The sequence below is a fragment of the Pteropus medius genome, unplaced genomic scaffold (genome assembly GCF_902729225.1).
Source record: "Pteropus medius unplaced genomic scaffold, Ma_sr-lr_union100, whole genome shotgun sequence".
Taxonomy (NCBI): domain Eukaryota; kingdom Metazoa; phylum Chordata; class Mammalia; order Chiroptera; family Pteropodidae; genus Pteropus; species Pteropus medius.
The window spans coordinates 18,759,970-18,893,490 of NW_024352784.1; the positions used below are offsets into that span (position 1 = coordinate 18,759,970).

Sequence of the window (133,521 nt, forward strand, 5' to 3'; positions counted from 1 at the left end):
CTGTCATTCTTAGAATGATCCAGTCAAAAGGCACAATCTTCCCAGAAGTCATTCACAGCAGGGAGTGAGGAGGGGAGGTGGAGAAAGCCTCAAGGGAGAGGGAGCGAAGGGAAGGGGGACAGGGCCTGGAGAGGGAGCCCCACAGACAGACAGCGCCTCCCTGCGCTCTACAAAGAGCAAGGCCAACTCCTGGCAAAACAAGATAAACATCCAGTTTAAGGCTATTATCTCCTTTATTCAAAAAATAAATATTTCACTTTTGAGTCAACAAATTTCAAATCACATTAAGCACAGAGAAGAAATACAGTCCCTTTGGAAATTGTGAATGACATGTAGGAAAGTCATGTTCAAAACAATGGGGATGGAGTGAGCACTGGTTCCAACCTATTCATTCATGATCCAGAGATCCCTCCTCTCACCAAGTGGAGCTACACAACGATTTCAGGAGAGAAAAAGAAACACACACACACGGCTTTGAAGTCTGAAAGGCACATGAAGTGGACCATAAGGTGTATGGCACGTTCACTGATAAAACGCTCCCTATCCCCTCCCAGAAAAGTGGAAAAACTTTAATCAAGTCAAAGACCAGAGAAGACAGGGTGCTCCTGCTTAAGAGCTCAGCATCAGGAAAATCTCTGAATATGAAAGCCATTTTTCTCTTGCTTTTGCCTTCCCGCAGCACTCACTCGGTGACAGTGGGGCGCGTGGCCACGTACACGAACACTACGATCAGGAGCACGACCACGGCCAGCGTGGGCAGCACCACCGTGGTGATCTGCTGCCGGGCCTCCTGCATGGCCTGCTTCCGCTCCTTCTTGTCCTTGGACGTCTCCTTCTTGGGCTTCCCTTTGAGCTGCCGCATCTTTCCTAGCGGGTGCTAGGAGGGCGCGTCCAGAGAGGATTTTGCAGGAAGGGCCACAGTCCTCAGGTCAAAGCGCAGAAACTCCTGTAGAGAGAACTGTGATCAGGAACGGATGGAGTGAAAGGAATAAGAACTCATAAAGGTAAAGGCAAATGCTAAACTAGGAAAAATATCTGTAACTTGTAAGGCAAGGGGTTAAGAACAGCAGAGGTCATACCGCAGAGGCCTTAGTGGTGGGTGGGTGGTGGGGATGAGCTGGATATATGCCTGGGTTCCCACCATCAGCGTATCCCAGCCAGCAGATACTGCAGGTGCCTCAGCTCCTCAGGCAGCTGGACAAGGCTCTGGGTTCCATATAAACATAATCACTTCCTGTGCATGCCGTGACATGAAAGGGCTGGAAAGCACTAACTTCGCTGCCTCCACTTGAAGGAGAGGGGGCCACATTTCTCCCTTCCAAAGTTCTACCTACTTACTCTGTTGTTCTAAATCCCAGTCACTCCAGCCAACCTCCAGTGTTGAACCGCAGGCAACCTGCAGATCCCAGGCTCCCCTCCGGCCCGAGCCTGGAGGCTTGACTGCAGGCCAGGGCAGCCTCACTGGGACTGAGGAGAGCCCAGAGGCAGTAACTTCCCTTGTCTTCCATTGGTTCCTCTACCCATCCATCCCAACCTTCCTGAGCACCTACTGTGTGCCAGGCACTACTCAAGGTGAGGAAGAAGTGAAAGACTCAGTGCTGTCTTTACAGTGTAAGACAGCAGTGTAAGCCCACAGTGTAAGAGCGCATGATGGGTTGCAGGCAGAGCAGAATCTGGGTCAGACAACATATGGAGATGGGCTGAGCTTGCAGTCCAGTCGCCCACTCGACCTAGGAATTGTGTACCTTCTGTGGCCTGTGGTGGGTGCTCCGGTGGTAAAGCAGAGCCCGAGGATGAATGGAACCCGGGGATGAATGGAACCCCTGGATAACCCCAGAGCAACAGCTCCACACAAGTCTGATTCTCAGCTTTAAGCAACAGAAATAGACTTTGGCTGATTTAAATTGAGAAGGATTTACTCAAAGGCCTCTGGTATCTCACAGGATCCCCAGAAAAGCCAGAGGACCAGACTCAGGAAATAAGCAAGACCCACAAGAGCTGTGCAGCCCTCACTGGAGCCCCAACCCACACTACAGATCATGACAATGTCACAGGTTGTTTCGCCTGGACACTGCCACTGGAGCAGGAGTCCTCAGGCCACCAGAAACTAGATGCAGCTGCTGTCACTGCCTCGGGATGAATTCTCCAGCACTATGGCGCTGCGTCACCAGCTCCCAAGGGTATCTGACTAGCCAAGGAGTAGGATTTGGATATGGAGCAGGGAAATTAAAAAAAAAAAAAAGTCCATCATAATATCCTGGGAGACTAGCATGGATCCCGGAGCTCTCGGAGCCAGAAGAGCAGTACACACCAATATTCCTCTACGAGGCTTTTTGTAACAAGATATCGTGTGCCCAGTTTTGACCCTCAGCAGTGGGTGGCCTGTCACCACCCGATGAGGAAGATGACATTTACACCGAAGTGACCATGTTAAGAGGCAGAATGTGGAATGTGAATTGAGTAGGGAAAGGTCTTATATACTCTCTTGTGGATATAAGATCCTAACCTCTTATAACAATCAGGCCAAGTTTCTCATGAGGCAAGATGGCTAATATTATCGCACTGGGATGAACTAATGACAGCAGAAAGCAGCTAGTAAAGTTCAGGGCAACCCCATTTGGGCAAATTTACAATCTCCATTAGGCTTTTAAAAATACCCACTATTACCTTCTTAAGATCTGACAGGTATAGGAACCCCTGGCTTTACCATTATCCTTTCCAGTCTTTCAAAGAACTTCAGACAGACCTGAGTTCAAATTCCAGGACATACTACTCACTGGCTGAAGGGCTTGGGGCAGATCACCTACCTTCAATGGCCTCAATGTCATCATCAGAATGAGAAGTTTCTCTCACAAAGAATGACTGTGAGGATTTGAAAATGCACACATAGGGGGCGCTCTGCCTGCCCACAGGGAAGGGGTCCAGGCTGGCTGAGCAGGACAGAGCCAGCTTCCTCTGCCTACCACAAGCCCTCTCGGCGATCCCGGGAAGAGCTCACTGAGCCTCTCAAAGCCTCAACTGTGCCCACTCCCTGCAGGACCGTAGTGAGGATGACATAAGAATCTGCATGACACAAGAATCTGGGTAACACGGTGCTTGGCGTAGAGAAGGCATTCAATCCACTGTAGCTGACACTACTGGAACTCACCCCGGCAGTTTGTGATTCAGACAAAGCAGTCTTATTACTCCCATTTTTTAGATGAGGAAACCAAGGAGCAAGAGGAAAGTGTCAAAGATCATCCAGTCTATAAATACTATTAAGTGGCTTCTAACAAAGCAATGGATGGCATCCCTCATCCAAAGCTATGAGCCATGGTCCATTTTCTCTTTGACACATCCTCACAAAATTGTTTTAAAAGAGACAGGCCATTAGCAGCACTCTGATTTGTAGCCATTTTCCTGTGGAGTTAATGGCCCATCGGGCATTGAAAGGAGGACCCCACTGTGGCCCCTCACAGGACTGGCTGCAGGTAGGTAGGAAGCGACAGGGACCCCAGAGTTAAGAGGGGCTCCAGCCACTCTGGCTAAGAGCGCGGGCCCTGACTTTTGTCCTGATCCTTTTACTGCTGTCTCCATCTTGTCACATATGTGCGGTTGACATTCGAAGGCACCAGCCTCCGTGATGACCAGATCTTGACATTTATAAGATGCATTCAGAAGTTCTCAGAGGCCTGGAAAAAAGCCTCGAGTTGCTGGAGACAGTGCAGGTTGGTCAGGGTTTAAAAGAAAAACACGTTGCTCTGAATTCAGGGTTCTTCGTTAGGCTAATGTGGGCGGCCTCCCTGCTCTCACAGCCCTGCGCTCTCCCTAGGGTGAAAGAGTCAGGGAAAGCATCCCTGAGATAACAACTTAGAAGAGGAAAAGGGACCAGCCAGGACAAAAGTGGGTAAGAGCAGCTGGCAGAGGGAGTGGAAAGAACCAGGATGAACCCAGGGAGGATAGCAAAAACCGGGTCATCCAGGGGCTTGCAGACCATGAGGAGGAGTTGGGGCGTATCCCAAGAGCATCATGAGGCAATGAAGGCCTTCATGCAAGGAGGCGAATGTTTTGAAAAGCTCCTGCTGGCTGGACCAGACCTGTCTGTGGAGAGTAGGGCACAGGGAATGAAAAGGGAGGCTCTTGGAACAGACCTGGGAGGAAAGGGGTGGCTCAGAGTTGGGGGTGGTCAGTGCTGATAAAGAGGAGGATGAAGTCGGGTTATATTTTGAGAGTATGACTGACAGGACCTATTAACAGATTAGACATGGCACATGAGAGTAAGGGAGAAATCACAGATGGACTTACAGTCTGCTGCTTGGGCAACTGGTTGGGTGCTGATCCTGCTTCAGGAAATGAGGGAGAACAGCACGGGGTGGCGGGGAGGATTTGAGAAAGAACATCAAGTGCTCTTTTCACACCTATCCATGTGTGAGGACGCCTATTAGACATCGCCATGGAGATATCAAGGAGACAGTGGAAGAAATGAGTCAGGAGCGCAGTCTGGGCTAAAGATCTATATTTGGAAGTCATCAGCTACTGGACAAGGTGAGCTCACTGAGGCCAAGGTAGATGTAGAAAAGGGCCCAGCGAAGGCCCTGCAGCACCTGATGGAGGAAAGCAGGCAGAGGAGGCTGGGAGAAGCGCCAAGTGAGGAAGAGAATGCAAAGTCCTGGGGAACGAGAGAGTCAAGAAGGCACTGCTTCAAAATGCTGCCGAGAGACGAAGTGAAGATAAAGAAGCATCTGCTGGATTTGGCAACGTGGGGATCTGACGTGGGTAACTTCAGTGGATGAGAGGCGAGGGTTCAGATGAGGGCTACTACAAGAGTGGCCCACTAACTGTTACTTGTCTGAGAGGGAAGCTCGTGCCACTATGCAAACCAACATCCTACTTCCTCCATTGAGAAAGTTTTGCCATGAGAAAATTATGTCAGCTGAACTAAATTATGCATAATACACAGCTGATTTACATTCTAGAGCAAATTCCTTAATCCTGTGACAACTTGTGATAAATGGTTCACACGCCAACACTTGGACTAGCACTCGGATAGACAACTGGTCTGAAGTTCTCCTGGAAGAGCATGTGGGGGGCCAAGAGAGAAACCAGAGGATGTGTGAGGGGTCCAACTGCATGCGAGAAAACCCTAATGTTGAAAACAAGAGGTAATATCTGTAGGAGCGAGGCGAGGGCGCAAAGGGACAGCTTCGCCTCTGAGAGAAGCAAAGACACGGCTCTGAATCCAGTGGGAGACAAAGTGGAAAAGATGGGTACAGGAGGAGGCAGGTCCATACTGTGTGGTGTGAATAAGAAGCTTCTATTTTCTCGATGAAACAGGAAAGGGCTTCTGCTTCAAGTCTGGGCAGTTGGGAAGCAGGCCTGAGTAAAGAGAAGGCATGAAATAACCATCTTGGATGGTAGAAAAGCAAACATATCAGGGAAACACCAGCACTTATGGCTGACACTCTTAAATGCTTAATATCCAGGCCTCACCTCCCCCCAGGAGGGCTGAGGACCACCCTACCACATGGTCTGGCCTCACCCAGTGGACCAGGTGGCCTGCCAGGCCAAGGCTGGCTCATCTAGGCTCTGCTTTGCCTTAAAAAGATAAGCTGGACTAATCAGCCTCTATTTCAGAAATCTAAATTAAGAAACATGAAGGGACACCGAAGTTGGACAATCACGCAGATGGAGGCACCATGGAAGCCATCCAATGCTATGTGCAGAAGACAAGAGAGGAAGCCTGGTGGGGGAAAAGAAATGGAAGCAGAGGGGAGCGCCCCTGAGACTGGGAGAGAGTGGACTCTGTTCTTGTCTTGCTAGTAGTGCAGTCCTTGTAAGGCCCAGCTCTATAAAGGCTCCTGGCCTGATAAGTTTCTGTATCTTATGACAGGTACTTCTTCTAACTTGAACTGGCTCAAGTGGGTCTCTGTAGCTTCCAATGAAAAGAGCCCTAGCCAAAGTGATTACTTCGGTTTTACAAATAGGAAATCCAAAGCCTTGACAATGTCACAAACTTCGGGAGTGTCAGAGTCAAAAGTCAAAAACCCACATCTGCCTGACCTCAAGGACTAAATCTGTGCCTGCCCCCACACATTGTCCTGGCCCTTTACACGCTCTGGGACCACATCACTGTTCACCGGTCCCCAGAAGAGAGGAAATCAAAGATGAGGCTCACCCAACACAGTCTGGCTTCTTCCCACTGAGCAGCCCAAGCAGGATGAACAGCCACTAGCCAAGTTCCAGGTTTATGGCCGAAGCTGCCACCTGGCCACCCCACTGCCTCTAGCCCCACTAATTAGAGAAACGAAGACTTCACAAACACCTGAGTTCTACCCGATTCTAATGAAACTCCACCTGCTCTGTCCCCTCCCCCATCACACTCACGGCAACTGGTCAGTACTGGACATTCCAACTGGTGCCCCAGTGTGTGTAGGCAGGGGGCAGAGGCAGAGAAGAAGGGAGAACATCCTTTTGGACAGAACTGTTTTAAGTTTGTAATTTTTCTCTGATGATAGCTTTCCAGTCATTTTTCTATATATGTGTACGTACACATACAGATGCACACATATTAAATTCTTTATGTGTATTATTTTATTTTTCAATTTAGAGATCATAACGTACATACAATGTTGGACCCTATTAGGAAAACAGCAAGAACAGAGGAAAGAACAAGGGTTTAAAATCAGGTTTGAGCTTCAGCTCTGCCACGTCTAGTTATACGACCTTGGGCAAGGTACTTAATCTCTCGTGTGCTGACTTTCCTCCTCTGTAAAATGGGATAAGAAAACCTGCTTTGTGGAGTTACTGAAAAAATTAGAAAAAATGTATGATCTGAAGTATCTAGTACATCTGTGGAACGGGCCGTACCAGATGCTCAATAACTGGCACACACTGATGGCGTAAGGTGGGTACCAGACTTATCAGGGGGATCACTTCGCAAGTTATATAAACGTCAAATCACAATGTTGTACACCTGGAACTAATAAAATATTGTATGTCTATGATAACTGAAAACAAATTTAAATTTTTAATAAACAAATAAAGGGCACATAGTAACTTGCTATCCAGGAAGGGTTTGTCCAGTGGAGATGTACCATATAAGCCATGGATGATGAAATCCCCCCATTTTTTTCTCTTTTCCCTGCTGAAAAATAGCAGAGTTTCCAATCTGCTGCTAGGCAGGTCTGTTCAAAGGTTTGATGGCCGAAGAAGGTTGGTTCAAACTATTGAGGGAGAAGGTTCAGGGTTACACAGATCAGTCCCAACTCCCATATCCCAGACCTACTAAAACCAGCGCTACCCAATACAGTAGCCACTAGCCATAAGCCACATGTGGCTATTAGCATTTACATTGTGGCTGTGGTCCAAACTGATCTGTATTGCAGTGTAAAATACATATTAGATTTTAAAGACTTAGTACCAAAAGAGAATTTAAATATCTCATTAGATTTTTTATACTGATTACAAGATGAAATGATAATATTTTGGATATGCTGGGTTAGATAAAATATATTGTTAAAATTAATTCACCTGTTTTCTTTTTACTGTTTTTTTTTTCCACTTTGTTCATAGGGAAACTGAGGCACAGCAAAGTCTAGATAACTTTCCAAAGTCATCAGGCTAGCAAATAATGAAGCTGAGATGAAAATCTGGACAATCTCATTCCAAAACCTGTTCACTTTTTTTAATGAGTATATAAATGTCTCATGAATACCCTGCTTTCAGTTCTTTAGGGTATATACCCAGAAGTGAAATTCCTGGATTAGGTAATTCTATTTTAAATTCTCATCCACACACCCCCCAAACTGTACCTATGTATCCGTTTCGGTTTTATTTATTTATTTTTTTAGATTTTTCATATAAATGATCATACGGTATTTGTCTTTCTCTGCCTGACTTACTTCATTTGGCATGATACTCTCTAGGTCCAACCATGTTGTCACAAATGGCAAGATGTCTTTCTTTTTTTATTGCTGAATAATATTCCATTGTATATACATACCACCTCTTCTTTATGCATTCATCTATTGGTGGACATCTAGCTTGTTTCCACGTCACAGCTATTACTAGAATTGCTACAATGAACATAGGGATGCATATATCTTTTCAAATTACGTGTTTTTATTTTCTTTGAATAAATACCTAGAAGTGGAATTGCTGGATCATATGGCAATACTATTTTTAATTTTTTGAAGAATCTCTATACTACGTTCCACAGTGGCTGCACTAATTTACAATCCCACTAACAGTGTACAAGGGTTCCCTTTTCTCTACATCCTCACCAGTATTTGTTATTTGTTGATTTACTGATGACAGCCATCCTGACAGGTGATAGGTGATATCTCTTTTTACTATTTTAATGTGGGTACTAGAAATATTTAAATTCCATGAGTGGCTCACATTACACTTTCTCTAGACAGTGCTGTGCTTGCCCCGCGCAACAATAAGCAATGCGTTCTGCCCTCTTATAGGCTTTCCACATCATAGCCTCAGCTCACAATGACGAGGACTTCCGAGCCTTCTCAACACAGCAAGAATCCCTCTCTCCAGCCTCATCACATCCCATGTGACCCACAGTTACCAACACCCCTGAACTCCCACCTTGCACGCCCATACCTCCATGTCTGTGCCGATGGAGTACCTCTGCCAGAACCTCCCTCCCCTTGCACCACCGTCCTCCTCTTTCAGTCTCTCATCCTTGGTCAACCTATGTGCATGGCCTTCAGCAGCCTCCCCAGGCAGAAGCAATGGCTCCCTTCTAGGCACTGTCTCATCACTCGATTTATACCTTTACTGCCGCACTGACCAGTGGTTACTGCTTGACTGGCTGGGACTCTGATGTCCCCCAGGGTACGTGTTCCTCAGGGATGGCAAATGTGTTTTGCTAGTAATATTATTCCCCTGAGCTGACATAATGCCTCTCACTTAACAGGTGCTCAACAAACATTTGCTGGATTGAATATCAAAGCTAGAACAGTTTAAGACAAGCAATTCATCTTATATACTAACCATAAAGTTATAGTAAAAATTCTACAGTAGAGTAGAAAAATAATAATCTAGCTAGCTACCACTTATAAACGCTCATTTCACTGTCAACACGGTCTTGCAAGATTGGTATTTTTACCCGTATTTTACATGAAGAAACTGAGATTCAGAAAAGTATGGTGACTTGCCCAAGATCAAGGACTATTAGGAAACCAGGACAGTCTCGGTCCCAGAGTAAAATCCATAATGAGTATTAAGTATTTAATGAATGAACAGAATGAGGTTTGAACTCAGACTTAATTCTAAAGCCCAGCACTCCTCTCTGTGACCCCCACAGTGCCTCCCAGTCACCCCACAATTAAGAACAGAAGTTATCGTTTCCTGAAGGCTCACTACCTGTCAGGCTTCCTCACAAAAGCCTTCTACAGTATGCAAACATGACTGTGGCCTTTATCCCGCTTCACAGACAAGGGGACTGAGGCTTAGAGAAGACCCAGGTAGCAAGATAGCAGTGCAGCTGGGATTCAGACCTTGTTCAGGAACTGTGCTCCTCCCATCCAACACAGCCAGCCGGACCATCTCCTGAAAGTACGTGGAATGATGAGACGCAGAATCAAGAGTCCACACCTGGTTCCTGCCCATAAGCTCCAGAGGCTGAAGACAGGGAGGGTGTGTGAGAGAGAGCCCAGGCCGTCCTGGTCTTGTCTCAGTTTGCAGTATATAAAGTCTGTTCCTTGCAGCCAGACCTGCCCTGACGCCTGGAAGGTATCCCTCCATGCCCTCTGCAGGCTGGGCAGTCATCCTGGGTTTAAAGATGCCCTATATCCTGCCTGAATTCACAGGTGGGCAGAGTGCTCCTAAGGCCCCAGGATGCTACAGGCTGTTGGAGTAGTTACAGCTGAGCACAGCATGACCTGGTCTGGTGACAATATTAAGTGGCTTAAGACTGTGTCAACTGCACCCCTACCTCCCCCAAACAATCAATGTGAGTACAGATGCCAGGCTCAGGCAGCGGCTCCCCCTGGAAGACCACTCCCAGGGATGAAGGCTAAAGACTGCCCACCCACTCTCAAAGCTATCCATCATTTCTGAAGTGTCACAGCTCTCTTGTCCTCAGAATAGGCAGTTTAAGGTGCTCGCTAAGAAAATGGCTGCATTTTTCTCCTACTTCAAAATCAGGAAATTAAATGAATATACACACAAGAAAGATGTGGGGAAAGCTCTACCATCTTTTCTAACTGCGTCTTATCATAACATGAGAATCCGAAGGACCGAACTGCTCAACGCTCTGTGCTACAATCCCAGGAAGCTGCCCTGGGTTCAGGGAAATGTAAATCGTGTGCCTGAGAGACAGCAGTAGCTCTGCGGTTCATCAAGTGTGCTTGCTTCATTTATGTCCCTGGTCTTTAGCCATAATGGGCCTGTGATCACCTCACTCCAGTCTGCCTCAGAGAGTGGGGGCAGGGGGAGACAGGCTGCCAGGAGCATTGTGCAAGATGAGACTCCTGACACCCTGCTAACATGAACACCTCCCTGAGAAAACAGACATGAACAAACAATGACAGCCACAGACACGTACGCCAGCACCAGTGCCCCCCGCTGCTGACTGGCCACAGAGGTTGGGAGAGTTCTCCACGTGATGACCTGGTGGTCAGTGGGGGGATCAGAGTTGTAGACAGACAGAAGCCAACAGACACAAACACACATGCACTTAACTTCTCTCACCAAGGGCAGAAGGAAGAAGAAAATAGATAATTTGGTGGCAGCAGTATCAGTTATTCCTAAGTAAAACCCTGAGAACATGAAAGAACCTTTGGATAGATTACTGAATAACACAGATATAAAAAGCTAGAGTTCGCAATAAATTAGATCAGTAACATTCCTTTGACACACTGGGGTTTTCTGCACACTATTCATTTCATCTTCACAGCAACTCTGCATGTTTCGTATTACTGTCTTTATTTAAGAGGAAAAAGGAGAATGTAGAGCAATTAAGCTCATATCAGGGTTTCAATCCCTATCCTGGCACTTCTAGAGTCTGGGGCCCTGAGCAAGTAACTTAACCTCTTAGATCTTCAATTACTCTATCTGTAAAACAGGGATAAAAATACCAATCCTTCAAATACTTTTTGAGCATCTGCTATGTGTCAGGGGACATGTTGGGAGTACAGCTGTAAGACAGGCAAAATGTTGCCTTCATGTAGTTTACAGAGGATGTGGAGAGACAGACAACTAACAAATGAATAGAATATGTGTCAGATGATGCTATGTGTTATACAGAAAATAAAAGGGGAGTACATAGGCTGTAAACTTAGAGTAATCAATCATGGAAGGCTTCGTGAGAAAGTGGCACTGCATCAGAGACTCTAAGGAAGTAAGGAAGTGACCTGTGCGGATGGATACCTGGGAAGATTTCCAGGCAGGGTGTGGCATGTACAAAGGCCCTAAAGCCCCCCCTCGACCCTCAGCATGTCTGAGAAGCAATACAGTGTCCAGGAGAGAGTAGAGGGGATCATTTAGAGGTGAGGTCTGAGTGGGAGCAAGGAGCAGGTAGAGGGCCAGATAGTGGCCAAACGAAGGTCTCTGCTTGTATTTAAAACGAGCACTGAAGGACAACTAACTATAAGGGGGAAAGGGCTAAGGCAAGAAATCAGTGAAGATTTATGCTTATGAATTATCCAGGTCAGGTATGGTGGTTTAGTCCAGGGCACAGGCAGGTGTGGTAAAAAGTGGTCAGATATTAAGTACACTTTGAAGGTAGAGTCAACATGATTTACCAGCAACTGGAATTGGAGTTTGAAAAGAGAAAACAGACTAAGGCTCTGTAGCCTGAGCAACGTAAAGCATGGAGGTGCCATTTGGGGAGGTGGGGAAAGATAGAAGGAGGCTGGAGTTGGGGGGTGGGAAGTTTGAGACTCTATTAGACATCCCTAGTGGAGCATCCAACACTAAGCAGGCAGTTAGAGGCACAAGTCTGGTTCAGGGAGAGAGCTGGGCTGGAGGCAGGAACGTGGGAGCTGTCGACACTGAAAGCTTCCAGACCGATAAGTGAGTGCACAGAGAAGGGGGCTGAGGACTGAGCCCTGGTGCAATCTCATGTTTAGATCTTGGGGAGCTGACGAGCAGCCAGTAAAAGAGACTAAAAAGATGTGAAAACAAAAAAAACCAGGAAGAGCATGGAGTCTTGGAAGGCAAGCGAAGAAAGCGTTCTAAGGAAGAAGGAGCTGGCCGTCTGATGTGGTCACATTCAGGTACTCGGTAACTTGAGAGAAGGGAGCAAAAATCTGAGTAGGTCTCAGAGCAGGAAGGAACAGAAAGACTGTAGACCACAAGCAGGCAACTCCTCTCAAGACAGGACTCGGAGGCCAAGTGTTTGCGCTGAAATGCCACTTCTGCCATCTGTCAGCATCGGCCCGGCGACCTTGGGCAAGTTACTTAATCTTTCTGTGACTCAGATTTCTCGTCTGAAAAATGGGAATAATCATCTAATGAACTGATATATGAGAAGAATGCCTGGAACATACTAAATACTATTTAAGTGTTAGCTAGCATCATCTCCATCATTATCATCATCATTATTAGAGCCATGTGTCACTTAACAATGGTAATATGTTCTGAGAAATGTATTAGGTGAGTTTGTGGTGCAAATATCATAGAGTGCACTTACACACACCGAGATAGCTTAGCCTACTACATACTTAGACTATATGGTAATAGCCTAGTGCCTCCAGTATATGAGCCTGTATAGCATGTTACTGAACTGAATACTGTAGGCAATTACGTGTTGTACTATGACATAACTATGGCTTACAACATCACTAGGTAATAGAAATTTTTCACCTCCCTTGTAGTCTTATGGGACCGCTGCTGGGATATGTGGTCCACTGTTGACCAAAACATTGTTAGATTATGCATGACTGTATTATAGAGTCAGAATTAAAAGCAAGTAAGAGGACAAGTGTTTTGTTTGTTTGCTTATGCAGTTATAGAATGTCTGTATTATAGAGACCAGAAGAAAAAAGGAAAAAAGCTACCTCTGGGGGAAAGACAAAGCAGATTCTAGAGCACCGGCTAGAGTTGACCTGGGTAGGGGCCTGATGTGGAGGCGGGAGTTTGTGCAAGTTCTCGTCATTTCTTAGTAAAATAGAAAGAAGGCCATCAGCTTAGGAGGCAGGAAGCAGGGGACATTGATAGTTTGAAGAAAGAAAAGCTATAAAACAGCTGTCCAGGAGATAAAATACGCGTTTGAAGACTATCATGTAACCACTAGCAGCACAGGACCCACCTGTGATCAGAGGCCACAGACCTTACGGTGAGGCAAGTCAGGGTGGCGCCAACTGTGCAGGTGCAGGTATGGGGGCTAGAGGGTGTTAGATTTAATCAGTGCAGAAATTTTGTCAAGCCAGTGTGACAAAGTGAGAGAAAGAAAATGTGAGGATTATATGAGATTACAAAAGAAAAGTACTTGGCATAAGACCTGGAATCTGAAGTGCTGCTATTGTTCAAAGAGCTTAAGTGGCCTGTCCAAGGAACCCCCTCTCCCGACATTCATCATCCCCCAACACACACATAGACCTTAGGATCTGAAAACTGTTGGACTCTCAATTCTGCTCTGACAACTAAGCCAGCGGTCCTCAACCTTCTTGGCACCAGGGACCAGTGCTCCTATGAGAATCTAATGCCTGATGATCTGAGGTGAAATGGCTGCAAATACAGATGAAGCTTTGCTCTCCTCCACTGACAGGTACCAGTCCATGGCTCAGGGGATGGGGACCCTGGCGCTAAGCCCCGCCCCCTCCCCTTTCAGTTCCAGTTATTGTCATATTTCTCAGGCCAAGATATGGCAAGACAGCACCCCTCCTGCTTGTCTTGGAGAACAAAGAAGCCCATGTGAGTGCAGGCTGGTCTCCACATGCTCCTTCCAAGAACTGCAGCAAAGGATGCTCTTTGAGCCCTGAGGAAAATACTTTCTTTCCAGGACTCGCTCTATGATTACACAGGGCTCTCGAGGTGCTCAACCACCAACTCCTGTCACTAAAAACTGGAGAGGAAACAGACAGAAGTAGGGCCTTTGATAGATCTTGTTATTTTACTCCAGAGAGCCCACAGATCTTCTTTATAGAGGAGTTTTAGAGTTAAAGTAATAGAGATCTAACTTCTAGCACAGCAACTATGTTTTCACTAGTTTACCTGAAGCAAATTCAACCATGAAAAGGACAAAGATAACTAGTAAACAGAAAAGAAGTGACTCGAAATTCTTGTAAGAGTTAGACCCTCTTACAATGGTCTTTGAAATGGTTATAAGGCACAGAAATTTAGTTAAGAGCAGCATGTACCACACAAACTGAAACCAAAGTGTTACGAGGTAATACATAAGCTTACTATGTGCAACACACTGATATTTTCTATTTTTTTTTATTTCATCCGAAAAAAAATGCCAGTTATAATCCACTAAAAGAGATTTCACAATCAATTAATGGGCTGTGACCTGCAGGTGGATTAAGAAGACCTCCCACCACTGAGGTTAAATCACGTCTCCAGGAGAAGCTGTGAGAACACTAGGTCGAGAGGTCTGTATACCAAAAAGAACATAAGCTACATGTTGAAGAAGTGCAAGGATTAGTTATGCTCCAGAAGACAGAACCTGAATCAGTGGGTAGAAGTTACAGAGAGCCCGGCTGCACTGCTCTGGGGGTAGGGAGCTCTCTATCTCTAGGAGAAACCAAAAAACCAATGAGATGCTACAAAAGGGATTCAGGAATCAGATGAAAGAGATGGACTCAAGAGTTACTGGAGTTTTTTTCCACTCTGACAGTCCTTTCTATCTTAACAAATAAGGGGCTGTTAGGAGAATGAAATGGAAACTGTGTTTGAAAGCCTTCGGAAAAGTTACAAGCTCTTCTAAGTACCTCCGTAAATGGCAATTCTTTATTCAAACCTGTAGGTTCCTTCAACCTCATCTGCTGTTCAATTAGGTACTTCAAGACAGCAGGTACTAAAAGAAAGCATCGTTAATTTATCATGTTGTTAAAGACAGCTCAACTCTGTGCCAGCTCAAGACTAAGGCAAAGTTGGGGGAAATTTTTGTAAAAACATACATGTCAGCCAATTGTATACCCTGGTTTTTTTTTTTAAGGCAGAGCTTTGTTAACTTTTCCATCTCAAATATGGCAGAGGTGAGTGAACATTCATCCTTAAAGGCCAGGTCTGGGGCAGATTCACTGCAAGAATAAAATTCCATTTGTCTCCTCTTTTATTTTAAAATGTCAAGCAATCATATATAACATCAGGCCTTCTTTACTTATGATGTGATTGGCACTGTGATAAAGTCTGCTGTGGCTCTTACTGCATGCTGACAACATCCCCATGCCGTAGGCTCTACTGTGTGTCACAGGCTCACATCTAGAGGCAAGAAACGAGGTTCTGAGAGGTTATGTAACTTGCCCAGGTTTGCAAAGCAAGTAAGTGGTAGAAAGACTGAAACCCAGACAGTCTGGTTCCACAGCCCAGTGCTTAACCACTAAGCTATGTTGAATTTTCCTCTGATGAGCATCCATATTTGTTTTAATGTTCTTTAAATGTTATTTCCCCAAAATCTTTGGGTAAAACGTGACCCTTGAGGAAGATGCACACATTCACCCCGCAGCTCAGCCTGCTTGCTGTGGAGCAGCCTGGAAACAGAGAACCACAGCTCTGCCAGAACTCATCAGCCCTCCTCATGCTTCTGTGTCCAGGCGTGGGCTAACAGCCTTCTCTCAGACTTGCAACACAGTCCTCATGATCTGTTGTTAGGCATGAATTTCATTAACGACCAAGATATCACAAGCACCAGTTGTTTATGGCATCTTTAAAATGAAAAATTCAACTCTAAGCTGAATTACAGCAAGTAAATTACAGAGCCTGGCTGATGGCAGATATACTGAGAAAGAGTGAGGTATTGACTGAATTATCAAATACAAACAAGCAACCTTACACATCCAAGACCACATATCTGGGCCGTCTCAAATAAGGAGGTTGGGGGCTCACCCCATTAACAGAGTCAGTCTCAGAAAGTAGTGGGCAAGCTCACTCAACCATTCATTTATTCAACAACACTTATTGAGCACCTCGGTGCTGGGGACTAGCTAATCACACAGTCATTCACTAACTTACTGAGCACCTACCACATGCCAGGCACGGACGAACTGTTGTGAATATGCAGACTAATTAACTGACTGCTCCATCTGATCAGTCAGAATCACCAAATATAGGACAACTTCGATGTGCTATACACTGTCCTGGCAGTGGGGATGGAATAATGAACAATGCAAAGTTCTTCTGACGAACACACAGTCTAGGAGAGGGAGAGTGAGATGAGTAATATGTAATATGTCAAGGAATGAAGTGCTATGAAGAAAGACAAAGCTGCATAAGGTGACACAGAACAGGGGACATACTATAACACAGCATTACAAGGGATCATATCTCTGATTAGAGAGCAGAGGCCTGAAGGAAAAGCAGGAACAGGCCTAGAGCCGAACTAGGAGAAGAGGGGGCCTCCAGCAGGGAACGAGGGCAGAGGCCCTAAGGCAGGAGCAAGCCTGAAAGGTTTTCAGGAACCATGGCCAACTGGGGCATGCAGCTAATGTCCAGTGAATGAGAGGAAGAGCAGAGGAGGCCAGAAAATCAATCCAAAAAGGACTCTGCAAACCCACTGGCGAATGTCTCCAAGCCTATCATTTATGCTTCACTGCAGGCCTTGATTGCTGCCAAAATTCAAATATTCTGCAAAAGGCAGGCAGTAAACTGAGCTGCTATCAAATATTTACACAGCAGCATGTCAATGTTTTCAGGGGTGTCCGCAGGGTAGGTTTTGGGGTAAGGAAAAGAGAATGACCCCGTTAGACAATGAACTCAGCTGCTGAAGTTGAGTGTGTCACTAACAAAGTGATAAATATTTGACTTTTAATCTAAATGTCATCTTTTTCGCTGAACCTTAAGCTGGTTTACCTAACAGAACAGTCAATGAGGATGGTTTGGGCAAAGGGCACAGAACAAGAAGGCTTTCAAATGCTAAAGACAAGGTTTACTGATTTTGCCAGTGACCCATAAGCAACTTACAGAGTACCCCAGGTCAGCAATGAGCTCAGTCTCCACAGACCACTAGGGTCTGCGCCCCGCCTCCGCCATTAACTAAGGCAAACCCAGTCATCTAGATGAGGGAGGGGTCTCCACGTCACCTTCGACTGCCTTCTCTCACCACCCCCACCTCACCCGTTTAATAGTTTACTAGGGACTGATTATTCTTTCTGCACTTAACTCCAGATTCTCTATCCAACCCACCTCCAAATGAACAAATGCTGCAGAGACACAGTCACACACCCGGAACCCCAAGCCTGCATGTTTTCTCTGCCATCACTGAGGTCCTCACCATCTCTCACACACATCTTCCTGCCTCCAACCTCCTGATTCTTCAGTCTCCAGACAGAATGATTTCACTTAAACCAATGTCTGACATTAGTCCTCTAAAAGCTTCAGTGGCCCCCGGTGCCAGTCAACACAGTGCAAACTTGCCATGGCCTCCCAGGCCCTAGGTGCTTAGCCTAGCCCTGTCCCCTATATCATGTCAAGCAGTCATACTTCTGTCTTTCTGCATGTACCAGCAGAACAAGACAACATGTGCCTATGCCCAAGTCTTCTCATCTTGGCCAGCTTTACACACTCTCACCATTGAGAAAACTTCCCTGATCCTCTTAGTCAAAATTAATTGCCCTTTTGCCTACTCTTATTCTTCTTCCCTTCTGCCTTTTTAAAGAGTTAATCATTTTTTGTCTACCTCTCCCACCAAGGGTTCAGTAAATATTTGCTGAATGACACAAGCCTGTTCCTCTTACAAATGTTGGCCAAGCCAGAAGCTTAGGGGTTTTCCTGGATGCCTCCCCTCTCCCCCATTCCCTACATCAAACTGTTCCCCAAGTCCTCCTAGTCCCTTATCCTAGACATCTCCTGAATACATCCCCCCTCCTCCACCCCCAATACCACTAAGTCAGGCCCTCATCTTCATTCATAAGAATTCTGCCCCGGTCCCCTAACCTGTGCTTCTCCACCTAACCTTACCGCCTTCCTGAGCTATAAATAGTACAAACATATCTAAATCCTTCTAAAATCACTGCCTGTGCAGGCCAAGCAAAGGATGCTACAACTTGCCCATTCCACTCTTTCCTCTTACCAGCAAAACATAATATGGTAACAATCGTGAAGAATCACTGTAGAAGCAGATGCAGGAGATGTATACATCTTTAGCAAAGAGGTATGGGTGACTCATTTAAACCTCGTATATGTTTAAAGTCCAGCTGTTGGAAACTCTTGAGCCAGCTGTTGGAAACTTATGAGTCGAGGCAGCCCGACTCCCAACGAAATAGGAAACAGAGTCATCCACAAACTCCAGCAAGGCAGTAATTTAACACCAATCACATTTCAGGAACTTTTAATAACATCTTTGTGATTACTGGTAGATGGCTTAAACTTGTAAGTTTGATAAAAAGACCTGTGTGTCTGAATCAGATCACCATTCTCCTACCATTTGAGAGAAGCCTTAGAAATAGCAACCGAGCATACAGAGTCCCTGCTATAAAGGACAAATTTGATCCAGTAACTCCCCAGTGTAAAATTCCACTGCACGATCCGGCCCTGCCTGCCTTTCAGCCCCCACCCCCAGGCCTTCAACACTATGGCCACAGCAGTCCTCAGTGAAGTTCCATGGGCATGCCATGCTCTTGCCAACCTCCTGGGCCTCTGTCCATGCAGCTGTCGGAAATGCCCTTGTCCACATCCTTTCTCTCAGTCATTCCTTCCACTTGGCAAACTCCTCTTTCAAGACCCATCTTAAAGGTCAGATATTCTTGAATGGATTTCAAGACTTTCCAGTCCCCAGAGTGAATGAGGACACATCTCTGTGCTCCATGACACCTGGTAACCACCACGGTGTGCAGCACACTGTATTAAGATCACCTTGTCTGTGTGGATCCCAGGCCTGGCTAGTCCCAGGTCTGGCTGTGATCCAGGCTTGAGGCTAGGAATAGGACCCCGGATTTAGAATTAGTGTAGTAGAGCGCCTGCACCTAAAATATGCAAATGTACTTCAGCTTATTGTATCACATATGTGTGGCTGAATGCCACTGTTGTACTCTGATACGTGTGGAGCCTCGTGGTCCTCTGGAGAGCGGAAGGAGAGCAGAAGAAGAGTAGAAGGAGAAGCCTGCTCCTTGCAATAGACTGCACTCCCTGCTACAGAAGTGTGCTCCCCACAATAAAGTTGGTGCCTGACATTTCATTCTCACGTCGGCCTCTTGTGCATTCTTCCAACTGGGCATCTCACTACTGATCAGCTCAGTGCTGACAGTCTGGTATTCCTATTACAATCTTTGCTTGTAACTCATCAGCGTGACCCGCCAAACTGGTACCATAAAAAATTTCAAATTCAAGATCATAGAAAAGCTGTCTTAATTTGAGGCTATAGTGCACCAAAAATAAAGTTCGAATTTCAGTATTTCCGTTAATTATCTAGGATAGAAGGCTTTAGGAGAATGGACAGTATCACTCAATTAAGACGGAATTTCTATTTCAGGTGTGTGTTTGTGTGTACATGGTTCCACAAACACACACACACAAAAGTAAAGCTCAAGGGTAAGGTAATGAAAGCAAGTAGGTTTTAGGATAGGAAACGTGTGTTTAAAAGGAAAGCTGTGTACTGATATTTAGTGTGTTTCTTTTTTCCACTATAGAAAGCCCACCTTAATTTCTACCAGCCTGGAATCATGATTTCCTGAGCTAAAATATCGCACACATTTTTATATCAAAATATTTGGGGGGAGGCCTACTTGGGGAGTAGCGCGAATATCAGAATTTTAGTTGATTACATATTGCTTACTTACTTATTAAGGTTCCGAATGAAATAGTGATCCATCTCTGTGTTATACGAGATGATATTCTAGGGTTTGGAGGAAGAAATTATTCCCTGTACCATTTCCCAGAACACAACATTCATTCTAAGTATACCTTTGCAAGCCTGATAGTTATTTTACTGCATTTGGAAAATCAAAGCCACTGCAATCTGCCAAGGAAGTGAACAGTGGAAAAAAAGAAGTGTTTTACGAGGCACTTCAATGGGATGCCAACAATGCTGTGGGATCTGTAGCCAGGTTTGGGGCCCAGACAGGGCAGTCTCTCCATGGACTGTGCTGGGAGTACAGGATATATCCAAGTGCAGGAGGAGGTCATTAACAGTTTTAAGCAAGGGAGTGAAATGATATGACAAGTATTTTTAAAACTCACTCTGGGTCCAAAGGGATGAACAGAATGGAGGGAAAGTGGAAGCAGGGCAGCTAATTTAAGGCTTTTGTACTAATGGGAGCAAATGACAATGTCATTGGACTTGGGAGGTGTACGTGGGAAGGCAGATGAATTCCAGATCTACTTTAGGAGAAATATTGTTAGGACCTGTTGATCTGGGGTAAGAGAAAGGTGAGTGATGCCCCAGTTTTTAGCTGGAAAAAGCGAGTTAATAGCTATGCACCTTACTGAGATGGAAGGAAGGGAGGTCCGGAAAAGGGCTGTGGTAGAAGAAGTTAATATTTGGACCCATTAAGCTGGGTTTCCCATGAGATATCCAAGTTTGCTAACTGCTATAAAAGGTATACAAAGTGGTACAAAGTACAGAGGTATGATGTAATGATAGACGCCTAGGACCTTTCTCACCAGTGACCCTTCTTGCCCTTCTCTTGGGATGCTCTGATGTCCACTTCTGTGTCAGCCAAGAGGAGGCGCACCATATGTGGACCCTATGGGGCCAAACTTATCCAGGACACATGCAGGCTGTTTCTACGATGACCCTCAGTAGTAACACAGATACCAGCTTCAGGGCTAAGAAAATAGTAACTTTTAACAGTAAAATGGAATTTGCATGACATCACAATAATGTAGCCCATTTTTGTCAATTAAAAGCATCATTATAGGTTTGCTTATTTCTTGATACTGATGTTTTCAAGGAGTGCCCAGTAGAAGGCTCTTGGTATTTAGTCCTGCGCCCTGACAGGCACACCCTTGCGAGTTTGAGGACTCCAAGTTAGAGTCTCCCCTAGAAAAATGTGAATCTAAGGTGGCATCAGATGCAGAGGAAGTTTCTCGCTCAACAAAATGACCAGAGAAGATGGCCTATTTTAGGAAAACAATGACTCACTGAAATCACATCCTGCTCTTAAGTTAACATGCCTCCTTCTGGACCGAACCTGGTTTCCTATCATGATGAGTCTATTTTACAATTCCTCCATCAAAGGACAAATCAAAATGTCATTTAACAATCTACTTTTTAATTAAAAGTTGAGCCATTTTTTAAAAATCACATTTAACTAAACAATTCCACATGGTAATAAAGAACTGTACTCTGCCACCTAGATTGATAGAACCATTTACAATTATTTAAAGGAAAGGAGAAGGAGAGAACATCGTTAATACAGCTAGATTAAACCCGTTAGTGTCTTCCACTTTATTCACAGAGTAAGACAGTGCAGCGTTAATGTAAACTAATTGAATTTCCTGCATCTAAATAAGCCCTAACAAAAATAAAACTTACAAGACTGACTGGAAGGTCTCAGTTGGAAGATATCTACAGATATCTATTTTTCAAGAAATCAGCCTGGCTGTGGGTGGTGGGAATACCAGGGTCAGACTGCATCTCTCAGCAGAAGGTCAAGGCTCCCCTCTCTGAAAGGAATACCTGAGGTGTGTAAGAGACAGGTGAGAGACAGCACCCTCGAGTTTTGTGACAGCAGCAGTGACTTCCAAGAGGAAGGACCAAGATGATGCGGGAGGGGAAAAAAAAACCAACTCCATTCACATTGGCAATGTGACATCATGCAAGATACCTAACTGCCGAGTCTTGTTTTCTGACTGCAAATGAGTTGTTACCATTTGCCCCTGCCTATATGCTAGGATTGGCAGGAAATGAAAATCTGGTGATGTGTGTAGAAGCACCCTATCAACGGGGAAGGATGCTACAACTGTGAGAGACAACCACTATTACTGCTAGGGAGGAAAGGCTGGGACAAGTCCTCTAAGAGGATGGTGACCAACAAAACTGGTAGAATTGGTAAGGAACATCTCTGGGTTACTTAGCAGGTACGGTAAACAGTTTGAAAAAAGGAACCTGCTGATTCACTCATTTAAAACAAAAAGGTCTGCAGCAGGAAGGTGGGTTACATTGCACTGGTCCATTGATGAAGCAGCTTGGAAGATCATCCGGATGAATACTACCCAGCAGACAGGATGGGCCACAGCCTGACCAAAACCGGACCTCACGCAATCCCCATTCAACACCAGCCACAGGGAGGCAGAGGCAGGCCGGGAGCTGTGCTTCCATGGTCACCAGTTTCCTGCCCTGCCTGTCACCTCCCTTCCCTTCCAGCTTCTGGATTATTGCTCTTAACACGGGGCCAAACTGCCCATGAAAAAGAAAAATCAGATACAAAAGCTTTGCTATTAGATTCATTTCACCAACAGCCAAAACACAAAGAACAACTAGAGAAGATTAGCAATTTCTGATGAATGCTCAAAGAACAGAACTGATTTTGGAATGATTTATAGTACCGGCCCTATGAGGGTGGAGTGGTGGAGGTACAAAGGGAACCCACAGAGGAACTGACAGTCTAGTTGGGGAGGCTGATTCACTGTTTATTCAATAAACATTTATGGAGCATCTACTTTGTCCCTGGCACAATTCAGATATGCCCTCAAAGAGCTTATTGGGAAAACACACAAACAAGCAACTATTATCAAGTGTGGAAATGTTAGGATGGAGAGGTCACAGAGGAGCCCCCATACTCAATACAACCATGGGAGAAGACCAATCAGAGGAGGGGTACAAATGATTACATGAAACCCATTATGATATGTCAGTAAGGAGGAGACAGCATTATGTGGGTTCAAAAGCAGGAAAAATCACTGCCAGCAGGAGGGAATCAAAAAGGCTTCACTTCCAGAGAGGTAGCATTTGAGAAAGGCCTTGTGGGATGAAAAGGAACATGGCCAGGCAGAGAGGAGGGGTAAAATATTACACATAACTAGGCACATCTAAGGAATGACAGAGACAGTAATCCATCCCCAAACATGGGTTTCCCTTATAAGAGAACTTTGGTAGATACAAATTTACTTTTATTTACCTTTTCTTCAACTTCAAGAACTGCTGTTTCAATGGCTGTTTCAATGGCTTCAGCAAACTAATTTTCGGAAGAGGTGACTTGAGTTATTTCTGTTGAGAAATCAGAAGATGAGATGTAATAGGTTTGGGAGCTATTCCTCCACACACCCCTTTTTGGAACACTACCCCTGTCCATGCTGAGAGGGCTGTCACATGGCTCCCCTCTCCCAACTCACTGACTATCCTTAAGTCAGTGAGTTGGGAGTGGGGAGCCATGTGACAGCAACACTGTCTCCCTCTCTCTCCCCCTCATTTGAGAATAAAGACATGCAAACCGAGGCAAGTCGTGGCGAGCCCTGGTCCAGAGAAGCAGGCAGGCAGACACACACACACACACACACACACACACACGAGATGAGCAGGACCATGCAGCCCTGAGTCAGAGGGGCCTTCCTGCTCCAGTTCCCAGCAGGCTGGCCAAGCTTGCTTCCTGCAGTTCCTGAGATTCCTACAATGAACCTTCTACTAACTTAAGTTGCCACGAGAGCATATCTGTTCCTTGCAACCAAAAATCACTGATTTAAGAATAAGAGAACCAAGGTTTGGACTAGAAAAAGAAACAAAAGTTTCAAGAGGGTGAAGAAAGAGGCTTCTGAAACAAAGCCTTGGTAAAAATAAAAGATGAGAGAAGATGACCTGGGCTTCTGTACTACTACTGTCCCATCTTTGAGAGGAAAGAAAGAGAGAGATGTGTGAGACCCACAGAATAGACTCAATGAATAATTCATAAAATCCCAGCAGTATTAAATATTAAGATATTCAGATACTGGAGAAAAGGGACTCCTAATATGGGCATTATCCATAACGAAACAAAATAAATAAGAACTTCATTGAAAAAACAAAGGTGAGAGGCTAAAAAGTAAACACAGCAAGCAAGGAGTAACTGAGTGAGTATACAATGCCCACCATTACTAAAATAAGAAGTGTACTAACTCCTGATTTATTGTGCTGCCTTTCTTTTGTCTTAAACAATAAATATTTTATTTGTTCATGGTTTAGTGCTGGGCTCAGCCAGGCAGTTTTTCTTCTGGTCTTGCCTGATTTACTTATGTGGCTACAGTTACCTGATGGCTCAACTGGGCTGGATGGTAGACCAGATGAGTCAACTCACATACCATACCAGTGACTAGTACTAGCTGTCTGTGAAGCTTTTACAGTCTATTTTAGTAAATGTAAACATATTTTTCCTAATATCCTCAAAGATTTATGCCCACTATCCCCTTTCCATATTTTTCCATTGGTTCTCGAGTTGATCAACCATGAACTCAACTACTGTAGGGCTTCAAGAACCTAATCTCTTCAAAGTCCCCTCTACTAAGGAACGATGATTTTGGTGAAGTTCTGAGATTAAGGTATGTGAAAGGGAGGAGTGGGAGATAGGGATAGAAAGAAGAAAGTTCTTCAGGGGCCCCTGAATGCCAAGTTAATTTGGATGGACTTTATTCAAGCAGCATAAGAGTCAAGGTAACTATAGTCTAATCCCAAATTCTCTAAGAGACAATTATCATTCACAAAATGTAGAAAGTTTAAATTGGGCTGCAGAGGGAAAATATGACCCAGACCACAAGGACTGAAGCAGTCAGCTAGAAATTAAGTTGACAGCAAGCTGTGACCTTTGCCCTTGACAGGGTCCTTTGCCTGCTACTGCTGCCTCATTAGCTGCAGCAAAGGCTTTACAAGTTTCCCCTGGCTTCTGGCCCTTGCTTGCTCCAAGGGCTCACTGGATCATCAGCTTTCACTCAACAGGTTAGCGACAGGGACACCAAGTGGCCTGCAGTCCTCTCCTGTCCACTCACCTTAGAGTTGGTGCCACATCCATGTACCCTTTCCAAGCAGCAAGGGCACCTATGCTCTAATATTAGCCCTACTACTTCCTCTCTGGGCCTCAGTTTCCTCATCCATAAAATAAGGGAAGACCAGACTAGTGGTACACAAAGGGTGGTCTGTCAACGTGCCATCCACCAACTCTGCTGCTGGTCCACAAGATAACTGCAGAAATTAAGAGAACCTTAGAAGCTTTTCTAGCATATGCTATTGATCATATGATCATAGCCAAGTATACAATCAGTGGAACTGTCTTATTAAACAGAGCACAGACTGGTACATGTGTTCTCTGCAGGTGCCATAAACTGGGTGGCATAAAACAAGAGAAATATATTCTTTCACAGTTCTGTGGGCCAGAAGCCCAAAATCAAGGTGTAGGCAGGGCCACACTCCTTCTAGAGGTTCTATGGGAAAATCTGTTTCTCGCCTTTTCCAGCGTCTGGTGGCTGTTGGCATTCCTTGGCTTGTGGCCACATTACTCTTCCACTAGACTGCCATGTGTGCGTGTATGTGTGTAAGAGAGAGAGAGAGAGAACATGCGAGTGAGAGGGTGAGCGCAAGAGCACACACTCCCACCATCTCCCTCTTCCTCTCTTATAAGGACACTTGTGATGGCATTAAGGGCCCATCTAGATAATCCAAGTTGATCTCATCTCAAAATCCTTATCTTAATTATATATACAAAGACCTTTTTTCTAAATCAGGTTAACATTATTCGGACATACCATTTAGCCCACTGCAACTGGTTTAAATACTGTTGAATTCACATGACCAGTTGCATGTGGTATGCTCCGTACACCATATCAGTTCACTACTGAGGGAAAAAAACAAAAAAACAAAAAAAATATCACCCTGTCTTTCACTCAGCTGAGCCCTGATCTTCCTCTACAGCCCAGAAGCTGGGCTGGGCTGGGCTGGGCTGGGCAAGACCAGATTGCAATGGGCAGGAAAAGAGAAGAAGCTAACGGGTGGCAGGGATGCAAAGAGCAGGCACAGAGTGTTCCCTCAGCCGTTCCCAAGGCTGGTCTCCCACCTTATCTAGCAGGCAATGCAGGAGCTGCCCCTTCCTGACTCCATTTTCCTGTCCCTCACATGGCTTTAGTTGTAAAATGATTAAATTGATCTGTTTTCTGTTCAAGTGTGCCTCCCTCATCCCCTAAAATGTTCAGAGTTTTCAATGTTCAAGCTTGAGAACAAACACAGAACTTTTTAATTAAAATCTGTGCACCTAGCACTGCCCTGCTACTAACGTAACCTCTCCCTCAACACCCCTTGGACCCTCAAGAACACTGAGGATACTTCTAGGGTTTATAACAGAATGGAGAAAACAATTGGAGATTTGACAAAGCAAGGATTTCATTTCTCATTAGAAGTTTTCTTGCCTTGCACGAATATTCTTTGCTACAGGAACCACTGTGTTGAGTCTCTGCTATATTACATTTCAGCCTTAAAAGGTAGACCAAGTTGAAACACCTGAGAAAAGTTTTAAACGATAACACTTGATACAGGTATGACCACAGTAAAATGGGCACTCTCATCATTCACCTACTGCTAGGAGTTTAATAGGCACAATCCTTCTGGAATGCGATTTGGCAAACTCTTATTAAGTGGCTTGAAATCGTTCACCTCCTTTGACGTGATTCCTTCTATCTTCAGTAGGGAATAATCTAAAATGGGGACAAAAACTGAATGCTCAAAGGTATACATAGTAGTGTTATACATAAAAGACTGGAAATAAACTTAATAGCCAAGAAAAGGATAAATTATGGTAGATTCATAAAGTTTTATGCAGCCAGTAAAATGACATTTTACAAAGAAATTTTAATAAAAGTAACAACTACAATAACAACAGCTAATCCTTACATAGGCCAGGCGCTATCCTAAATCATTAGGTGCTTTACATAGATTAACCCTCCTAATCCTCATACCAACTCAATGGGGTAGGTGCTGTTATTCCCGCTTTACATATCAGAAAATGGAGACAATTGAGAGTTAATACACTTGTCCAAGGTCATTCTTCTAGTAAGACAGCACTGGGATTGGAGCCCACTCAGTCTGGATCCAAAGTCCATGCTCTTAAACCGTATAGTAGGCTGAATAATAGCCACAAAGATATTAGAGCCTAACCCTGGAACCTAAAAAAGTTACCTTATATAGAAAAGGGGTCTATACAGATGTGATTAAGGATCTTAAGATGAAGAGACATCTTCGATTATCTTGGTGGGCCCCAGATGCCATCACAAGTGTCCTCATAAGAGAGGCAGAGGAAGATCTCTCTCTCTCTCACACACACACACACACACACGAAAGGCATGTGAAAAAGAGGCAGATATTGAAGAGATGGAGTATGTACCAAGGAATGCCAGTAGCCACCAAAAGCTGGGAGGGGCAGGAAACTGATCCTCCCCTAGAGTCTCCAGAGGCAACAGAGTCCTGCCTCTACCTTGATTCAGACTTCTGGCCCCCAGAACTGTTAGGGAATAAATTTCTCTTGTTTTAAGCCACACGATTTGCGGAAATTTATTACAGCAACCACAGGAAACCAATACAAGTTCCTATGCTATACTGCTCTCGATGCAAGAGAAAACATTCATATGTGAAGTGGGAAAAGTAGAAATCGAAATTTATACACAATGATCTTAATTATGCATATAAAATGCCTGCAAATAACAAAATGTTTTCTAAGTGATTATCTCTGAATACTAGAATTATGGGTAATTTTCAGCATTATGCTTTTTGATATTTTTCCAAATTTCTACAGTGTGAATTACTTTTACAAAGAAAAATATTTTTTAAAAAATTAGCAACTCGTGCTATTTCTGCAACTGTAACTCAATCACAAAAATTAGAAATCAAGAGGACTGAAACTCTGAGAATTTTCTTGATTCAATCTCAGAGCAACACCTGACAAATCAGCAACCCAGATACATGCCACTCTAAGTGACTCCACTCAACCCGTGGCCTCTCTAAACGCTGTTAGTATTCAGACTCTGGCAAGAACATGATGTGGCTGAAGAGGTTTCAGGCTTTGAAACCAGAGGATACTCTAAGCTGGTAAATGTTTTCCTGTCCATCTATCCATATGTGGGGGTGAGGGGAGCAACAGAAGATTTTTATGCATTCCCAGAGCTCATCCGGCCCAAAGTTGAGTGGTGTGGGCCACACACCAAGAACCCAAAACATTTATGTAAATGTTTGATTTCTCTGTAGGTGACTTCACAGAATGAAACACTGAATTAAACACTAGCTTAATCTTCTCACCGAAGTCCTGACTCCAAGGCTGTTCTGTTACAAAACCTTCCTGCTATCATCTGTCCAGACAGTCAAAAGACCAAGGGTCAATTTTACTGTATCAACATCATGTCCTTTGATTAAATAAATATATTCAGAAAAAGAGTATATTAACATTTTTCCCCAATGTATGGGCAGTACTGGATCAAAAGCAAAAGTAGGGCGTGTTCTGTGTTGCATGGAAGAGAAGGAAAGAATCAATCACTGGCTCCTTCCAAAACAGACCAGGTCAGAGCCACAGAGCACGTTATGTGGTTTTACTCGGCCCACCCTGATCAGCACAGCAAGTTTGGGCACTGGGGTCATGAGACCACAGTGTGGAGTTTTGTCCTTTAGTCTCAGATTTTTCTGAGCACGTTTATTCATTCTTCATTCAACCAATCAATATAGACAAGCACCTACTATGTGCCAGGCACTAAGAGGAGGCTGGCTCACATTTTAAAAAGATCCTATTTCCAACATGCAATACTCTCAGATGATATGGTTGTGCAGATGGCCCACGTCTTTACTAATCTTCATCAATGGTTTGAATCACAAGGATGCCAATAGTGACAGAGTATTGAGACTACCTAAAACAACTTAGCAGAGCTTTGCATCAATGGTTTGAATCACAAGGATGCCAATAGTGACAGAGTATTGAGACTACCTAAAACAACTTGGCAGAGCTTTGAAAATGGAAAAAAACATGATTTAGCACTATGTATCTTCCTACATACCACTGACATAACACTTGTAATTTCAGGTGATCGGCTACTGAATACTTTAATTTCCTACTTAACCATCTACTCCATACAAATAGTGCATTAACATCTCCTCCAAGTCTGATTTTTCAGAGATTTTTTGTTTGTTTTCTTTTTGCTCACCACTGTATGCCTAAATCTACCAGAATCTAACTTTAAGAGGTACTCATTAAATACCAAGGTATAAATTAATACTTGAGTGAACACAGGTAATCAATTTCTTTACCTGTAAAACTGAAAAAGCCAAGCTACACAATTATTTCCCAAAGAAAATTCTAAAGAATCTATGTGATATGCCAAGCAAAGAAGGTTCACATTATTCAGTTTGGGAAATACTAAATTCTGTACCTTCCCATCCTCTTTAAAGATTCATGGTGCACATTATACATAAAGGATCTGGGAAATCCTTCAATTAAAAACCTGTTTGAATATTCCCAAATCTAGTTAATGACAGATGCCCTTTCATGCTTAATGCTTACTGACACATCACACAAAACCAATGTTCTAAGGAAACTCAGGAAAATACTAACCCAAACTCTTCATTTGTTCAAAAAACATTTATGAACTCCTTGTAAGAAAGGTATAATGATAATGAGGAGAGTCAACATTTAACAAGTTAACATTTAATAAGCGCGGTACTTAGTGCTACTAAAACCAAGATAAACATGAAACCTGGTTCACAGTCTAGTCTTTTGGAAGAGACTCATGTGATTAGCACAACCAGTATTAACTGAAGTGACAAGCACAGAAGCACATGTATACATACACAAATACATATATACATATACATGTATATGTATACGTGTGCATACATGCACACTTGTATTCAAAGATGGAGAGGTGGTATATGTGAGTGTTCCAGGCAGATGGGGGGGCAAAAGAGTCCAGTGTGTGCAGATGAATTGAAGACAGTTGGGTCTCATCCAGTGGTTTTCAAAGTATGGTCCAAGACCCTCTCTGGAGGATGCTGCAAGGTCAAAATTATCTTCAACTGTGTTGAGATATGCACCGGCATTGCAAAGGCTGCAATGGGTAAAACTGCTGGTGCCCTAGCAAGAGTCGAGGCAGCGGCACTTGACTCCATTAGTAGTATTCTCCACTGCCACACTTCTACAGTTCAAAAAAAAGTCAACTTGGATGTGGTTCCATAGTGTAGTGGTTAGCACGTCTGCTTTACATGCAGAAGGTCCTGGGTTCACGCCCCAGTGAAGCCACAGTCCATGCATGGTCTATAGCCATGTCACCCTGAACAAGCCACATGTCTGATCTCAAAGCTAAGCAGGGTCAGGCCTGGTTAGTATTTGGATGGGAGACCACCTAGGAAGACCAGGTGCTGTAGGCAAAAATAATAAATATTTTTTAAAAAATCAACTTCACTAAGAATGTCCTTGATGGAGTAAAAATTAATTTTATTAAATATCGACCCTTGAGTACACATCTTTTTAATATCCCATATGACAGAATGAGAAGCACTCATAAAGCCCTTCTGCTATAAGCCAAAGTATGATGGTTGTCAAGAAGAAGCACTTGTGTGACTGAGCTGCGAGCTGAATGAGGCACTCTTTTTCATGGAACACCATTTTTACTTGAAGGAAGACTGACAACAAAACTATGCTTATTCAGATTTGGGTATCTGTAGACATTTTTTCAAAAATGAATAACACGAGCTTGTTATGTCAAGAAAATTGACGGCATTTGTTACTAAAGAAAAAATTTGAGCGTTCAAGCAAAAATTGAAATTTTGAAAAACTTATATTGGCCACTGTGAGCTTTAGAGCAACCCAGTACTTAGAGACTTCAGAGGAGCGTGGTCCTAACATTAACAGATGTAGTAATTTCCAAATGACTCATGCATGATGTCACAAAATGCATAAAAGAGCATTTCAAAGTACAAGAGACACCAATAGATTTTAATGTAACAGAGTGTGAAAAGTTCCTTAATATGATTTCAGATTTTATGCTACAACAAACCTTTAAGAAACTACCACTTGTCAAGCACTGATGTAGATTCAAAGACTACCCATAATTAACTGGAAAGGTTTAAAATGCTCCCCCATTTTCCAACTACATATCTGTGTAAGGCTGTATTTTCTTTATCTAGTTCAACCAATATAACATATTACAATAGAATGAATGCAAAAGTAGTTAGGAGAATCCAGCTGTCTTCCATTAAGGCAGACACTAAAGAGATCTGGAAAAAAAGTAAAAGAATGTCACTCTTTTCATTAAATGTTTTTTGTTTTGGAAGTGGTAATTTTTCATTAAAAATGTTATTTATTTTATCATGTAATGGGTTTATTATTGCTATATTTAAACTAAGTCAATAAATATTTCTAAATCTTCAATCTCAATTTCTAATATAGTAAATCTTGTTAGCTATAAGTCACATAATTGAAAGTTCTTTGGGAATCTCACTAATTTAAGAATTTTTAAAGGGGACTTAAAATGAAAAGTTTAAGAACTGCTGGTCTAATATGGGGGGGGGCAGGAAGTCACGGAGGGTGAGGTGAGGGTGAAGAGGCAGCAGGGAGAGAGATACCTGTGGTCTCCAGCAGGTGATGAGATGCTTAGAACCAATCTTAAAAGAGTCAGTGAAGACTATGGAGCAACAAAATGATACAGATTTGCCTTTTAGAAAGAGCAAGGGCACATGAAAGCCACTCTCTCTCTGCTCCAGGAACTATGATTAGAAGTCAAACTGTAGGGCAATGAAGGTCCATTATTACGGTCCATAAAATGAAATATAAATCTCTATAAAAGAGCAGGATAGAAAAATATTAAAATTTCATGATGGAAAGGAAAGAAACAAGGTCTTGCAAAATAGGCTCACCACCAAATAGAATTTTGTATAATGAGGAAAATCACCAGCAACAAAGTGAAGGGCTACAAACATCTAAAGATGCCAAAATCAAGACGCATTTCCAGCAAGTCTGGAAAATAAAAATAAAAGAGCCAGCAAAGAGCAATAAACTGTAAAGAGGGAAAAGGAATGCAGCCCAGAGAAGACAAACAGGAGCATTTAGAAATAAAAAGAAGTCAAGAGGAGAGGAAATCAGCTTCTATTTCCAGAGCCTGCACTCTATCCAATCAGCATGTCCTCCACCATCGGGGGCACAAACAGGTAGAGCAGAAAGCTCTTCCAGAGACCCCTATAGAGTCCAGCACGGGAACTCCTGAACTTGACAACCAGACCTCCTGAGCCAGTATCTCACCAAGAAAAAGCTGGATTACACCAAACAAGAACACAGACCATATAGAATAGGCAAAAAGGCAATTATTAAAACTTGCTCTCAAGGAGCTTAGAGTCATTATTTTCTAAGTCAAAAAACAAAATGATAAAGATGTCCCTACAAAGAACGCCAACTGGAAGACTGGGCAAGTTTCACTGGGCTTCATTTTCTTCTCCTGCAAAATGTGAAGTCCACCACCAACTTCACAAAGTTGGTGGGAGGATAGGTAATGAATCACAGACACTCTGAGCACATATCTGGCACACAGCAGATGCCCAAATAACGAAAGCTATGTTATCACTGTAGTTAGGATTTTAGGACTAAAGTGGAATACAGAGCTGCAGGCCAGAGAGCTCCTGAAGGTCAAATATCAAGGTCTTAAAAATCACCAATAGGTGAACCTGGAGAAAGAATTCAAGTGGCTCTGGCCCGGATCTACATTGACTCAATAGATGAGAGAACTGCCTTTGACTTTGGTTGGGCCTGATACTACTGGTCCTACAGGGTCTTTCTGATCACAAGGGACAATGTTAAGCACCAAGAGACCCAAGTAAGAAGGGAGAAAAAACCACCATCTGCCTGAACAACTAACCTGCTACATCATGTACCTTTCACACACAATTTATCTTCCCTGATTGTCATGATATGCCCGGAGGTAGGTGTCATCACCCCTATTTTATGGACAAGGAAGCTGTCTTATGGCCAAATTGCAAAGAAGTGGTGTAGGCAGAGCCTCTATCTCTTGATCTGGGTCCAGGACTCTTACTAGACCACAATGTCTACCCCCACAGACATTTAAGAGCCCACCCGATAGATGTGGGCCAGCAGTTCTTTATCCAGTTAGAATAGTACACTGGGAATCTACTGGATTAAAAGATAACCTCCCCCTACACACACACACACACACACTTTCAAAAGCCCACTCTCAAAAGATTTTGACCTTTCTATAAAAAACAAACATGGCTAAAGAAACACTCTCTAGAAAGGTCAGACAGGAAGAAAAGAGAGTAAGAAATATTTTGATAGAGATAGTCAATTCAGCCAAAAATGAGACTCCTGTCTTTCTTCACCATCCATAGCTAATGAAACACCCAATAAGCATTCACTGATTGACATGCCAGTGGATGTAGTATGTGCTTACAGTCCAGGGTACCATGGGAACAGGTCATGAAGGGCCTGAGTCTGAGGTCATGGGAGCACATATGGGGGACCCAAGGGGTTTCAAAGCATGTGAGAAAGGATGAGCTGTGAGGCTTGACAGGCCAGCAGGGACCAGGCTGCACAGGCCTGTCACCACACAGACTGCACACTCTCCTAAGAGTATAGGACTCTGCTACAGAGAAGCACCATCCAATTTGCATTGTAAAAGGTTACTGTGGCTACAGCGAGGAGATCTGGTGGGGATAAGAGTGAAGTTAAAGATGTCTGTCAAACAGAACCTTTCCAACTTTTTTTTTTTACCACAACTTGCAGAAAACACTTTACTTTGTAACTCAGTATGTACGTACACACACACACGTACACACAGACAGACAGACACGGAGACAGACAGAGTGAGACTATGAGAGGCAGGATACCATCCTGGGCTGGACCTGGCATTTCTGTGACCTCAGGCCAGTTCCCCCAAATGCCTTGAGCCTGTTTAGTCATCCAGAAAAGAGATAATGATGATACCTACTGCATAGATGTTGTGGTGGATAAATAAGTCAATATATGTAAACCCCTTAGCAATGTTAATCTTTTTCTGTAAAACTACTATTATACAGAAACACAGGTTTCACAAAATAAAACAATCTGACTACATGCACTCTAATTATTTTCCACTCTACTTCTTCTTTCTTTCTTTCTTTTTTAATGCTGGTAAAGACCCTCTAAATTAATTTCAGAACCCAGTAACCTGGGTCATGACCTACAGTTGAAGATGATAGCTTGGACTTGGGAGATGGCATTGAGGAGAAAAGTAGGAGACAGAACCGACAGGACTTGGTGAATAATTAGACATAGGAGTGAGAGAAAGGGAGGTACAAAGGTGCTCTTAGGCCTCTGGGATGATGAGATGGAGAATCCAGGGTGGGGAGCAGGTATAAGTCTGTGGGAGAGAAAGAGATCAAACTCCTAAGTCTAGACTTTCCGCCTGGAGGAGGATTTGTGTGGGGGTGACAAAAGGAACTTAAGCACTTAATCAAGCAAGGAACCATGCAGAGAGACTTCATTTCAGACCTGAAGCTACTGATAAAGAATGCTTGTTTCCAGACTATGCTCGGAGAGGCAAACAGCCTTCACTAGCTGAGCACAGCAACAAGTGGCTGATGGAGGACTCGATGATTTGGGGCTCCTGCCAAATCTTTCCTTATCCGACGAAAATAAAGCACTAATCACATTTAATTAGAGTCCTTCTGCCCATCTGTTTCCTCTACTAAGCAAGCAGCTTCTGGGCAGGGGTCTCCAATCTTCTCAATCTTTCTACTCCCCAGGCCTCCTGAGCCCACTGCCTGCTACCTGCAGTAATAGGTGCTCAACAAACATCTGCTGAATTAAGGCCACTTACAGTGCAGGAAACTAAAATAAGGCAGAACAAATGGGAGGGGGGAGGCAAAATCTGCTAGGAGATTCCGATGATTTAAGAGTGTGGGCCAACAAAAAGCCAACTGTTCACAGAGAAAACGAGTCTGCAAAAAATTGTTAAACTGTGGAATGCATGATGGGTATGGACCTTCATCACAATGATCAGAAACACTAAGCAGGTCTGGGATGGAATCAGGAAGAAAAAGGAAAAATAAAAAAGGAAAATGAGACATAATGTTTATATATCATTTGGCCTCTTCCAAAGATCACCCTAAACATTTCATTCTTTATATCACTTCCCTTGCTACATTTTTCCATCAGCTGTCGGCCTTCTCTGGGATGCCTCTCCATCTCCGAACCTCTGCCATCCTCCAAAGCCAGCTCCTGTATGTTACCTATTTTTTTCTACATACACATGACTTGTTCCCCTAATAGACAGGAACAGTGTTACACGCTTTTACCCACTCCCTAGCTTACACAGATGAGGCATCAATAGTGGTTGGTTAATTGATTTTTATACTAATTGATTGATTTGGGCATTAAATACCAAATTCAGATTCATATTTTCTAGTCTTACCCCCTTTAGTGGCAACCATTACTAAAGCTACCATTTTTAATAGTAACAGCTGCATTTATTTAGCATCTACCATATACAAGATACAGCTAAGGACTTGAACCACATCTTAATCCTCAATCTGCAGGGTTGGGACTATTATTCCCATTTTACAGATGACAAGATTGTGGCTCAAAGACAACATAATTTAGTTAAGTGACGACATCAGAATATTCAAACCCAAGGTTACTTAACTCCAAAGCCAAATAAATGTGCAATCACTCTAAAATTTAGCATGACTTTCCTTGGCACAGAAGCATGGAGAACAGCTTTCTGATATGAAATCTGCACTCAAAGCTCACCAAGACATAATTAGAACTCAACTCAGAGAAAGCTACTTTTAGGTCACAGTTTATCAAGACCTATTCATTCATTTCCTACAAATACATAGGTCAGGTTAAGCTCACTTTAACTCTTTTTTAAAAATGGCATCACTTGTTTCTATAAGAATGTTTAACGTAAACTGAGACACCAACAACATTCAGAACAATCGAATCATTAGTGTCAGGTAGCTAACAAAGTAATCACGACACTTGTCTCTCTAATGTTACAGACCCCCAAAAGCTTTCACATACATTATTTCATCTGGACATCTCGGTAACTGTGAGACGAGTACTGATACTCTATTGTACATAAGGGAAAAAAAGACTAGAAGTTTGGTGAGTCGCTGAAGGTCACAACATCTACTACTTAGGACCCTCAGTTATGTGATAGAACAAAGCACTTTCAGGGAGCCTGGGCAAAGAGAAACTGCCACAAGGAAGGGCAGTTGGGCAGCAGAGCACTCCTGACGAACACGTTCCCTCTCTCCACTTCTCTCTGCCTGTGGCTTCCTCCTGCCCCACGGCAGCCAGCTTTCTCCTCCAGACAGGAAACCGGGTACACGCCAGAGTTCCAGACCCCCATCTCTCCAGCTTCACCATCTCAGAGGAAAAGGCTCTTGTGCTTCAAGTTCAAAACTCCAGGGAGATGGGCTTGAAATGATGCCCACCATGCCTCTCTCCTCTTCTTAGCTCTATGCTCAGAGGGTGGTGGTAATAATGGGATAGACAGAAGCAGCTTCTCCAAAGACATCTCTTCATTAAATCCTCTCCCCTCTCACAGTCTGACCACCACTATTCCACCTAGTATCTCCGATCTGGATGTGGTAAAACCAGTTGTAGGGTTTTCCCACGGTAGTTTCCACATAAGAGGCCGCCTCGCCTTTGGAATACACAGGATACCCCTGCACTGGCAGCTCTGCAGAAACAGGCAGAGAAAAGCCCCATTTTAACATCCTATTTCATGGCTGCGATTACTACTTTAGAGTCTCTAAAACACCCAGGCTTCACAATAAATTCTTCCCTTCCACTAAAAAAAAAAAAAAAAAAAAAGAGGGAGAGGCCAGTCAGGTCAAAGGTCCACCTGTGGCACAGGGTGCCATTCAGGAACCGCACTTAACAGGCCCCAAGAGGGGACAGAGAAGCAGTTCCCCAGAAGGAGGAGGTGCCAGTTCCAAAAGGAAGAGGACCAGGCAGCTTAAATAATAAAAATAAGTAGAAATTCTGTACACACAATTGCTAAGCCACTGTTCTTCAAATGCTAAGTCCAATAATCATTCTTTTTACACCACAGCTGACATTATTTGGGCACTAAAATGTGAAGCAACAACAGTAAAGAACAGCCAGTGCGTAGTAAGGTGCTAACTGTGCAGTAAAGATATTTCGTGCAGAGTTAGAAAAGAGAGAGATCAATGTACCCATTTACATCTGAGTAATACCCTAAAATTAGAGCTCTCCACACCACAGATTCTATGCTAAAAAGAAATAAAAACTGTATTTCTTCATCAATTAAAGTTAGACTAGCTTTCCCAGCCTCCTCGCATCCGTTCCGCCCCTTACTGCTGAGTGACAGGAGCCTCTCCTTAGGTCCCTGGAGTCTTAGTCCTCTACTCTGTCAGAGGGGTCATCCAGACTCAAGCGATGACTACAGTACCTTCTTCTTCTGAGGAAAACAGGAATCAGAAACACAAAACCAGTCCACAAAAACAAACCCAGGAGCTCAATTCCGTGCAAGGACTGGAGGGCTGACGAAAGATAGACACATGTCAGTGTATGGCTGGTAGTCACAGTGAGCCTACCCAAGGATGAGGAAGCAGGGGGCAAGGACACGAAGCACGCAGGGCACTTACCCATCACTACCTTGTTAAGATTGCTACAAGTCACTTGGGTCAGGTTTTTTTCTCAATTCTTCTTTAATTGAATCAAACACTTCTATAGCTTTCACTACCTTCCGGGCTCTGTTCTAAGTGCTTTACAAATATTGTGTTTTAGCTAATAGAAGTTAACTTTCACTAGCTTCACTGGCTGCACATACTTATAGAGACCTCTAAAAAGAATCTAGGAGACAGGATTTTTTTTCTCAAAGGTCTAACCTAAACTTAGATGGCTGAAATCAACCCTCATTTCTCTAGTTCCAGTATTTTGCTTCTCTCCCTGAGTTCATTTCATTCTCTACTTCCAAAGATTAGAGATAAAAGTTAACATTCATTAACAGTGTGCCAAGCACTTTCTATCTATGATCTTACCTGATTCTCATAGCAATCCTACAAGGCCCACTTTTCAGCCATCTTCACAGAAGGGCAAACGGCTGAGCAAGGAGAGGAAACTCCCTGGGCTAACTTTCCACCCGGCAACTGGCAGCGATGAGTAGCAGGGAAAGATTCCAGCCCCAGCAGGGAGACTGCACACTCCCGGTTTGTACCCACACTAAAGTGACTCTCTGGAGAGCAACTCTTGTATGATGTCACTGGAAGAGCCACCCTTGGCAAGAACACTTCTGGGCTGCTCCTTCGACAAATTTTTGTTATTGAGGTCAAATTCACATAACATAAATTAACCATTGTAAAATATTCAATTCAGTTGCATTTAGGACATTCACAAGGCTGTGCAACTACTGCCTCTATCTAGTTCCATAACTATTCATCACCCCAAAAGAAAACTCATACCATTACGTGGCAATCCCCATGCTCCTCTCCCCCAACCCCTTATAACCAACCACCCATATGCTTTCTGACTCTAGATACTTACTTACTCTGGCTATTTCATATAAATGGAATCATACAATATGTGGCCTTTGTGTTTGGATTCTTTCACCTATAGCATAGTGTTTTCAAGGTTTATCCAGGTAGTATTTTGTTCCTTTTCGTGGCCGAATAATATTCCATTGTATGGATATACCACATTTTGTTTATCCATTCATTTACCGGTGGACATTTAGATTGTTTCCATTTGGGTATTGTAAACAGTGCTACTATGAACATCTGCATTTGAGTCTTTATTTTCAATTCGTTCACATACATACCTCAGGTAGAACTGCTAGGTCCTATGGCAATCCTATGTTTAACTTTTTGAGGAACTCTTTAAAATATTTTAGAGATATGAAACTCTACAAAGAAAATCCAAAAGGCAACTGAAAGCAAAATGCAAAACCAAAGTGAACTCAAAGTTTAAAAAATGTTTTTCTAGTCTCAATCAATTTTGAATAAGTTCAAATCTGGGCAGAAGGAACCCAAACACTACAATTTTTGAAAGGCCAAGAACACTAGGAAGAAAAAATTAAGATACGCAATACTACCAAATAATTAATGAGTTGTGTTTCCACAATACTTTTAACAACAAAATCACACCTAAGCCAGGCGCCACTAAAAAGTACATGGTTTGCTGTGCGACTTTTGAACCAAGGAAAACAGTTGAGAGGACCCTAAATGGGACAGCTTTCTGTTACCAGAAAGGATTGGATTCTCTACCCTGGCTCTCATTTTTAGTAAAACTATTTCTCTCTTTGGAAAGACATAGCCTCTAGCATCAAAAAAAGCCAGCACTCTTTAACTCTTTAAAAAGCAATTTTGCCACATCATATGTCATCAGAGAAATGTAAATTAAAACAAGATACTACTATATACCTATTAAAATGGCCAAAATCTGGAACACTAAAACATGAAATGCTGGTGAGGATGTGGAACAACAGGAATTCTCATTAAGTGCTGGTGGGAATATAAAACACTTTGGCCATTGGAAGACAGAAGACGATTTGACAGTTTGTTACAAAACTAAACATACTCTTACCAAACAATCCAACAATCATTCTCCTCAGTACTCATCCAAAAGATATTAAAATTTATGTCTACACAAATACCTGCACATACATGTTTACAGCAGCCTTATTTATAACTGCCAAAACTTGGAAGCAACTAAGATGTCCTTCAGCAGGTGAATGAATAAAGAAACTGTGGTACATCCAGACAATGGGCTATGATTCTGCACTAAAAAGAAATGAGCTGTCAAGCCATGAAAAGACATGGAGGAACTTTAATGCATATTACTAAGTGAAAGAAGCCAATCTGAGAAGGCTATGATTCCAACTTTTTGGTCTTCTGGAAAAGGCAAAAACTATGGAGACAGTAAAAATATAAGTAGTTGCCAGGAGTTGGAGGTGAGAAGAACAAATACGGAGAACACAGAGGATAATTTGGGCAGTGAAAATATTCTTTATGATACTACAATGATGGATACATGTCATCATATGTTTGTCCAAACCCACAGAATGTAAAATACCAAGAGTGAATCCTAATGTAAACTATGGACTCTGGGTAACAATGATGCATCAGTGTAGGTTCATTAATTGTAACAACTGTATCACTCAGGCGGGCGGGAATGTAGATGATAAGGAAGGCTATGCATATGTGTGGTGTGGTGAGCAGAGGGTATATGGGAAATCTCTACCTTCTGCTCAATATGTCTGTGAACCTAAAACTGCTCTGCAAAAGTAGTCTTAATAAAAAATAAATCTTATGTCCTATTCCTTAAAATAATATTTCTAATCAGCTTTAAACCACAAGTACTACCTGAAGAATGACTTGCTAGAAACTTAGTCTGGAACCAAGGGAGAGAGGGGTAAACATGAGAATCAACCCAAGGTGCACACATACCCTCTCTGCATTTGGTCTTTCGACAACTTTCAGGAGGCTGACAATCACCAGTGATGTTAACTGGGAGGACAATGACAAGATGGGAATTGCAGAGGGACTGTACTAAAAGAAGTCACATCGGCACCTTCAAATAAAGTGAAGAAAACAGTTTTCTGAAGCACACAGTAAGCTAACTACAAATGACAAAACTGATTCTTCTCAGATAAGCAAGACACTGACATGACAGGGATGGCTGGCAAATCAGGTAACAGGCAGGCATGTTGGCAGGATTCACTGGGCAGGTGTTCAATTAGGCAGGAAGTGAGCTGAAAACAACTCAATTAATTCACTGTGCATGCCTGTCCCAGAGAACAATATAACCCTGAAACACCAGCAGCAGGCCAGAGATTAACTCACAGCTCACTTTTTCCAAAAGTGGTGGCTAGTAAAGATGTACATGCAAAAATATAAAATTACATGGAGATTAGCTCTGGTAAATCCTTTAAAGTTCAAACTAAAACTGAAGGCCAGGAAGGAAACAAAATGAGAAGGCAGCCTATTATAAATCAAAAAAGTCATTCCCCTCTCTCGAGTGGCTCTCCCTGGTCAGCCTCAGATACAGGGAGCCCTCCATGCTTAGGCTGGGAACATGGTAAGGACAAACACAGACATGATTTAAAAACCGAGAGCAAAGTGATAGACTCTCTCTTATTTGTAACATCCCTTAGGTGCAAAGCTAGGCAAGCTGAGATTTAACTCCAGGCCACCTGAGTCTGAATACACTAAAACAAAATACATAAAAGCATGAGGAGCCATTTGGTAGAGGCTAGGAAAAGAGAAAGACACTGAGAATATAAAATCAAGGGAAGAAAAACAAAGGTTATCAGGATCAACATCTGGCAGAAGACTATAGGTCCTTAGAAGAAAGTGGGATTTCGCCTTCCTGGCAGCCAGCATCACATCCCTGGGGCCTGAGAAGAAACAGAATGCTTCGCACTCAAAGCAGAGCATTCAAGCTAGAGGGAGGCTAAAGCATCTGGGCCACTCTCTTTTTTAGAGAAAACAGTACTGAGGTTCAGAGAGGTTCAGCAACATATCTAGGACCAACTGTTGACAATGGCAAAGCCAGGTCAATAACCCTTGTCTCCTAGAAGGCCTTCCACTAATAATATAAATGATGATAATGATAGCTCTTATATGCTGAAGACCTTATGAACAGATATTACAATGAGGGCTTTACATATATTATCTCATTTAATCTTCAACAATCTATAAGGTAGTAGTACCATTATTGGCCCATTTCACAGATGGGGTGCAGAGAGGTTAAGCTACTTGCCCAAAGTCATACAGTTTGTTAGAAGCACAGGCAGATCTGCAACTACATGGAGGGCATTATGCTAAGTTAAATAAGTCAGATACACACAAAAAACAAATACAGTATGGTCTCACTTATATGTGAAATCTAAAAAAGCCAAACTCATAGAATCGAAGAATGGATAGAATGGTGGTTGCCAAGGGCTGGGGGTGGGTGGCTGGGGAGGAAAAGAGAGATGATGGTCAAAAAGTACAAACTTTCAGTTAAACTGTCAGTTAAATTCCAGGGATATAATGTACAACACAATAAGTCAATAATGCTGTACTGTATACTTGGAATTTGCTAAGAGAGCAGATCTTAAGTGTTCTTATCACACACACACAAAGTAGTAACTATGCGAGGTGATGCATATGTTAATTAACTTGACTGTGGTAATCATTTCACAATGTGTACATATATGATATCATCACGTTGTATTCTTTAACTATGTACAACTTTTATTTGATAATTATACCTCAATAAAGCTGGGGAAAAAAATAAGTAAGAGAGAAAAAATGCAGCACAGGCCGGATGGAAACTGAGGTCTAGCTAAAGTGTGTGCTCATAACCATTATACTTGACTGCTTCCAAATAAGGGATTAAGTCACATTTTCAACTTTCAAATATATAAACCAGAAATTTTCTATCATGGGACAATTTTTAGTGTCTACACCTTTACCTCTCAAGGTAAAAAACAATCAGCACTAATGAATATGAAGAATAAAAAAAATGTGTTAACTGGGGACAAAGAAGGCTCAAAACTCTCCAGCCTAGACGACAGAACTGAATAGACTGAGATTTGAAAAATTAGGTGCAAATGCCAGAACCAAGTCCTTTGAGGATTTTGTCCAGTATCTGGTGTCCATGGTCTTGTATCTTCAACATGTCACTTACTTTCATGTGGTTCTGACTGGACAGCAGTGCTGCTAGGCCCCAGTTGGTGATTTTAGAAATCAATATTTACCAGTTCTTGGAGCTGCCATTAAAAACATTACTGTGCTGGACAAAAAATCACCAGCTTAATCATACACAAGCCTACATTCAGTTTCTGGAAAAAGCTGTGCTTTTTTTTAATCATGGCAAAAAAAAATTAACATGAAATTGAAACTGTTGCTTTTTGATTAAATAAAAAGCACCTGGCTATTCTAAGAAATGCCATTCATATTCTCAGATTCTACAATGAATCCTCTCTCACTGCATATGGGAGATGCTTTGTTTTCTCTGACCTACAAAGCCACAACATTTCCCTGCACACAGACACCTGCTCCACTGCAACAACCACTTCCTTTCACTGTATGACCAAACCACAGGTTCAAGCTTCTAGTTCAGTTCAAGATCTACAACCACCACAGAACTGAAGCTCTAGACGGTGACTTCCGCAGTAGACTGGCATGAGTCATTTAATCCCTCCTAATACTAATCATAAAAACAAGAGTAGCAGAAGACACTTTCTGACGGCTTATCAGATGCCAAGCACTGTGCTAGAGGCACTTAATTCCAGTTACCTCTTCCAACCTCATAGTACCCCTGAGGTAGGTTCCCTTATGACCCAGCTAAAAAATGGAATGAGGCTTAGTAAGGTTAAGGAGGTTACCTAAAGCCACACATCTGGATGCTACCCACACAGAATTCAAACCTAGGTACCTCAGACTTCAGAGCCTGACCTATTATCACACACTGGGGGTCTTTCTCTTTCTGCGTTCCTCACGCACAAAGTATGGGAAAGACCACCACTCTCATTTCCTCATGAGGGCATTGAAGGATGTCTTGACTTCTCCCAGTCTGAAGTTCTCCCAGACAGACCCATGGACCAACTATGTACTAAACACTGCGTTAAAGATAGAGGGAACATAAAAAGGAAAACAGATCTCTGCGCGCCAAAGGATTTTACAGTCTAAACTGTATTGATCTAAACCATAATCCCTATCTCTCTAGGACATTTCTGACCATGACCCACAGTCAAAAATGTATTTCCATCATGATCCCCAGGACACACACACATATACTAAGCCTTACCATGTATGATATACTAATATATTTTATTATGTCTTTTTTTTTTTTAATGTGTCAGCCTACTAAATTGATCCTGTGACTATGAACTGCGGATGATAACTTGAAGAGCCCTGCTCTAGAATGCTCCATTTTAGCTCTTATTTAAAAAAAGAAAAAAAGGAAGTTTATCTTTATAGCTAATTTAAGTTTCTTAGGCTATCGGGTTAAATTTGGATAGCTAGATACATCCTCAGGGCAGAGGCAGCAGTTTATCAGATTAGGTAGGGGCCTGGGACCTGGAATCGGCAGACCTGTGTTCAAATGCTGACTGACTCACCTGCGTGTTAGCTGGGTAACTTCTCTAGATCTTGACCTGTAAAATAGGAGAAAATACCACTCACCCCTTGGGCTTGTTACAAAGCGCCTACCTGGTACCTGGTTCTGTTTTCCTTAACCGAGGCATTAGGGGCACTGGATGGGAAAGGGCAGACAACCCTAGTTTGTGGGATAGGCCTGCAGAAGAGAGGACTTTCAGCCTCCTGGCCCCATACAGCTCCCAACACCCCCTGGTGGTTGAGAGCCAATTCTGCACAAAAAAAATATACATGTGGCTGCAACTGCCATTAAAATCGCCCCACAGCCTTCTTTCCACCATGTTCAATTATTCCCAACTCCTTCAAATTTTTTATGTAGACATCAGTTGTGTTTCACATAAAAGTACGACATGTAGATGCCTAAGCTATAACAGGACACTGGCCACATCCCTGCCTCTGCAGAGCTTGCCATCCAGCTAGGCAGATGGACAGGTAAACAGGTTCCTTTAACTGCCAGATGGTATAACTGAACTCTGGGAGCCCAGGGAGAGAGCAGCTCAAGTTGGAAAGTCTAGTTCATAATCCTATCTGTAATTCTTGTAGTAGAAAAAAACACAACCTGTGAATTTCTAATTTACAATGCATTAAGATTTAGAGACCACCATCATCATCACCATGCTAAGCCTCAAGCCTTGATGAAAAAGCATCCTTGTCTGCACCCACATCAGTATTAGGAATCTTACAACTCCAGGTCTAGCCAGGTCTGATGAGACTAAGTTCATGAGGTCAGAAGTAAAGCTAATTACTCAAGATCACACTGCAAATGTACACAAAATTGGAATTCCCAAAGATCAAAACTCACTGGTCACTTTCCTAATTCCTCTGGAACTTGCCCTATACTTGTCTAGACTCAAACTTACAAGAGAGGGAGAGTGGGCTAGAAGGCCTCCCATTAAGTGGTCAAAAACTTAAGACTGAATCTACTAGATGCTTAAGTAGGCCTTCCGAGAGATGAGGCCAGAAGGCCTCAAATTTGACTTTAAAAGTCATTTCAAGATAATTATAGTATTGTACAAGTATGTACTAAAAGTATTGATGTATGTGTTTAAAGAAATCAAAAACCTCTTTTTCTAAAATCCTGTTTGAGTATTTCTTCATATTTTTGAATACTGGGCCTGGGCACTTGAGAGTAGCCATGTGGTTAACACAGACTTCCTAGAGCTCTGGATCAAAGCAAAGGAGATGACTATCTCCTACTCCACCCCAATACCAAAAAAGAGTGGGAAAATCTTGGAAAGAGTCTAGCTAAAATAAGGGTCCCTTAGGGTTCTTTATGCTTCTTCCTATTCCTCTTGCTTTGGGGAAGGGTGTTTGCTGGAAAGGTCAGTTACTAAGGCCCTTAGGGATAGGGGGTTTCTCAGGCCTTTGCTTCTATCGCTGAGATCGATGATCTCCCCAAGTCACAGTGTTTGAAAATAAAGACAGATAGTAAACCATTCATTGAGTCCGAGGTGATTTTATGTACATCATCTCTCGTTCACATCTTACCACAGCTCTGCGAAATAGTATTATCCCCAATTTACAGGATGCAGACTCAGAGAGGTTAAGTAAAAAGCCAGGAAATAAATGGCTGAGAGGGAAACTAGGATGGGTCCAGGCACTCCTGACCGTGAACCCACTGTGTACCAGCCAGCAGAGACAACGTTTAAGAGAGCATTCTTTCACTTTCAGAACACTACTGATTTTAAATAAACACCTCCTCCAACATTTTTTACAAAACTTTCAGGGGAAGCTATGGGGTATGCTATCTAAACGTCTCCAGTCTGTGACATCCTTTAAGAATCCTCATCTGGAAAATGGGGGTTATGATGGCTCGCGGGGAGTACTAGGTGGGACGATGTCTGTGCAAAGCATCTAAAAACTGACACACCAGCAAATATAAAAGACTGTGGGCAGCAGCATCACTGCCAGCACTCTGTAAGGAGCTAAGGGGGAAGAAACTGCAAAGACAAAGCCAACATCCACCCAAAAGCTTATGTTTACTCCTCAAAAATATAGGGCAAGCACAAAGCACTGAAGATGGAGGACTATTTAGGCCAACAGCCAGCGCATACAGAGGTGGTAGTTAAAATAACTCCGTCACTATTATCTTGTGGATCTTATCACCTCACTGCACTTACCTGAGGTCTTAGGCAAGAACACCTACAGAAAAACAGCGAAACAGGAGAAAAATCCAACAAAGGGTGAAAATTGAATTCTGTGGTCCAGTTACCTCAGAATGAGAGCCTGAAAGACAGCTCTAGTTCCACATCGAAGCCCTTTTGAGTTGAGGGCCTGCACCCCCAACACCCCAGCTGGCCTCCTCTGAGAGGAAGGTCACACGTGACCTCAGAACAGACCCAGGAGCTGCTACCACACTCCTCATTCCCAATCAGGGACGTCTTCCATTCCAGAGCTCCTAAGACCACTGTGATGTGGTGCAAAGGGCAGAGTCTCGTCAGAAGGACCTGGGTTCAGATCTCTGGCCCTGTTGCTTACACTCTCGGTCTGTGGGCAAATTACTGCACCGCTTTGACTTTGTTTCTTCACCCGCAAAATGGAGACAATAATATCTATTTCCAAGATTGTGAGGACTAAATAAGAAAATGTACATAAAACACTCAACACACAGAAAATCAGCAACTGGCAGCTATCGCTAACATAAGCAGAAGACAACTACGGCCGGGTAAAAATGACATTTGCTTTCTTAAAAGAAAAAGGTTTCATGAAGTTAGTGAGAATCAACAATTTTCAGAAAATTCAAGAAAGCAGGGTAGAAAAACTACACTCCCCTGCTTCCTGATTTCTGAAACCTCTCCACCACTGGCTCTCCTACAGGAATTGAGCAGTGTCTCCTTACCTCCACACTCTTCACACTTTATAAATACACCACACGACCAATCAGGGAGTGCCTGCTGCCTAACTCCTGGGCAAACAAGTCCAACAGGATTTGATCTGGAAATTAAATGTCCATGCAGCCCAGCCACACTCAGTTCAAAACAGATATCTGTGACCTACTTAGTCTTCGAGTACCATTACCAAAGCCAAAAACAAGCGGACAGGGAGACAGGGCCGCTGACTTCAGCAGGGCCCTGCACAGAACCCCTGGCCTTCTTTGTCAGATGAAACGTGCACTGAAACAGTGATGACTCAAAAATTATCTTGGGGTAGCTACGCAGAAACCTTAGCTTTAAAACAGCTGGTCAGTTTTTTAAAAGCAAAGGGTCACAGAAGTTACGCTAAGAATTCATTACCTCTGACTAGCCTCAATGATGCATTTTCATTCATTTAGACTAAAGGCTATACATCTCATGACAGTCACTTTTCAAGCTACCTATCCCTCACCCTCACAATTGTTTCCTGAGTATATGGATCTTCCCCCATGTAACAGTGGGTTCTCTGAGCGCTGAGAACCTGTCTTCTCTATCTTGATATTCCACACAGTGTCTTGCACAGCACACAATGCCTGGTGTATTAAGAAGCAAGCACTGTCAAGCACCATCAGATGGTAAGCTCCTGCCCTCGCCAGCTGAGTCCTTCAGATCTCAGCTCATTCGCATGATTGGCTGCTCAAGATTAGAGAATAGAAAGAGACAGACTGATTATTTGCTATAAAGACAAGGAACAGAGACAAGACCAGAGATACTTTAAACTATCACATAACTACAAAATGATCCCCTACGTTACAAGTCATTTCACCAGGGAGATGTGAGTCTTAGGGAGGATGAATCAAAAGACCTTGGCAGAGACACATTCCAGTAAACCCCAGAGCTTTCCAACATACAGTACTAGGTAGACAAGGGAACACTACGCTTTACCAACTAAGGGATAGTGGAGGAAGCAAGCTGATGGTAAAAATGGAAGCAAGCAAAGCAAACCTGCTACTCCACACCCAAGTCCATCCTCAAATCTGAGATCAGCCTCGGATGCTCCTTCCCATACTATTGGATACTCAAAACTCCAACACAGAAATTTACTTGACAGCCCTTGAGTTTACTTAGCACTATCCTCCTACATCATGACATGTAATCATCTATAATTGTGGAAAGCAAGTAGAACAAGCATTTTTACCACCCATTTTACAGGTGAAGAAACAGAGTCAAAGAGGTATAGCACAGGCAAAGTGAGTAATCATGGACTCCAACTACCACAAGCCAGAGAGCCCAGGTCTCTGAGTCTCTGTCCTGGGTTCAGATCCTATCTCTGGAACTACTTACTCTCTGTACCTTAGGAAAACAACTTTGTTTTAAGTCTCAGATTCCCCATTTATAAAATAAGGAATTTAAAAAAGCAAGGGCGGGGGAATCTCATAGTGAATATACTTAATGCACAGAACTATATAAAATGGTTAAAGAAGGTAAATTTTATGTTACGTATATTTTACCACAATAAAAAATTAAGTTAACATTTATATTAAAAAAAAGATCTCACATAGTCATAGTGAGGATTAAATAGGATGTTATAATGACAAGTTCTTAAAATACCTAGCATATCAAATCCTAATAAATAGCTATTTATGATTTATAGTAATTTTAAGTTTTTATTATAAAGATGATACATGATCAAGATAGAAAATGCTGAAAAATAAAAAGATAAAAAATTTCCTGTGATACCAAAATCCAGAGATAACCACTGAAAATAAATTCTTTATAGTATTTTTCCCATGCATAAACAGATAGTTCTTAAGTTGGCAAGGTAATGTATATACAATTTTGGAGTAATGATCCATTCTTTTCTGCCTTACCAGGAATTGCAAAAACAATTCTCACAACAAATCCAGATATAAAGGGACTTTGTTCAAGGCAAGGATAAAAAGTGGCATGAAACTTGAGACAGGAACAAGGAGTATGCATTGAACAACTGGAAACACCTGTCTCCAGAACCAGGATGGCAACTTACACCAAATCCCCTACCACCTGTTCCTCTCTTCTCCATCAAAATTTACCCACAAAGTAGGCACTCTGGGAAGGCGGGGTGCTCTGGCCAAGGAGGACAAAGGCCACAGAGGAGCTCTGTGGAAGCTCTGCAAGTGTCAGGCTCCACAGGACAAAGAGCTCATGTTCCCACTGCCCTCCAGGAGTTCCTACTGTGACCAGGGGAGGGGTGCAGGAAGGGACAGGAATCAGCTCATCCAACCTGCAGGTTAAAGCTGAGATAACCGAGGCCCAGGGAGGCAAATGACTTCCCCAAGGCCATGAGACTAATCCCAATAAAGGACAAGAAGACCGAGCTCTGAGGGCTCTGAGCTAACTCACTGCATGCCACCTGCTCTGGAGCCCAGCAAAAAACTGTCAGGGCCCGCATCCAGTCGATCCCGCCCATCAACAAGTATTTATTTACTTAGCACTTGGGGCATGTTAGCACAGAGACAAAGGCCACCCTGGCACAGGAATGGAGGCTGTTTAATGGGAATACTTGGCACCCTGTCTGGCTCCTACTCTTGGGTAAGGTCTCTCTGCCTCTAACAAGACCAGACTCCACAGACATCTGGGGATGCTCCCTGAGTCAAAACTTCCTGTATCATCTGGCAGAGAAGGCTGCACAGTTTTAAAGGCAGCTCCTCTCAGGAAGTGTTTTTGACGTGCTGGGGGAAGCACCCCCAGAAATAACTCTGGAGAAGGAATTACAGTCTCACAAAACACAATTTAATGTTCATTTTCTAGCTAGGAATAGTCTTCACAACTTTCATTCTATATGGGTGTGTTGTGTTTGGGAAGGGTGGGGGAGTAAGTGAGTGGAGCCCAAAAGCAACTCCTGAAAAGCGCTAGGGAATTCTATTTCCATCTCTGCTTACATATCATTATCTTCTAAAGCGGTGCTCCCCAGAGGGGTGACAGTGCCAGTGGCCTCCCAGATAAACTCCTTCAATGGGCTGCTCCTGGCATTACGCTAGTAGGTGGAGGCTGGGAAAAGGACCTGAAAAGCAGGCCCACCCATGGCCCACTTCTCTGGAGCGCTAATCACAAACGTGCCAGGCCCTTTCCTTTTGAGGCCCCAAAAGGAAATTAAATGTCAGCCAGATAAGGTTTCCCTTCAGCTCTGATGCCAAGGAATCTGAAGTTATGATTCCCACAGCAACCATGCAAACCAAACCGGCACAGGCCTCAGACCTTCAGGCCAGGCATGCTGAAGGCAAGCCATGCCTGGAGTTCCTTCTTCTTTTCAATGACTGATACTCAGATTGCAGGCCTAAGTGTTTTTACGGCAAAAGAAAACTGCATAAAACTTGCAGGCCAGTTACAAAATAAAATGGTGAGTAGAGAGGGCTCTGGGCCTGTGCAGTGACCATACAACAGCTTACACGGTCTCTGCACAGGTATTTCTGGGCATCCTTCCTCGCCCTGTATTTTCAAGGCCAAATGCAGCCCACTGCCCAAGGGAGCTGACTTGACGCTTTTCACGGCATAGTGACTTTATCCACAGAAGGACCCAGGAGCTGAGCACACTGAGCTGGCACAATGACATCAGCACTTTCTAAATCTGGCGGGGTGATAAAAGTCCTTAACCATACGTGTAGTGTTCACCAGGCAGACCCCGGGCTAAAGGAGACACACAACTCCAAGAAGGGCTGCCACACATGCTGAGAGTCCTGGCAGTTTCAGCCTCCCCAGGCTTGTATCTACTTTCTCTTCTTCATGCCTGTGGTTTCAGTGTGGAGAGGTGAAGGGGTAACAAGGCATCTAGAAGGAGAGAGAACAGACAGGAGAGGGAGGTGGATTGAGGGTTAACAGGGCACTAACATTTAAAAAAGAAACTGCAGAGAAATAGTTGCTGCAAAATACCTAGATGCACACGCACAGCGCTGCAATGGTCAACTGAACTTGGAAAAAATCCTAAACGAGCTGGTCCATGCCAATCCTGCTTTCATTCATGCTCACAGCCACGACAGCGGCTCTCATCTCACTAGAGCGAACTGGCAACTTCACAGACTGGCAAGGACCTACTTGATCCTTGATCCCCACATACTCTCAGACTTCATGTCCTCCTGACATATCCCTCCCTCCCTCTCTCTCACTACACGCACACACAAACTTCAACCATGCTGTCATCATCTCAGCAGGTACACATGCCAACCTCAAGGCCTCTGCATTTGCTGTTTTCTCTGCCTAGAATGTTCTCCCTCCACACATCAGCTCCCTTCCCACTCCCTCTTCCAGATGGAAGCTGAAACACTAGTTCTCAGCAAGGCCTGCCCTGATCACCTACCAACACCTCCGCCCCCCACCTCACCTCTGCCCCTGGCACTCTTCCTGCTTTTCAGCAAACATCACCATATCACATACTGTGCTGAGTTGAACAGGGTCCCTTGAAAGTCCACATCCACCTGGAACCTAAGAATGTGACCTCATTTGGAAAAATGTAATTAGTTAAGATGAGGACACACTGGAGTTGAGTGGGCCCCTAACACAAGGACTGGTGTCCTTATAAGAAAACTAGAGACACACAGGGAAGAAGGACGAGGGATGAGAGAGGCAGAGCGCAGAGCCAGGCCGTCATAAGCTAAGAACACCAAGGCTTGCCTGCAGCCACCAGAAGGTATGAAAGCAGCATGGAACTGATTCTCCCTCAGAACCTGCAGAACCGTGAGAGAATAAATTTCTGTTGTTTAAACCATGTGGTTTGTGCTCTTTTGTTATAGCAACTCTAGGAAACTAATACACATACCATGAATTGTAATCACTTACTGTTGCCCCTCACTAGAAAACAAACACCAGAAGAAACAAGATTTTAACTTCTTTTGTTCAGTACAAAATGCCCAACCATACGATTGCGTCTGGCACCAAGTAGGCACTCAAAAAATATATACTGAATGAATCTTGAGTGAAGACAAGCTGAGGAAGGAGGTGGGGGTGCTATATCTACCCTCCAGAGGGCAAACTGAGAGGCTGATATCCTAACTTTGCTCAGAGACAGAAGAGCTAGGTCCAGAACTGAACTGGGGACTTTGTTCATTTGATAAATAAGACTGAGCTCCTTCAGGTGCTGAGTGCCATGCTAGCCCAGAGGATGGCCACTGCTCAGTGATCACCGACCATACATCATGGGGTGGAGGGATAGGAAAGTCTCCAGCCTCAGCTCTCCCTCAACGAGGGCCATGACCATGAACAAGGGAGCTCATCCCTGCGCCTCAGGGTCCTCATCTGCAAAGTGAAGGCTGAATTAGAAGCCAAGTCTACCTGCTCTCTAAGGGGCAGGTAAGGCTTGTTAAAATGTGCTGCTTTTGAGAAGCCTTCTAAGACTTCTGGAGCCAAGGTGAAGTCTCCGTTCTGCTGACCTACATTTAAGGCATTTGGTACTTTCCACACACTACTTTGAAATCTCTCACACCACAGGCCACTATAATCTCGTTTGCATAGCTAATTTTCACACACATTATCTGGACTCATGTCACAGGCCTCTGTAAGCCATGCAGTCTGCCCAGGTCCTGCCTGCATCCTCGTTGGGTGGCTCTGCTCCACTCAGGCCTTGAGAGGACAAGCTCACACACCAAGCTCGGCTCCCAAGAGTAGGGTTTCCTTGTCTCCATCTGGACTTCAGTGGCCTGGCCTGCTTTAGAGGTCTTGGGTATAGCCTTCCCCACACTCAACCTGCAGGGCCCACATATCTGGTTTGGGTCAACCAACAGCAAGCAAATTAGGGGCTTCAAACAAACTTGTTGTCATACATGAACAAACATTCAGGTGATCAGGCACACGAAACCAGCACAGACATCACCCCAGGGCCAGCACTGTTAGATGCATAACCCATTAGAAGGTACAAGCGTGTACTTTGGAGCCAGGAGGGCCTGAGTCTGAATCCCAACCCTGCCTGATGCACATTGGGCTGCACTTGATTTTACCTCTTTGCACTTCAATGGCCTTATCTCACAAGGGCCCCGGGATGCAGACCTTTGCAAAGGGCCTACACCCTGTAGTTCTCTTTTCCCCACAACTGGAAATGGGCAGCACATGGCAGGGCAGTGTGGAGAAAAGGGAAAGAACCTCAACCCCCAAAGTGAGGACCCCATCTCCACTCTGTGACGGTTGGCCATGTGGCCAGGGAGGCACGTTACCTTACAGGGCCTTGCTCAGCCTCCACAAAAACAAAAGGGAGAGGTTGTTCTAGGCAGCCTCGACACTTACCACGTCTAAAAAGAGGGAACAGGCTCTGCATTTGGGGCCTTGGCATTTCACAGCAGGAAAACTAGTGTGAAAAGAGAACATCAAACCCACTTTCCCCACAAAAGGCTCCCTGCCAAACCTCCTGCCTTCACCCCTTCTTTACTCTCATAGCCCCAACTGAGCCGAATCTGCCTCTAGTCAGCTCTTCATCTCCTGGTCTCCTCTCATTAATATTACTAGACTATGTGCATTTTTGTATTTAGCAAATGTAATGTGCATTTGTGCACTTAACATTTATTACGGGGAACACAAATAATAGTAGTAGTTACTTACAATTAGAATCCTTACTACGTAATATGCTGAGCCCTTTACAAACATTACTCTGAATCCTTACAACGGCCCTGTGAGGTAGGTACTAATATTATTCCTGGTTAACAGATGAGAAAACTGAGGCTAAGGGAAATAAAATAATTGCTTAAGTTTCAATCCATAAGGGGCTGAGTGGGAGCTGGAACTCCACTTGGCCTGACCCTAGAGTTCTTTAGCACCCCAGGCTGCCTCTCCATTACTCTTCACTCTGCCCTCCCACCTACCCTGAACATCCAATAAGCCAGAGCTTTCCAAAACCCACTGGGCAGCTCAGCCTGCAGGGACAGCCTGGGTGAGCGTATTCATGAGGGTCTGCACATGCCTCCCCTACCAGGTCAGGCCCCTAGAACATCTTCTCAGAAACCATGGCTTCTCCCCAAAGCACCCAGGCTAAGGGAAAAACCATCACAATATTCCCACATCAAGCCAGGAGAAAGGGGGAACAGATCACCACACCACTGGAAAGGCCACTGCACACAGAATCTGGCTTCACTACATTCATGGAGGCTATTCCAGAAGCAAGAACATCTGATTTTCTGGCAGGCAATCTTTAAATGTCCTCCCGATTTAGCTTCTCAGTCTCGAATCCCTGCCCTGGCAGTACAAAAGGGACTGGTCTCAATATGCTGCTTATACATGCTTGCTTCCTTGTGGGAAGAGGCTGGAAGAAATACTCTGGCAGGGCACACCAAAACTAAAGTGCTCTACTACAGTACCTAGGCTCTGGGAGAAGCAGAAAGAATGTGAAACCAGGAACGTTTGCTACTAGTTGCCACTTTGCCACCCCTAGCAACAGGACACTCACACCTTGGTCCCAGAGGGCTCAGCTCCCTCATCCCTCATGATTACTATGGATCCACCCACTACGATCCAGAGGCCAAATGAAGAATCTCAGGCTCACCAGTAATTGATGAAATGCCTACTAAACACTATCTATTTCTTTCACCTAGAAGAATGTCAACCCACAGGGAAATGGGCAGCCTCATACAGTCCTGGTAGTTTAAACCAGTATAGCCCTTGAAAGCACAACATGGGTACTGCTGTAACAGCTTAAATGTATAGAACTTTGACACACTAATTCCACTCCTGAGACACATGCATATGTACGTAACAATATGTATGAATGAAGATATAACAGCAAAGCCAATGAGTTGGTTCATATATCTATCAATGGGGGCTGACTCATAAATTATGATCTATCTATACTATAAAATATTTTGCAAATTAAAGAGCTACATGCATTAAAAGATCTATAAGAAATTTGAAAAGAAAAAGAAAAAACAGTGAAATAATATATATGATGCCACCAGACTGATGCTTACGAACAAAACAAAACTGTATATATTTGTGTCTGTCTATTCAGGATGATGAACAATTTCAGGATATGCATCAAACTGTTAAAACTGGTTACCTCTGAGGACCCAGCAGGGAAGCAGTGTGTGGAGCAGCGGTGCTGGGACTTTACATGTTCTGCTATGTACTACAATGTACGATTTGAATGGGAGGGTGGGGTGCAAGAACATAACATATTCATGTATTACCTATATCATTTAAGAAAAAAGCAATTAAACTGATTTAAAAACACCACAACCACCACGAACATAAGGTTCCTGTGCTGGTATAAAACTGACACACCCGTTTTGAACAAGTTTTGATGTCACACTCCCAGGTCTTCCCAAGAGTGATAAAGTTCAAGTCCCATTTCTAAGCCACTGATGACAGAAGGGATTGGGATCAAGAGAGAAGGGAAACATGGAATGTGAGGAAAGCTTCTGAAAAAGCTCTGTGGAAGTTGCAAATCTGACCCACCCTGAACCTGCCCAGCTCTAAAACTCATTATTCCGGGACTTTCCTCCCTCTCATCCCCATGGGATGAGAAAAAAGGCAAATACCAGGATTAAGAGAGAATTCTTTTTCCCACAGCAGAGGGAAAGCCACCTACTGTTACCAGCAGAACTGCTCCCAGGCAATGCCAACAAAAAGGCCTGGCCAAACTCCACCTTCCCAACAAAGGCGCGTGTGCCAGACCCCTCACATTTGCGGGAGAGCCAAGACCGGCAGGCCCAAAGCCCACTCATTTGAGTCCCGCCACTTCGGCAAACAGCCCAGGCATCTTTTCACACTCACTACTGAAATCCAAACTGAACCAGTATACAAATCAGATGGTTCTGCCAACAAAACAGCAACACTGTGGAAAAAGGAGAGATAAATCAATGGTATCCTGGCTAAATATACAGACTCTAACATGTGATAAATATCTTTTTTGTTTCCCAGTAATAATTAAAATACACACCCCAAATATACACAGAAAGCTAAACATAAGGCAAAAAGAAAAAAAAATGGAGCTTTGCTTAGGACATAATGTTCAAGAAGCAGGCATGACAACTAACATCACCAAGCGAAAATGCTCTCCTCCCATTAAAACAGGTACCCTATTAGTGCCAGACAAACTCACTGGGCACTTTAACAAAATGCAGTTAGGGGGCTGCCAAGAGGTGCCCTTAGGACAAGAATAAGAAGTCACCTCTTGAAGGGGTACCATCCAGCAGAAAGTGGTAGAGCTGAGTCTTCTGCAGTGACTCACTGCGGAGATGGCTTGTGACTTCGAATGCCGGGAAATAGGCAGTCCAATAAAGGTAACCCTTGTAATGAAGGTAACCTTCCTCACAATGAGGACACAGCCCAAATAAAGCCGGAACCTGATCAAATGGCCTGAGCCAACCAAGAATATATCATCTGAAGGGCACAAGTCTTATGCAATCTGGAAAACAAAAGCCCAAGCAAGTTGATTACGGAGTCTGGCACTGCTTAGGAGAGAGGACATGAGACCGGCATATTACTGACATGGCAACAAACAGTACGTGACTAGGACATGCAGACACTAGCCACCGGGACTAATCATCTTCCTTTGCTCTGAATCCAGTTCACCCAAGTATGGCCTGACTCTCCAGCAGGGTTGCAACCTTCAAGGGAGCGGGGGGTCCCTCCTCCTCGAAGAGCGAGCCACCGCTGTGAACTCACTCACTACCCTTCCCCTTTCCGAGCCAGCCCCTGCATGCCTGGTAACCACAAGTTACCCCACACACACACTCGAGGTAGGTCAACTCTTTAGGAACAGCCAGAACTAAGGCCCACCTCCCCTGGTGGGTCCACTGGGTCCACCACGGAACAGAAGGCTGTAGACTGTACCCAAAGGAAGCTTCCTTCTCTGAGGGCTTTGTCCCTTCAACATTTTCCCCTTTGAATGCTCAAACCAGCATTTCCCTAACTGGGGTCTGAGGAACCTGAACTCCATCCTCTGAGATGCTCCTGGAAAGGCAGAAATGGTAAGGCAAGTGGGTGGGCAATGTGAGAGGAAGGCACTTTCAGGTTTTACTCAAGTACCTTCTTTAGCTGTCAGAAAATACCAAAGGAGACAATTTTTTGGTCTCTGCAGAGACTGCTTTCAGTCTACATAGCTGGCATCTACAATATGGGGGAAGGAGCGGGGGCGGCGGGGGGGGCACAAGCACTATCCATTCTGACACATCACCTTTTCTCCGTTGCCACTCCTCTATCTTAATGTGTTAAGTTCAAGCCCTTGTCATTTGTCATGTCAGTTACTCTAATGAACTCGTTTCTCTACTCTTAATTTCATACTCCCCACTGCCCATGGAGCTAGCTAGCTACCTTTCTAAAATACAGACCTGACCTTCTCTCCCTCAATGGAAATCCCCAGCCTGGAAGACAGAGTCCAACCCTGCCAGGGCTTGCAAGGCTTCTGCCTGCACAGGTGTAGTGTCGCACAGATCTCGAATGACACTCAGACTAACCACTTGCTGGCTATGTGGGTGCATGTGTTTCTGTGCCCATTTCCTTCTCTGTGAACTAGGAATAACACAATCAACCTCCAGAGCTGCTGTGAAGATTAAATCCAAGTTGCAGAGAGCCTAGCTCTCCAAGAGCAATCTCCACTCCACCTATTCCCAACTTGGCTTGAGTCTGTGCTCGTCACCACCTCGCTGCACTACTGCTACATAAGGAATGAAAAAGACTTGACTCAAGACAAAAGGTGGCACAGTCAAGATCTAAAAGGGTCATAAACATAAAACTTAGGCTTCCAAAATGTGAAAGACACCAAAATTAACTCATTATCAAAATAATGCAAGAGGAGGGACAGAAGGGGAGGAAATGCTTTTACAATTTATAACTCTACGATTTTTTGGACTTCATTTGTTCTAAGGATTTAGGAAGATTACATTTCAAAAGCTCACAAAGGACACACTTCTACTTTTTAAAACTATTTCTTAATTAATATCTTCAGAGAACTAAGAAGTACTTTTATAGACTGACTGAATCTTAATAAAATTCTCAGAGAAATTCTGGCATCAGTCACAACAAACACCCTCTTGGAATTTAAATTCCTTTCAGCAGACAACTTACTATGGAAACTCACTTATGACGCCACCACCACCAGTCAAAATCTGCCTGGAGCATGAAAACTTCAAAGCCCCACAAGAGAGCCTTATAGGACTAGAGAGAAATTGGCCCCATATTTAGCCAAATCCTATATCTAACAGATTTCTCCCACACCAAACTTTACAGCTTTCACTGTCAGATTCAACTCTTCCATTTCCTTCCCAGCCCATATCTGCCCTGCCTTCTCGCCTTACACTATAATTTTCCAATGCCTCTTTCCAGCTTACAAGCTCCCCGCACCCAATTCAGTATCTTTTCCCTGTCCATAAAATGGATTTTTTTAAGAGAGAGCAGGGCACAAAATGGGCAAAGGGAAACCAGCTACACCCATCTTCACCTCCTATCAGAGACTTGTCTTTTCTGGCTTCAGGTTTTGTTCAATTCCCTCCTTTTAGATGATGGCAAGGCCTGGAATATTCGCTCCGTATGTTGGGGGCTGGAGTGGGAAGGCAAAAGCGGGAAGAATTATTCATAAGCACAAAAGTGTACTTTAAAAGCCTTTTTCCCTTGAGGGTTATTCCTACGGGAAGACTTAATCGATGCCATTATCCCAAGTGCCTGTGGTCTAAGTAAGAGAAAGGGGTAGACGTCAACTTCCACTGAGCACCCACTGCAATTCACAGGTCTCTCATTTAATATAATACAGATGATATCTTGGTTTTACATATGCAGAAACCAAGCTCAGGGGGTTAGATGACGGGCTCAGGATGTACAGGCAGGCCCACCAGACACCAGGACCCATGAACTTATAAGCTTTCAGTGTCCCCAACTGCTTATATTAAAACATAATCCTGGGTTGAAGGGCACTTTACAGTTTACATGTTGCTTTCCATATACATTACCTCATTTAGCATCACAACCATGTAGAATAGCTAAGAATTCCTTTTTCACTATTATAAAAGGCTGTTTCGTTTCAGAGATCATCAGTAACTTATGCAAACCAGCTGTGCCCTTTCTGAACTGTTATCTCACCTCCCAGTGCCTAATAAATGGTAGGGGCTCAAATGGTAACTATTATCAGCATCGTGACTTTTATTAATAGTCCTAAAGTAAAATTTAAACACATACATACACACATATACTATATATAGTATACACCACAAATAAATATACATATATATATATAACATATTTTAAAGATTCGATCTAATTAATCAAGGCTTTACTTGTTGGAGAGGATATAATTTTACCACCCCAAACTCAAAGATAACCACTAACTACAGCTTCCAAGAAACTGACAAAAAAGGATTAGTGAAAATGATATAGTCGAACCCATTATGGATTTTGAAAGGTACTAATCGAAGAAAACAGAAGGACCAGAGCATTCGGTTGTGATAAAATACAAAAAAAAAAGTCCTCCTCTCCTTCCAGCATCATGGCTTGATCATAAATTTGCTATTTGACCTGGCCATGTCATTTCAACCCTTAGTATCCAAATCGAGATGGCCATCCGGTGACCTGGAAGTGAGAGACTGCCCAGGAGGTCTGGGGAAAAGGGGTGCGGTGGACATGTTATTACCCTGAGCTATTTTCAACATGCTGCATCTATTGCACTGTTTGCCTATTAATTACACTCACTTGAAAAGAAACCTGGGAAGTTCAGAAATGTCACATATCAGCTAACCACTTCTCAAGCCAGAATGGAAAAGACGACAGAAGCGTGGTGGTACAAGGATCCCAGCATCAGGCAGACAGAAAGAAATCTATAATCCTATGGCAACGAGAGATCCTGGGGATGTTCTTCAAGTAAGGCTGCACCAAGAACAAACAGTCCAACCGAGCATCCACTCTAGGCTTGAAGGTTAAAACAAAAGAAAAAATTAAGGTCCACATGTGAGATATGTAATTATTTTAAGCACAGTTTAAAACTTTATCGTAAAGATAGCTGGACAGCCATGTATACTAATTGCCTGCATGAGGACAATATTCATACTGTAACTCTAGTACCAATTATTAGTTTTTTTGTTTCATCTTGTTTTTTACAATCATTCTTGCTTCTTATCTTTTTTAAGTTCATCCTATTTTCTTCATAATAAGCTAAGGTTGATTTTGTGGCTGATCTAGTCTCACAAGGAAAAAGACCTCTGTCTCCCTCAGAAACCTACTCTTGCCTCCATCAGATTGTCTAGCTCTGTTTATACCCCATTTCAGATAAGGAAACTGAGGTCCAGAGAGGGCAAAGGATTTACCTAAGGTCATACTCCTTGCTAATATATCTAGAACCAGGGCTTAAGAGGCCCACAGCGTGGGTCTCCAGCTCTATCACTTGACATGGCATACTTGTGTCTTGATAGAGTTTATTTGCGGGAGGGAGGGACAAGGATGAGTCATCACCATTGTCAAGGAGCACCACACAGGTTGTTCTAATAAAGCATCCAGCATTTCCAGAACCACTTGTTTCTGAAATAACCAACCCCAGCCAGAGAATAAAAGGCCATGTTTTATACTCCCTTCAGGATACCCAAGATCCTGAAAGTAGATGTGCTGCTGGGCTTTAGGGACCGGCCAGCCCAACCCAGGTAGTCGGACCTTGATGGTACTGGAGAGGGAATGGAGTGGGTGGGTGTGGGAGGTGGTCGGAGTTGTGTTTTCATTCCGCTGCTGGCGACCGTTATGATTTCATGCAGCCCATTCCTACTCACCTTGGAACCCGTAATATCTCATCCACTCAAGGGTCCCTCCTCAACTTCCCCAGGACAAAAGCACTGCAGCCTGGGAGGTGAGTGTGGCAGATGCGGAGAGGTACTTGACCCAAGCGACAGAGGAAGCAACGCTTAGCTCCCTCCCCCACCCATTATAGGAACTCCCCACCGGGTGCGTCCCAGACTCTGAGCCTGACCCTTCTCTCAGGGTCTGCCCCTAATGAGGCGAGGAGGCGGCAAAAGCCATTCCCCAGCGCTCCACCCTGCAGTCGGCTAGCCTCTGGTCTCCCGGCCCCCAGGCTCGTCCCCAGTGGGGCCTCCCTCCTTCCCTCTTCACCCAGAGCCCTCAGCTCCTGCCCGAGACCCTGAGCGGATCCCTTTTTCCCCGCCCGCAAAAGACCTGCGTCTCTCGCCTTCCCAAATCAGGCCCTCCCAGCCCCCGGCCCGGGACCCCCTCGCACGGCGTCCCTCCGACCCCCAAGTCTGCTCGGCACCCACACTTCCCGCCCGGCCCACGCAGGCTCCCGGTCCGCCCCAACTTTTCCCAGCCGCGGCCCGGGCCCCGCAGCGGCGGGGATTAGCGTCCGGAGCCGCGACGGGCGCGCGGGCTCGCGTTCCCTCTGCCCCTGCCCGCGCAGCCCGCACGAGTTGCGCTCGGGACCCGCGCAGCGCTCGGGCCTCGGCGGTCAGCCCAGCGCGGAGGCGGAGCCGGCGTGGCGGGAACTGCGCTGTCCCAGCGCCCGCACTCCCGCCGACCCCGGCGCTGCGCCGCTCCCTGCCCACCTGCCCGCGGGCGCCTCACCTCCTCCCGCGCCGCCGCCACCGCCGCCGCCACTGCCGGGAATACGTGGCAGTGGCCGCCGCCGCTCGCGCTCCTCGCCTCGCCTCTCCTCTCGGCGCCCGCGCGGGCGGCTCCGGCGCGCCGGACCGCAGCTCCAGGCGCCCTCTGCCGCCGGGAAGCCGAATCCTCTCGCCCTAACCCTAACTCGCCCGCCGCCCCCGCCCGCCACCCGGGCTCCCGCCAGCCCCGCCCCTGGCCCGGCCCCAACTCTCGCTAAGCAGCAAGGGGCGCAGGGCCCGCGCGCTGCCTCCGGGGAGCCTGCCCAGACCACCTCGCCGCTCGGCGCGCTTCCTCCGGCTTCCGCGCAGCTGGGGCAGAAGTCATCCTTCGGGTTGATACGTTTCCTGTCTCTCTAAATGTCTTGCCCTCGGAAGAGTAAACCTGGTGGGGGTGGTGGTTAGGGGAGCAAACACGTCGCTCGTGTTCACTATTCTCTCTCCTAGGACTAGGGTAGCGCCCTGCCTAGAATACTGAAGTGCGCAATAAATACTTATTGAGAGAGCGAAAGAATGAATGAATGAGTAGAGATTTTTGCCTCTCTCCACCCAAATAGGCTTTTAAGCTTCAAGATATCGTGACCCGGATTTGTTTTTTGTAAATTACACACAGAGACGCGCGCGCAGCTTTGCATGAGTAAATGAGATTCACAATTTCCCACTTCAGACCAACACCAAAGCCGCAAGAGGCCCCTAGCTAAATGTTTTGGGGGACTTTTTTAGTCAAATACACTTAGGTTTTACATTCAGAACTAAAACAGTGGGAAATATCGGGAAAGAGGATATTCTTGGGCACAGCTACCTCATCTGTAAATTAAGACTAATAAAATCTACTTCATAGGGTTATTGTGAGGATTAATTGAAATCATGCCTTGTATGTAAGGCACTTTACACACACATAAACGCATCCATGTATACTGTAGTATCTAAATGGTAGCTGTTGTTAGTATGTTGCTAATCTAGGAGGTAATAAAAACTAAGCAAAATGTAAAATAAAGGCTACCTACCATTTTACCTAAAGACAACTATAATACCTTTGTAGATGTGGTATTGTCACCTGCCCAACAGGGCCAGACCTGGGAGCAAGGCCTCTCCAGTCCTTTCCCTACCACCCCCAAGAATTAACTGCTCTTTGTTTTCATAAGAACTGTAGAACTGGCTCTCACGCAAGTTTTCCACCTGGGTTTCAGTGGCCAGTCTCTCGACGTGTTTATTTTTTTTTGCGTAGGCAGTGAACAGTTTGGGACCACTGTGGCTACTAACTCTTAACATTTCTTCTTGTCTCTCCCTCAAGGCCATCTTTTCACTTCAGAGTCTCCTCCCTGCTCCACAGGTAAAGTGGCATCAGGTGGCACTGGGCTAGAATCCCAGCCAGCCCACCTTGGGCTTTCTGCACCTCAGTTCTTTCAGTCGTAAACTGTGGAGAACAACGCTTATCTGTGGCGTAGAGAGAGAATTGGTAGTCCAGTCTGTGAGTGATGTCCTTAGAACATATATGTGTTTAATAAAAGGCAACTATTGATTAGTTTATTTAAGAAGCATTTAGGGCACATCTCCTGAGCATTTAGGTGCTGAGAGAATAAAGGAAACACCCAGATGAGTTAAGATTCCTATCCTCAAAGCAGTTTGAGGTCCAGTGGATGAGACAGGTGTGTACATACCAGGGCAGAGGGATTGGGGGTGCATAGATGCTGCTAAATATGAAATTAGCAATCTTCAAGTTCCAAACTGGGGCAGTAGAGCAGTGTGAATTGCTTTACTTTATTATAATTGTAAATGCCATTTTCCTCTAAATATTATGTACATAACTTTCTAAGGCCACTGCTAAAAATGAATAATCTTGAGGCAAGCAGAGCCATTTGATGTAGGATTCAGTCCCTTAATAAGGTGACTTCAAATGCTTCCTTATTATTATTATTATTATTATTATTATTATTATTAATTACTAGTAATAATATGTATATTGTGCCTTTGCAAAAGCACTATCATTTATAAGTTAAAGTTGCATAATCTTGTAATCCATGTCTGAGAAGGAAAGGTCACATATTGTTATACTAATGGCCTCAGATGAATCATATCTCAGTATCCATGCCTTTAGTATAGCTCCCTCCCATATTGACCCTGGGCTTGGCTATGTGAAATGTTTTGGCCACTGGGACATCAGCAAATATGGCAAAAGGAGGGACGGTTGATGAGCACTTGTGCAGTGCTCCTTGCTCTCTTGGAGCTCAGTAAATAAAGAAACTTGGTCTAACCTCCTTGAAGATAAAAGACCCTAGACAGAGAGAGCCTTGCCATCCTAGCTGTAGCAGCCCCCAGCCAACCCACCAGCTGAATGCAACCACATGAGTGAACCCAGGCAAGACCAGCCAAAAAAAGACTCAGCCAACCCAAGATTTGTGAGAAATAAAGTGGTTTTTGTTTTAAGACACTAAGTTTTGGGTGGTTTGTTATACAGAAAAAGATAACTGTTACATGCATCACATACAGACATTTCGACTATTAAAAGGTCTTGGTAAAATTCGCCCAAGAGTCAACACTCTCATTAGTGTTTTCTGTCAGAAAGTGTTCAACTGAAGTCACTATGTCTCCGCTTAGCAGAGTATCACATATTATGGAATACCTTCTATCAAAGTTCTTCATTAAATTGGTTGCTGAGCCTAGTATTGTTTAAAATCCTTAGCAACAAACATGACAATGAGCTGGCAATACTGGTTTGTAAGCTTCTTAAAATATAAGTTGTTGAAACACAACAGTTGTTATAGAGATTGGATATGTTTATCACTGCCATTTTTTCATGAACTTTTCATGCTGGACACATTGTCCAGTTGGACAAGGTTTCATCATAAATATGAAACATCAGATAAGGAAGGGAAGTTAGAGATCAACAAACCATCGCATCACTTTATAGATGAGGGAACTGGAGTTAAGAGAGATTAGAAAACCCTGACAAATTCCTAGGGTCCTGAAGCCTGCTCAGAGCAGAACTGGAGTGACCAATTCAAAGTTCTTTACATTGTTCATTGGATTGTTCTGTTTTGTGTATGTGTGTGACATTTGTTGCTGCTAAAAATATCTTCCCATGCTCAAAATATCTTTACAACTTTCCTTTACATTTAACATAAAATCCGAAGACAATCTGGCCCCATGAGGCCTGATGCAGTTTGTTCCTCCAGAGCCATTGGCTCTGCTCTACTCCTCATTCAGCACACAGCCCACTCCAGTTTTTTTCTGTTCCCGTGTAACTCCACTCAAGATTCCAAGCCTTGAAAGAACGTCAGCTTGACCTAGCTTGGTTACATGCCCAACCCCAGCCTGAGAAGAATAGAACTCCTTGAATGCAAGCCCCCAAAGATAATCATTAGGGCAATGTAATCAGAAGAGAAAATGGATCTAAGGTGACCAAACCAATGAATGTCCACTACATTATCCCTCAGGCCTTAGCTTTCTCAAAGAAGCTTTTCTAAAGCACTTCATCTGTTATGACATTGTTTTTTCCTGTTCTTATCATATTTTATAATTACATGTTTATTTGTTTGTTTCTCTCATTTTCTCCCTGCATGAGAGTGGGCTAGTGTTTGTTTGCCCACTACTATATCCTTGTCTTTTGGCATAGAAACTCATGCATAATCGACTCTCAGTAAATATTTACTGAGTGAATGAAAAAAAATGAATGAATGACAAAGGCTTCATGACTCTTCTGACTCATCCATATGACATTAGCTTTGTAGAAACGGGCTAGAAAAGACACAAAGAATATAAATATAGATTTGCGGAAGAGACACTATGCTGAATCTCTGTGTGACGCTGTGCAAAGGACCAGGACTCGCACTCAGGATAAAAACTGCCTCGTACGTCAGACATGTACCATGTGCTGTGCTGCGCTGTGCAGGTCTCGAGGGGTAAATTATAAAAGTATTTAATCAGTGAAGCAAAGGGGGAGGTTGAGAATGGTGAAGGCCGGGTGCCTCAGAGCACTTGCTGAAGTAGAATCCCTCAAAACTGAAACCAGGTTCATGGCTTGGCTGTAGCTGCAAGGCGTAGAGATCAACGGCATCTGTTCATAAACCTCTCCCTCGGCGTGTCTGTGCCCTGCTGTGTAGTCTCTACAGCAGAGGTCTCGGAATCATCTCCCCATAGTCGCAGGCGCATGGAGAGGTCTTCGCCAGTCAGGGCCAAAATGAGAGCTTATTAGAGCAATGTAAAGCAAATATCTTCCATTTTTGTATCAGTGAATATTATATTCATGATAGCTTGGGGGTTTTGTATTGGTCATTTTTTGGCAAAATAAAAAGTTAGCAACCTCTGTTTCTCCTCTAAGTGTTTTTATAATGTTACTGGTCCATGCAATCTGAAAGCCTCGGGAATTACCACTTTACAATCTCATAGACCTGGGCAATCCTTACCGGGGCTCCTCAGACTCACTAGACCAACCCCAGTCAACTGTTGTTGTTGATGTTTTATTAGCCACATTGACCCAGACTGTTTCCTTTATTGCCTCATGCCCACTTGGCAGTCATTTTTGCTTCAGTGACTAGAATGTGGGGCTAAAGAGGCTTTACTCAGGACTGCATCTGTGGCCGTGGGTCGGGAGGCAGCTGGCCATGGCTCTAGAGACATCCTCTTGGAAATGAAGCCCTGGGCTTGAGGTCTGGTCAGTAACCAAGTATGTGTGTGTACATATGTGTGCACACATGTGTGTGTATGTGAGTGTGTGTGTGTGTGTGTGTGTGTGTGTTCTCGTGGCAGGGAGAATCCTTATTTGGTCACCAACATTGTTCCATTATAAGGTAGCTACTTAACCCTATAAGGAGATACTGTTTTTACCCCCTGTTTCACAATGGGGAAACTGAGACCTAGAACATTTAAGTCATTCATCCGAGGCCTAGCTGAATACAGAGGTCAAATAATTGACTCCTCTGGCAATGCTTCCCTCAAAAAGTGCTCAATTGGTGTTAGTCGAAGTCAAATGTGATATGAGTTCCAGAAGCTGACATTATGGCAAAATTCTTCTAGAGCTAGAAAAGGGGTGAAATTTACCTTCCCTAAGCAGAGAGTAGAAAATATCCAACTTCTTGTATTTGAGAAGTAGTATAACATTAAGTCCCATCCATTTACATTTCCACCAGAAGCTAGCCTACTCGTTTCAAACACTTAGCTGGAATTTGAATTCCTCAGAGAAAACTGCTGCATAAGTATCAAGTATTATAATAATAATGTCTTTTTCTCTCTGGTAGTAATACATTTTTTTTAAACAAAGACTTTGAACAAAATTATACCTACTCAGAGCTACAATAAAGGTAGACTTGCTCATTTTTGTAAAGCTGTAAAATTCTGTGTAAGGAAATGATTTAAGATTTCTGCTTCCATTTCCACAATGGCACTGGAGTGCTAAGAAGAAGTTCAACTGAGATCTTCACGTTCACTGGCTATGGTTTTGTGAAATTTAAGTCTTCAGCTAAAAAGATGGAAAGTAAGCCCTACTCCACCCACTGCCAGGACCCAAAGCAACTCTCAAGTCAAGAACTCTAGTAGATACTTTCTACTTAATTTCTTCACATCTTTCTCCCTGCTGGCAAATGTTAAGTTTTTATTTTAGGAGAAATAAGAGTTTCATTAACTTGCTTATCTTCATACTCATCTAACTCCTTTTGGAGTTTCAGCTTTTTTTGCTTGGGAAAATATGACCACACTAAACACCACAATTCCCAAGTCCCATTAAGGGCTGACTGGTCGGCATGGATGGAACAGAGCAGGGAGCTTCATCTTTATTCCTTAGATTGCAAATCATCCTCTACAGGTTTTAAATTCCAAACCGAAAAAGCCACACTTCTTAATTACTTTATCTCTCAGACCCATAACCCTTAAGATCTTCATCAGTGACTTATATATCAGCTGTTTCTTCTAGTCTGGCACATTTTTAACGTCAAAGGGTGTTTCCTATCAACTGTGTCCTTGTTCCGAAGTGAGCTTCATCATTATCAGAAAGCACTGATACGGTTTCTAGCCTCTACTTAACTCTTCAATCACTCCACACATATTTACTGAACACCTATATGCGGGCAGTGTATGTGCGGGCAGTGTATTGCGTTTTGTGGATACAGGGGCAAGCAAAAAAGACACAATTCTTTCTCTCCTAGAGAAAGTCGCAGAGCAGTGGAGAAAAAAATAAACATATATTATGAATCATGTTAAGTGTTTCGAAGAAAAAAAAACAAGGCACTATTAGAAAGTTTTATAAAGGGACCTAGTTTTACACTGAGAAGTCTGTGAAGACTTTTGTGGAAGTGACCTTAAAAGCAGAGACCCAAGAAAAGAAATTTTGTTGACCTGGTGAAGGGCCCTTTGCGTGTGTGGTCCTCCTCACCCCAGGCTTCAGTATTTCCTGGATGATGAGCAGGATGGGAGTGCAACTTCTCCATGCCTCGTTACTCTCAGAGACGGGTCCTGGGATCCCTGTTCCTCCACAGCCACAGACATAGGACGGGGGGGCCCCATGTTCTTTCCTTACCAGTCAACTCGCACTCTGCTCTCTTAACTCCTGACACCGCTTGGCTGCAGCACTTAGGTTAGCTCTCCAGGTGAGTATTTTTCCTGGTTCCTGCATGTGTGCAGTTTCTATACCAAGCCTCAAGCTCTTGGAAAACAAATGGCTCTGTCTTATTCTCCTTTTGGAAGGCTCTCAGTGCCTAGAAGAGAGCTTAACTGGTAGTTACTGTTCAGTGAACACCTGTTCAGTGGAACTGAATTTCATCTCTGCATTTAGTAGCGTGTCAAACATCTGATGTGAAATACGAGCCAGATTAGACAAAGTAAGAATGCTGTAGAAGTTCCGGGATTAAAAGAAAAGGCCATGAAGAGCATAGGTGTGGAAGTGTTTCCTCAAGCTTCAGGGCATCCGGCTTACATGACTTTAACTGGCTCTGAATGACTGTGGTTCTTCAGGTTCTAAGACTCCTCAGCTTGTATGGATGCAACACTGATTTAACAACAGTTTACTTTTCTGGAAGGGGAGAGCGCCGAGGGCTGTTTTCAACATACACATATTTGGAGAGCCATATCTTGATTTCAGAAATATTAAAATGTTTTCAGGAAGTATGTCTTATAATAAAAAAAAGTCAGTATTCATCACTACTTTTCATGGGACCTAAAGTAAACATTCTTTTATCTTTTGCCTGTGTCACATCCACACCATTTTTTCCTTTTTCGTTCTTGGTTTTTTTGTTTTTTTTTTTGTTTTTGTAATAGCACCTCAAATTCCTCTGAGAAATATTCTCCCTCATTAGATACAATCTACTGAGGTATTTCATGAAGGTTGCTACTTTCCTCTAGTGAGGGGATGGGCACCTGACCCAAGCTAGGCCACTTAGACATTTGAATAAAAGCCTGGCCATGGATGGAGCTTACTCGTTCCAGATGTGACTGTTCAGAAGCTTCTGCTACAAAGGCCTTCTAAAACTGATTCTAGAGTTAGTTCCTGTGATTTACAGCTGAAGAATGCTAAATGATACAGTGCCCTTAGCTGTTGGTACATCTAGAACTGGAGTTTATTATTATTTTTTAATTAGTTTCAAGTATACAGTACATTGGTTAGACATTTATATAGTTTATAAAATGGTCCCCCTAATTGCTCCTTCTCTCCTCTGGTTTTCCACCTAGTCGATATATTAATACTAACTACATTCCCTTTGCTGTGTTCTCCATCCCTGTGACCATTTATCAACTACTAATTTGTACTTCTTTAACCCTTCATCCCATTCTTCCAGCCCCTCAACTCTCCATGCCCTCTATCCATCACCAAATTGTCCACTATATGTGTGAGTCTGTTTTTGATTAGTTTGCTCTTTTTTAGAACTGGAGTTCTTAAGCTGAGGTCCATGGACTTGTAAATGAATGAGTATCAGGGGTCCACAAATATGATATCATTTTTATATCTGTAGATAAATGCTTTTTGTTGTTTTTACAATTTTCTTGATTTTGTGTGTGTGTGTGTGTGTGTGTGTGTGCGTGTGCAAGATGGTCTACAGACAGCTTTTGTTAGATTCTCAAAGGGATTCATGGCTGAAAATAGGTTAGAAACCATCGATCCCAGAGCAAGCATTCTTAATCAAGGTCTGTGGATGAACTTAGATAAGGAAAAATTATATCTTTGCTTTCACTAACTTCCATTCATGTTCCTTTCCATTATTAATGTAATCAACAAAGCGCACTATTATTAGCAATATCTATGCCTTTGCCACCAATAGAAATCAGATATTTTTGTATCACATTATAGTATTGCAGATATCTCAAAATACAATTTACACCTCTCACTACCTTAAAATTATAGTGTTATTAGACCCACAGCTAGGTCTTGTTATTCAATGTATTAATAAAAAAGTGTATATATTACTTCATCACCAAGTAATTTAATATTTTACAACTGCTTCTCAATATAATTAGTTTCCTTTGTAATCTTGTATGCTCTATTTTATTCAAATCATTATTCTGAGAAGAGGTCCAAGAGCTTCATCAGGCTTCCAAAGGGATGACAATACAAAAAGGTTAATGGCCCCTCAAGGGAAAACTTGGTAGGACTGTCTCCTGGCCTTACCTTTGTTGGTTCTACAAAGCTAAATTCTATCCTGTAGTTCCCCGCCCTTCAACAGCTTGACATATTGACTCCCAGCATCACAGTGGCCTCTGGATTCTTCCAAAGCTGCAGGCATTGCCTGTGGTCCAGAGAAACACACAAGCTTTTGTAAATCACAGGAAAGAAACAAAAGCAAAATAACAAATAAATTTTAAAAATAAAGTGAGAGGCTGAGATCCAGAATAGGTAAATCCATGGAGACAGAAAGCAGATTAGCGGTTGCTAGGGGCTGGGGGCAGGGAAATGAGGAGTGACTGCCTAATGGATTCAGGGTTTCCTTTTGGGGTGATAAAAGTGTTTAGGAACTAGACAGAGGTAATAGCTGAACAGCCCTGTGAATGTACTAAATGCTACTGAATTATACATTGTGAAAGGATTAATTTTATGTTATATTAATTCTATCTCAATGAAACATGACAGAAAATAATAAGTAGGAGGAAACTTCATTATAAATTCACCTGGGAATTCAAGGCCCTACTTAGGGGAATAAAGGAAAAAGATCCTGAGGTTTTATGATATTTTGATTCCCTCTCTCCCCAACACTACTCCCTCCCTTCAAGTCACTCATGTACATTTCTATTTTAGACACTTATGAAATTGCTAATGTATACTTTAGCCTATACATTAAATTCTGGTTTGCAGTTATGCATATTAAAACACAGCACTAAATACTATTCTGACAAGCTATATTTTAAATCTCAAACTAGGTTTTATTGTGCCTAGATGCGTTTTAATACACCTACTAAATTTTAGCTTGAGTGAAAAATGGTTGGCAGTGATGATTGATAGGGGAGGGTAGAGTCTCTCATGTTCTGCCTCACACATTCTACTTCGGCCTGGGGGTCGAGAGATTGGCAGCCTCTACTGCCTGAGAGCTCTGGAGAGCTTTCCGGAAAATATTTCAAACATAATCTGATTGCCTCAAGCAGAGTCTGAGAGATCACAGAAAGGCTTTCTTTTCCAGTAACTTGCCCGGCACCCAGGACCTCAGTGTCTCCATTAGAGCTTTCGGCCCTTGCCAGCCTCCGTCAGAGCAGACTGGGATTAACCTTCCACAAGCGCCTCTCACAACCTTCATAATTTCCTCTCTGCCATGGTTTTGAAATTCCTTTCCTGCTCATCAACCCTTGCGGCTCCACACAGCCTGCAGGATAATGCCCAAGCAGTTCATCCTGGGAAAGGAGAACCAGAATTGACCATTTTTGAGACCAGGAGAATGCCCAGTACTGGGTTAGGGCTTCATATGAAGTATCCAGCTGAATTTTATGAACAGCACTACAATGTCTTATCATGGCCATTTTAGGGGATGAGAAAACTAGGCCCAAGGTCATACAAAATCACACAACTAGTCAAGCCTTTACCATATTTCCCTGCCGCCTTCCTCCCCAGCCTTTCCTCTGCCATTTCTACACTCTGTTTCAGCCAGGCTCCTCCACTCACCATCCCCTGACTTGCCACAAGAGGCCTCTGCCTAAAATGCCTCTGTTCTCCACGTTCTAAATTTCACCTAATTCCTCCAGGTTTGGCTGAAGTTCTCCCTTCTCCAAGAAGCCTTCTCAGACCCAGTGCTTTCCCTCCTCTGAATTCTCATTTATTATACCACCGTTCATCAAACCTATGTAGATATCACCTGGCATGGGGTCTGTGTCTTGTCTCTCCTGCCTCCCCCATTAAGCAAAACCTCCCTGAGGGCAGAGACTGTATCTTATTCCTCTTTGTATTTACTGCAATATCTGGTAGGACTGAGAGATGGTTGGAACTAGATAGAGATGATGGTTGCATAATACCGTGAATGTACTAAATGCCACTAAATTACAAGGTTCGTCCATGTTGTAGAGAGATGAAAACTGCTTGATTCTCTCAATCAGCAAGAGATTGGTTTTTTTCAGGACAAAGCATTGAGCCTATTTCCCAGCTTTTGTACTTCTCTTCCTCCGCTCCCCATAGGGCAGTCCAATGGGGCTCCGACTCATTCTATCGACCCTGCCCTGTATGGGTGAGCCTGGCCTTGCTCAGGGCTTCTTCCCTACTAGACCATCTCTCCCAGATGCAGCCTGCTTCCTTTGTAGCTGGAAAATAAAACAGACTCTTTTTTTCCTTTACATGTCTAATGACATCATGCTTCTCAGTCAGGGAATTAAGAAAAGTCTTGGCAAATGACTTACACCAGAGATGCTTAAGACCTGAACATCCTCAAATATGCTCCTTTGTGCTTGTAATGGTTTCTTTCCTTTCCTACTGTGTTTGAAATTCCTATCATTTCTGTTCTCTGTTTTAGATTATGTGGAATCTTCCCTGCTACACCATCTCTCCTAGATGCATGGGTTGGAAAGATTAATTAGGGGTGGGTAATGTCCACATATTTTCTGGAAAGATGGGCCCAACCGGGGAAGGGCAAGGAAGGCTAGAATGAGTAGCCTTCACTCAGTTTCTGCAGAGGACTAACTGCCACTTTGGGGACACTTAGGCAGGTACAGAAAGGCAGAAGAGCAGAGCACGTAGGTCAGGAGAAGAGTAGGAGAGCAAGGAAATGTCTACAAGGGGAGAGGACTGAACACAAATGGGCAGGAGGACACTGAAAGCACTTGACACAGGTCAGCCTGACCACCTTCCTGAGATGGAACAAGCCCAAGCTGGCCCAGCACCACATCATGGAAATCTACCCCCTACAATGACAAGCTAAAGATGAGAGTTTAGACAAGCGGGTGGAGCCACAGAGAGAGAAAGGAATAGCCAGACAAGAGCTATAAGCAGTCAGAAGTTGGAATGAGTGACATCATGGGTTCTCACCATCGGACAAAAACGCAATACCGTCTTTGTGGGAAGGGAAGAGAATGGAACTGTGGCCTTCAAAAGCAAGAAGCCTCTGCAGCAGAGGGACTGAAGGACTGAGCAGTTTCCCCAAAGAGAGATCCAGTTACAGGGTAGAGAACGAGAATCAGGAACAGGGCAGAAGCACATCCTGTTGCATGAGAAAAACAAGGTCTTCAAAGACAGATGCACGGATGTTGTTTTTTGTTTGTTTGGTTGGTTGGTTTGGGGGGTTGCAGCAAAGTATATGTAACATAAAATTTACCATTTTAGCCAACTTACGGTTACAATCCAGTAACGTTAAGTACATTCATGGTGCTGTGCAACCATCACGACTACCTAGTTCCAGAACATTTTCACCACCCTGAACATAAACCTCCTACCCATTGAGCAGTCGCTCTCCATTCCCCACTCCCCACCAGTCCCTGGCAACCACTATTCTGCTCTCTGTTTCTATGGACTTACCTATTCTGGATATTTCATGTAAAGGGAATCATGCAACATGTAACTTTTTGTGTCTGGCTTCTTTTACTGTTCTCAAGGTTCCTCTGCGTTGTAGTATGTGATGATTAAATTTATGTGTCAGCTTGACTGGGTCAGTGGTACCCAGTTATTTGGTTAAACATTATTTCTGGGTGTGTCTGTGAGAGTGTTTCTGGATGAGATTAATATTTGAATTGATAGACTGAATAAAGCTGATTGCCCTCCCCAGTAAGGGTGGGCCTCATCTAGTCCATCGAAGGGCTACATAGAACAAAAAGACTGAGTAAGGGAAAAATTGCTCTCTGTTTCTCTATGCCTGCCTATTTCAAGCTAGGACATCAATCTTTTCCTGCCTCTGCATCAGACTTGGACTGGAATTTATGCTATTGACTCTCCCGGTTCTTGGGCCTTTGGACCTAGACTGGAACTACACTATTGGCTCTCCCAAGTCTCCGGCTCGCAGACTACAGGTCTTGGGGCATTTGGGCCTCCATAATTATGTAAGCTAATTCCTCGTTATATATAATATTTAAATATTTAGATATTAACACATGTTATATATTAATATATCTATCTCCTATTGGTTCTGTTTCTGTGGAGAATCCTAATACAGAACATGTATCAGTACTTTGTTCCTTTTAATGGCTGAATAATATTCCATTGTATGACTATACCAATCAAATTTTATTTATCCATTCACCAGTTGATGGGCACTTGCATTATTTTCACCATGCACCAGGTTTTGAATCCTGGCTAAGTCAAGTCACTTTAACCTCTCTGGTCATCTCTTTCATCATATGTGAAGACCTTATGAGGATTAAACAAGATAAAGCATGTAAGAGCTGGGCATAGAGAGGGCAATCAACAAGTTAGTTCCTTTAACTGGCATTGGGACCCAGATCACTCCCAACAGCAGAGCTAACTTGCAATAGATCTGGGCTCTTTAAATTCTCCCCTTAAATCAGAGTCAGGGCAGGGTAGACATCTGCAGGTAAAGGACACGACGCCTTAGTTCGAAAGGAAGGAAATTGGACCCCACCTTGCCTTTCTGCCTCTCTCGAGCACTCACACACTTGGGGAATTGAGGTTCTAAATTGGGGCCCCACAACATAAATATGCCTATATTTCACAGTGTCTTAGGCCAATAAATATTGTGAGAAAATATCTCATATTTAAACTGTTAGAAATACCACACATTTTGCAAATGTTTGAAAAATAAGACATACACTGCCATTGTGCCTCATCTTAGAAATAAATATTCGTCAGATTTATTTACAACTTTTGTTCACATTATTCCGTAGCATGCATTCACATTACATAAAACTTGTAAAAAAATAACACCTATCATTCCCTAAATCACAGTAATTTCAGAGGTTTACACTTGCATTCATTTTTTTATGTTCTATGACTATGAATGCCATTCTCATAGATGTCCTAAAAGGCAACCTGAAAAGTGAGTTTAAATGCACTGAGTCTTTCTTACAAAGGCACGCAGACAGAATAGCTTACTCCACATGCAGGGGTAGCCAATGCAATGCCTAACCAAAGAGCACTAGCCTAGGGATCACAAAGCCCTCGGTACATTCTCTAGTGGGGCCATGGACATGTATCTTAACTGTACTAAGCCTCAGTTTCCTCATCTGCGAAATCCACTCACTCAGCAGCACTATCTGAGGATGACAATGGGTCAAGCACTGAGATTACAGTAATGAGTGAGACCTATACTCTTTACCCTCAGACACCCACAGTCAAGCAGGAAAATAGCTAACACAGTGCCCTACTATGTGCCAGAGATTGTTCTTGCATTTCACATGTATCAGCTCATCAGATCCTTCCAACAACCCTGTGAGATGAATAGTATTATCAGAGATACTGTTAATATCTTCATTATACAGATGAGGAAACTAAAGCCCAGAGTGGTTCAGTAACTTATGTGGTCAGCCAAGAGCAAACCCAGGCAATCTGCCCTGTTAATCACCACATGATTGTGCCTCAATATGTATTTGCATAATAGACCTCAGTGCAAATGACACAGGAGTACAGAGCAAGGCAGTTGATTTTATCTGAACCAAGTTAAGGAAGGCGTCAGACATGACTATGTATGTTGGCAAAGAAAAATGAGTAGAATTTCACCCAGCAGGGATGAAAGAGAGAAACGGGAGCTGAGGACTAGCAAGAGCACAAGTCTGGAGATGTGGGAGTATGTATCACAGTCAGGAAATGTGAAGAAACCCTTAATGAAAAGAGCCAGGCCATACAGGTGAGAATAAAAAGTAAGGACACAGATCTGCTCCGAAGGCCTTTCTACTCCTTAATCCTATGACTTATCTACACACTGTATCTGCAATTCTTCATTTAAGGACTATACAATGATTGTCTACATTAACAAACATGCTGGTGTTGTTAATGGAGGAGATAACTCTCTATCTCATTGCCTAAATCTTCTTAAACCAGTTCATATAATGTGTTATATATTTCAATGTGTATATTTTGAATTGCTGCTATTTACTGAGCAAACTTGTTGAGTATTATCTCAGTGTACAGAATCCTCTTCATTCTTACTCTACCACCATATTGGAGGGAGGGTCTCATGTCTTACCTGTAGTCTCTGCTCTCTCTGCCCATGTTCCCTCTTCTGTGTGGCATTAATTTAATCACTCTGACTTCCTATACTCTCTCCCACTTCCATAGCTGGCCATGGCTTTCAGCACAAAGTCTGTCCTCTTTAGCAAAGTTATCAGCACCTTCCTCCATCATTTGTGGTCTAACCTTCGACCTCATCTCCTGCCACTCCTCAACCCTTCATCCTCTCCCAATCTACCCCAAGTTCCAGCACACACCAAACCACTCCCCAATCAAAAAGCACAAACCTGGTTGGTACCTTTTGACATCCCCAGACCACTAGTCACTCCTTCCTCTCACAGTTCTCTGCTCTTAGCTGTATGATCATCCACTTATATTTAAAATAGTTAAGTATATTTTCTCAAGGTTCACTACCTGCATTTCACATGATCCCTCAGCCAACAAATGTACACTCATCTAGCGACTATGTGAAAATCAGACCTGTTAGTTTACAAATGTTGACACTATTATGTGGTCACTATCACTTAAAAATGTATGGAATTTTTTTAGCATTTGTTACTTGATATTCTTAATTTCTTAATATTCTTATTAATTACTTAATACTCTTAAGATACATTTATCAATCATTTGCCAAATACATACTGGTCACTTCTTTTGTTTCTTGCACACATTAGGAACTGGGGATAGAGTCATGAGCAAGACTGATGAGCAAACCACCATACGGAGATTACAAAACATTCTAGCAAGGAAAGAGACAAACACGAGAAAAGAAATAAAAAGGAGCATAACAGGTTCTAATAAGTCCTCATTAGCAAGAACTCATCAGCAGGAAAAGATATCACACCTGGAGGGAGATACTTAGATTGGGTGGTCAAGGGCAGCCTCTCCAAAGAGGTGACATTTGCGCCAACATCTGACAGATGCACTCGAGCCATCCATGAAAAGAGCTGGAGCAAGAGCATCCTGGGCCAAGGGGATAGCAAATGCAGAGGTTCAGAGGTGGGAAAGGGCTCTGTGAGTATGTGGAACAGAAAGGAGCAGAGTGTGACTGCTGTGTAAATTAGAGAATGGGAGCGCTGGGGCTGTCGTAATGATTAAATGAAAGAAAGTGTTTCATGTGTATAGTGGATGCTCAATATATGAACGATTTAAGCAGGACAAGAGTGGAAGCAGGGAGATGAGTTAGGAGGTCATTATAATAATCTGGAAAGGACTTAACATAAAACGTTTAAAAGCCCATCTCTTGTTTTGACCTCAATACAATTCATAAGATGAATTGTATGCATTTTGGAGTCTGCTACACATTTTGTCAGATGTTTGTGTCTTCTGAGGTCCATGTTAATGACGGACAAATTTATGTTACTCTTTCAAGAAGACCACTGAGGTGTTTTCCAGCACCATGGCCAATTCTCTGATTCTCCAGGCGCCAACTGGATGTCCTACAGTTCAAGTCAATTCTGACATTAACTGCCCGGAGTTAGCATTAAATCCCACAAGTTAAAGGGCTCCTTTCCACAAGACCACCCTCACTTCAGATGCCGATCACAAATCTCAAGGCACCTGTATTTCTGACGGACCAACTATAAATTGAGAGTCCCCACAACCCCCTCCTCAGGTTTAATAATTTGCTAGAATGACTCACAGAACTCAAGAAGACATGTTTCTTACTGTAATTGGTTTATTACAAAGGCTAGGACTCAGGAAAAGCCGCATGGAACAGATGCATAGAACATGAAAGTAGGGTGGGGGCAGTGTGGAGCTCCCCATGCTCTTTCTGGGCACACCACCCTCCCGGTACCATATATGTTCACCAAACCAGAAACTCTCCAAACCCTGTTGTTTGGGGATTTTTATGGAGGTTTTATCGTGTAAGCATGATTGATTATTAACTGACTCTCTAGCCCTTCTCTCCTCCCTAGAGGTTAGTGGAGGGGGTAGGGGAGCTTAAAGTTCCAGGCTTCTAACCAAGATTTGGTCTTTCTGGCAACATACTCCATCCTGAAGCTATCTGGGGGCCTACCAAGAGTACCTCATTAGAACAAAAAACATTACTAACATTCCTATCGCTCAGGATATTATGCCAAGGGATTTAGGAGCTCTGCATCAGGAACCAGTACGAAGACTAAATATATATTTCTGTTTATGCCACACCTTCCTTTGGACTAATTTAAGTATTTTATCTGAGAATAACACTCTCATTCATTGCATCTAAAATAAAATATGTTAATAGTTTATTAATAACAGCTAAGATTTGCTAGAATGGCACATGTCATGCCAGGGAGATGTGGTTATTTTGTAATAACTCCTGGACTTCCTTGGGTGTTATCTTCATAAGACCATTTGCTCCCAAAGATCAGGCCTGATGATTTTTTGTCTTTGTATTGGCAGATGCTTAGCACAGTCCCTTGCACATAATAAGTGCTCAATAGATATTTTCCAAATGTATGAATGGACTGAATGTTTGTGTCTATAGAAATTCTACCCCCCAGTGTGATGGCATTAGAAGGCGGGGCCTTTGGGAGGTGGTTAGGTTATGAAGTTGGAACCCTCTGTGGCACTTGTTGAAGCAGCCAGAGCTGACTGAGTCACCATGGAAGCACCTTAGCCATACATGATCCCTTCCCTCAAGGAGCTTGTAATCCATTTGGAAAGAAAACAGAGACATTCCACTTACATAATAATTCTTTTCACAGCCCTGGTGGGAGAGAGGTACTGGAATGTGGTTAAAGCTCTTAGACCTTGGAATTAACCTGGGCTCTAAGCACACTTGTGCCATGTGACCTCTTGATGAGTTATTTCACCTCTGTACGCGTGCCTGTTATTTTCTGTGAAGGGTGGTAAGAGAAGTAGGTAATCTACATAAAGTTCTTAGAGCAATTCCTGGAACACAGAAAACACTATCAGTTTGAACCCCAAAGAGAATATAATTTCATGCTGAGTAGCACTGGAGTCAAAGCGAAAGTGTTTGTTTGGGTTAATAAGAAACAAGATTAATAATGAGACGATGGAAAGCCTTTGTGATTTGGCATCCTGTGAACCTTGGAGGCTTAACCTTGACCCAGCAGAGAGACCTCTCATCTTCAAAAGAGCAACTCAAGTTGGCAGCCTCTTCCGCAACACCAGGGCCTCAGCTGGGCCCTCCGTGGGTCCCTGCCGCAGTGTATCAGCTCAGGAATGACCCGGGGCATGGCTGTAACTGAACCATCTCCACAAAGCCAGCTCCTCTGCTTTCTGCTGGAGGGAGGTTTCGGTGGCAACTGCTGCCAATTTCAGCTGGGCGCTGGCCACGTGTTGGCAGTGAGGCTCTGGGAAAATGTGACCCTCTTGTTTCATTATATCCTGCACAGGCCCATGTCCAGAGCTGGCTTTCGGCCTCTGCCATGGAGCTGGCATAGAACAATAAAGCAGTGGCTGCTGCACGGGGAGACTGATTCATTAACCTTAGTTCCACACGGGCAGGCGTTTTGGTGGCAAGCAGGCTACCTGTCCACCTGGCCTCTCACCTCTACTCCAGCTGGAACATGGTGCTTTCCCAGCACTTTCTCCTTTGCTGCCTGGACAATACCATAGATTGAAAACAAGACTGAGAAACAAACATTCTTCCCCCTCACTCCTTGCAACTACCACTATCAAAGATATGTCACACTTCAGAAAACCCCATTTGAAGAAGCCCAGCAAAAAATAAAGGTGATGTGCCAAGCCTTTGACACATCAAATTCTTCAACTGCACTTAAAATAGTATCTGACACATTTCTGGAGCATGACATTTTTACATAAAACTGAGTATGACTATGGGACTATATGCCCATCTTTTAATTCTTCTTTTGCTGCCTCCTATCTAGTTCGATGACACAGTCTGTTGCTCTTTCTCTCAATTATCTTGCACTTCTTTTTTGTTTATACAATATCTTCATTTTCATTGCAATTTGTTTTATATTTTATCATTGTTATAGGGAGGCAGGAGATCATGGTGATGGGGTTTGACTGCCTGTGTTGGAATCCCACCCACTTACTAATGGATGACCTGGAGCAAGTTCCATTACCTCTCTTGTGCCTCAGTTGCCTTATTTATAAAAATGGGGTTTTTATGAAGCTCAGATGAGGTCGCCCATGTAAAATACTTAGAGAAGCACCTGAAATATGAGAAGCCCTCAGTGAATGTTTCCCAATTGTATTCTTATTCCAAAGCCTCTGGTCAGTTACTCAGATCATTACCTCTTTTCTTTCTTTAGCTCCACTGATTATAAACATAGGCATTTAGTTTATTCATTCATCAAACTTTTTAATGGAATAGGTAAGCATTTTAATTTATGATGATGATAAAAATAATATTAATGAGCAACAGTTAATAGTGTTTCCTCTGTGTTGGGCTCTATGCTCAGCTATTTACATACATCATCTCATTTAATCCTCATAATTAATGAAGATTAATTAATTTTCAAAGGCTGGACGTGGGGTAGTGCTGGTATAAGACTAAAGTTTTCACCAGTCTAAAATAAGGACATTGGGAAGCATTTTTTAAAATGATATGTTTATTTAAAGAAATTAATCCTTCTTACCTTTGGGCATTAAAATATTCTTTCTGTTGTTGTGATGGTAGATGATATTTTCTTTTTTGGAACATTCCTACTTGGAGAAAATAAAAGATTGGCAACTCTGTATCGGTCACTAGACTTTGCTTTTTTTGTTCCATTAACTCTAATAGTCTAAAATCTGTTCCTTGCCACAACTCTGATGGGTAAATATTGTTATTCTCATTTTTCAAATGAGAAGCCAGGGCTCAAAGAGGTTACAGGACTTGCCCGAGGTCACATAGCTAGCAAAAGGCAGAGCCCAGCATCCTAGCCCCTAAATCCTTTATAGTAACAGTTATTGAGTACTTCCTGCCTGCAGGCCACACATCTCATTTCACTCCCACAGCTGCCCTGTGAGGCAGTGTGATTCTTCATTTTATAGAATCATGAGACTTGGAGAGGTTAGGTATTTGCCAAAGTTCTAAGGTCTGAAAATATGAGAGTAGGATTGGAGCACAGAGGTCTGATTTTAATTCCTGTTCTCTTTGCACCTACCATGTGCCAGACAGCCTAACGAAAGCTGGGCCTGTCACAAATAGCTAAGAGATGCATTCCAGCCTTAAGGGGCTCACATCTCAGCAAAGAGATGTTCAAACACTATATCATGATGCCCTGAAAAGCACTATACTGTAGTGTGCCTAAGGCACGTTAAGAGCTCTAAGATGGGAGAAGTTAATTCTGAGGGCTTTGCCATCATTTCCGACAACACTAATATCTTGCTATATCGTATTTTAAAGAACCTCACATGAAACTTAGGGTTTCTTGTGACTATCTTTTATGAACACTTGGTAGGACAACTTTTCTATTAATAGCGTATTTCTTATATTGCTATATGATGCTCTGATTAGTCATTTGGTGAGGATTTTTCAGGATCCTATAGGCTAACATGTTTTACTTAAAAGGTTGAGAATATTTTTATAATAAAAAAGGCATTAAACACTTTAAATCCTGCAACCTCTATTGCATCCTAAAGTCACAAACCATTTCTCCTTGTGCCTTTAACTGTGCCCCTTTGGAACTTTGTCAAAAGACTGAAAGGAACTTGATTCAGCTCCCCTCCCCCAGCCCCAGCTTCATATTCAGATTTTTGTTTAATGGCTTGTAAATAATAAAATAGGAAGAAATATAAATGCAAGAGCAAATGAAGGTTAAATTACAGCGGGACAAAAGTATAAAGGCCAAATTTCAGATTAAACCCCCAAAGAGGCAGCAGGTGAAATATCTTCAGGCCAAATCTTTCTCTCCAAATTGCTCTGTGAAGGCTGAGTCACACATGCTGAGCACAAGGAACTCCCAATGACGTCAGCGCACATTTGGAGAACAGTCTATTAAAGCTGCAGTCAGGCAGACGGCCAGGACAACAAAGTCGTGTCCTTGGACTTGGCCTTTGAGGGTTAATGTATCACCGTGTTTTCAAAAACGTGGTAGCCAGCTGGCTTCCAACATAGGGGTCTGGAATTGCCAAGTCCAAACCTTTGGGGAAGGATAAGTTTCCCGGCCTAACGGGGCACATATGCCTCCACAATTTACAGTGTCTTTGAATCTTGTTTGTTCAAAGAAAATGATCTCCATTTCCCAGGGGTCTATTTACTCTTTAATAAATATTTACTGAAAGACTTGCTATGAGCAAGGTCCAGATACATGGAAAAGCAAACACAGATATACATGCTCCAACCAAGCCTGCATGAAGTTAGAGTCTGGCTGAAAGCCAGACATTAATCAATCAAATCGATTATACTAGTGAATACATAATACTGAATAGAAATCAATAGACTCAGGAGGGAAATCAGGTTCTTTAAGAGTAAATAATAAGGGAAACTGACCTAGATTGAGGAGGGAGGAGGCTGAGGAAGAGGTTTCCAGGCAAAGGCTGGAATGCATGAGGGACAGAGACGGGAGAGCAGAGGCAGCTTGGTGAGAGGGGAGCTGAGAGCTGGGCAGGACCACACCAGGCAGGGCCTTCGAGGTCTCTTTAAGGAGTTGATACTTATCCTAAGAATAATATGTGCCTTCATGTGTTCTAATATCGGGTTCACATCTGATGTGATCATATGTGCCTTTTGGAAAGATAACCTAACAGCTGTGTAGAAAAAGAGTGAGGGAGGTTGTCAGATAGTATGGAGCAAGACCAATTAGGAGGCTGCTGTGGTGGTCCAGCCAAGACCCGATGGTACTTCTTTTCTTGAAGTGAAATATCACCTTTTCCTTCTGTTCTCACTACTTCTGAACAAGCTCCACATCCGGAAAATGAAGACTCTTTTCCAGGTATAGTCCAAGCAGCCTGTAGAGTGCACTTCATCACCAAACTTCCTCATTCCAGACTCCATCTTGGTGGTTCTCTACTGGAACTTCCTTTCACAGCCTTGTCAACTAAACCATCCCATTTTCTATTCAGGTTCTGCTACTAAGTCATGTCTCCCCATCCTATATTTGTGCCACTGGATTTTTTTTTTTTTTTACCCAAATGCAACACCTTACATTTGTCCTTGTTAAATTTCAAATTCGTAGATTTCATCCATCTCTATAGCTTACAAAAGATGTTTTCCAATCCTGATTCTCAATTTATTGTCTCTTCGGAGATATCTGTATTGTATTGTGGCATGGTCTCTTGTACAGAAACCAGAGAAAGAAAGCTAATCATAGAATGTCATGTCATGTGGCTGGTACATTATAAGAATCCTGATTGCACAATATAACATCTTATCTGCTTACACAGAGTCGGACTACACCTAATCGAACATTTTTGCAAGCATATATTCTTTAACTCACTCATTTAAAGTAGTTACATGTATCAATATGGATAAATCTAAAAATATAATGTTGAACGAAACAAAAACAACTTGCAGAATAATATTTACAGTATTATATTATTTATATAAAGTTTTAAAATATGTAGGACAATACCATAAATTGTATATAAATTCATACGTTTATGGTTTTAAAATATGCAGACAAACACCACATTTAAGAGAGTTATTGACTTTGAAAGGGAGGAAAGGGAATGGCATTAGGAAGGGGTGCTCAGGAGCTTTCAACTGTATCTATAAATGTTATATTTATTTTTTTAAAATATATGAAGCAAATAGAGAAAAAAATGCTAAGATTAACAAGAACGGGTACTTGGGAGTTTATTTTATTATTCTCTATACTTTAATAGGTGCTTAAAATATTTCACAAATGTTTTTAAGTTCGCAATCTATTGGAGGGAAGTAAGTGATACAAGAGAGACATTGATAAAAGATTACAGGAGGCTGAGAGAGGAAAACATTCTAACAGGAGAATTTATGTTGTTAGTTTCATCATCAACAGAAATGTGGACAGTGTACGTGTCTGTTTCTTTGAACTTAATGAACATTTATTAAGCCCCATCATATTAGTTGTTCAAGGCACAGGTATGACTGTGACAGAGTCTGTACCATCAAATCATACAGTCTAGAAAGGGGAACAGACTTCATAGACATAATAAAGTGATAACCAGCCAACACCATGTTAAGATTAAGTAAAAGGTTTTGAGATGCCTATGTCTGTCTGGATAAGTGGGAAGAAGCTTCGTAGAGGAGAAAATCTCTACGAAATAGAAATAAATAGGAAAAGAGAGAAAGAGAAGAGCAAAACAGGTGACAGGTTAAATTACATCAGGACAAAATGTATGAAGGAGAGTTGTGAAAGTTCACAGTGACTAAAGATGAGCCTTGAGAGAAACCAATTTATGAGTGGCTCTGCATGTGTGCTAAATGCCTGCCTCTTCCCAATAAATGTTTCTGAGAGGAATAAAGGGAGGAAAGAGAGACTAGTTTGAGAGACACGTCTGAAGTTGAGTCAAGAGAATCAAATAATCAATTAGTTGTAGGAGGTGACAGAAAGAAGAGGATGAACACTTTTTAAAATTCCAATTAGCTAAATTAATTGTATAAAGATAAACTTTACGTAAAATAAAAATGCATTTATTTTAAGTATTCACTTTGATAGGTTTTGACACATGTATACAGCCATGTAACCACAACCAAGATAGAATGTTGCCATCATCCTAAAAGTTCTTTTACGCTCCCTGCAGTCAGTAAACAGCTCCTCCACATCTCCCAACCTAGATAATCACCGAAAGGCTTTTTATGAATTAGTTTTTCCTTTTCTAGAATTTCATATAAATACAACCATACAGTATGCACTTTTTTTGTCTGGCTTCTTTCACTCAGCACAATATTTTTGAAATACATCCAGGTTGTTTTCTATATCAGTAGTTGGTGTCTTCATTTTGTTGAGTAGTATTCTATTGTGTGAATGTACCACATTTTATTTATTCAGTCACCTGTTGATGAATGTTTGAGTTGGGGCTATTATAAATAAAGCTGCTGTGAACATTTATGTACAAGTCTTTGTGTGGAATATGGTTTTATTTCTTATGGGGGAAATAGCTAGCAGTGGAATTGCTAGAACACATGGTAAATGTAGACTTAACTTTACGAGAAACTGCCAAACAGTTCTTCAAAGTGATTGTATCATTTTATGTTCCCACCAGCAATATATGTTGTTCCATATCCTTGCCAACACTTGCATTGTCAGTCTTTTTAATTTCAGACATTCTTGTGGGTATAATGGTATTTTACTGTGGTTTTAATTTTTGTTTATTTGATAACTAATGGTGTTGAGCATCTTGTCACATGCTAGTCCATTTGTACGTGGACTATTCCCCCATATTCTTTTTAAATGTATCTGTTCTGTCTTTTGGTTGTAAAGTTCTTTACATATCTTGAGAGACTGGAAAGGTAGAGAAGGCATTAACTGAGATAGGGACCAGTTTTTGTTTGTTTGGTTGGTTGGTTGGTTGGGTTTTTTGCTTAAATACAGATTTATTGCAAACCCACACGCAGACAGGGTGGCCTCGCTCTCTTCGGGCCTCGCTGACGAGCTCAGTGGCTGGTTCGCTACTGCTGCCATGTCAACTCGTGGCTCTGCGGCCGGCCCTGCAGCTTCTGGTGGTAGTCGAAGGTGAGCCTGTCCAACACGACGTGCTCCTCATCGTCTACGGTGGCCATCGAGAGGAAGGCAGGAACGATGAGTTCAGATTTGAGCCCCCTATATTTAAACCACATATGAGACATTTTGGTTGAGATGCAGGAAGAAAACTGAAAATAGTGTTCTGGAGCCCAAGAGAGCATGATCTGAAAACATGTTGAGTTTCAAGAAGTAGAGGCCCATCCAACAGTGTCAAATGTCATAAAAAGGTTGAGTAAAATAAAGACTAAAAAAAAAATGGATGGTTAGATTTAAGCCACGGTTTTTAAAGCATGGGTGACAACCTGTTAGAAATCAATTTCACGAAGTGTTACCAGCATTTTTTAAAAAATGAAATAGAATGGAAAAATGCTTTGCAGGTACTAAGGTTAAGGGTGGTTTCATGAATTTTTTTTGTTATATATGTGCATTATGTACTAGATCATAGTGTAAAATATATATTTTACTTTGGATTGTGTTAAAAAAAAATCTTGCTAGAATAAAGGAAGCCACAGATGTCCTTCTCGGTGTTATTCTAGTATAGGTTGAAGATATGGATTCATTTGGATCTGGGTTCAAGCCCTGGTCTCTTCCTCTTTGTTAGATGTATAATCTTGAATAAATTACAATTCTAATTCTCACTGTCCTCCATATAGATTAGGAATAATAACAATATTTACCCAAAAGCACTGTTGATAGGATTGCTTTTTGCACACTGGAGCCCAGGGCGTCTTCCTCAGGACAAACACAACCAGTGGCGTTTGGGCTGGCTTTCAGCCCCTGGCTCCTCTGCTGGGCTGCCTGATGTTAAATCAGCCTGCACAAGCGTTTCCCCATGAGGACTGAGTGGGGTTATACTTATAAACCACTGTGCACAATGCCTGGAACAGAGCGAGCTCTCCGTAACCATTGCTGTCATTGTTATAGGTTGTTATTCTTGTTAGGGTAGCAGTGTATCCTATTAGATTAAGAAAGTGAAGATAATGCATAGGGGATACTCTTAAATAATTTGGTTGATAAAAACAGCCCAAATGTTTATTAACTAATGAACTAAATGTGGTACATCCAAACAGCAGAATATTATTCAGTCGTAAAAAAAGAATGAAGTACTGATACATACTAAAAAGAGGGTGAATCTAGTTAAATGAAAGAAACTGATCACTAAAGAACACAGACTGAATATGTAATATTTAGGATAGGCAAATCCATAGAGACAACTAGCAGATTACTGGTTGCTGCAGGCTGGAAGGAATTGGGGACAGGGAGTGACTTGCTTAATGAATATGAGGTTTCCTTCCAGGATGATAAAAATGTTCTGGAACTAGACGGTGGTGATGGTTTCACAACGTTGTGAATGTACTAAATGTCATTAAAGCGTATGCTTTAAAATGGTTAAAATGGTAAATTTTATGTGTATTTTACCATAATTTTTTTTAAAGGCCTTGTTCATTTCATCTTAAGGGTGCTTCATAGCCTTTCACCATCTTCCTCAAGCTGTTTCAAAAAAAAGGCAGTTTGGTTGACAGCGTCTTGAGAAAAATTAGCTCCAGAAGGTGGTAGTGCTGAGAAAACGTTTTCCTGAGGATTTTCCTGGGACGATGGGGAGAGGGGAGCCAGGAGAAGGGAAAGTGAGGAGAAGGAGAATGAGTTCTCCTGTGCGGGGAAACTTCTGTTGGTCTCCTTCTTTGGCATAAGTTTCTATGCAGCTCTGAAGATGATTTAAGGAACTGTGTTACCTGCTGAGCAGATCTTGGTACTGACTCAGGTCAGTCTCTCTGTCAGAAGGACCCCAAAGTAGTGAGGTGGCACAAGTGAACCCTTCCTGCCCTCATTGGTTGTGGAGCATATATTGTCGCTATTCCTAAGGGAGAGAGGAATAATTGGACAGATAATTAATAACGATTCCCCATGACTGACTGTCTGGCAGGTTCTTGGATAGAGCCCCAGGAGCTTGGAAGCTAAATAACTCTTTATTATAAACTGATTTCTCAGTGAATGGGACTATTGGAATTAACAATTAGAGTCGATTTACTATTATGTACACTATTGAGTGAGGCAACAATGTGTATAATTTGGAGCACGAGATGATTATTTTTAAAATGGTTTGCATTGTGTTACAGGTATTTGACTGCCTATATTTACTTTTTCGATTGTGTCTGACGTGGGATAATTTGAAAATCACTTTGCATTCCCAGAGGTGGGCCATGCAGGAATCCTTCTCCTGGCTTCTTTATTCCTCCAAACATGCTTGACATTCTCAATTCTAAGAAATTTTGGTCTTAGACAAAATATCAGATTTTTAAAGTTCTATAAGTAAAATCATTGAGAACGAGAGAGATTAGAATGATAACCGCAGAATTAATAAATCCCAGTCTAGACTGGCATAATATATTTGGCAATATCTACTAGTTAATAATAGTTTAATTTCCTTGTTAGTCATTCATACAGTAAACAATTTTTGAGGGCCATGCAGCAGAAGGCCATCTCATGTGCAAGAGATGCAGAAATAAATATGATCATTGCTCTCAAGGAACCACCAGTATAGTAGAGGGAAGAGATACAGAAACAAATATTTGCTCTCAAATTTAATAAATATAGAAAAAGCAATAGACTCAGCCTGGGCTTGAGGACTTCAAAGAAGATATACGTGAGAGATATCTAAAAATATTACCTTCTCTAACCTTTAGATATAACCTAGTTTTCCTGTGTGTAGATCCAACCCAATCAGGGATTATAATTTGCCTGATTATAATTTACCTGAGTCTATGTTTAAACTATTATTGATATTTTATTTTTTCATTTATTATTATTAGTTTTATTACACTATTATTGATGCTCTTTTTGACACATTCCATCATCTTTCCATCAACCTAAAAGAATTTAAAAAGTATAACTGCTTATGTTTTCCTAATGTCTCAGGCCCAAAGTTTATAAATAAGAGTTTTTAGCCATCTGCAAGAACTCTGATGGTCACACCCAGACTCTAGTTGTGGGCGCATACAGATACATCTGCAGGACTTTAGACATCATGGGGGTGTATGACATTTGTTCTTCACTGTTTAACGGCCTTCCTTGTCACTGGCCTATCTCTGGGTAGTACAGTCCAAGTACCCAAGGTCCAGGGCAGTATTATGACATTGATAGGGCATATTTTCACCTCCCCCAAGCTGCTAGGTAGACATCATTGTGGTTCATTATTCACAGTTTATTTGTTTTCTCTGGCTGGGAAAAAATCTCATAAACACTGTTCCAGTGGAAGAATAAAAAGGGAAATGGTGATTGAATTCTACAGTTGGAACAGACCTTAAAGGTCATCTCAACTCATCCTACTTGTTCAGTCATTTATTCATGCATCAATTTTTAGTGAGTACCTACTGTGTGTGGTGCTGGGAATAAAACATACTATACAAGTTGGCTAATCTATAGAATTTGCAGTCTAGCAGGGAAGAAAGATAGGAAATAAAGAAACAAGGCAATGACAGATCAGAAATCAGTGTAGGAGGTGGGGGGTGGGAGTTGTCAGCTGCTATAGCTGGGGTAACGACACCAATTAGCATCAAGAGGTTAAGGCCAGATGTCACCAGATTAGGATTGGAAACTTTGGCTAGAGAGGTAGAGAGGCTATAAAAACGGGAGTTTAGCAATCCCGCAATGGTTCTAGAAGACTCAAAAAGGAGGCTGAGCCTAGAAAGAAGTATGATCTAATTTTCATTGGTCATAGGATTTTAGAGATTACCTGGCTGTGAGGGGTTGAATCGTGTCCCCCAAAATTCATATGTTGAAGCCCTAACCCCCAGTACTTCGGAATGTGACTGTACTTAGGGCCTTTAAAGATGTGATTAAGTTAAAATGAGGTCATTAAGATGGGCTGTAATCCAACCTGACTGGTGTCCTTTTAAAAAGAGGAGAGTAGGTCATGCAAAAAGACACCAGGAATGTGCACACTGAGGAAAGAACCTGTGAGGACACAGTGAGAAGATGGCCATCTGCAAGCCAGGGAGAGAGGTCTCAGGAGAACCCAAATCTGCCAACACCTTGATCTTCGATTTCTACCCCACAGAACTGTAAAAAAATAAGTCTGTTGTTTAAGCCACTCAGTCTGTTATTTTGTTATGGCAGCCCAGGCAAATTAGAACACTAGCCCAGGATCACTCACGTCAGATACTTAAAAATAAAAAGAATATTGGGTCCTGTGCCCCACTCCAGACTAAATATGCAGAGAAGGGAGTAGAAATCTGGATTTTCAACAAGCATCCTCTCATAAAAAAAAAAAAAAAAATCCAGTAATTGTAAAGATTCTCATCTACACTAAAGATTAAAAGCCACTAGCATTTAGACAAACTTGCTCATCTTACAGATGAGAAAACTGGGGTCTAAAGAAGGAAAGCAACATGGGGAGCAGGATCTGACAGCCAAGTCTCCCTAATCTCAAGCTTGCCGCTCTGTCCACTGCCCCACTGGGGCCTTGGGAAGTGTGCTGCTGGAAGTCACATCTAAACTTAACAGAGACTGTCCAGCAATGCTGATTAGGTGATCGACAGTGGTAGTTCCAATAATCTGTCCTGCTGGAACTGAGATTGGGGATGTGTGGGTGTGGAGACCAGCAGAAAGTAGGGTGAGAAGCTCCTTATCTTGCAGCCATGCATAGACCCTGCCCTTTGGTAATACAGCCTACTCACATGGACTTTTAATAATTCTATAATGAGATGCCATTATAGCCTCTAAACTCTTCTTGCTGTAGGTGAAACTTATTTTTTCTGTCTGTCAAAGAAAAACAATTGACCACTATTGTTTATAATAACCCCTCATATAATTAAAAGTGTTGATTGATAAATTTCCAAATTTTTTCTTGAGCAAGCAACCAACTTTCTGTAGCCTTTTAGCAAAACCCATTTCTTTATCCTTTTATCAATTTGTTTGTCATTATAGTTTTCCAAATGCTTCTTATATTATGGGACCCAAACTAGCCATTATAAAAATTTAATACATGATTATCGAATAATTACATGAACAAAAGAAGGAATGATTCTTCTTTTGTTCTCTCTTTCCTTCTGGGCTGTGAGTTTCTATGATTAAAAAAGAAAATCTATAACAACCAAAAAAAAAAAATCTCATGCATTTACTTGTAGAAAATGCACCATACAAAATATTTAGCTTATGAGAAATGCAGATACATTGCATCGGTCTTAACACATAATTATCAGCCTGTACTGACCTGGTCTCTCACGGTCTTATTTGGTACTTTAGATGCCATGTTTCTTTTCTATCTTCTGATCATCTTGTCTTTTACCTCAATCTTGTTTTTATCACCTTTCATTATAAAGCTCTTTTTTTAAAAAAAATAATAAGTCGTTGTCATGGAAAACCTCAGCTCTGCTATTTACTTAGCTGTAGCAGTAGCTCAGAGACAGGGAGTAAGGGATCTTGGGGACAGGAATAGATCCCAACACATGAAAGTAGCTATATAAATAAGCAAGGGCCTGAATGAGGTCAGTTGGACCTGTATTTAATAATTTGCCAAAATATAACTAGATCCTTTTACTCTCCTGCTCAAATATGTGCGTATGTCTGTCTATATGTGTGTATATATGTGTATGTGTGTATATGTATGTATATACATACATGTACATGTATAGTTTAACATGGATCTGGGCATAGATAAGTATTAAATACATGGTAGCAATTAATTATGAGGAAGAGAGGGAGCAGGAGGAGGAAGAAGAGAGCATTTTTCTAGGCATCCAGAGCATGCTTTCAAAGATAATGGAAGAATGCGTTAATGGATGTGTCTGTAAGGGAGAAAATGCTTGATGAGGGGGTATTTTCATAGGCCCTGCACTGTATGAGACTTGAGAATGCATTTATCTAAATGCCTGACCCTTAAGATCAGGAAAGCTGGTGGCTAATATAATCATACAGTCCATTAAAAATCAGATCTGTTCACCAGGAGCTGCCTAGCTGGATGTGTTATTAGCACTGCCATCATAGGAGCTTGTTCAAAGAATTTCAGAGTTAGAAGGGGCTCTAGAAATCACTGCATGTAATTTTCCACCCAGACATGATAACAGTACTGTGTCATAAGATTGGCATGAGAACTAATGGGTTAATATTTGCAAAGCACTTATTAGTGTCTGACACAAATAAGGCATTTATGAGTGTCAGTTATAAATAAGCATCCTTTGTTGAGTGCTTTTTAATTGGGGGTACCAACCAAGGTGCTGTATATTTGGAGCCGATAATACTAGCTTCACTTTACAGCTGAAGAAACTAAGGTTTAGGAAATTAAGTAACTTGCCCAAGGTCATTGAGCTATAGACTGACTAGGGCAGATTTGATGTTTCCAAGGCCATCTTTTCACCTATTCCAGTCAGTATTCACGAAAACTCACAGCCCAAGGAAATCCACTTCAGGGTAAGGGGAAGACAGAGGAGGCGAAAAGGCAAGAGCATCACACTGGATAGAACCAGGGAGTTCAATGAACAGAAGCTCAAATTAAAGCCTGAATCAAAAGAAGAGAGCAAGTTCATTGACCTAGTTTAAACCAACACAAAAGGCTACCTGGAGGGTGTGCCTTGCAGATGACCTGTAACTTGTTCCAGAAAAAAAACCCTCCAAAGCCTCCACTCATTCAAACAGGAAAGTGGTCTTGTCCATCCAGCTTCTATGTCTCAAATATCCCTAACCCCAGCTATAGGACTTGCATAAGGATTTTTTTGAGCTGAAGACGGTTAAGAAGGAACAAATGCAGAAACGGCTGTTTGCCCGTTCCTATCTGCCTAAAAGCAGATAAAAAATTCCTTCTGTAAAGGTGTCCATCTTCACTCTCCTTACCAGCCCTTTTCACCGAAGACAGAAAGTCAGCATCAAGCAGGATCTGCACAAATTTTACTAAAATAACCCTTATCTTCCATTAGTTTCCCCTATATATTTACCCTTCCTCAATTTACTGCCCACCCCAGAAGCCCAAAACCCTTTCCTCTGCCCCGTTCCTCCTGTCTAAATCTATTACTTTTGTTAAAATGGTATGTAAGCCCCCAGGTATAACTGTTCTCTTTGGGTCTTCATTTCTTTTCTATGAAAGACTTTGTGCATATAAAAATTAAAATATTAACATCAAATAAAATGTGTAAGCCTTTCTCCTGTTAATCTACCTTTTGTAAATTTAATTCTCAGGCCTTAGTTAAATTTAATTCTCAGGCCTTAGAAGATAGAGGAATAGTTTTTTTCCTCCTCTATAGTTCAAAGCATTCTATTCTGCAATCTGGGAAAACTTAAAAGTAGATACCCTAGAAAAAGCAACACATTGACTTATAGACAATACTCTCAGCCTGTAAATATATCTACCTTATTTATTGGTGAAATACCAAAACCTAGCCTGGCACTTAAATGAGTATATATACTCATTCGTAAGTAAATAACTGATACCGAAATATTGTCTGAGAACAGATTTTCTAGAGTCTGACACATAGTGAGTGCTCAGTAAATGTGGAATTTAAATGATGTTACAGGAAGGGCACCTCATGAAAGCAAAGAAGATCAGGTTGGCCAATTTCACAATTTTGTTGAACCAGTTTTGTTATAATTGTTCTTGGCTGTTTATATAAGACTTGACTTTTCTGGTTTCCAATTGTTTAGGAAAAGAAAATAGAGTGATCAGGAGGTAGTGGTACACTTTATTAACGTTATTTAAAAGTAATGATAATGTGTGTGCACACACACATTGTGTATGTGTGTGTATGTGTCTCCAAAGATTTTTGGAACTAATTAGTAAGGGACAGTTTTAATAGATTGCATTGATTCAGCAGGCCTGATAAATTGTAAGGCTCAATAAATACCTGATAAATTAGCTGAACAGAACTGAATGTATATGTGGAACTGAACTTTAAAAGAGAGTTTTCAAGCAAAAGTAAACTTTATCCTAAGACATAGTTCAGGCTGGTTTTCTGCACCTCTTGGGTTGGTTCATTATTTTGGTGCAATTGAAGAATTTATTTTATCCTGAACATACAATAGGAGCTTGGTAAGTACTTGCATTGTTCTAGGTGGTACCTTTATCCTCCTGTTTTAATCTATTTTCTTCCTTCTCTGTATCTCCCCTGTTCCTTTTTCCTTTTATTCTTTTAAAAATATAACATTGCCTCAGTGGTTTTTCTCTGTTTATATCCACAAGATCTACAGTAATGACAAAAAGCATTCATTCACTCACAGACTTTTCTCAAAGGAACTGCGTTGGGTTGTGGTTCAGTTCTCATTAACACTACAAAATTCTTCATTTTCCTGTCACCAAAGAAATGTTTCCATAGATTGTACTGGGGTCCTGACTTTTTCTAGACCGGTATAAGTGATTTCAGATCAATTGTAAATCAGGCCATCTGAAACTACAGTATTTCCTTTTCATCTTGATATAACACTTTGGCCACATCAAATTTTGCTGGATGGGTAAAAATAATGAACAAATAAACGATTGAGGAAAAGAACAAATGAAATAAAAGAAAGTAGTGTTTTTCTGGCTTTGCCACAAATGAACTATGCCTTACCAATAAAATTTAAATGCAGCAGAAACTACTTCAAAACCTTTTGATATTTTAGATATTTTTCCCACCTTAACATGAGTCCATTGGACATAAATTAATCTTTGCTTGACTACTCAGAGTCATATTTTTCTATGTTGCAATACAGAAATGTACTTGGGGATTATTGAAGCACTTTATCCTCTATATCAGAGACTCTGGATTGGCAGGCATTGAATTTGGATGTCTGCTAGACTTGGTAGACTGTATCTCCTCCTTCTATGAGCAATTATAGCTGCCACTACCAGCACCCAAATGGAACAGGTTGCTTCTAATCTCCAGCTGGCTAAGAAACCAGTCATCCAAGCCAGTTAAAATTGTGTCCAAAATAACAGGAAATCGATTCTGAGTGAAGAGGCCTGAAGCTCAGTTATAAGAAAAGTGTGTGAGTTTAAGTTTGCCGATTTGAGGCCATCTGTTTTCCTTGCTCAGTATTTGATTTTTCTTCAGAGTTTTTGTTGTTTTTGTTTTGAAAAACAAAATATTTTATTTTTTGCTTTATTCTAGGTCATCTATTTCATTTCAGCTAGTTGAGTCTGCTCCCTAAGTGACCCCAATTACTCCTCTATCCCAAGGGCAAGTCTCAAGCCTCTTTGTGTATTTCATGGGAGCTTGTTTTGGTATTTCAAGAAGTAGGTGATTAGAAGATTAGATTACAAGAATTTCTGGACAGGGATTTCGAAATCCTGCCTTCTAACACAAAATCACCTAATTCAGTGTCTGCAACATGGTAGATATTAAAAATATATCAATTCACTTTCCTTGAAATGATGTCCATCTTTAGAACTTACATGACATTGTGGCCTATAATTTGGTGTTTATTTCTCTCCTTCCTTGGTTAAAAATTAAGTGGTTTAACACACACACACACACACACACACACACACACACACATACACACACACGTAATTCTCTCATTGAAGTCCCACTTAATTTGAATTCATGAAACAGGGACATGACTGAAATTTATTTCTGAAAGTTTACTTATTAAGGTAAACAAAATTGCAATAAGAATATTGAAGATTAAAAACTAAAAAAATGTGCTTAAAGAAAGCACTTTCGAAGCATCAACTTACTGCACATGTAGTCACTATGCTAATTACACATCATTGTCAGCCCTAGGCACAAAACTGGCCCTCCCAGAACACCCACTTGGCAAAATTCCTACCTGGTTTGAGTTACTATTTGTATTTAGGAGTATTAAAATTGCATTTCTTTTAAAACATTCTATAAAACAGACATTTGTTTCTTCCCAGTTAGTTTCAATAAGAAAGGTTTGTCAGAGGGACCCAGAGAAAGGAATGGAAAAAGAGGAATGCCCGAATATGCACTTTATTCATTTTTCCCTTTCATTCTACAAAAGGAGAGAGATTCTTATCTTTTGATTTGCCTGATAAGTTTTGACAGCATGGACTCCTAGCTGCTCTTACAAAGATGCTGAGTCCCAGGACAGTCCTTCACTAGAGCCATTAGTCATTTCCTTCTACTCCTTCTGAGCATAGCATCCTCCACAGATAATTATCCTTATAGGGATAAGACAGGCTATAGTTTAAGAATTTCTTATGTAGTTCAATCGACATAATGGGTATACTGCAGGGGAGATACATTTTAAAGTATTATTACCAGGAGGATATTTCCTAAATCCCTATGTCCTAAGGATAGAGACAGCAATTTAGAAAGAGTAGAGCAGAAAGTCTCTATATGTGCATTTCATAAAATGGACTGTACTTCATGAATTTCATTGTGGCAGGATATTCACTCTGCTGTCCTGCCATTACCAAACAAGGTGCTTGTTATAAAAAAGAAATATGCATGACTGCTGAGGACGTTGCTTTATTAATGACTGTGTTCTGCACTCTGTAATAGAATGTTGTCACCTGCATGAAAGATATGCACAAACTTTCTTACTTAAATTATCTTGCTGAAGACATTCAGAATGTGCTAACTCCACAAATCCTCAAATAAAAAGCCAGTTTCACAAGGCCCCATGTTCTTAAATTTAATGTAGGAATAAGATACCAGAACTCTGACATCTACGGATGATACTTCTCCAGTGAGTTGCAAGGTATTTCTTTTTATGACTTGCTCCATGCAGTTAGTTCTAATAAGTAAAAGATATGTAAAAAGCCAAGTGACTTATATTTTTAGTCTGTAAATATATGATCATCTTATGAGGTATTGTTAGTAGTAAAAATGGATGGAGTTAATCAGTCCAAGGATAATGTGCAGGACCTCTACAGAAGAGGCAAGGATTTCCTCTTCTGGGGGCAGGAGAAGGGGTTGTATTCATGAAAAGAATATATATATCTTCTTTCTAACACTAACTACTCCTCCCCCTGAGCTTGTGATTCTACTTCGTCTAGGTTCTCTCAGGATTTTATTCTTTTTAATATTTTTATTCTCTTCTTCTTCCATTGGCTCCTCCTTCTTGGTGTATAATTATGCTCAAATCTGCCTCCTCTTGAAAACCTTTCACTTATTCTTAATGCTGGTCAACCTGCTCCACTGGCCTACATTTTTAAACCTGCTGCTCATTTCTTAATGCCCAGAGATCTGCTTTCGCCTCTACCTCTTATTGGAAATTATGCTATGCCAAAACACAATGACCTTCTAATCCTGAATCTAAAGGCAGCTCAGGTGTGTCCTTAATCTCTTGGCCTCTCTGGAGCACTGACACTGCAGAGATTTCCTCCTTGAGACTTTACTTCCTCCTCTGGCTTTGGTGACACTCCATGATCATGGTTCTCTGATCTCTATCTCTGAATGATCCTTCTATCCCTTTCCTTCCCAAGTCCCCATAGATGTGGGCATAAGCCAGGATTAAATCTTCTTCTCTTTGATAGGCTTTCAGAATCCACCTATTCTCACACCCTCCACAAATCCTTCTATTTGCACAGCCATCAAATCTTTCTCCCTGAGCTTCTACCCTAGAGTCAGTTTAGTGTCTCTAGTGCTTATTAGAAATTTCCATTTGCATATCCTTCCAGGACCTCAAATTTAACATGTCTAAAACTGGATTTGTCAGCTTTTCTGCAGAACAGCTATTGTTTCTAACTTCTCTCTTTCTCATAAAGATACCTAGCAGCCTAGACAAGATACCTTTTTATCGCATTCTTCAATTTTGCCCCTTTACCCATCCAATCACCAAGTCCTGTCATTTTCTACCTCCATATTCCAAGTTCTCTGCTCATCCCCACTATTAGCAACTGTGGCAGTCTGTATTGTGCCAATTTAGTTAAGTGGAACTTAATCCATTCCCTATATTCCAGATAAGACTTGATCAAGAGAAGAACGTGGTGGCCAAGAGAAAAAGACCCTTAGATTTACAGCTACAGGGAGTGCAGTTGATGCTGCACTCTGAAATTCATCTCCATGTTAAGTGCCCAGACCACACTCTCTATGGGTTACTCTCAGCCAATGACTGAATATGGCAGGGATACTAAGGTAGGCTCATACCTAGGAGATGGGACTTCCCTCTAATCAACATTCCTCTTTGGCTTGAGGACTCCCTGAGGGCCTTGCTGAGCTCTCTTAGGACTGCACTGACCCGCCCAACCTTCCTTTCTTCCCTCTCTCATTTACCCAGAATCAGAGATGCATCCAGGTCTGATGGCTCTTTCAGCCTCCCTCCCACTCTGGTCCTCTCTCCGTTGTTTTTTCACAGATGCTTCCCTTAAAAAGTCTCTTGCAAAGTCAATCCCATTTGACTTCTACTTCCCAGAGGACCTAGAGTAACACAAAGAATTTGTGCAAGTTTTGGAAGGTGGAGTGATTTGCAACCATTAGTCTCTGAAGGTCATTGTGATTAGAAGTGGTGACAAACAGATGCAGAGGTGTGGGTGGGTTCTTTCTTATCTCAACGGTCTTTGCTCTCCCCTATTTGATGTTTAGCTCTCCTTCCCCACTGTTTGTCTTGATGACTAATGGTACTCCAGGCCCACTACAGGATGCCTGGCTACAGACCTACAGAAACAGTAACTACACAGAGGTGACAACTTTCCATAAATTTTTCTACCACCTCTCCTTTGTATTTCTACCCTAGAAGCTTCACATACCTTCACATACCAATTATAGTACCTTCACATACCTATCTTCCAGATTCCCCTAAATCTCCAGCTTTTCCACCCATGCCAGTACTTCAGAAGGACTGGTTAGTGACATTTCCTTGACCTTCCAACTCCCCCTTACTTCCATAGCTTCTCTCACAATAGGGTTCTGATTGAACCCTGACTGATTCACCAGCCCCACCAGTGCCTTCACCATCAACACTTGAACCACTGCAGTAATGGCCTAATACTCTCTCCCACCGATGCATCTCAAGCATTGCTGCAAGACTCATCTTTATTATTATATTCAAAAGATAAAGTGTAGCTCTCCATTGTCTACAAAATAAAATCTGAAATATGGTGTTGGGTGAGAGGACTGACAAACAAAATGGATGCAGTCAGGCTCCCTCCCAGCAAGGTGGGCAGTTTCCACACAGCCTCAGATACAGTGTCCCAGGTGATCTTAGATACAGCATCCTATACAACCTGTAGATTTTGATCAATTATAGTACCTCGCCTTAAACTACTATTATTTACTTTATTATAAGAACAGTCCCACCTGTGCAGGCTGGGGAGCTGGAGCTGTGCCTGTGCCTTGCTGTGTCCTGCTATGCCTGAATAAAGCTATGTCACATATGCCAATGGCTCCTCACATATTCTTCCAGCTGCCAGAACTGCACACTCCAAGCTTTGGTACCCTGAATCTGCAGAACATATGGTCAGGATCTTCCACAAGCTAACTTTCCAGGTTTATGTTCCTCATGCCCCCTACGTGAATCTTTCTCTTCTACCAAATCTATCTACTCACTTCCCTTTGATAATCCTTGTTCTACCCACTAAGCCTATTCATTGACACTATGTCCCATCTTTATGTTTTCCCTGATTCACTTCTGATCCACTCATTCAAATTCAAAACATCCTACAGAGAAACCAGTTGAAACCCCACCTCCTCTGCAAATGCTTTTCTATCTCAGCTAGAAATGATAGCTATTTTCACTGAGAAACTTCCTAAAGTAATTAGGGCCATCTCTTGACATTTCTCTTCTATCGTATGTGTCAGAATGCTAATTCTGAAAACTCTTTCTCCATTTGACAAAAGATAAAACTATAGTACAGAATTCCATTTTTAATAGACCTTAGTCACTAGTGAAAGGGAAACAAGTATCAGATACTATTAAAATGCACTTTAAACCAAATAAAATATATTATTTATATGAAATTTTATAACCCACTATCTTATAAAACGAATTGGACTCCCTTTTCCTTTGTTCAGTGCTGAGGATTCAGCTTACACAGACAGTGAGATCAGCCAAACCATGTTAGTTGGGCTGGTGGAGCTGGGGATGAAGAGACAATTTGCCTGGTCAGGAGATTGCTTACATATGGAGAAAATAAGTAAATATATTCAGGATTATTGGAGAGGGGAAGATACAAATAAACCCATGGTGATTGGTTGAAATTGGAAGTATCAATGCAAACTTATATATTTATAAATATAGAAATAGATGTCTGTGTGTGTGCGTATGTATGTGCATGCACATAGGTATTTCAGATTGGGTTCTCTGGAAGCTAACACTAATATAACATTTGGCGTGTCGAATACTTATTATAGATCCAAACATGTGGAAGAAAACAAATTGTGCAGAAGGAGACACAGAACTGCAATGCAGGCCCGAGAAAGTCTTGGCTAGCTCCACGGTGAAGCATACATGACCTGTCAGAGTTGTTCCTCATTGCACTAAAAGGACCAATCTTTGTATTGTTCTCAGTCATAGATGTGGATGGGCTGGCTGCCCCAGGAAAGGTGTAATAGTGGGTAAGGCAGTTCTCAGCAACAGGTCCTTCCTTGAAGGAGGATCTGAGTGGTATATTTTCACGGTCCATCACAATGTGTGTGTGTGTGCATGTGTGTGTGTACATGTTTCTGAGAAAGCTGAGAAGCAATGAAACCCTAGTGGACTGAGCACATATACTACCCAGATTTTTGTTGCTAAATACCATTGACTGCTCAGAGACAGAGAAATACCAAGGCTGCTCAGAAAATGACTAATTCTGGCCAATGCAGGAAAAGTTAAAGATTCACTTGGAACATTTTGTGCCCTAATGTAAGAAATTCATCCAGGAATGCTGAGACTCTGCCAAAAGAACATAGATACTATCTTAAAGAGGCTTAATCTGGCCAAATCTGCAAAATTTCAGCATCAACATAAATAATGAGAGTAAGAAGCTATAACCCACTGAATAAAATAGGGATCCATGAGTCCATACTAATATAAATAAATTGGGAAAAACAGAAGGATCTACCTTACAGCAGAATGACAGTTAATAATTGTAAAGTGTTGATGGAATTAAATAATCCCTATTAGGCCATCATATTGTAATAATGATTCAGGCAAGAATCATCAATGGATGCTAAAATTAGCAGGTAAAATTTCAGGTGGAACTGGATATTTAAAAAGTCTCAAAATATTTCCCCATAAAATGCTTATTTTTATTTATTCCATAAGGTATAAAATACTTATGATTTATCTTTACAGTGAAGAAAACTGGTTAGACCCTATCTTATCATGTGATAAAAGAAGAAGGCATCTCTTTTATCATCTCTAGTAATGGGACAAATCATCACACACCTCCTGATGAGAAGAATGCAGCATAATTTCTGTGGCGTTCCTGCCAGCAAACATGAGAAGGAAGCATGAGACAACCCAGAATGAAGGACATCCTATAAAGTAACTGGCCTGTACTTAATAAAAATCATATTGTAGCCATGAAATACAAAAAAAGACAGAGAAAGTCAATGGTGTACTAGAGCCAGCTGGTATTGGCTCACCCACTCTAACAAATCAGTTGTATGCATCTCTTCCTATATCTGAAGTTCACTTGAAATTTGCCAGAATGGGAATATTTACACCATAAAAATTGGCAATTGCTACAAATCAGGGCCTGTTTGCCTCTCAGCGAGCCAGTTTATCAGCACACCACTAGAAATGTTCCCAGTTAAAGGAGACTAAAGTGACATGACAACTAAATGCAACACGTGGTCCTAGATTTGATCCTGGAACTGTAAAGGGCATTATAAGGGCTATTGGAGAAATTTGATGTGCTTTGAGAACTATATGATAGTATTTTATCAGTGTTCATTTCCTGATTTTGATGTTCGTACTGTGGTTATATACGTCCTTTTTAGGATATATACATTGTCCTTTTTAGGATCTATACATTGAAGTATTAGAGAGTAGTGAGACATCATATCTGCAACTTGCTCTCGATAGCTCAAAAATCTGCATGTGTAAATATATATGGGAAGATTTTTAATCAAATGTTTTTAAGTCAGTCTGTGGCTCCCCTCCCCTCCTTTTCCATTAGGTCTGCTGAGAGTTCAGCACCTTTCACATTCAACAGAGTCAGAGAGAAATACTAAAGAAAGAAACAGCGGTTATATAGTAGCCCCTCTTTATCCACAGAGGATATGTTCCAAGACCCCCCAGTGGATGCCTGAAACCACAGATAGTACCAAACTCTATATGTCCTATGTTTTTTCCTATACATACATACCTTTTCACTTAAAAGAAGCACTTTAAGGCTTCTCTTTGGCATATCCAAAGTGCCAGCATCATTACTCTTAAGTTTGGAGGCCATTATTAAGTAAAATAAGGGTTACTTGAACACAAGCACTGTGATACCACAGCAGTCTGTCTGATAACCAAGATGGCAGCTACTACATGATTAACAGGTGGGGAGTGATTACAGCATGGAGACCCTGGACAAGAGGACGATTCACAACCCAGGCCAGATAGAGCAGGACACGCAAGATTTCATCATGCTACTTGCTCAAAATGGCACTCAATTTTAAACTTATGAAATTTTCCTGAAATTATTTTTTTGAAATTTTTCATTTAATATTTTTGGACAGTGACTAACCGAAATGCAGACAGTGAAATTGCAGCTAAGGGACTATTGTAGTGAGTCTTCATTTGTGATACTGTGTAACTAAATCCAATCAAAATTGGGCTGTTGTCCCTTCTTCCTGGGTCTATGGAGAAGTAGAAACGCTTCTTTTTCATTTCTCTTTTCAGAAATGCAAAGATCCATGGATACTGCAAGCATGTTACCTCACTGCTATTACAAACAATAAGTATGAGAACTTTTTGAGGAAAATATTTTCGTTTGTTTTATTATAAGCAAAATAAATATTAAGATAGTGGTAGTGTGATGTTCTGAACCCTCATTACTAGGTATTAAATATTGTTTCTCAAAATGCTGTCATTAGTTTTTTTTTTTAATTAAGCATTGAATCTCTAGTAAATTAATCTTAAGTAATTCAGTTTAAAAATAATAAACAGGGAACACATGGAAAGCAATGGGATTTGATTCAAAACTACCCTTTCCTCTCTCTTTCTCTCCCTTCTTTCCTTCCTTTCTTCCTTTTAGTGGTAAATAAGCACTGTGTGTGTGTATAATCTTCCCAAGCAGACTTCAGTGCTCCTTGAGCTAGAGATTATGGTTTACACTTTCGTCCCCCCATATCTACCAGCAGTACTAGCCTTATCCATGGGCAACTGGGCTGTTCGATGAGACAATAGAGTTTATTGCTAATGCTGAAAAGACAACGAGTCTCTTGAGGACAATAGTAATGTGAATTATCTCTATAGTCTATCTCAGAGTCAGGATGGAACTAAGTCCTCACAAAGAGCCCATGTTGCTCCAATGGGAATGAAGGTCTTCTCCACATCTACCATTATTGCAAAGACATTCACAGTAGAAGGTAGGGATGTGAGGGGCTGGCTGTGAACTAATTTAGCAATATTTTTCTCTTGGGCTGTTCAGATTTGTTGAATGCCATCAACCTGACATTTTAAGGCACCCTGCTGTGTGTTTTCTTTAGAGAAGATTAATAATGCTAATCATGAGTTTCTATGCCTATTTATTTATTGTCAGATAAGTTTCATCTCTTCCTTAAGTTCTACAAGAAGCAAAAAAGAAAGTTCAGGGCTGGTTACGTGGATTATTAACAGCATCTGCTGCACTGTAATTGCAGTTGTGAGAAAATGACCAGTCATCTAAGGTGACCCGGGAGGGCCTTTTGGACTTGGATCCACGCTCTCTGATTCTATCAATACTTTTCCTAGCTATGGGCCTGGATGTGGACAACTAGGTGGGCTTGGGCTTGACCATCAAGGGTAGTGTTTCCCGCAAAAACAAATAAAGCTCACACTAACAAATTGTGTGTGAACTAAATTAAACTCATAAACATGTATGTTCAATTAAATTTTTTTCAATCTTTAAAACAAGATAGAAAAAGAAAACATCTTTTCTCTGCATTTTGGTAACTCCAGGGTGATAGTGTAACTGAGATAGTTTTGCAAATAAATGGGCCTTCGTGTAAATGTTACTTAGGAAACAGGAAGAATCATTTTGTGCTCTCACCTTTCCCCTTTCTTAGACGTTCCCTCCTCCCCCACCAAAATATTGTGCTCACATTGACCAATAATTAAAATTTTTAATTGGGGTATAATTTATATACGGTAAAACTAATTTCAAATTTTAATTATTTTAAATAAATACAATAACAAGGGGGATAAATCCAGGCATATTGAAATTTGTCATCTAAAATGCCATCCTTTTGTAGTCCTAATATTTATCTTCCCTAACAATTTATACACATTAACTGGTAACTTTTTGCAAATACATTGTACACTAAATTATTGCTTTATGTAAACAAGAAAGCAAAATCTGTGGAGTATAATCCTTTCAGTGCACCCTAGGGACTTAATTTTAAATGTTTAATCAGATGTTTTACATATATTCTAAATGTATCTAACTTTTTAAAAATTCCTGTATTAAAATTATTCCTGTCACCTTTTTGTAACCGGTTATGTTTAGTAACCATTTAAAGCAACTTTTAATTACATACTGTCAATCAAAATCTTGGCACTGTGGGTTGTGTTTTCGTCCCAGGAAAGACACCGGTCTTTAATTACCATTGTACTGTTTCTCATTCCACTTCCAACCTATAACCTCATCTGAAGTGACAAGAAGTTCATCTTAACATTTTACGTTTTGCACTTGCGGTCTAAATTGCACAGGACACAATGGTAATCACACTCTATTGTTTCAATCCTAAACACAACAGTGGTGGGAGATGGGGCTCCTAATGGAGAGAATTAATCATGGGCTTTTTTGATATTCATGAAAGGGGGAGATAATCTTGCTTCAGAGTAACATCCTTTTCAGGAAGCCCAGCTTCTGGCTGTGAAGCCTATTCCCATGTGATTTCTTTCTAACAAACCAGAAAAGCTGCTTTAATCTTTAAACATGAAGCATTGTGCTTACAGTATCAAAGGTAGGCAAGTTTTCCTACTGAGGTTCAAAAGCGGATAATAATGAGAACCTGGTTGTTAATGTCAGACTGATGTCAGCTCAGAAATCACTTTTCATTTGATTGAGCCATTTTGTCCTCAGGACCACTTTGTTCTGTTCAGCTGAATTTCCTCTAGCCCCTAATAGTGAGCAGGAAACCTAGTGTTTCCCAGAGGGTTTCTCGTCAGATGGTAGAGCCCCTGCAAAATAGACACGTTATTTCATATCCAAATTCGCATAGCCCAGGGATAGCTGAGGAGTTTCTCTCTCTATGGAGCTCCAGGCTCACTCCTCCAGCTGCCCCACAGGCGTTGACATTTCCCAGCCCCAATGTGGGGAGTAAGTCCACTTTCACCAGGCAAAGCCCTCAGCATGCCAGACTTTCTTTTGCCTGAAAGGACCAGCAAGCCGCTGGGTTTCAAAAAGATTTTTATAATTCAGTTGTGCAATTTGAGGAGCCATCATGTAAAAAGTCTTCTACTAAAAAAAGAATTAAGTGAAACAGAGAAAATAACTGTCGAAATGAAGTTCCTTTAGATAAAGGGAAAGCTGAGATAAAGGAAAGCCAAATTAAATACATGCCTTCACAGAGTGTTATTAGCATCTAGCATTTTCTCACACACACACACACACACACACACACCAGCGGATTTGAGAGATTGTACAGGCTGAAGTGTAGGGTGTAACTTAAGTTTAGGGAAATCCCAAGGCTTCTACCATCAGTCTCACACTCGCCTTAATTTTTTTTAGCAATTAACACTATTGGACCCAAACAGTCTTGGACTGCCTCTGGAGCCCAGTTCTGGACCACGGCTGCATTCTCCAGACTTCCTAACGAGGCAAATCCTGGCACAGCTGAGGATTCTCCTCTGTGTCCCCTTATATCGCTTCTCCTCACTGTGTGTACTACTTTCCTAGGGCTGCTATACAAAATTACCACAAATTGGTGGCTTAAAACAACAGAAACACACTCTCTCATAGTTCTGGAGGCCAGAAGTCCAAAATCAAGGTGCTGGCAGGACCATGCTCCTTCCAGGACTCTCAGGGAGGATCCATTCCTTGCCTCTCCAGCTTCTGATGGCTCCTGGCATCTTTGGCTTGTGGTTGCATCACTGTAATCTCTGGCTATGTGGCCACCTTGTCTTCTTCTCTGTGTCAAATCTCCCTCCGCCTCCCTCTTATAAGGATACAAATGATTGCATTTAGTCCACACTCAGAGAATCCAGAATAAAGTCCCCATCTCAAGATCCTTAATTTAACCCCATCTGCAAAGTTCTTTTTTGGGGGTGGAGGAGTGCATATAAGGTAATATATTTATGCTATATAAGGTAATAGACAAAGATATCTTTGTGGGGGTTTGGGGGAGCATTACTCAGCCTACCACACTGTTAAGGTAACTGCATCCAGATTTTGCTTATAGTTTTTTCTTTGATTCAGGCTGTTTTTGCCTAGATGATGGCATTGTGACTGACTTGCTTCCTTTCCATCCTTACCCTTCCACCTTTGTATGCCTACTCTCTTAATCAATAAGCCTTAAGACATAAGTTTCAGTTAAACTAAGGATAACTTCTTGGCAGTAGGTGGGCTTAAGCCTCAGACTCATCAAAATGGAACAGCCCCACTGACCACAGGACCAGACGGGATGACGCCATGGCTGATTCTAGAACTGGACATAACGATAAATTACCCCAGCCCCATCCAGTCAGTAATACCCATGACGCCAGCTCTCCTAGATTCCATAACTAAGGATTTTTCTCCTATATAATCTATCCCCTCGAGACACCCAGGGAGCCAGGTTTTTAAGAGCAACAGCTTGCCTGTATCTCTGGGACTTGCAACTCTCTAAAATAAACCCTTACTTTCTTTGCTGCGAAACCCGTAGGTATCTCATTGATTTAGATGCGCACAGGCAGATGGACCCCTTTGTTCTGGTAACACTACTGATTGCTAAAACATGACTTTTCTGTCACTTGAAGGCACGGCTTGGCTAAGAGAAAAGAGCTGGGTAGTTCATTCCAGCTTGAGACCCTTATGGCCATCTCAGGCTGCAAGGACCCTCCCTGATTTAAACTACCAAGACAGAATATTCAGTTTCCAGTAAGGTTGAGAGCCTCCAGAGAATAAAGTGAATTATACAAGGTTTTTCAAACTACCTTAAAATTCCCCTTAGGAAGATTCATAAAGAGCTATTTAAATTTGGCCTGTGTTTGCTTCGAACACACAAACCATGTAAACTAAAAAAGTCTTGAGAATTGTCTACCTTAAAGGTTCTCGGGAAACTGTACCATATCATTTAACCATCTTCCAGATCATCTACTGTTATGAGCAAATAGTTCATTGTATAGGGCTTCAACAGCCTTTCAAGGTTGGTGGCATTTGAATGTTTAGATTTGGCCCATAAGTCTTGAATGGTTTCTAGCATGACCTTAACCTAAAATCCATTCTGATCTAAATCACCAAACTTGCTGGTATGTGCCAACCAAATATACTGGATAATTATGCAGTATTGGACTTTGCTTCGTTTGGGTACACACTTTTAGCTTATCTAATCAAGAGCAGCAATGCAGCAATGCTACATAGAAAAGTAGAAACACCAGACCTGAGCTCCAGCGCTGGATCTAATGGACAATACCCAAGTAATGAGAAAAGCAATATGTGAAAAATAAAAGCAAGGGACCAAGAAAACTTGCCAGTAAGCTGGTGAGACACTGAAGGTTTTCCTTATAAACTTCAAAGCCTGCTTGTTCGACTGCAACCCAGCCCCATCCTGAGCTGTTTAGGAGTAAAGTCAACTCTGTATTAACTCTGAATACATTCATATTGCAAAATGTCCAATAATGATGACATCCCTGAGCTGCTAATTGATTGTGAAATGCTTTAAGATCTTTGTGACAGAAGGAAGGTACAATTAGTTATTATTAGGTCATGCAATTCATTAACTTTAAAGGGCAAATAAAACCTTAACAGCGACCGTTTCTACATATCTCCTGTGAGAAAATAGACTTGTCAGGCCACTGTTCTCTGCTATTAGCAATGTCACCTCCTCACCAGAACAGGATTTGCATATTTTGTCATAATATGAAGTTTTCTTATAAATATTGTTGGGAGCAGAGATATAAGTGTGATAATTTAGATGGGATACTTTATTTAAAATGTAATTTGGGCATCATATCTGATAACCAGTCCTCAAATGGAAATGCTTTTTTAAGGGTCTTAAATATCATATAATTAAAAGCAAAAAGGGAGGTCATGAGTTGGCCACTGTTAGAAACCCATTAAAGGAATGCCACATCTGTATAGAAAAAAAGTTCAAAGCTATGAGGTTACTTTAAACAGAAATATTTAAATGGCACTTACATAATATTTTTTCTTATATGAATTAATGGTACTATCTCATTTTCTGTTCCCTAAAACATCTTCTCAATGAAAGGCATGATATTTTCCTTTGAGAACCACCTGCCATTAGCTATGGGCTATCTACTGCTCTAAACAGGCTCACTAAAAATTAGGGAACTGTAAATTGAAAAGGGTCTCCCCCCAAAAACCTAGAAATCAAAGTATTTGATCTATGATTAGTTGTCCCAACGATTAGATAGAAAGTTCACTGAAAGTGTTTATGTTGCATCTACTGAGGAATTATCTTGGTTCTTTGATTGCCAGTCACAGATGTCAAACTCCACCATTCTAAGCTAGGAGACATATTGGCTTCTATAGCCATGGAAGGAGTGAGAATGGAGTTGGTGTTAGGAATACCTATATATGCCTAGATATAGTCATACATTTTTTTTTCATCTGTTTACATTTAGGCCATTAATCCACCTGGGATTGATTTTTGTGTATGGTATGAGGTAGGGATCTAATTTTATACTTTTTCATATGAATGGCTGGTTGTTTACAACCATTCTTGGAAGAGCTCACCCCTTCTCCATTGATTCATAGTCCACTCTGTTGGTATAACCATTCTTCAGTGTGTGTAGAGGTAATCCTGGGCTCTTTGCTCTGTCTCATTTTGGCACTAATACCACAGTTTTTAATTGATGTAACTTTATAATAAGTTTTAATAGCTACATAGCAAGTTTCTTCTAAATTCTTTGAAATTCCCTTGACCTTTCTGGGCCAAGTGCTTTTTTAAGAAAAAGATTTTACTGATTGAATCAAAGCTTATAATTTCAAAGAATAACATATTTGATAGAATAAGTTTAACTAAAAACCCTTTAGTAACTTTTGTCGCAGAGCAGAAAGCAGGTTTGGAAGGAGTCTAAATTTTCATAAGAGACCTTCAAATAGGGAAAGGAGGCAGGAGGTCTGACTGGTGTGGCCAAGGCCAGTGAAGAGCCAAGGAGAGCTGGGATACTTGGGGGAAGTGGAGGTAGCAAGATGAGGAAGCAAGCCCCATTTGGCATATTTCACAACTTGCTGCCAGGAACCCCTGAGTTACAGGGTCTCCAAGTCTCAGTTTCCCCATATGTATGATAAATATAACAATACCGCCTTTTCAGGGTTGTTTTCTAGAAGACAGCAATAATGCACCCAACATCATTCATAGCACACATTAAGGAGGTGCTTAATAAATAGCAATTAGAGTTTTTATAGTTAAGGAGGTGCTTAATAAATAGCAATTAGAGTTTTTATAGTTCTAATTACCATCAGTTTATCTAGGGTTCATTCAGCAATACTGACAATCCTTAATTTCCTGGAATCAGTTTTAAGCATCAGTTTAGGATGCATTTCGCTGTTGTGGGAGATGTCTCCAAAGATGGCTACAAACAATTCCTCCCCGCCCTAACTGTGCATATGGATTCTTTCACCAAGAGGTGGAATCGGTTTCAATCTTCCCTTGAATCTGGGCTGGCTTTGTCACTTGCTTTGACCAACAGAATGTGATGGAAGTGACACTATGCCAGCTCTGGACCTATCCTTTAAGAGTGTAAGAGGTCTGGCACTCTGAGCTCATTCAGTAAGGAAGTCCGAGCTATTCTTCTGGAAGTGCAGAGGCCCTGGAGAATGAGACTCATGTAGGGAAACAGACTACATGGAGGAGAACAGAGGTACCCAAGCTGACATCAACACCCAGATCCCAGCCATGTAAAAGAGACCTTCATGGACCTTCCAGCACAGGCCATCTGCCAGTTGAATGCAGCTGCATGAGCAACTCCAGACAGCACCATGTGAGGCTGAATTGCGGCTGAGTAAACCCACAGAACTGAAGAAAATAATAACTCACTGTTGTTTTAAGACATTAATTTTGGGGGTGCTTTGTTATCTGGCAATAGATCATAGAAATAATCATAGATGTAACAGCTTAAATATGATGTTTGTATTCCCTCAAGACTAGTAAGAAAGCCTATTTAATCCATAAACATGATATATCTGCAATAAGAAATAATAGAAAATTCGACATACTAGCCAGAATGCCTAGAAAATCCAAGAGGACCCTGGGTATTGGCATGCAAATGAAGACAAGAACTCCTCATCAGAATCTGATAAAAATCAGAAAATTACTCAGATTCCCTGAATTCCTATTCTTCCCCTGGAGCAATGTGTTCTTTAAAAAAGAAAGAAGAGAGAAAGAATCATTTTTAAAAATTAAAAAGAAAAAAAGAAACTTCAGTTCCAATCACTTTTCAAACTTATAACAGCTTCAGTCAAGTTTGCCAAAAAGTAATTACTTTCACAGGACTCAGAACTTCTCAGAGGCCAGAGGAAAAAAAATCTCCTTCTGACAAGGATGAGGATGGAACTAGATTCTTTTCCCAAGGTTCCCTCCCTGGCTACTTTGCTGTGTCAGGGGTACCAAGGACAGGCTTCACTTAATCAGCAGGTGGCCCGGCATGCAGGAAGCACTGAGATTCCCTCTGTGGCCTACTTTTGATTCTCTACCATCACTGATCTTTTAGCCCCAGAGTCGTGGACGATTGGAAACAGAAATCCTGGTTTCTTGGGGCTGATATACAGGTAAAAGCCTGAAAAAATCTAGTGTGACTTCTCGTTTACATGGGAGTCACATGGAGGTAGAACAAACTGGAAAACAATTTGACTCCAGATTTACTAAGTAATTTATGGCAATACAGAGATAAACTCTTATCGGAAAAGAAAAGCAGGGAGGTAAATTACTCTGGCTTTCTAAGTGACCTGCAGTTGTTTTGCTTATCTTCCCTCTCTATCTATTTTTTTTTTTAAGCCGTTCTTTTGCCTCATTATTTCTGTATATAAATGAGGAGACTTTTATTAGTGAATGGCCCTGAAACATGACACCATTTCCAAGCTTTGGCATCCCTGTGTGTGGTGTCCCCACCCATACCAGCACATCCAACCCTTTTCTTTGTACCCCAAATCCAATTGCAGGCTGTCGTAAAACATTAGTGAATCTTAATTACAGGGTCTAATTACAGTGATAGAAATTATTATGCAGAGAATAATTCAATGCATGCACCAGCATACTCGCTGCTTTCCATTGCACTTCAATTTGCATTCTTAGACTTCCTTATATTCCATGTTCTGTGGTGAAAAGTTGAGAAGGTGGCGGAATCCCCTTGTAACCTCTGAAATTAAGATATATAAAATATGGGCAGTTTTGACATAGTGAAGAGAGTATAATATTTGCCAGACTCTAAACTCATTGATTATGGGGAGATTTGCTATGTCCAGAGCTCTGTCTTCCCACAAAGAGGAAACTATGGGAGAGAATACCAGGATTGAGAGGTCGAGATAGGCCTCCAGGACTACATTTGGTCAGCACATATTATGTGCCGGGCTAGATATTTGAGACATATATCTTTACGCCATAATTCTCACAAGAGCCCTCTGAGGTCTCCAGTTCTGGATGGTTACTGCAACTCCACCTGGAACACTCTCCTCCCTCACCAGCCCTAGCTCCCTTCACCTGGTCTCCTCTTTTTATCCCTTAGGACTCATTCAGTCATGACCACCTCCTCTAAGAGTGAGACTTCCCACAACAGCCTGCGTTTAACACTACTTTAGCCCCTATTATATGCTTCGTGGTAATTACTCATTTACTTTTCAGTCTCTAGTAGACTCCTGGAGGGAGAAATTTTGTCTTATTCATCTTTGTGTCTCTCAGACTTAGCACAATGCCTGGCATATGGTCTGTGCTTAGGAAATGTCTGAGTAAATAGCCCATAGGTATACAGTTAGTGAAAGCCAGAACGTCTGCACTAGTCAGGTCCATTTGATTCCAAAGCCTTATCACAACAGCTTCTATTCCCTGACTTTTAATTTTTTTCATGACTTTTTATTAAGGAGTCATAGTATGCAGAACATTGTTTCAGAAAGAGAGAGAGAGGAAAACTCATTATCCAAGTTTAAATTGATGTTAGATGTCATGGGGAATCTTCTGGCATTCTTGGAGAATTGGCTTTTAGTTATTCTTTGCCGGTGAGAACAAGGGTTAGCCCTTTGGCACTGTACGGAATGAGTCAGCTGTTTGTGTAGACACCTCCTTTGCAATTCTGCTTCCTTTCCAACACTTTGCCCCTGGGAGGCACTAGGACTGGAAGATGGCAGTGCTTCCTGCTGCCTCTCTTCCGAGTACAAATATTTCACAACACATTGAAAAATACCCTGCTCAAAAATTTAATCTTGTTCCCTGTTAGAAGCTGACTTGTGTCTCCCCTCTCCAGAATTCATGTTGAAGCCCTAACCCCCAGTACCTCAGCATGTGACTACATTTGCAAATAGTCTTTAAAGAGATAATGAAGTTAAACCGAGGTCGTTAGGTTGGGCCTTAATCCAATTATGACTGGTGTCATTATAAAAAGAGATCAGGACACAAATACACACAGAGGAAAAACTATGTGAAGACACAGGGAGAAGATAGCCATCTACCAGACAACGAGAAAGGCTTCCGAAGGAACCAACCCTGCTGACACCTGGTTCTCAGACTTCTGCCATCCAAAATTGTGAGAAATAAATTTCTGTTGTTTAAGACACTCAGTTTATGGTACTTTGTTATAGCAGTCCTAGTAAGCACGTATTCCCCAAAGTAAAACCTGAACAAACTACTTTAATTTTCAAGCTCTTGCAAGGTGTTTTAAGTAGCCAAGTGGTGGCTTTTAAGCAGTAGATGGTCATAATGGGTCCAATTATTTTCTACGCCAATAAGGCATGGGAAAAGGAATTTAGAGAGGCTGATAAAACTCTGCATTATAATATTCTATCTCCACTGGCAAAAGCATCTCAGTGGGCCATGTTGCAATTAGAAATATGCTTCATTTTCTCAATATGAATTGATTGTATAGTGTTTGTGTATTGTTACTGTGCAAGTGTGTCAAGTGTCCTAGTAGTTATACATAGGATTGCTTGGAAGGCTGAAGAGGCTTATAAACCCCTCATCTCAGCTAAGAGGTCTTGAACGGGGACAGCTAAAGCTCATACTGAACAATTCTGCTGAATCTGAGATTAGACTGTACGACTCGGACTTTGCGAAATGACCTGATGGAATTTCTGTCTTCCTACCTTGTCCCAGGGATGTAGGGACAGATCATAGAGCCAGAAAAACTTCTAAGAGTAAGGAGCAGAATATCCATAAAGAGCGATTTTTTTTTTTTTTTTGCACTTTGGAGCTTTGAAGAAACATATGGTCTCCAAGAGGATGCGCTGCACCTGAGGATGGAGATCCGGCTAGGAACTGGGGTGTTCTCCTGAGGGGTCTCCTGTGAAGGAGTGGACTTCACTCTTGTTTTCCACTGACTTAGAGGACAGTCATTTGGAGATTTTTCTTTAAGACCCTTCCCCCACCTTGCCCATGCCTCATTTATTATAATTCCCTTTAGTTATACTAGTTATTTGGTAAAGTCTGATATACCCACTCATTGATTTTTGGGTGATGGTGTTGTGTATAGAAAAGGATTTGGGCAGTAGAGAGGGCGTGTAAACTGTCCACTCATCCCCCTCTGCTGATGCCCACCCAAAGAGGCAGCATCCTATTGGGAGGACTATGCCCTGGCGGGGGAATGGAGCGGGGAAGGAGGCAGAGAGACAAACAAGAGGTGACTCACATCAGAGCTGGGAAGCAGCAAGGAAACGTAAGCAACACAGAAATGATTTCGTGACTCAGGATCATGGCGGGAGGGAGGCGGCCTTCAGGGCAGTCACAAGGGCTGGATTTGAGGCTCAGTTTATCATTTCTAACCACATGGCTTGGCTCTGGGGTTACATACAAGTGTGAGTCATGGATGTAAATAAAAAGGAATCAGCTTAACAATTTGAAAGATGGCTAAAACTTCCTCATAAAGTGATCATTAACTTCAATCCCTTTAGTATGATTGTTGCTTTTCATCCTGAATGGAAAGAACTAGATTTAAGGTGAATTGTTTCTCCTGCATGACTGGAGATTCTCAGGGACAACTCTTTGTGAGGCACATGTCTCTCCAGGACTTGTGCAGAGGCCCTTGGGCAGTCACAGGTGGTCAACAGGGTGCACTTAGAGCCCTCCCCTGAGACCTATCTGGACTCACTAACGTAAGACACAGGAGAGCATCTGCTCCACACATAACTTGGCAGTCTCCGAAGCCCTGGCCCTGGTGGTTAGGGAATTTGTGAAGATTTATTCTGGCTCACACTGCTCCCCAATTCTTTCTTTCCTCTTTCTCATGCAGTAAAACCTGAGGAATCTTATGTAATTCTGACCCTTGATAAACCATATCTTCTCCGTACTCCACTATCAGGAAAAAAACATATCACAGGTAAACAAGATTGAGAATTTATTATTTTAATCATTTTTTTAGGCCACAAAGGAGGGCAAAAATAATGCCTTACTTTACAAAGTCTTTACATAACAGAGTGCTTTGATATCTATTAGCTTATGGTCTTTACCACAATCCTCCAAGATAGGAAGTTAAGATATTATCTATATGCTATAATTGAGGAAACTAGGTTTCAGAGAAATTCACTCGTTTATACAGGCCATGTGGTTAGAAATGATAAACTGATAAACTGAGCCTCAAATCCAGCCCTTGGTGTAGATGAGAGAGGCTCTGTTCATCCCTCTGGCAACCAAATCAAAGTTGTGACGGAAACAAGGAGCAGCAGCAAGGAAAAATCACCTGGGATCTAGAGGAACAAGCCATACAACTAGGAGGAAATTCAAGAAAGCACCCTGCAATGGCGGAAGGTAGAACAGGGCGAGTACGCAAGGCGTCCCAGTCTCGAGCAGCTGAGTGACATGGAGGGTAGAGCAGCGACAGTGGCAGATGCCTCTTAAAGGGGCCACATCCCTGAGCAGATATTCACAGTGACGGATCTGCTCACTCTGAGCACCAGTGCCGATTCGGCTGTGCACAAGGGACACCAGGGACTTATAGGGAAACAGGGAGTGAGGGCTTAGGTAAGACTCACTCTGTACAGAAGTGCTAGCGGTATCCATTGTTCCCTGTTGAGCCCTCCCTACTCCCAGTGCGCCAGACACAGCACCGCCATAGCTGTGACATCATCAAACTGGATAACAGAAGTCGCTCTGCCCAGAGGAGTCCCTGAAACCCCGCCTCCTCCAACTCGCAGCCCTCCCAACCCACATCCAGGTATATCCTCAGCGAATCAAGTGCTCCTTGCTGAGCAGCACCTAGACTCATACTGGAGGCAGCCTGGCCTTGGTTTCTGGTGTGGCCTTTTGAGGCATCTACAAGCACGGCATCTGTGAATTGCTTGTTGAATTTCAACAAGTGGCCCCAGAGGAGTAGAAGCTTGGGCTAAGTTTGTCCTGCAGCTGAACCCCTCTCAGGACTGTGCCACTGGACATCTACTTCACAAATCTACACTAATAAGACCGGGAAACTTAGGAGTTTTGCTTGGTACACAGAAACAGACACAGAAAGGCAGCCAAAATGGGAAGACAAAGAAGCAGAAACCATATGAGAGAACAGAACAGAGATCCAGATATAATGAAGTCAAGCAATCTAACAGATGCAGAGTTCAAAACATTGGTTATAAAGATGCTCAATGAACTTTTGGGAAGTGTAGAGAACTTCAACAAAGAGATAAAAAAATCATACAAATAGAAATGGAAATTATAAAAGGGAACTAATCTGAAATGAAGAATACATCTGAGATGAGAAGTATATTAAATGGAATAAACAAAGGAATAAACAAAGCGAATAAAGAAGAGAATCAAATACCTTATCTAGAGAAGAGGAAAGCCAAGGATACTCAATCAGAATGGCAAGAGATAAGATGCCAAGACTTTAAAATAATTTATGAGACGCTATTAAGGATCCAAATATCTATGTGATCGGTGTAACTGAAGAAAATCAAGATGTTGAACAGCTGTTTGAAGAAATAATGATGGAAAACTTCCCTAACCTGGTGAGGGAAATAGACATAAAACCCCAGGAAGCTCAGAGAATCCCAAAAATCAGGGGTCCAAAGAAGCCCACACCAAGACACGTCATAATTAAAATGCCAAAGATTAAATACAAAGAAAGAATATTAAAAGCAGCAAGAGAAAAACAGATAGTTACCTACAAAGGAACATCCATAAGACTAGCAGCTGATTTCTCAAAAGAAACTAGGCAGGACAGAAGGGCTTGGCACAAAATATTCGACAGGATGAAGAACCGGGATATACAACCAAGAATACTTTATCCAGCTAAGCTATCATTTAGAGTTGAAAGACAGATAAAGAGCTTCCCAGACAAAAATAAGCTAAAGAAATTTATCACCACCAAGCCAGAATTACAGGAAATGTTGGAAGGACTTCTTTAAGAAGGAAAAACTTGTATCAAAAACAGGAATAAAGAATGGTAATAACTACATTCCTATCAATAAATACCTTAAATGGAAAAGAATTAAGTGCTACAACCAAAAGATAGAGTGGCCGAAAGGATAAGAAAACAAGACCCCTACATATGAAAAGGAAGGGGATGAAAAAAGGTATTGCTTCGATGGACTTAGAAGGTATTTAAATCAGACAGAGAAAGATAAACCCTTAAATGCAGAATCTAAGGAATGAAAAGAACAAACTTATCTAAAACAGACTCATAAATATAGTGGACAACTTGGTGACAGATAGAGCGGAGGGATGTTTGGGAAGCTGGGAGAATTAGTAGCTGATAGATGGTCATGGGGATGAGGAGCATGGCATAGGAAATGCAGTTAACATCAATACATTGGCTAGATGGAGGGTCAGAAGAGGGAAGGAGCAATTGGGGGATCAAACTATGTAGATGTCTAATCAATGTACTGTATACTTGAAACTAACTAAAATAAATAAATTTGTGGGGTGTGATTTATTATCTCATTCAATTGTCCACACATTTCATTATAAGCAAAACTTCCAATCCACCTCCAAACATCTACATCCAAGGTGAGCAACATTTCAGAGAGTGTGCTAGGGTAGGACTCTATTCAGAAGCTTCTCTTCTGAAGGCACAAGGAAAAGAAACAGTTTTGTTAATAGTGACTCCTGGTTTTGTAAATCTGTTCTGGGCATAGAACATTGAAGCTGAGCTTGAGGTGGTGGCACACTTTAAGAATCTAGACCAGTGCTGCCCAATAGAATGTCCTATGATGGTGGAAATATCCTATATATACACTGACCAATACAGTAGCCACTAACACATGTCGCTACTGAGCACTTGAAATGTGGCTAGTGCAACTAAAGAACTAAATTTTATCTAATATGTATTGCTTTAAATTTAAACTTAAATAACCATACATGGTTAGGGCTGCCATACTGGATAGCACAAGATTCTAGCCTACTAACCTGGCAGACTCGAATTCCAATTTCGAATCTGCATGACCTAACTTCTCTGAATACCAGTACCCTCAAACTGGCATTACAAGATCTACTTAACAGAGATAAAGGATGTAAAGCATCCAGGGGAAGGCCTGGCACATAATAGATGCTTTATTTATCTACTTATTTACTTAGTTATGGTTATAATCTCTTGGCTAATGTCTCTCTAATCCCTGCCAGATTATAAACTCCCCAAGGGCAAGAACTCTATCTCATTACATATGTATCCCTAGCAATTAGCACAGTGTGTGTCGTATGTGCTCAATAAATATTTCTTGGGAGGAATTGAATAAAGGATCGGAAGCTGGGCTGAAGCAAAGCCAACAAAGGGTGATTGATGCCCACCATTCCTCCTGTCCCAAAATGCGTTTTTCCTGAATTGCACTTGGAGGTAACACCATCTGCCAGTGTTGAAAGATGTTACAAGAAACAGTACTATAAAATTTGTGTTAGTGTTGCTGTAAACCTGTAGCTGAGGATGTTGTTTACTACGTTAGACAGTAAGATTTTATGGGGATATTCAGAATAAATGTCTGTCTTAGAGTAGAATATAACTACTCGAGTGGTTATAGTATGTTCAATTTCCTGACACTCAGCTATAATAATGATGAGGTTTTCACGTTCAAATTGGCTACCACAGAGTGTCTGCAAAGTCTGGAAATGTGGGATAAACTTATTTTTAAACAGTCTGTTAGTTACTTTTTCAGACCATATGCTGACTAATATGGATCTGTGTCCAAAGTAAATGCACTACAGGATATCAGATTGTAAATCTGAAAAAATATATAATAAATCCACAATTTTCTCTGTGTTTTGAAACTTTATTTTTTGCCACTCTATTGTATACTGTATGTTTTTTCAGATTGACAATTGGACCTACTACTTACATTTGAAAATGTAATTAACATAATGCACAAAAATAATCTTACTCTTCATTTCTAGACTTTGAAATTTTAGAGCAAATCTGTGGCCCAGTTTTGGTCATGATTGTTTTTTTTATAAAGGACAGAACCCACCCAAGCTAACAAACCAAGAAGAGGGTGTCTGGAAGGAAATATCATCACACTGACACTGAGAACTGTCTCTCTCCCAGGAGAGAGAATCTGATTTGCTCTGTCCAGCCAATACTTTGCCCACTACTTACCAACTTCTGGTCTAATCACCTGTGGCTGAAGAACTGGGCCTACCATAATTGACCACACAGGAAGGGGAAAGTGAAGAAGTGGCTGAGACTAATTTGACCTTAAGTAACATCTCCTACATTTTTTATATTTTAGGAGTCCCTGTAAGCTGTATAAAATATTTTTAGGAAAAGATGAGAGAGAGAGGTGGCATGAAGGACTAAGGTTATTGAGGACAAAGATGAAATTATCATTTACTTAACAAACATTTATTGATGTCTACAATACAAAACTGTCTAAGAAACAGTTCTAGTAAACCCAGTGAAAATGTAGTCTCAAAGGTTGCTGACACCTGCTCCTCAGTTTCTATTTTCAGGCCAGCATGATAAAAGCCAGTGTTCAGAGCGATGACTCAGGCACCCCAAGAACTTCTATTACATAGAAAGATGAACTTTAATTTTCATAGAACTGCCTGAGGGCTGGAAAATGAACTTGTTTATTTGGAAATATTTTCAACTAGAGCTAGACAAAAAAATGCTTCAGAGTTAATTTTAAGTTAATCTTTTAATAAACAAAACACTCCATTTCCCATTTAAGTCTTTACTATAAAAGATTCATGTCAATGAGAGTAGATGAGTAAAAAAGAACTTTTAGAAAAAGAATAGTATGGAGGAGTAGTAGCCTTTGGTGGTAGATGATAGGTATAAACTGATTAATTGCTGCCTGCATGAGCTGTGGGTACCTACAAAACTACGCAAAAGATATGCCAAAATAGGAAAACACAAAGCTAAGCCAAATGTTTTTAGGCATTCACCCAGAGAACTTTGGGAAAATCTTAGAGGGGACCACTGCATAGTAATTATGATAGCTAACACTCCAGGTACTACTAGGCATTTAGTATACATTATCATATTTAAATATTTAAATATGATATCATATTTAAATATTTAAATAGTAGTACACACCAGGTACTACTAGGCATTTAGTATACATTATCATATTTAAATATGTGCATATTTAAATATACACACATACATATATGTCTTCATGTCTTGTATATAACTCTAAGAAGTAGGGGTTATAATCACCCCCATTTTACATATAAGAAACTGAATCTCAGAGTGAATAGTCTTTTTGATTACCCAACCCAATCTGTTTTTAGTAACTTTTTGTGGGCTATGAAGTCAACATCTAAAGAGCAGAACATAAAGTTGGAAGTAATTAGGTAATCACTCAGTACTTGTCCAGAGCTCTAACCCAGATAATTCTGGTCCTGAGATAGATTTTGGAGGGCCTGAATTAGTCATTCATCTAAGTGGGTTTTAATTCTACAATTTAAATCAGCAAAAACCTCCACCCCAAATCATGCAGAGTGGTGACCACCACTTATGAAAACCTTAAGGTGTCTCTAACTGTTGAGTCTAGTTATAGAACTCAGCCAAGAGTCTTTTTAATGCAAGCACACGTGTGGTGGGGTAGCATAATCGCATTGAGTCAAGATCAAATCTGACAAAAAGGAAGTCATCTATTAAAGGAAATCACTCAAAGATTACAGCAGAATTGCTTGTTAAGAGATCATAAACCGTGATGCAAATGTTGATGTTTTTAACATTTTTATTATTGTCAATTTAAATGGGTGGCTTAGCAGACTATTTATTTATCTGTGCTGGGGCCCCTCAATTTCCCTCTAATTAGTTGATCTTATAAAATTAGTGGAAACAGGCTATGCTGTAAAAACTAGGGCCGAGCAGCTCTGCACCGGCTTCTGAACAAAACCAACCATTAACAAATGCTGTGTTATATCATTCATCAGGGACAGTGTCTTGTGGCACAGCACAAGGAATGAAGTCACCTTTGGCAAGATATAAGATTAGGTAGTTTTGGAACAACAGAAAAGGAAAAAGCACTTAACATTTTCAGTTTTGCAATCACCAATGAGGGGGACACTCCGTCCCGCGTGCTCTGTTTTACCTTCTAGTTGAGCTTTTCCTCCTGGGCCTAGGGGCCTTTTCTCCGGTCTCTTAAATAAAAGGACACATTTCTTTCATTCCTCTGTGCCTTAATTCCCGAGCATATTTACTCTTCTCTCTTTCTTCTCCTAATCAAACTATATTAGCCTAATTTAGCATTATCTTGCTTTACTCTGACTAGAGCCACAGGGAGAGAGGGGATCCTGGAGCAGAAAGCAAATGACAAATGATGCCTGAGGGAGAGCAGGAGGGCAGGGCCATTGAGCAGGACACTCTGCTGTCCAGGCCCCATTGGCAAGTCTTGTATGCTCCTATCTACTTCATGGTCTCAAGTTGGATACACACATACACCCCACCCCCAACACGGTGCACTGTACTTGTGAGCAGTTGGTAGGGTTATAATCTGACCACCTATGCAAGCCATGAAATTCTCAAAAAAGAAATAAAAGCATAGAAGGGACCATGTAAAGTTAGTTTTTAATGCAGACTTAAAAAAGAGCGGGAAATTCAGAAAAGGCGTTTCATATACTAGAACATTTAGAATGCATGTAAATATATATAAGGAACTGCTGTAGCGCTTGCCCCTGGGGAGAGGAACTAGAATCTGGGCTAGGGTGGGAGGAGGACTTACTTTTCACCGTATTTAAATCTTCTTAAACATTTTGGATTTTGTGTTTTTTCTTTAAATTAGGTTTTAAAGGACCTTAGGGTCATCTGATTGAAGCTGAGATGTAAGTCATGATTTTTTAAAAAAATGGAATCCTCGACGACTGTTTGTATGCTTCTCCCCTAGACCTCCCTGAAGTCCCCATGAATGGAGGCCCCCATTTGCCCCTTCCCCACAGGGGTGTCTCAGGAGTAGGGGGTGTGTAGGGCTGGTGTTCTCGCTGCTTTGAAGTCATTGCTCATGCCTCCTCAAATAAACACTACCCCAAGGGTCTCGCCCTCCAGGTATTCAATGCTAATAATATCTACATTTCTGAAGTTTTACTAACTTTATAGCATTCTAACTACTCTAAATACCTAATCTAATTTATTCTCATTTATACACATGAAAGCTGAAACAAGAGAAGTTAACGACTGCATGGCTACCGTGTGCTAACGCTGGGATTCAAATCCAGTTGTGCCTAAAGCCACACTCCTAATTCCATGACAATACTTCCTCCTCTTCCTTTCTGCATTGTGCTCTTTGATCACCTCCTGTCACCCACACGTTCACGGAAGAGTTTTCCATGCAACATGGTATTCGTACCCTCTCCTTACCCTACCTTCATCTCGGAACAAGTGAAGGAACCATGGAAGGGCAGGTAGGAATGTTTAGAGGGCCACTCTGGGTAGAGGGTGGGGAGGCAGAATTAAAACAACTGGGGAAAAAATAACCATCAGGAATATCTAAGCAGTGTGTCCTCCTCATTCTCTAGCATCACATCTGCCCCGCCCCCAACACACACATAAACACAAACACACGTACCAAAGCCCCGACAACTGTGGATTCCACTGTTGAGAAATTTCTCTTCTTTGTGGGATCTTATGTTTTGGCTTTTTATTTCATGTTTTATCAGGAGTATCACTGAAAGACTCACTGGAGAGGGACCAGAAAAACTTTCCTGGTGGGTGCCTGCTGAATCGGCAGGGAAGAATGCTGCCTCATGTGTGAAGGCACAGTCCAGAATGGAATAGCACATGCAACTGGCAAACAAAGGTGACCGGCAATCGGCTGAAATGGGGAAGAGGAGGAGAGCAAGGAAAGAGGAGTCTCAGGAGGACAGTGGTAGAAGGGACATTTTTTATTCTTTCTTCAAAATTTACAAAGCAATCATAGAAATAAGAAAGTTAATCATCCTTCTTTCTGCCCTCTGGCCAACCAATGGCCTGAAAATAAATAACTGAATTACTGTCCTCTCAGCCATCCCGCAAAGCCATCCCAGTGAAAAAACAAACTACAAGCAGAGCTTGTGTTCTGGAAAAAAATAGAGAATTCATCTTTGGTTTTCAAACTCAGAAGTGGTTGGCATAGCCATACTAAGGGATACACACACACAACACACACACACACACACACACACACACACACACAGCCCCTAAATAGGAAAAGTATCAAATAGGTATCTGTGTCTCTTTAAGTTTCCTACAGCTTGTATCCTAGGCAGAAAAGATTTTGTTTCAAGTTCTGACAAGGGACTGGCTTAAAAGAGAAACCAAAGGATTTAAACAGCTTACTGAATAAGGCAAAACTCAAACTGTTAAAAAGATGCATATTATTTTTATTTCTTATTTCTCCGCCCTTTTATTTTTCCTCTTGTTTTTCTCCCTTTTCTCCGTTTTTTCTACTCTCCCTCCCTTTTTTCCTTCTTCACAAAAACTATTCAGACACAGAAGCCAATAACATTGCTTTAACTGGATCACAGCATTTGGGGAGTTAGAAAGAATAAATGCCATACCTCATTAGAAGACTGTTAGGTCAGAAAAAAAAAAAAATCTAAATAAAAGACCTGGGAGCAGAATACCAGGAGCTACCAGGGAACAGCTCATAACCATCGAGATGAGAAGAGCTGTGTCTTTGGGGCTGATTTTACTTTACCAGCTGGGTTGATGGCAACCTTCACTGAGGTTGGCACCATAAACACAGGGCCAAGGCTGCAGCAATTCTCAATAAATGTTATTTCTCTTGGATATTTTGGCAGCACATATAAGCAAGATCTCTACGCCACTGTTTTGCAAGCCAGTGTGACGCTTGTGTCATAGACAAAGGTGGCCAAAAGAACATGGATAAGTTTTAGAGATGTCATTTCTATGGGTTTAAGGATCTACGTGGAAACCTCAGGGGGATAGTAAAGAACATTGTATTCAGAGTCAGGTAAAGCAAATAACACCTACTGTGTGCCAAACCTATGTGAGCAAGCCTGCATTCTCTGCCCTGCAAGCCTCAAAGTTGGCTGAGGAGGTAACATGGGAAAATATATATAAAGATAAATGCAGCAATAAGGTAAGAATGTATATGAAAGAATTTACTCCGCTTTAATGAGTACAAAACTGCTTCCCAACAACCTATAGCTTACCCTTTCTTCTGTCTACCCAGCTACGTTCCCTTCTCACCTCTTAGCTCCCATCTATGGGCACACACGCATCCACTCCTGCCAAGACAGCTGTAAAGATTCCTCTCCTCCGAGAGCTCCTAGTCTGACCCTGACCCCAGCAGCTAGTAGTGCTTTGGCCCTTTGTGGTTGCCTATTTCTGACCAGAACTATCCATTCACTCCTTCACCCCTTCCTGGACTTTTGAGACATCCGACTTCTGTCTATTCCTGTCCACTGATATCCCATTCTCATGGGTCTTTGGCTCACCCCACCTAGTGATCTGGCTGATTCCTAGGCCCCAAATGTCTCCTGCTTTACCCTCCTCTTGGCTTGATGGAGTCCTAATCTATGACTTGCTGGGCGGAAGGTCAAGATCAGCATTCTTGCTTCAGTTAAGTGAGTTACATTATAATAATGGGAAAATGGAGAAAAAGCAGATTTCCTCTGACTATGATGCATTATCCACATCTAAATAAAATTACTCAACCAGTCCCAATAAGGTTTAGGCTCCAGAAAGAGGTCTTTGTGGCTTTAGGAAATCAACCAAGGGGTTACCACATCAAAGCGAGCTTCCCCCTTCCTAGTTATAAAACAGACTAACCCCACAGAGGAAGTCCGCAAGTACTGTCACTACCTTGAAGAGCACCAAAAGGTACTGCAGCCAAACCATCTAAAGTTCAGAAGGTACCAACATACTGTGTCTGATCATTAAGGTCTGATTCCTGATGTGGCTCAGGTCGGCATGAGGAAGAAGCAATGGAGGGCTAACAAAGAGGACAGCCATGCCAGCTGCCTTTCTTCTCTTTCTTCTGATCTGTACCCCAGATGTGAAAATACTGCTCCGATTCTGCTGGAGGGTGCTGAGGAAATATCGTGAGTCTCTCCCACTGGATTAAAAGCCTCGAAGATAAAGGCAGCGGCTTAGGCCAGTACCTGGCATATAGTAACAGCTCGATTAATATTTGATGAACAAATGATTAGGACTCCTTTTTACTCCATTTTGAATCTTCCAATTAAGTATTCCTTTAATTACTATTTCTTGAATTGAATTCAAATGTCATTAACAGAGACTAGGGAAACTTTCTGAAATATTAGCTTAGGAAACTCAAAATGTTTAACTAAAGCAATAGTTCTCCCATTTAGGCAGCATATAATCGTTGGCCAAAAACAAATTAATTTGGACCCAATCTAATTTGGACCTAAGGTTTCCTTCCTTAAGGTTGGCGTCACTGAGCTGTGACCCTCGGATAATAGTTTGATATTTAAAGGCTGGAATCTCAGTTGCAACTAAGGTTGAGAGCAGCCAATTGAATTCAATTGACTAAGAATTTTTCATTTGGACAAATTTGAAACATTGATGTCAAAATTATATTGTGTTTTCTTTTAACATGGTAAGAATACTAATGGGGAGATGCCTCTCTCTTTCTCTCTCTTTCTCTCTGGAGTAATTCCAAAGCACTTAAATGGAATCTTGAATAACAGTGATGACATAGATATGCCTTTTGGAAGCAATGGCAATGCATAAGAATCACTTTACCTTAGACTGAAATGCATCTACCTCCTCCATGAAACCCAGACCGTGTTGTATGTGCACACAGGACCCACTAAAAATTAGTGGCGCCAAGACCCAGTGCAAGGGGGAAAGTCTGCTATATTTTCCTCAAAATACAAATCTATTCTCCCAGAGACCTTTCCAGGATCTGGGGATTAAATAAGATGTTTTCTAAACCTCCTAATAATCTCCTGGTCACAAGGCAATTCCCTTTACAGCCTGGTCTAAACGATCACATCTGCTTGCCAAGACTGGCAGCTTCCTAGTGCTGTCTGATTCCGGGTAAAACTACAAAGATGTCTAAGTTGGTCTTTGTGAAGCCCCCAACACCCAGCTCAACCTTCTACACCTTTCCCTAACTCCTCTGTGCCATCTCCCTCTGCCCAGCTTCCCTCGAGATATCCACGCCCTCAGGCACAAATTCTCAGGAAAGTCTTGACATATGAATTTAAATGACTGGGTTTCCTATTCTAAAAAGTGTCCCCTCTAGAATGAAAGTCTTTAATCCCTCTAATTTTTAGGTGGAGGAATGAAGTGAGATGTGGGTGTTGATGTGTGTGTGTGTGTGTGTGTGTGTGTGTGTGTGTGTGTACATGTATGTACATACCCACATGCTTAAGAAAGACCTTCCCCAGTACCTTTCAAGTTCAACAAATATATTCTAAGCACTTTGGAAAGACAGAATGATGTGGGCAGTGACTCAAACTTGACTACACATTAGGATGACCTCAGAGAATTTTGAAACATGCCAGTGTCATGTCCTTTCTCCAGTCCATCTGATCGGACTAGATTTATCCTCATCAACCAGGGTTTGGAACCACCAGCATAACAACACAGTTGAGCTTTGGGACTGGTAGATGCAGGTTCAAATTCGAGCCCTGACACTTACAAGTGGCATGATTTTGAATGAATTACTTAACTTTGGCATACTTTAGTGCCTTCATCTATAAAATGAGGTAGTGATCCAATCTCTGAGGTGTAGGCCAGTTAAATGACTAACCCATAGTAGGGGCTCTGTGACTGATTCCTTTCCCATACTCCGCCAGGCATTGAGCTAGGAGATAGAAATCACACATACAAAGAACCAAGTACTACAGCACTATCTAGCCTTGAGTAGATACCTGTCTTTTGTCCGAAAAAAAAAAAAAAAATCCCTCTAGCAGTTCCCAAAACATCCAGAGGAGTGATTTCTCACTTCTGGATGCACATTAGAATCACTCTCAGAATTTTTTTTAATGCAGATGGATATTGGCTCTGTTGCAAAGATTCTGACTTAATTGATGTGAGATAGGACCTGAGCATCACTATTTTTTAAAAGCTTCTAATGTGAGTCCAAGATTGAAAAGATACTGTTCTAGAATAAGGACAGATATATTATTGTGGAAAGAGCAATAAGTATGTGGTCAAATAATGGTTTTGCCTTCCAGCTCTGCCATTTTCATTATGAACTTGGACACGTCACATAAATTCCTCAAAATTGATAATGGAAATAATATTTGTTGGCTTAAAGGATAGTCATAGGATCAAATAAGATAATGTAAGTAACGGTGCTTTTTAAACCATAAAGCACTGCACGATTTTAGCTAATCGTTTTGAAGATGACAGTCTTGGGCTGCAAGCGGCATGATTGATCTACAATGCTTCCTGAGATTAACCAGTACCTGGGGGTGAGACGGAGAATTTGGACATGGAAATATAGAGAAATATGATGTTGACTATAACAAGATTTTGCCCACTTTCTCCAAATGGGAAAAGTTTTTCTCTGGGGCAAAAATCCATAAAACTTCATTCATTGCAGCATTATTCATGGTGGCCAAGACATGGAAACAACCAAAGTATTCTTTGACAGATGATTGGATGAAGATGATGTGGTACATGTATACCACAGAATATTACTCAGCCATAAGAAAAGATGAAATACTGTCATGTGTGACAACATGGGTGGATCTTAAGATTATCATGCTAAGCGAAGTCAGTCAAACAGAAAATGTCAAGAACCGTATGATTTCACTCATATGTGGGATATAAAATTGAAATCAATAAATGAACAAGGCAAACAAAAACTCAAAGACACAGACAACAACAGTTCAGTGGTTACCAGAAAAAGTGGGGAGGGAGGTAGAAAAGGGTAAAGAGGGTCAAATATATGGTGACGAAAAGAGATTTTGCTTTGGGTGGTGAACACACAGTGCAATATACAGATAATGTATTATGGAGTTATACACTTGAAAGCTACATAATTTTATTGACCAATACCACCCCAATAAATTTAATTTAAAAACTCCATCAAACTTCAAGACAAGTTGAAATAGCTAATTTCTTACCATCCCAAATAACAATTTATCTAATATGTAAACAATTGATGGGACTTCTTATTTTTGTAATAAAGTTTCTGGTTTCCAAATTTGGCTTCCTCCTGTACCTACAATACTCCTCCACTGACAGGTCCTTGCGGTTGATTGGAATAGTTCATCATTCTAATCATGCAGAACCTGAGTATTGAGTTTAATTTAGCTGCCTGTGTGGCAGGCTGCTGGGACATTCTCAAATCTTTAGCCCCTGGCACTGTAAGTCAGTTTGAATGTCAGCCAAGAAATGTGCTGAAATGTGAGTTACCTTATGTCCACAAATACCACTCATTACTCCTGTAATGTGAAAATAACAATAAATGTTGCATTTAAACACTACTTTGTGGCGGGTCTTAAATATCAAGAAAGATAAATTGGGAAGTTTTATAAATGCTGCTCTGATTTCCCATTACTTCAATATTCAGGCACTCTTTTTGTGACCACATGCTGTTCCAGAATTTTTTTAGACAGTGGTTCTCAATCTGGGTTCCATCTTTTGGGAGTTTGATAGAAATCAGAATCTCAGGCTTCTGAGATTCAGACCTAGTGATTCAGAATCTGCATTATAACCCGCATTTCCCACAGGTGATTCCTATGCACATTAAAGTCTGAGAAGACCTGTCTGACAGAATCATCTCATCAAATCCTGACAAGCCAATGTGGCAGTTATTATTTCCCCACTTCACAGATGAAGCAACTGAGACTCAGATGGGAGCAATTACATGACGAGGTTAGGACCACAAAGCTAGTTATTGACAAACCGAGACCTGTCCCAGATCTGCTGATTTCAAGAGCAGAGCACTTTCCATCTCCTGACATTGGCCTTGTAGGATTTGATTATTTTTAACTGTCATGGAAGACTCAGTATCTATAATTTATTTTGCATCCTCTTCTGCACAAAGCAGTTTCTCAGGGGTTAACTGCAAGTAAAAAAGAGAAGTTGTGAGAGATACACTATACAGAAAATAAAGTCGATGAAAAGTAAGATTTCCACTCATAAGGACCTTTATAAGAAAGCCAGAGAAAGTCTTCAATCTATGGATTTCTGGTAACCCTGGAAACCTGCACCTCTATAGGACAGGGATAAAAATCCTCAAAGGACTGGGATGAAGATTAGTAACATAATTAGATAGAAGGCAGATGGAACTTTTTGAGAAAGAAATCAATACCTACACAGATGCAGAATACCAATATAGAAAACGTCCCCCGACCCTCACCCTTGCTGCTGAGGTGATCTCCTGAAGGAAAACACTGGCCCCATCCTAGTTGTAGGGCAAACATGGGGGACTTTGATGACATCACCACGCCATCTTGCACTTTTGCCCTGCCTGTTCCAAACTCCAAGCACGTGCAGGCCAGGCAGTGCCAGGAGCTGAAGGAGCAGCGCTCCATAAAGGAAAAGTACTGGAACAGGTATGGGAACACAAATTAGCTGTGTGACCTTAGATAAGTCACATAATGTCTCTGAATCTCAGTTTCTACATCCATAAAATGGGAGATAACAAACCTTCCCTGCCTCCATCATAGATTTTTTTTGAGCATTAACTATTTAATCCATGTGAAAGTGCTCCAGAGTTGATGATTTTATCACCATGAAGCCTGATGACATGTATGTTATTATAATACCAGTTTTTCCTTGGCCATGCCGGCATAGACACTGATAATTCACACTATCTTGCTGAAAATGGTCCAGTGCTACGGAGAAGCCATCGACTTCTGGGGTGCCTGAGTTGTGTGTAGTGCTGGGTGCTAACAAACTGTGGAAGATGTAATAATACAGGTTGTTTGAAAGGGACTAGGACTAATCCAGAAAAGTCCTCCTAACTAAGAAGCTCCCCCAGTGGCAAGCCACATTGTCTCATATTCCACTATTAGCGGTATTTGCTTGGTGAAAGTAGTGTCCTCGGGAAGCTTCGAAATGCAAACATGCCTAGGAAAGTTTAATTTATTGACTGGTTACCAGTGTCTTTATTCTGAATTAGTCTACCCACGGATTCTTTTAGTGCTACTCTTAAACAAACTCTCCAAACGAGGGCCCCGACCAAGGGAACTGAAAGATAATTTTGATAGTGGATGAAAGAGAATTTTGGAGGCTGAGATACTGCCTTGAGAAGCAAACCTGGGCAGAGTGCTGCAGTGGGATGCAAGAGGACACTAGGTGCCTCCTAGGAGGGAGAAGTCAAAACTAGTGAGATGAACACTGAATAAAGGAATGGTACGAGGTGCTGAATCAAATTCACTTTGTACTTTTTTTCAAGGTCTAAACAGGGAAGAATTGGATCCTGTGTTCTTTTGCCTGATCTGACTCTCTTTTTTTGGGCCAATTATTTGCCTTTTTCTCTTTGTAACAGAGTTTAGCTTGATATTGCTCCAGGTAATGGAAAAACAAACAAAGCTAATTTAACAATCTTGACTATTGCTCATTGTAAATCATTATTTATCCCAGACAAGTAATTATCTGCAAGACTCTCCTAAACGTATCATCTTTTAATCAAAAATCCTTTAAAGTGAGTTGGAAGGCTTTTTGTTCAATGTAAGTTACTGATTTTAAGAAAAACGCAGGGTTTTTAAAAATTCAGGGTTTTAAAAAAATTCAGGATTTTTAAAATTCAGGGTTTTAAGAAAAATTCAGGGTTTTTAAAAATACCCTCTAAGTCTGTAGACATGGGAAGTGTTCTAGAACCCTTCACTGGTGTGACATACTGCCTCAGTTTCCCCATGGTGATCAGTGTCTAGAGAGCTAAAGACAAGACAATGAGAGGACAGCCCTGATCCAAGCAAACACAAAATAGATAGCTCACACTTACCTGATGAACCCTAATGAGTTCTGTTCCTCAAGTCCACACATTTGTGAACCCTTAAACCAGTCAGCTCATCTTCCAGCCAGTCATTGCTCATTGGATACAAATTATCCAGGGCAATCACCCTTGACCCCGCCTAGATTCAATTCCTGGTGTTCCTCCAACGTTGGTGGATTCTAGCCTCACTGGTCTTCTCTTCCAATTTTGGTTTACTCTCATCCATTGCACTTGACCTCCGAATTTAGATCCCACATTTGATCCTCAGGACTCTTTACTCATTGCTGTAGATTGATTTTACTCATCACCAAATATTCTGATTCTTCTCCCCGTGAGAGGATTATAAAAGCCTGCCCTGTTGAACTCTGGAGTGGTTGTGCGCTCAGTTGGCCATTGAAAAGTGGGCAGAAGTGACACTAAGAACATGGTTCGAATAAGAATAAGAATACTGCCATTTGCCACAACATGGATGGACCTCGAGATAATCATGCTAAGTGAAATAAGCCAGACTGAAAAAGTTGAAAATCACATGATATCACTTATACGTGGGGTATAAACCTAAAAACAACAAATGAACAGGACAAACAAACAGAGACTCATGGACATGGACAATGGACTAGTGGTTACTAGAGATAGGGGGTAGGGGAGAAGGGGAGAGGTATACGAGGTAAAGGGGGTCAAATATAGGGGAGTGAGGGGAGAGCGAAGTGGGTAAAGGGGATCAAATATATGGTAGCTGAAGGAAATAGGACTTTAGATGGTAAACGCAATAGAATATATAGATGTCAAATTATAATGTACATGTGAAAATTATATAATTGTATTAACCAATGTTACTCCAATAAATTTAATTAAAAAAAATAAAAAGAACATGGTTTGACTACATTTTTTCCCTCTGTCACATTTTCTCAATGACAGAAAAGATTCTAGGGAGCGGCAACTCCATCAGCCTGGTCCCAGCATGGAGATATGGAATGGAGTGGCAGCTAACACATGTTGGACATAGGAGTGAGGAATAAATCTTTGTTTTCATAAATATTGAGATTTGGGCGCCTTATTTTTTTACTATGGCATGAGTGATTCCCACATCCTTGGATTCCTAACCCTTACAGAAACTTTAGACAGACACACAAACCGCCACACTTGATTCCAGCCCCAACACATCAGAGAGAAAACATAGACCCATCAGCCAGGGATAAACATCATACTCATGTATTCTATAACTATTTAGCATCTGGGAAGTGGTTTGTAATGTTTGTAATGTTTGTAATGTTCTGAGCCTCTTGATTTTATCCATCTTTCTGGGTTTAAGGCCTTTTAAAAAAATCTCATCCTAGAATCTAGCATGTTACATGAAAACGGGGTCCCCTTAGGGTAAACTAAGCATTATCATCTTAGAAGGCCGTCCTGAAATCTCATGGCATGCCTCTCCTCCAGGCCTGATAAGAGGAAAGAGCCATCTGTCCCTGTTCAGTCCATCTACTTGTCTAGAAATTACCAAACTATCCAATACTACAGAATCGAATTTCTAAAAACCCAGCAGTAATCATTCGAGGTGTTACTTTTTATGTCAAATTTTCTTCAGGTACGAATTTTCCTTTTTTCTCTTTATTCACCTTCTCAACCATGAAAATATGGTGGCACACTCAAAAGACTGCTGCTCCAGGGTCTGACAAACATAGCTGTGACCTTAGGAACATTTCTACCCTCCAAGGGCTTCTTCCTCTCCTTGCCTGAGAGACTGGGATAACTACTCAGAGCCTACCGCTTGCTGTGAGGTATGTCTGACACTGAGTACAAAGGCTTCCGCAAAACAGGGACTGCTCACTGTTGTCACATTTTTCAAGACTCAGACTTCCTCCTTATTAATAACAGATAAATTCCAGAGAGATATATTTTGGGGAGGCATTTCCTTAAGTTAATGCATTAAAACTGAGTATTTCTATGTTTTTCCTCCTACCTTCTTCCTACACCTCCAGGAGACCCTGTTATCTTGAAGATAAAGGCTACGATAGACTCAAGTAGCAACCGAATGGCTCAGAGTGTAATAAATGTTTAATACAGGCTGTTAAATAAAACAACGAATGAATGGACTCAAAACGGTGAGTCTTACAAAATAATTTACTACTACTTATTGTTTCCCCTTCTTTCCCTTAGTTCTCTCAAAGAAGGGAATGTGAATGTGTGTGTATCACACTCTGAGCTCTTTAGGGGTGTTGCATCTATCTATCTATCTATCTATCTATCTATCTATCTATCTATCATCATCATCATCGTCTATCTATCCATATTAAAAAAATGTATTCTATCAAAATTAAAGAGGAGAGTTTCCTCACCTTTGTGGCTAGTTACTATTCATAGTTCTTTAAGTCAGCTATGTTCCAATGAGTTCAGCAATGAATAGAATGATTCTGCCATGCTGGCTGATTTTTACTATGTTGAAGGTATACACAATTTATTAGCAGGAGTTATAGCCGTCCAGTGATTTAAATTATACATGAAATCATAATAAAAATTTTAAAAAGAAGCCAACATCCCAGCCTGTGTTCCATTTTGTAGACTGTGAAAAATAACAAGCTTTTGGTTTTGTTCTTAAATATATCCCAATCTTTCCCTTACCTGTCCTCAGTGTCTGCCTGGTACTCAATTAAACCTTTGCTTCGGTACACCTGTTCAGCTGTAGGGGGCTCCTTTACGCTCTCTCCCCAAAGTTGGGGTGGGTTCCACAGGTTTCCAGGGGCTCTGGTTCCACCTAAGGTTGGAAAAATCTTTATTACTATCAGCCATAACTTCACTTTGAAGTGCTCTGGAAACACAGGGTAGTTCTCCTAAAAGTACATTCAGAAAGTATAATAAAATACAGTGCTTTGCAGATTGTGTTCTGTGACCATGACCACCTGCCTCAAAATCCCTGGGATGGGTATGTTCAAATGCTGATTTCTAAGCCCTGCCCCAGATTGGTTGGTACAGAATTTCAGGGAAGGAAGCACAGGAATCGATATTTTTAATTAGCTCCCTAGGAAAATCTGTATGCAATATCATGAGAATTACTAGTATATCTGTTAAGAGCAAGGGTTCTAGAGCCAGATGGGACCTTGTTTGAATTCTTATTAGCCACGTGACCTTAGGCAATTTACTTAACTTCCCTAGACCTTAATGCCCACATATTGTGTTGGCAAGATAAAATAAAATGAGCTTTTTCAAGTAGATCAGTGTTTCTCAAACTCCAAGTGCATACGAATCACCTTGAAGTCTTATTAAAATGCAAATTCTGATTCAGTGGGTATGAGTTAGAGCCTGAGATTCTGGCTTTTTCTAGCAAGCTCCTTGGTAAAGCCA

The 133,521-nt window shown here is 41.8% G+C and overlaps 1 long non-coding RNA gene across 14 annotated transcripts; it reads right to left on the bottom strand.

The window, feature by feature from the left end:
* Positions 1 to 214: 214 nt before the first annotated feature.
* LOC120590062 (uncharacterized) lies at positions 215 to 61,656 on the bottom strand. Of its 14 annotated transcripts, XR_005649633.1 has the most exons (9): positions 61,480 to 61,656; positions 59,614 to 59,829; positions 58,373 to 58,471; positions 56,102 to 56,338; positions 55,705 to 55,765; positions 44,092 to 44,127; positions 37,341 to 37,443; positions 23,160 to 23,248; positions 215 to 946 (listed from the first exon to the last, which is right to left on the bottom strand). It is a non-coding gene; the product is annotated as an uncharacterized LOC120590062 (long non-coding RNA). The 14 variants fall into 14 exon arrangements; XR_005649634.1 differs by lacking the exon at positions 37,341 to 37,443 and having other exon boundaries at positions 61,480 to 61,654; XR_005649631.1 differs by lacking the exons at positions 37,341 to 37,443; positions 44,092 to 44,127 and having other exon boundaries at positions 61,461 to 61,653.
* Between the last annotated feature and the right edge of the window lie 71,865 nt (positions 61,657 to 133,521).